Below are 137,312 nucleotides of genomic sequence, written 5' to 3'. Positions count from 1 at the left end.
ACACGCCCAGCCCTGAATCGGTCTAATCAGCCGGGAGAGGGATAAAGATGAGCCGGAGGCGGCAGTTCAAGAGAGAGAGACACGCACGCACGCACGCACGCACGCACGCGCACACACGGCCGCTGTGTGTATGTTTATGTTTGTTTAAGTTCATTTATGCATGAAAAGTTTATGTTGATTGTTCAGCCCGTTCCAACCTCCTCCTTTACCTCTTACAGTATTATGACACGATATGTTCAAACATGTCAAACTGACAGTTACCAGTCTATAGGATGGACTTTGACTAAGAGGGAAAAGGTTGTGATATCTACTAACATTTATTTCATTCTTATGCAGGATGTAAGAAGGTCTATACCAAGTCCTCACATTTAAAGGCCCATTTACGGACACACACAGGTAAGACTTTTGATGCGTGTTTACTCTTACTGCTCTGTGAATCTCTTTTGAGTATTAAAAGTTAAAACCAATGTACCACAAAGGCCATTTTAAATGTCAAACATCTCTCTCCGCTCTGATGTGTCATACCTTGTTGTTTCGGTATTGCGCTTGTCTGTGGTTCTCATGTATGAGAAGCTTAATGTTTGCAGAGATAGTGTCCTCGCCTCAAACCGTATTGGCCTGTGTTTTATTGCAGGCGAAAAGCCATACAAGTGCTCATGGGAGGGGTGCGACTGGCGTTTTGCCCGTTCTGATGAGCTAACACGCCACTTCAGGAAGCACACGGGGGCCAAACCTTTCCAGTGTGCCGTATGTAGCCGTTGCTTCTCCCGATCGGACCACCTGGCCCTCCACATGAAAAGACACCAGAACTAGAAGCGCCCAGTCTCGTTGTTCTGACAGTGCTGCGGGAGGGCTATCAGGAGCTCTGTTGATGATACTAATTAGGATTTGGGTGTGTTGGTTAATCTGAGTTTTGGCAGTTCATCAGGTACAACATGACCAAACCTGCTGCCGGTATGGCTCATGTGGTCACAAAACCAGCTAATTGATGAGTACTTAGCTCATCTGCCAGTTGAGACATTCTTTTGACACGTTTCTTTGTTTGTTTTGTTTATCTGCATACTTTGAGGTCATTATTTATGACATCACTACTTTTTAATGTGCCTTTTTTTTCCCTTGTACACTTGAGGTGGCATGTACAATTTTCAAGAGCTTATGGGCAATTTTACTCCTCTTTAAGTGACTACTACTGATTGTATCACAAGGTAATTTTATCAAGAATGAGCTCTGTTACCTTAAGTTAAGATTCTGTTTGGTTGTAGAACCAAACCTTCAGAACAGTCATGAGAATGTGAGTCAAAAACCTCTCCAAAAGCAGCACTTGATAAGGAGTGCATCAAAAATGTTGCTGGAGCCACCAGGTAATTCGAAAATTAAATGTAGCTTCAGAACACCAAAGAAAACAGAACTGGATTCAATCCAAATTCTGAAATGTTTCAAAGATGATTTGCTTACATTGACCAAGTGTTTGAAAGAGGAAAATCTGAAGTTTGATTGAACTCCTTTGTGTCGATTTCTGTATTTTACCAAATGCAATAAGTGGTACAAATGCTGTATTTTCCTAACAAGAGGACAGGATAGATATATATTACTTCCATAGTTATTTGTTTAGTTTTCCTTACTATGCATTTCTTTGGGATAAATGATAGCTTTAAATGTATATATTGTAATTCCTCTGGCATGTATTTATTTTGCACAGATTTTCTTTTTCTATTTTATAAAATGTAACTCAACTCTCACATGAAATGTGCACCAGGTTACGGGGAAGTGGTTTCAGAAATCTTTGTTTGAACTAATAGTGGTCTAAATGGCTGCATTATGCCGAACAACGCAGCGGCTGATTGTTTACATTACATTGTTTGGCTTACGGTGTGTGTTACATCTGTATGTGTGGCCTCATAAAACTTTTTTTTTTTCATTACAGTGATCAAAATGTTTTCAGCCTAATTTTTCAGTTATACTGCATTGTAAATGCACGAGGAGAGACTCAATACAGATGACGAGCTGATGTTTTTCTTGAGATGGAAGCAATATAGATTGGGGACATATGGAGATTGATTTTATCTGAGGTAATGTGATACTAAGACCCACAGTTCTGAATTTTTGGGTATAGCTCTATTCAAGATCATCATGTACACATATTGTGAAGTTTTTCATTTTGTGACCAAAACCAAAAATAAAATTGCTGTAATTTAAAGTTTATGTTTCAACTATTAAGGATTAAAATTACAACACACCCCACTAATAGCTCTAATTCCCAGCACTTAGAGGAGTACAGTTAATGTTAAAAACACCATTATCGTTATTAAACTTCTAAATATAGAGGCATTTACACATGCACACAGTAAGCATCAGTCTGTCTGGTAAAACTGGAGTGTCCTGCTGTCCAAGCCCTGGTCGCATATGACATGATAAGGTGAATCAATTTAGGTGTGGTGCATTACATTGCTACTGGATTAATCTAATACAGTTGCTAATACAAGCTGTCAAATTTTGTCCAATCACAAAAGTTAGTATTGTTCAGCGGTTACACCCAATTAAATGTATACTTAAATTATCTTGCCTGTATACAAATCGCTCAGTACTTCGTGACAGCAGTACTTAAAGAATAGACCACAGTGAATGACCTCAATCAAAGAAATAATCTGATGTTTTCTTATCATTGTTAGGGTGTATATGCATTCTTATCATCGATAGGGTGTATGTTATTTTATAAATTAGATCTTTTCACACGCAACTGCTCAATTCGATATCTAAGTATTGTGAAACATATCAATAAAACAACACAACATGCCATATACAGTAGTCCATTCATATTTGGTTTTCAGCATGTTTGTTCCTGAGTGGGAAATTTACATCTGACTGCTTTTTCCTTCTGTATGATAATTGATATTGTTTTCTTGAATGAAACCCATATTAAGCTCATTAACAAAAAAACAATACAAAAACAATGTCTCATCTCTGCAGGAATATGTATGCAGATACATTCTATAGTATGTGTACTGACCCTTTCAAGTATGGAAAGTTTTTTTTTTTTTTTTTTTAAGTAACTATTACTTTTACAGTTTTAGCTTTATTTAAAAGAAAATATAGGACAACATTTTTTGAGGTTTGTATCATCCATATTGCTTTGTCTAGCTTAGTGTGTGTTTTATCTGTGTGGCCTCATGAAATGTCTTCCATTCTGGCTGTGTCTGAAAGCTGAACATTTTTGCCTTCACAGATAGTATACAGAGGTAGTAAGGCAACAAGGCACATCCGAATCCAATGTTTGCTTAATAGCCTGTGTACTAAGATCAGTCCCGGCTCCTGCCAGCTATGCTTGGGTGGGCTGGGAGTTTTCATAGGTGGGCAATTGTGAATGCTCATCCAACTTATTTTCATGTCTGTAATTGGCGTAACATGGCGTAATTGTTAAGATCATAAGACCCATTACACTTATATTTTACACTTATCCCCCATTTTAAAAAATAACCTATTGAAATAAATAAACAGATTAACGTTATACATAATAATAAGATTGAAGTGGGTCCTGACAACCTTATTATTGGTATACAACCTTCATTATTAAGAAATAAAATACAGCAATGGACTTCCAGCCTTAAAGCAAATTACAAGGACAAATCAGAGTACACACAAATGCAAGGATGGAGTGGAGAGAAATAATATCAAGGAAGAATACGAGGATGGAGTGGAAGTAAATATATTAAATGGGGAGATCAATAAATAAATAAGATTAAGAACCTAAAATTTGAACAAAGGTGCGAACTGCTTAAAGAAGTAATTATATATTAAACGATGATTATTTCTCTTTGATTTTTCTTATTAATTGGTTAAATAGAAATGTAATTAGCAATTATACTGCCCTTCAAAGGCAAAATGCAAAATTGAGTTATGACTGAAATCAGGTCTTTTAGACTATGAGACGAGTTTGGCTTATATGCTAAAATTCTGAGAAAATGATGTGAAAATGCAGTAACTACAAAATCCACATAAAAAATATTTGATGGACAGATGGAAAGTAATGCCATGTCAGCACCAAAGATTATTTTCATGGCAAAAACAGAGTAAATTAAAGCATAATTACAAAAAACCACAAACTATCACAGCACTGTAAAAAGATGTAAATAAAAGAGATGTAAGATGCAAGGTGAAGACAGCATCTCTCAGTGACACCAAACGTACAACAGGGGCAACAGAAGCACGCGTTCTGCAAAACACTGTATCCAGCCAATGCCACTACTGCGAAAAGTACCATCAACTAATATTGCCGGATATGGTGCTTTACAATTCAGGTCCAGTATTTTGCGAACACCTTCGGTGTGATTTTGGGGAGCTGAGGTGGAGGGAGAGTGAGATATTTGATGAGCAGGAAAAGGGTGCCTGTGGTACATTAACAAAAGCCACATAGTCACTGCTAGAGACACCACCAGGCTTCTTTACGGGCACTAAAAACCTATGCATTGCACAAAAATATCTCGTATTACTGTTCTCGCTCGCGTGATGTCTCTGTCTCTCTGGTTTGCAGCATTTGCTTTCGGCAAATGACAAAAAAAGAAAAATACAAATTTGTGGTGCTATTTTGTGATTGGCTGGGGCGGTCTACAGCCCACCCTCAATGTTTGCAACACATAGCCTGCCCCCAAATTGCTTAAAAATTGCGTAAAAAAATCTATATTTTATTTAATGCTACGTTTGATTGAGTGGGCAAAACTCACGTTTGGGTGGGCTCAGCCCACCCCTGCCCATACTTACATTTTCCAACTTATGACTTGAGCATTTGAGTCTCTAAATATTTGCTTGTTTAGCTCTAAAGCTCACATAAAGGAATATTACATTGAGCTTAACTAAATACAAGTTAAGCTCAATCGACAAAATTTGTGGCGTAATATTGATTACCACAAAGATAAATTTTGACTTGCCCCTCCTTTTTTGAAAACAAAAGCACAAATCTGGGTTGCAGTGAGGCACTTACAGTGGAAATGAATGGGGCCAATTTGTTAACATTTAAATACTATTAATACTGTATACAAAAGTATAGCCACAAGATGTAAACAATATGCATGTTAACGTGATAATACAATCGCTTCCTAAGCTTTTCTGTGTAAAGTTATAGCCAATTGTATTTCTGTAAAATTGCCGCCATTCACTTCCATTGTAAGTGCTTCAATGTTACTTTGATATTTGCTTTTTTAAAGAAAAGGACAGACTATTTTTGGTTTGTTTTGTGGTTACGCATTGTGGTTACGCATTACGCCACAAGCGCTGTCGATTGAGCTTAACTTATATTGAACCAGGAAAATTCCTTTAAGTTTGTTCTAAATCATTAGAAATTACATTACAGTATAGGCAGTCAGTGTTCTTAAGAGGTACCTTCATACACAAAATGCTGCCTGTGAAGTCATTGACTAACTGGACAATTAGGCAGCAAGGCAGCTGCCTTAGGTTTCAGACACAGCCTCTGTTATACAAGATGTGATTTGGTCATTAGGATGTTGTCTTTGTGAGTTAGTTAGACTAAAAGAACAGCAGAGGTTTAGCATGTTAGCTGCATGTTAAGGCTCTGCCATCATTGTTAGCATAGTCACATTGCATCTCAATGTGAAGACTTGCTAACCAAAAGGTGATGTTATTGGATTACTGCCTGCTAGTAACTTTAAGAATACTTGTTAAACATGACTGGAATCAACCCAACTGCTTTTGTCTCTTAGGAAGATTGTTATCATGAAGCCAACGCCTTCATGTTTCTTTGAAATACCCTATGTCAATAGGGAACTCATTTATTTTCTTTCATGGAAAGGAACAATAGTTTAATTCACTATTTGACCTGACATTTAGATGATCTTTGCAGATGAGAGTATGGATCAAACAGTAGCTTTGCTGTTATCCTCTTTACTGAATACCATTTACTGAAAGCACTTATAGATTCACCGTGATGTTTTTCATACCAGCCAGGAGTTTCATACAAGCCAGGAGTTTTCCCCTTAAAATCATGTTGGTTCGAAAGCAATAACAATGGAGTTAATTTTCAGATGGCACAAAAATGTAGTAATTCCATTTATGCTTACTTTGTTAATCTGACTCAAAGTTGTATTCACACTATAGTATTTACAAAGTATTATGCAGCTGTACAGTGGATAAATTCATTTACTTTAGATGCCAAAATGTTTTTTTTATTTTGAGGTGGTGTGGTGTATGGCTTAGGGTCTGGTAACTGGAAGTTTGCTGGCTCAATCCCCGAATGAGCTGTGAACAGTCACCATTCCACCCCTGAGCAAGCCACTTAACCCCAGGTTCTTATGGTAAGCTGTTTTAGCTTTTACTCATTCGCAGTATATGAATTGTTGATATCAACAATTAGATTTTCACTAGTTAGAATTCTAATTCTTGATATCAAGAATGTAATATTCACTAGTGGAAATGGTAATTGTTGATATCAGTAATTACATTTCCACTAGTAAAAACATGAATTCTTGATATAAAAAAATGACAATCTTTCGTGGAAATCACATTCTTGATATCAAAAATGGGATTTCAACTTCAATTTTTGATATCTATAATTGAATTTTCACTAGTAAAGTTTCACACTGATATGTCATTCACTCTTATTTAAAATGCAATTATTGATATTAAAAATTAGTTTCTCACTAGTTGAAATTCCAATTTCACATATCAACAATTATTTTCTTACTAGTAAAAATTTATATCAAGAATGTAATTTCTACTAGTGGAAATGGCCATTTTTTTGTAACAACATTTGAATTCCAACTAATAAAAATGCAAATTTTTGAAATCAGTAATTCAGATTTCATTAGTGGCAGTTTTAATTTCTGATATCTGTAATGTAATTGTTACTAGTAAGAAAGTCTTGTTAGATATCATTAAATACATTCCAAATTAATGATATCTGAAATCCACTTCCAGATATCAGAAATACCAAATGTAACAAGTTGAAATTCAATTACTGATATCAAAAATTACCATTTTCACTAGTTGTAATTCAGTTGTTGATATCAAGAATTAACATTTTACTAGTAACAATGTAATTATTGATATCAGTAAAGGGAGCTCTAGTAACAATTATTGGCTTGATATCTAAAATAGCCTTTGCAACTGGTGAAAATAGAATTACTGATCTTAAATGTGATTTTAACTAGTAAAAATACTATAATCAATATCTAGAAGTACAATTTTAACAGGTAAGAATAGCTATGGTAATGAGTTTATGAATATTAATGATACCTTTTTTTTTTTTTTTTTTTTTCATTAATCCACTTTTGGCACCAATAGTAGCAGGTAAAAAAATGGAGGGAGACATTCCATGTGGGTAAAAACTAGAGGTCTTCACGGGTCCAAAAATTTGTGCCCGAACCCAAAGAGACCCGGAAATGTACCATCTATTATTTGAAAGCTGGGACCCAGACCTGGACGGGAGACACAGACCCGATCGACACCAATTTCACAGCTGATTGCTATTAACAAGTTAATTTACAAGTTGTGAAAACAAAACTTTGTGTCTTACCTAATGTAACGTTAGTAGCCCTCTCCCCTGTGCCTGGCCGTGACACATATCCATCCTCCTTGCCAAGAAAGTTGGTAAAATACATCCAGGTTTTCTGTGATTCCTCTCTTGCTGATTGAAACAGCAAAGCTAATCCACTCATTATTTCAGCTTCAAAAGTCCACTTGCTGTCACAGTGACGGATGACAAACGTGACTTGTTTAGAATCAGCTTTGCGTTTTTTTTTGTATCTCGTATAAGATAACTTCAACTTTTTGCCCTTTTGAACTATAATAACGATTGCTAGTTCATTGCCACGGCTGCTAACGTTAGCATTGCTAAGTTGCTATCATGTGCCTTAACTCCGCTCTGACATCACTCAGCTCGTTGTGCCTCCGCTCCGTTTTTCACCTTATTTCCCGGCCCACACTTTCTCATCCTAATTTTACAATGTTGCAAGTTACAACACAAACATCATCATCAGCGCTGTCTGATCATGGCCGGGTCTTCTCGGATCAACTCTGGTATTACACATAATTTTAAACAGACCCGGGACCTGTGCACCCTTTCAGACATAATTAGACTTGCATTTAACCAAGCACAAACATTATGGAAATTCTCAGTTATTTTTATGGAATGTATTAATTAAGCTTCAGATGGGGGTTCTTCTTATAGACTACATGTTGATATCAGGTACCTACACTGAAAAAGTAATGTATGTATGTGCTTTTCAAATTGTCCGATTGCACAGTATCTCCCTTCAAAGCCGATTGACAGGTAGAACTTTCACCCTACACTCAAAAAATATTTTAGCATATATACTGTATACATATATATATATATATATATATATATATTATAATTACGCATTTTAATTTTATAACAAAATGTAATCAAATTATAGTTAGCAATCTTTAACAATATTAAATCAATAAAACTTCAAGTCCACAAGATGGTGAAACTAGGCAGATAAACCTGACAGCACCATGTTATTATTGAAAAGAACATTCCTGGTCCTCGTTTCCCAGAAGCATCATAAGCCTAAGTAAATCGTAGAATACATCTTACGATTCATCTTAGTTTTGCGGCCCGTTTCCCAAAAGGATCGTAACATAAGTAGTACTTGAAAATGCTTGTAGATTAACGAGTGCTCCGGAGTAATCGTACAGCACTAAGAGCATCGTAAAGACACAGACTTATGCAGACACCTGCAGGACAATCGCGAAATTACACCTAATACAATTTAAATACCTATAGCTACACTTTATGGTTATTCAATATCAGTATAAATACGTTTTATTTTATAATACGTTTTATTTTATTTTATAACGACAAGGCTAATAATAATAATAATAATAATAATAACAATAATAAATGCAGAAAATGGTTAGTCAATATTGGATGAACAGATACATTAATAAGTAAACAAAGTTATTTGTGGACTAGTTGGTAACAACAAAGTGGTGGCATGACTGTTGCAGAGAACTGTAAAAGTTACAATCAGAGAGAGAAGGAAAAAAGTCAGTAACATGCTGCCATGCATGAAAATCGTCCATACAGTATATTAGCTCCTCATCCTCGTCTCCTCTTCCTCTCTGACACCTAAGGGCGCTCTCAACACCATGTGTTGTGTAGTACTGCACATGTTGTGTAGCACTGCTGTTACCATTATCACTTTTGGGAGTAAAGAGCAGATCTCCCTTTGATTGGTGAATGTCCCTAAAGGGCAGCTTCCATGCGTTTCCTTATTTTGCGCTCTGCAATAACACAGTGAACCTCATTATATTCAATGAATGCTTGTTGTCATTAGCAGGACCATACACAGGGTCTCCACTGTTTTCACTGATCCTGGAAGCTTTAATCTCGACCCACAGAGCCAATTTTGAAAACGAAATATTAAAATGCACATCTGATGAACGAAGCAGTGATTATGTAAAATAAATATATCGTTCTGCAAAACAAAATGCAATTATATGGTGAATTAAGTTGTTAATTTAAGAAAATATTTTTCAATATTTCCAGCAAGGTCAATTACAAACGTTTTTAAAGTTACGCACAAATATAATGCAGTTGCAATGATGAGCAGCACTACAGTCACATTTTTAGCACTGTCTCACGGACAAAGACTCTCTTTAGTAGCACTTAAACCGTGTCCTTGCACGTTCATGTTAAGCGCAGTTTTGGCAAACGCACGTAAAAAATAACGAACGTTCGTAAAATCGCTGGTAGAAAATGCTCTTAACCGCTAAGATCAATCATTATTGGAAAACGAGGCTGTTGGGCCTCATGTATTCAGATAGAAGACAAAGGCAGGCCTAACACAGTCGTAAAACCTAACTCAGGCCCCCACATAAGTCATAAATCTTACTGATAAAAACCGCGCCAAAATCAAACAAAGGGAGTCCAAAACAGACTACAAATCCCATGAAGCCTTGCTCACTAAAGGATCGAACTCTCAACTCCTATTGGATGAGGCACACGACAGAACGCACCTCAACCATGACATCATCAGGAGTAGAAATACCTCTGAAATGCTTCCGGGATTTGCTTCCAACAACTTTGCTCGCCGTGTGTAGACACAGCTCATCGCTGCTCTCAGGCGCAGCCTTGTGGCACAAGGAAGTAACGTCCGAATTGAAACTGTGGCCATACAATCTCCATCTTGCTGGACGAGTTGAGATTACTCTGTGTTCCACCGAACACTCTAACGGATCTGAAGGAGACTGCCGAGCAATCCGCATCGTCATCCGTTTGCCTGCAGAAGTGAAGAGATAAAAGATTTCTCTTCCATCTTCAATCAAGTCGACGTCGCTGATTTCTCCGCCAGCCCGCCGAGAATCAGCAGCCGTACCGCCCGCCGACAGAGCGAGGAAACAGCCTCCCGTCATCATCCGAGCCTCGAGGAACCGAGTCTGAGTTAAAGGACGGATGAACACACATTCTGCATCCTCATGCGATTCAAGTAAGAGGTTTACGTCTAGGCAGAGATAGAATATTATAGTGTGTTATTCTTGTGTATCAAGGTTATTGCTTGTACAGTTTACGGACCGCCATGTCCGCTCATTGTTAATACTCAGGGTATTAAATATCACAAATTTTATTTGCTGTATTGTAGTCCAACCACATTGGACTGTTGTGCATTTCCGCCATCGCGGGTGAGACCGGCAAACTGAGTTTATCCATTAAAGAATCAAAGACCGCCGGACGGTTTATGAGCCATCCACCGTGTCTCTGAGTGATAAACTAACAGCTGCTTTCTCTCCCACGATCGCGAAATCGGCTTTGGGGCCATCACTTAATTCTCTCCCTCTCTCGTACTAACACACACACACACACACACACACACACTCTCACACACACACCCTCATGCGTTACAGGATTATTTTGATTTCCATATCTAATCATATCACTGTTTAGTTTGTAGTTGTAAGTCGGAAGTTTATTGACTGCATTGTATTAATTATTAATTGATATTACTGCATAAATAAACTTTGTTATATTACAAAGAGAAGTGTTTTGGTTTGTTTTGCATACACCTGTGTCATGCTGACGGGATGTCAGTGCTCGGATTCAAGCCTTCTTCATTGTTTTTTTCCCGAAAATCGATATTCTTCGGATGTCGATTTTCCTAAGAAATCAATCTAATATTGAGACTGTTATACTATCTGGTTATTACTCCCTGATTCCAGGGTGGTGCCCCATCAATGTTAATCCTTATTAATATTCTATTGATTTTTGATAATTGATAATTTTCTTTGATGATTGTTGATTTTGAAGGATCAATAAGCTAGTGTTAATTTTAATTAATGTATCATAGATGTTAATGTTTGGTGATTATCTTTGATAATTGTTGATTTAAAGGATTAAAAAAGCTAACATTGATTCTCATCAATGTTCTATTGATTTTAATAATTAATAATTATCTTTGATAATTATTAATTATTGCTAAATCAAACCCGCTCCTAAACGTAGCACACTACATTTACTGGAGCCCCATATGAGGTTTTAATGAGTTAGATTCAATTAATTAATTTAAATATAAATTAATAACTAAAGAAATAATTACCAATTATTTCTGATAGTAACACTGATCTAAGCAACCAGTAAAGCCCTACAAGGCCCTGGCTGTTAAATTAGTGCATTCCATTTAAAAATAAAGTGCATAGAATAGTTATAAAAAAAATTATTTATAAAATCAAAAGTTTCCTATCTGTCACTCACTCGATGTTGTGTCGATGTTGTGACACTAGGGGTCACTCTTGGGAGCCCGAGACACCTCTGGTCTTTGATAAAAGGCCAATGAAAATTGGCGAGTGGTATTTGCATGCCACTCCCCCGGACATACGGGTATAAAAGGAGCTGGCGTGCAACCACTCATTCAGATTTTCTCTTCGGAGCCGATGTTTACTGAGCTGACTGTTCATTCACCTCTGCTGGATCTGACAGAGCATTTCAGTAGCTTCTCCCTCCTCTGCACTGGTGCACTGCAGAGAACACCCCTGGGCACTTCGGCAGAAAAAAGAGAGTATATTTTCCTAAAAGAGTATATTTCTCTAAAAGAGCGGCACACACGGAACGTCTTTTTAAAGAATCTTTTTAAAGATTCCTGGTTGCGGTCATTACCTCTCAACTTCAGATGGTCATGATCGCTGTCTTTCGTGTCTGGCCATGACCCACACGGAGACAGCGTTCGACGCTGACCATGGCAACGTTGCGGTCGCGGCTTGCTTTCGTAAGTCGATTTGCTCTGAAGACCCCCAGAGATGCGCAGTCGGATCGGTGCTTTCCTTCCTGCAGGAGAGGCTGGAAGGGCGGCTGTCCCCTTCCACCTTGAAGGTGTACGTAGCCACTAGAGCAGCTCACCACGACGCAGTTGAAGGTAAGTCCTTAGGGAAGCACGACCTGATCATCAGGTTCCTGAGAGTCGCCAGGAGGCTGAACCCCTCCAGACTGTGCCTCGTTCCCTCATGGGACCTCTCTGTAGTCCTTCAGGGTCTACAGAGAGCCCCCTTTGAGCCTTTGCAGTCAGCTGAGCTTATGGCACTCTCCTTGAAAACTGCCCTCCTGACTGCGCTGACCTCCATCAAGAGGGTAGGAGACCTGCAAGCGTTCTCTGTCAGCGAAACGTGCCTGGAGTTCGGTCCGGGCTACTCTCACGTGATCTTGAGACCCCGACCGGGCAATGTGCCCAAGGTTCCCACAACCCCTTTTAGGGACCAGGTGGTGAACCTGCGAGCGCTGCCCCAGGAGGAGGCAGACCCAGCCCTGATGTTGCTGTGTCCAGTGCGCACTTTACACATCTATTTGGATCGCACGCAGAGCTTTAGGATCTCTGAGCAGCTCTTTGTCTGCTTTGGTGCACAGCGGAAAGGAAGCACTGTCTCCAAGCAGAGGATCGCCCACTGGCTCATTGACGCCATAGCTATGGCATATCACGCCCAGGATGTGCCGCCCCCGGTAGGGCTACGAGCCCATTCTACCAGGGGTGTTGTGGCCTCCTGGGCCCTGGCCAGGGGTGCCTCTCTAACAGACATTTTCCTCCGGGTGGAACCAGTTTCGTCCCGGGTAGAGGCACGCAATACAAGTGGATAAGCCCGGGATAGCCGGCCAGGTGTATCGCTTGCACATAGCGCATTTCACCTCCTCTGAGCTGAAGACGTGCGCCATTAACTCCCAGTAGTGTTCACAAACTATGTTCCCTGGTTGACTTCCTCCGAGCCCTGTGGCAGTCAAGTTCTCGGAGAGACACGCTGCCTGCCCAGTACACGTGCGAACTAAAAGCCCTGTTCTGGGGTAGGTGCTCCGCATGCGGTGGTTCCCTGTAGGTAACCCCATGCGATGTATATCCTCCGCTAATTAGTTTCCCTGTTGGCAAACTGTGTCTTCTTTGGGCAGAGGCCCCTCTGCCACAGTCTCCATGTTTGTAGTAACTCCTCCCCCATTGAGTAGGACCTACCATGAGACTTCTCCACATGACATACTTCCGACATAGTTCGGCAAGACCATGTGACGTATTTTCTACTTAAATATCCCCCCTCTCTCTGGGTGAGGTGTGGTCTCCACGGTGTCCTCCCCTTGGGAGGGACACCCCCCGACTAGACCTGGTCGGCCCAGTCGGATATTCCCCCTTTTTTTTAGGGAGTGGAAAAAAAGAAGGGGAAAAGAGGCCATGACTGGGCTAGCCTGTCTCTATCTTTTGGGTAGTTGACTTGTCCCCAAAGGGCCGTTCGACACTCATAACTATGTTGGGGGAGGTTATGTGTCGGCCTGGTGCACTGGCTACGAGGCACACAGTTGTCTGCCCGTCACACATGGCCAATTCATGTAACACAGTCCAGCCAGTTGTGGCGTTTTGTATAGGGAACCCTAGTGTCACTACATCGACACAACATCGAGTGAGTGACAGATAGGGAATGTCATGGTTACTTGCATAACCTCCGTTCCCTGATGGAGGGAACGAGACGTTGTGTCCCTCCTGCCATAACGCTGAACTACCTGCTTAAATGGCCAGACCTTGTCTTGTCTCCTTAGCATAAAACCTGAATGAGTGGTTGCACGGCAGCTCCTTTTATACCCGTATGTCCGGGGGAGTGGCATGCAAATACCACTCGCCAATTTTCATTGGCTTTTTATCAAAGACCAGAGGTTTCTCGGGCTCCCAAGAGTGACCCCTAGTGTCACTACATCAACACAACGTCTCATTCCCTCCATCAGGGAACGGAGGTTACGCAAGTAACCATGACGATTTATCCAATTTATTTTCTCAAAGGTTAAGTAAAAAGTAAAACATGAAAACTATTATTTTCACGGCTTCTTTATACACACAGGCACACACAGGTGAGCTCAATCAAGTTCAGGTAGTAACATGTTTGTTAGATTTTTATATCTTCTACTCCTTGTTCCTCCTAATACCCAAACATTAATTTGGCCTACAATTGTATGCAAAGCAATGGAACACGTTTTCATATATTTATTAACTGCACACAGATACATTACACACAATAGTATCCATCTGCTGAGCCGTAGGTTTGACGCAAAAGTATAAATCGGCCTTAAGTCACAGCAGTTTCAGGCCCACAGTCTCCAGACTGGGCGGAGCTAATGACAGAACAATCATGACGGAGAGCACGGTAAGTTGTTGTCTCTGTAAAGTTTTAAATCTAGTATTTTTGGTGAACAATTAATTTATTAAGCAAAGTGTTTATCTGCTAACTACTGGATTTGTATACATGTATTTCTCGTTATTCTTATAGAAGCTTAAATAACGAATATTATTCTGTAAACAGTTCGATTGGCGATTAGGTTGTATTTTAGTCACTCAAGCCTTTGTTGTTTAAATAATTATTTTAGTATAATTTATTATTATTTACATTTCTTTTTTTTATTTTGCAATGTACATGTTTTGTTAGGCTTTGTAATTGAATGTTTATTTTGAATTTGATGTGATTAAATACATATGACATTAAATGCCCATTCTTTGTGTCTTTTTTAAGTACTCTTTGTAACTTTATGAACAGAAAGGAAATCAAATGATCACATGTAATATAGTCAAATGGGTAACACCTTACAATAACTTTGTAAGGTGTTACTTTGGTTGTACTTGCTTGTTTTTATTATTGGGGGGTTACCTCCCCCCATCCCCCCTAGAATCTAGGCCCTGAATCAAATCAAAATCGATGTAAAAACAGCACATTTTAAATCTAAAAAAGCAAACAAACGTAAGAAATTATACTCCAAATGGTAGATGGTGCTAATCTACTAACACCTCTACTAGCATCTGTCCTGAAACTGTGGCCTGGCGCTGTGGTTCTGAAACTGATGTGGCTCTGCGGATGGACATATCTCGATACACATTACAAAATCATACAATGTTATTAAATTTAAAAATAATATACACCTTGTGGTGTTGATATGAAAAATAAAAGTGTGGTTTATAAACGACAGAGGAAATGTATTGTGAGGATGAATTAGCGGTCCTCTTTTCCCCTTGCATTTCTCCTGCAAGGTTCCATACCTTTCTTTTTTGAATATTCATAAGGTATGTAAGGAACTTTTTAAGTACTCCTCATTATTATGCACATATCCAAAAAGGAATTTATGATATCTGAAATGACCATTTTAACTAGTAAAAAATAAATTTTAACATGTAACAATTCCTTTTTAACACGTAAGAATTCAGTTACAGATATCAAGAATGACGGTTTTTAATAGCTGAAATTCCATTTTTGATATCAAGAATTTATTTCCGCAATTGGGATTTCAGATCAATAATTTGGAGTGTAATTAATGATACCTAAAAAGTATTTCTTACTAGTAACAATTACATTACAGATATCAGAAATTAAAATTGTCACTAGTGAAAACTGAGTATTTGATATCTAAAATAAGCATTTTTACTAGTTGGAATTACATTATTATCAAAAATTGTGTTTTTTACTAGTAAGAAAAGAATTGTTGATATGTCAAATTAGACTTTCAACTAGTTAGAAACTAATTTTTGATATCAATAATTGCATTTTGAATAGAAGTGAATAACATACCTGTGTGAAACGTTACTAGTGAAAATTAAATTATAGATATCAAAAATTAGGGTTTTTACTAGTTGAAATTGTATTTTTGATATCAAGAATTTGATGAGTGATGACGTCATTTTTTATATCAGGAATTCACGTTTATACTAGTGGAAATGTAATTACTGATATCAACAATTGCCATTTCCACTAGTGAAAATTACATTCTTGATATCAAGAATTAGAATTCTAACTAGTGAAAATTTAATTGTTGATATCAACAATTCATATCCTGCAAATGAATAAAAGTGAATTCGGCTTGCCATAGGTTACTCCGGGTCTCTCTTTGTAGTAAGTCAATGGTGTTTTTCTATGGCAATATTGAATGAAAGTTGCGGAAAGTTTTTTTATATTTTATTCAATTAACAGATTTAGTCTAAGTAAATGGGAATAAGTGGAAATATGGTTGTTTAAATTGAATTATGGCACATTTATGCAGTTGTGCTCCATACAAAATGCAAGTTTATTAACTTCCATGCCTCCGATTAGATTATCAAACAAATATAATGTGTAACCTCAATTTCAATTCACAGCTCAATCTTCTGCAAAAAAAAGAAAATACAGAGAATAGCTAAATCCACAGAATATTTAGACAGCTGAAAACACTTTCAACCTTTGAAACGATTGGGACGAGACATCCTCCAAAAGGATTTAATGTGAAGGGACTCCCTTTGAAGTGTAGCAAGGAAAAAATATCACAATTTTACAGTAAAACCAAAAAATCTCTGAATATATTTACAATACACACACTATACATGAACACATGAAAGATAATTACAGATTATCAGTAAAACAAGAAACAAAATCAATAGAGTAAATATTTTGAATCCAACTAAAGTAAAGCAAATTTAATATACATTGAAACAAAGGCAATATTTTACAGAGACTTGAGGGGGAAACGCTGTTCACAGAGGAATTGCCAAAGGACTACGCTGTACCACCAGTGTCTTAACATTAAGAATATTCCCTGTGACTGATGTATTACCAAGATTGGAGTTGACTGAAACTGCAGAAAAAGTTTAAGAGGTCTGACAATTAAGCAAATGTGTCCTTCCATAGGTGAATAATACCATACAAATCTTATGCAGCTTCCATAGGAGACACAAACACTAAATGGATAATTTCACAGCTTCACCTTCTGATGTCACAAAATGGTTCAAAATGGTTCATAAGGCTCAGTGCATTTCAAAGGAATAGAATTGTGTTTTACTATGTTGAGTCTGGGTGTTTAAACCAGAGAAACCTTGCAACTTGAGCAGCACTCCTTTCTAGAACACATTTTGTTTGTAATATCTGTGCATACACTTCATGTATGTGATAATCTTAATAATACTAGGCACTCGTTATTATTGCATAACTTTGACCCTGTTTGCCTTTACAAAATTATGCCACAAAAAATGTGAGAATGCCACAGGGTAAGGAAAGTAATGCAAAATGGGTTAATAAAACAACCCAGCTCTTTTTTTCCCCGTTTTACAGAGCAGAAAACGTATTGGTGTAACAATAATGACTAAATTTGGAATTCTTTTGCTGATGATGACCCCTGAATACTGAGCTGGGAGCGTGTTATTTTCATTTTATTCACATTTCATAGAGTCAGTATAAAAACATTGAAAAATGACTGTCTATATATACTATAAAGAGGCATCACCGCCTGAATACTGTGCTGAACATTTTATTTGATTGTTCAAATAAACTGCACGCAACTATGCATTTGCGTTTAAGATGACGGAGAGCCTTCAGCATTCTCACACATAGCATGGTTGAACACTATTATATTAGCTAAATGAACGTCTCTGAAAAATCTGCATATGTATAAAGATAATCCCTCGTATTTAAAAAAAGACCTATTTTAATAGGTATTTACAGCCTGTAAAACAAAGCAATATCCTTTCACTTTCACATATATTACAACATTTTTAAATGTATTTTTTGTACAGAAAATAGTCATATGCGGATGAAGTGCCCAACATTACAGACACACCTCAAAAATACAGAATATGATGATAAAATACATTGGTGATTAATGTCATGTTTATATTCAAATAATTACTTTCATTCTTCATAAAAACAAGGTGCTCATGTTATGTTCAACCCCATTTACAACAGAATACACACGTGTACACAAATACATACTGTAGAACTTAAAACATGGTAGATCATAATACTTCAGAACATATATATATATATATATATATATATATATATATATATATATATATATATAAATAAAATAAAAAAAAAAGGCTAGAAACAGATTGGTCATGTTATCTCTCTTATGGACAAATTGTTCCTAAGAATCTTTCTCTTCCTTTATGTTTCCTTTTACAGCATTTCACAACGTTTGAATTTCATTTACTTTTTTTTCACAACTGTGTGATTGATTGTAGATCTAGTCAGCATATTTGATCACCCATGCATGTACAGGCAGACTGCAAAGTGTCCATTCAGAATTTAAATTCTGGTAAATTTAATCATTTGTGAAGCAATCATGGTGGCTTTTTGTGGCCACTTGAAAGTGCATATGGATCACAAAGGCAGAAGGCAGCTTTTCTGACAGCTCTATTAGAATCCATGTCAACATAGACAGTTGAAAGCCTATACCTTAGGTGGCTTTATTTAGGTACCGTATGCAAAATAATTTTTTGTATTCACAACTAGGTTGTATTGCTTCTTTTGATCATCTTGGTTTGTGTAGTGTATTTATATAGATATTAATAAGAGAGACAATTCTTCACATGGGACATTCAGTAAAATGCTATACAGCTCTGGATTCTCGGTAAATAGCGAGTAAAGGACAAAGCCAGTATCGCTCATTTTTGTGAAGCTGTTGTACTAATCATTGACACTCACAACTGAGTGGTTCAAAGCTTCATGGTCCACAAGCAATCTCACAAAGAAAGGAAATCAGAGAAAACCTTCTAGAGACTTCCTCTGGTATTCTACAAAGTTTTGAGATACTACTTGACCTCTAAAATGTGGTAGCTAGAAATCCACTATAAATAAAAGAGGTCTCTGAATTATAGAAAACAAAGGGGCACTGTTAGAAATCCAAAGTTGTGTCCATGTTTCAAAGCCACCTGATTTAAGAACAAGAGAAAGAACCAGACTAGTTCTCCCCAGGTGCTCAGAACAACTATACTGCTCATCTGTTTTGATTTACCTGTCTGAGTAGACCCTCATTATCCAGATTTACTGATACTACCCTAATTAGTCAGTTAAAGGTGCTGTAAGTGATTTTAGCCATTCTGGAACTTAAGCCTTTATGTGCCGTTATAGTAGACATACCCCTCTTTCCAAAACACCATCCTCCAAAGATAGCGCTGAGACTGTCAGCAAACAGTGTGCCTTCTCGCAGTTGTCAGACACATCAGTAGCAAAATAGTTGCTATAACTATGATGAATCTGAATATGACAGTAAACCTGAATATTCTGCTTCAACTACTACACTATGAGAATGTGCAAAATGACTGACAGGCAGAAAGCACATCAAAGTCTTCTGATTGGCTGATCGAAAAATATGTCCGCAGCCATATATATATATATATATTATTATTATTTTTTTTTTTTTCTAGACTCTTGATCTTTCATAAAGACTGGTGAGATATTTCAGGACACTTATTTCAGTGATATCTTTCAAGGAGAAGGTACATTTTCTGCAAACCATTTAAAAAAAAAAAATCACTTATAGCACCTTTAATATGGTGACATTAATGTGGAGAGCAATTTGCACACTGGCATATATCCCTGCTGTGTGTGTGTGTGTGTGTGTGTGTGTGGGGGGGGGGGGGGGGGGGGGTCTTAGCTGATCACCAGGATATGTTGCATTTTTTTTTGTCTCCACCAGGCTTCTTAGTTCACTAAACCAACAAGACTTTCTTGTCAACCAGCTTTACTAACTAAGTTTTGCTAAGGAGAATAGCAGGCTATGCTGGTCCCCAAACTAGACCAGCACCAAACCAGTATAAACATGACTGGACCATGATGGAAATGATGCTGGTCTGAGCTGGTCTTTTTAGTAGGGATGTTGTCCACTGTCTTTCTGTTTATCTGTTTTATACAGGGATTAAATTCAATTAATGTAAACATTTTTCAGTTAAAATTCACTCATCATTTGCTGACCCTCATGCCATCCCATATGTGTGACTTTCTTTCTTCTTCTAAATACAAACAATGATTTTTACAAGAATATTTCAGCTCTGTAGGTCCATACAATGCAAGTGAATGGTGGTCAGAACTTTGAAGGTCTAAAAAGTAAATATAGGCAGCATAAAAATAATCCATATGACTCTCCAGTGGTTTAATCCATATCTTCTGAAATGATGTGATATAGAACAGATCAATATTTAAGTTATTTTTTACTATAAATCTCGACTTTCACTTACTTTTGTTTTTGGCGATTCATATTCTTTGTGCATATCGCCACCTACTGGGCAGGGAGGACAATTATAGTAAACAAGGACTTAAATATTGATCTGTTTCTCACCCATACATATCATATTGCTTCAGAAGACATGTATTTAACCAATGAAGTCTTACTTTTATGCTGCCTTTATGTGCTTTTGGAGCTTTAACGTTTTGGTCACCATTCACTTGCATTTTATGGACCTACAGAGCTGAGATATTCTTCTAAAGATCTTTGTTTGTGTTCATCTGGGATGGCATGAGAGTGAGTATATGATAAAAGAATTGTCATTTTTAGGTGAACTATCCCTTTAAACACAAAATCAACATTTGAGGGAACAAAAGATACAATGACCATAAATAAAAATTCCGATATGTTAATTTATGTAAACTAATTCGCTGGTGTGTTGATCTGTGGTAAATGACAACCTTTTTTCCTCACGCCTTGAAATCACTGGCCCAAAGTCTCCAATCGGTCATCAAAAGAACAACCCCTTGATCCTTCTCGGATGTTCCTGGCTCTTGATGTTCCACAAAGGTAAATGCTAAAAACTGTGCAACAGCACTATTCATGGTCAGTCCCTCATTCATCACCATGAGAAGCTGACCAACATCTGCCCGAGGAACAACTGAGCCAAAATTAGGCCTGGACCAGAATAACAAGTACAGCCATTCCATTCTGCATATCTTCACATTGTAGATGTTGACTGAAAAGCAGCCATATTTGAAAAGAACACGAGAAAGATTCAGAAAGGAAAACCAGAAAACAAACTATATGTCCAAGTGAATAATTTTTTTAGGTAGACATGAGGCAGTGTTGAAATCTGAACATCCTGGACTCCAAACATCAGGATGAAAGGCAGCCTGTAGAATAGCCTCCTCCATCCCTGAATGGACCCTGTTTAGCTCTGCAGGTGTGTGGAAATTAACATATTCCTTTATCTCAGTTCCTTTTTTTATCCTCTCTTTCTTTCTCAGGAGCAGGCATGGTCATGTCTGTGTCCAGCCCAGCTGAACACTATTTGGGGAGACCCAGCTCCCCACTTGTGTGTGTGTATATGTGTGTGTGTGTGTGTGTGTGTGAGGATATGTGAGTGGGCTAGACAACCCAGTTCAGACCAGCATGTGTCTGCGGCGGTGCAGGGCCAGGTGATCTGAGCGGGAGAAGCTTCGGTCACAGTCCCCGCACTTAAAGGGCTTGACCCCTGTGTGTTTACGGTAATGCCGTGTCAACTCGTCTGAGCGGGCAAACTTCCATGTGCAGCCATCCCAGGTGCATTTGTATGGCTTCTCACCTGGTGGAGACAATGGAAGAGGACAATACAGTTCATAAGCACAAGGAATGGTTGTTTGCAGCAATGAGCAGCCCTCAGTGAACAACACAGAACACAACTCTAATATTGGAAATATCAAAGAAATAATTGTCAAATAGGAACTCTTTTAAATCTGGATCAATCAAGACTGGTTAGCTAGGATCAGGACACAAAAATCAAATGAAATGAGTCTGAAAACATGACTAACCTGTGTGCGTCCTCCGGTGTGCCTTTAAGTGGGAGCTCTTGGTATAAACTTTATTACAGCCTGCAAAGTCACACCTGTGGATACGTCTCTTCTTAGAGTCTGGAGATTCAGGTGGCTGTGGCCGTCGAATGCTCTCAATACTGAATGGTGACATGGAACTGAGACAGAAAGGAGATGCTTTAGTCACACAGTACCTGGCATTACAATGTTGCAGAAAAGAAAACACACACACACACACACACACACGCACACACACACACACAGTTGTGACTCACTCCTGTCACCATGTGGCAAAATGATAGCATAGCGCAACAGTTTGTAACAAGTGTTTCCATGTGTCAGTATGCAATATCTTGATTATCTTAACAGAATACAGAAACATAATACTGCTTTTCTGACTGTGATCCTTGTATTATTGTATAATTAATCTTAAAGGAATATTCAGAGTTCAATACAAGTTAAACTCAATCGACAGCATTTGTGGCATAATGTTGATTGCCACAAAAAATTATCTAGACTCGTCCGTCCTTTTCTTTTAAAAATAGCTAAAATTGAGGTTGCAGTGTGGCGCTTACAATGGAAGTTAATGGGGCCAATTTTTGGAGGATTTAAAGGCAGAAATGTGAAGCTTTTCATTGTATAAAAACACTTACATTAATTCTTCTGCTAAACTCATGTATTATTTGAGCTGTAAAGTTATTTAAATCATAATTTTTACAGTAGTTTTTGGTTGTTGACTTTACATCATCATGACAACAAAGTTGTAAAATTGGCTATAACTTTACACATAACAGGTTAGCAAGCAATTTTATGACACTAAAATCATGTTAACACCAGTGCTGGGTGTAATGCATTACAAAGTAATTAATTATGGTAATGAAATTACTTTTTCATTTAAAAAAAGTAAAGGAAGGGATTACTCTTAATTTTTCAGTAATTTAATTACAGTTACTTCTGATGTAATTGTGTTAAATACTGTATAGACTATAGAACAATTCTATTTAAAACAATAGGGAATTTAAAATAGAAATGTATCATCTAATGTTAAAATATACATTTTGTAATTCAGTGCAGTCCCCTTAAATTCTTTGGCCAGTTCATGAATAATTTATTTGAATTTATATGATTTATATGAAAGTATTAAAAGAACAAGTTGATGTCTATCCTTATAATTTTCATCTGGTCGAGGTTGATAAGGGTTTTAGAAAGTAATTAGTAATAAGTAATGCAATTACTTTTCAGACAGAGTAATTAGTGCAGTAATCTAATTACACTGTAGAAGATGTAATTAGTAGTTAGTAATTAATTACTTTTTTAGAGTAACTTACCCAATACTGGTTAACACCAATATTGTTTATGTCTTGTGGTTATACTTTTGAAACAGTGAGTATTTTAACGTTTAAGGATTGGCCCCATTCATTTCCAATGTAAGTGCCTCACTGGAACCCAGATTTCTGCCTTTTTTAAAGAAAAGGAGGGGTGAGTCAAATTCAGTTTTTGTGGTAATCAGTTTTATGCCACAAATGGTGTTGACTGAGCTTGACTTGTATTGAACCTGGAATATCCATTTAAAGGTACACTCAGCAAGGGTTTTTCATGTGATCTCAACATGGGCCTGTAGAATAAAAACAGCTTTTTCAAGGTCCCTGATATGAGTAGAAGTGTGGCACCAACAACTTGTGTATTTTGTACATCATTTTAATCATATTTTCAAAAGTACTATTAATTACTTTGGGTGGATAACTTTTTTATTAAAGAAGAAAAATTATTGAGTGCACCTTTAAATGTGTCAAACATATCTTGGTATGAGAAATAAAGTTTGTGTATGAGAAAACTCAACCAGGCAATCTCCAAGGGATCTGTTGCAACAAATGAATAAACTGAAACATTATATTTACTCCTCCATATTAGTATTATAAATCAGTCCATATTAGTATTGTATATTAGTCCATATTAGTATTGTATATCAGTACATTGCAGCAGTACAGTTTTGTTAATAGGCTACAATGCATCTGTTAATCCATATTTTGATAATGATGTGAGCACGAGCAATTTCTAAATCAGAGAAAGGCATTTATTTATTCATTCCACTGCAATGCAGATCAACTTTTTTTTCTTAAATTTGTCTTCCCACACAGGAAATAGACATGTGCTACAGTACCAGATGCTCGTCATCAGTGTGCAATGTATGTCGCAAATAATACCAACGCAGCGCGGGTAAAAGCACCAGCGCGTGGAAAAGAATGCAGGGCGGGAAGATAAATTCTGAGAAAAATCAAATAAAAAATGATTTGGTGTCGAAGAATAATTCCGTGGTTTTGTAGTATTTTGGATGTGGGCGGGATGTCGTCACACAAGCAGGCAGTTTACAAAAAAAAAAAAAAAAAAAAAATGTCAGACCGTTGTTGCAACACCGCAGACTTTTTCCTAAACTCGAGACAGCGCCATGGAGAATTGAATACCAAAAAATAATGCTACAAATATTTGATAAGACGCAACCATCGCGCAGATATTTTCACGAGTTTCCTTGTATTAAAAGCCTTGGAACCTGTATTTCACTTTAAATGTGTAAGCAGTTAACGTGTACCATCTTACAATCAAAATATGTATTAATTCATTTAAAAACGTGTTGCAAAAATGCATTATCCATCACTAGATGGCGCTGTAGGCTTAATGCATTTTGACTATTCAAAGCAAATAGTCACAGACCAAAGGCATAGTATTTATTTTTTTTTTTTAAACAAGTCCGAATTTTTACAGAGCAGTGCAATTCACTTTTTATATTGTTAGTTTGTTGTTAGTAAAATGCAAGTAAGTGTCTTTACATACTGGTCCAATCAGTAAAATTGCAATCAATATTATACAATCAGATGAACAGAACTGTACAGAATTAACATGCTGTCTGTTATGATTGCTGTGGAAAAATGAATTATTGACATTCCAGACGGTGGGCCTGTAAAGCTGTGAGATTGTAAAGCTGTCTCATTGAGAGGATTTGTACAAGATATCAACCAATGAGCTTACTTAACTACTGGAAACCTGTGAAGAGCCACGTAAGTGTGAGGACATGCTATGTGAGTGTTTGTGTGCATGTGTTTGAAAGTGAGAGAGAGAAAGTATGTGCATAAAAGTCATTTAATTCTATTTCCCATAGGTAGAGACAGAGAAGTGCCTAATTACATTAGATTGTCCTCTCTCCCCTTCTCTTTATTAAGAGCTCTATATCCCCCCTCTTTGCTGATTGGCATGGGCTGGGCCTGGCAGTGAAGGCCAAGGGGGCGGAGCCAGATAACCCCTCCAGTGAACTTTCTCCACCAGACACAGCCCACTTCCTGTTTCTCCTCTGCTTCTGGGATCACCTGTTGGTGTTGGCATGCTGCCAAGCGAAGTCCTAGCGGAAATGAGCCAATGTGTCAGAAATGAGGCTGAACTCTCTCATTGCCTAAAGCTAACGCACACAGAGAGTGAAAGAGGGAGAGAAAGAGACCCAGGAGGGGAGAATTGAAATTGAGAAGAGGAGACAAAGAGAAGCTGAGAAAGAGGCAATGAGCCAAACAGGTTTTTTTTTTTTTTTTTTTTTTTTTTTTTTGTCTTTTGTCTCAGAAATTACGAGAGACTGAGAGAGAGAAAGAGTGGAACAGAGAAAAAGAGAGAGTGAGTGCTCTATATGAACTTGAAAGTTGGTGGTGAGATAAAAATGGGGAGGGGTAATGTTGGAAGGAGAGCTCAGATGGAATTGGGGAGCGCAAAGGGAGTGACAGGATTTACAGTGGAAAGACCTTCAGCAGCGAGCTCTCACAGGATGTTTACAGTCTGATATATTTTGGAGGGGACGCCTCTGACATAAATAACAATACAGTAGTCTGACAAAAGATACATAGGAAAGCTTTTGTACTTTTTCAAGTATGGACAAAGTGATGTAGATGATGAGTTTGCAGGTGAATGAAAAAACGATGCAACTGCGCAAACTGAATATTAGATAGCGCAAAGTTTATTATGCATTATTTCTCTGTAGCCTTGGTTTTATTCAAGCTGTCAAACCCCGAAAATATAAACTTGTTACTGAAAAATTGCCTATACACAATGCATGTTGTAGTTTAGGATTAAGTTAATGTCCCTTGATAACTATTTGGTACGGATGTACTGATATGAAACATTTTCGCCGATGACGATTTTAACAATAAACTATTGACCGAAACCGATATTCTGCCACTTAACTTATTTTGTCATAAGAGTAGTTTTGCTCAGGAATTTTTGTTTTAAAATTTACAAAGATGTATAAAAACTAAAAACTAAATATCATAGCATGATGATTAACGTGAATAAAATGTTATTTTGTACTTCTAAAACATTATTGCACTTCTGTTTTTGCATCTCACATTTTACATGTTTGTACTGTATATAATAGAACATCACAAATTCATATAATGCATATGTTGGACAATTCCATGGAAATGTCAACCACATCATGGGAAAATAAAAAGTTTTAACCAAAGGAACGAAACACCCTTTTAAGTTCTATCATGGTATAATGGATAATGCTGTCCAGACCACTAGAGGGTGCCGCTTGCTTACACAATGCTGACTGAAGCGCTGACTGAATCACTGAATGCAGTATAACGACCTAGGGATGGGCGATACCACTTATTTTCTTTTCGATCCGATACCAATAATTCAGTAGTCCAATATCGTCGATACCGATACTTCTGTGAAATTATTATTTTTTTTTACATTTGTGAGCCTAAACAGAAAATTATTAGACTTCTGTTTTGTTTACCCTTACAAAAATTAACCATGCTTTCACAGTAACTATAGTTTAACCATGGGATTTAGTTAAACCATAGTTACCACACAACTAACCATGGTTGCTACTACAATATAACTGTAGTAAAACCATGGTTTTCCTATCATTACCTCTACAAGGCACTGATCCCTCTATTTTGAACGAGCCTTGTGACGGCACAAGTGCTTGTCTGTTTGTGTCATTCAGCATGCATGTTAAGATGAGCGGAAGAAGAAATAGTTCCCATCCTCCACAAGTATTTGCTAATCCTTTTTATTTAACTTTGAAGCTTACGATTATTGTTTATGTTCATGGTAACCAAATAATAATATCCCTTGTTTAAAAAAAAAAAATGTTAGAATCAATATTTTTGTGTGAGGATCGATATTTTTGATACAACATCAGTATCGTAAGTATCGATACTTTGGGATCAATCCGCCCATTCCTAATAATGAGCCTTTCAAGCTTAAGTAATCGAGCAAGACTCAATTAATCGTGCAGCCTTAATGGCTACAATACTAATGTCTCAGAAGTCAAAGTTTGTTGGTTACAAAGCGTTTTGGATGGTTTTTCCTCATCATGAACAGGAGAGTTTAGCTTTCACAACTGTCACGTAACAAGGGTTTTTCCTCATTAATATGAGAACAAGAGAGCTAAAAAATTAAATATTACGTGTTCTTAGGAGTGCCATCCCTTCTATATTCTGTGGCTATAATTTTTTCTGGATTGTGCAATTGAATTCACAGAGTTTTTACAAAGTGTGTTGATAATTAATTATAAATGAACCCATTTGCTGATGGTTTTAATTTGGTCAATAATTGGCCGATAATTATCAGAGGCCAATAAATTGGTGCATCCCTAATATTTGGGTCAAACTTAATGGCAAATTATTTTTGAGTAGCCCCCGAAGTCATAGCTTGGTGCCATCAGCAAACAGTGGCGGCAGTGTGCGTACATTCATAGGAAATGTATTTACTATTTAGGATGCTGTGTTGTTCACCTGACAAGTCTGGTGTGTGACCTCCTAAAAATGAACTTCTGGTTCTGTCTTTGGATCCACTGCCCCTTTGAACATCCCATCTTTTCCCAGCACGATCAGGACACCATGCTACTTATAGTTCATACTTTATTGGCACTTTTCTCTCTGCTTTTTAACATTTATTTTTAATTTGAAACCTCTGATGAGTGCCAGCACCGAGCCGTGTCTCTTCATTCACCGTGAAATGTATCATGCTAGTGCCATCACCTATAACAGTGCAAAGCAGATGATACCTAGATTTAAAAACAGCTCTGTTTCTCTGAACTAATGCTCCGCTCCTTCCAGGTGCCTTTGGTAGCCCAGAAAAGAACTGCTATCTATGGGCGCTTTACTATAGTTTAGCTGAAACTGCTCAAAAAGTACTGTTTGTGGGATTGAAACACCTCATTTCCCAAAGATTATTGGAGATTAGGGCTTCTTTAAATTTCCACCAGATCATTGCATCAGAGAAAACTCATGATCTTACATAAATTATGATATTTCACGGGTCACCGTCACTGTTATCGCGTCCGCTTTATTCACAGTTGACCTGCTGCAGCTGTTGGTGAATATTAACTTTTTTTTATTTTATTTTTTTTTTATGAAGAAATCGTGCAAACGGCTGTTTTTAATTTCCAAAATGCTGTCGCTGTGACAGATATGAGGTCAGCTGGTCAAATATGATCTAACGATGATCTTACTGTATATGATCAAGACCACCTATATGATATAATGGGAGGGACTGGGACCCGTCTCCACCACCGCAGCGCATGGACTATTGTTTGTGAAAGGATAAGTCACTAAAATAATGTCATTCTGCTAAAATGATGTCTTTGCATTTATTTTGAATGGAGTAAATCAAATAGTTAAATCGAAAACGGTTAAGTTTTGATATTGAATATTATTATATTAAAGTAAAATATTATTATTTATTGTATGTGGGTTAATCATTTAAGCAGTTAAATGATCATGGGAAAGAGACATGTCTGATGGTAGTTTTAATTTCGAAGTACACAAATTCTCAGGCTTAAGAAGTGTGTTAAACATGTGAGGATGTGTATTCATCAACCTGTTACATTCCAACATAATCACACAGGCTCATTGAACCAAGATTAAACTTGTTTTGCTGATAATTCAGAAAAGAACCCACATCATTTCCTCACTGTAAACCATAGATATTCCTTTATAATAACTTTTATTAACATTAACAGACATTATTACACTATTAAGCTTAAAAGAAGATTAAAACTGCAGCGCTGCTTATTTCCACCATTGAAATCTGCTGCTCGAAAGAACCCGGAAGTGTGGTTTCCTGCGGTGTGACGTCAGAGTAATTTCATCTATATAACCCTGTCGTCCTGGCTTAAGTGTTTTGATATGTGCTTCAAATCAGACTGAATTAGGGCTGTCACGATTATGAAAATTCATTATTAGTTTTAGGGCTTTCACGATTATGACGATTAATTGTCATTTAAATTGTTATGCTTTTGTTATAGGTGTGTGTGCTTCATAAACCTAAGTCATTTATTAATATTTAACTTTTACTTGACTTAATTTAAGGCTTTAAAAACTAATGCATTACATTAAAAATAATATTTTAAATATCAAAATATTTCATAATGCTTAAAATATAGATAACTTTAGTCTTGGTCTATTTTGCATTTACACTTTGGTTGTTAAAACTCAGCCAACCTGATTATATTATATTATATTATATTATATTATATTATATTATGCAAGTACAGTTGAAGTCAGACATTTACATACACCTTAGCAAATACATTTAAACTCAGTTTTTCACAATTCCTGACATTTAATCGTAGAAAACTTCCCTGTCTTAGATCAGTTAGGATCACTACTTTATTTTAAGAATGTGAAATGTAAGAATAATAGTAGAGAGAATTATTTATTTCAGCTTTTATTTCTTTCATCACATTCCCAGTGTGATTCCCATACTTTGTTAGTATTTGGTAGCATTGCCTTTAAATTGTTTAACTTAGGTCAAACATTTTGGGTAGCCTTCCACAAGCTTCTCACAATAATTTGCTGGAATTCTGGCGCATTACTCCAGACAGAACTGGTGTAACTGAGTCAAATTTTCTATTGGATTGAGGTCAGGGCTTTGTGATGGCCACTCCAATAACTTGACTTTGTTGTCCTTAAGCCATTTTACTACAACTTTGGAGGTATGCTTGGGGTCAAGACCCATTTGTGATGAGCTTTAACTTCCTGGCTGATGTCTTGAGATTTTGCTTCAATATATCCACATGATTTTCCTTCCTGATGATGCCATCTATTTTGTGAAGTGCACCAGTACCTCCTGCAGCAAAGCACCCCCACAATATGATGCTGCCACCCTCATGCTTCACGGTTGGGATGGTGTTCTTCGGCTTGCAAGCCTCACCCCTTTTCCTCCAAACATAATGATGGTTATTATGGCCAAACAGTTACATTTTTGTTTCAATAAACCAGAGGACATTTCTCCAAAAAGTAAGATCTTTGTCCCCATGTGTACTTGCAAACTGTAGTCTGGCTTTTTTTATGGCGGTTTTGGAGCAGTGGCTTCTTCCTTGCTGAGCAGCCTTTCAGGTTATGTTGAAATAGGACTCGTTTTACTGTGGATATAGATACTTGTCTACCTGTTTCCTCCAGCATCTTCACAAGGTCCTTTGCTGTTGTTCTGGGTTGATTTGCACTTTTCACACCAAACTACGTTTATCTCTAGGAGACAGAATGCATCTCCTTCCTGAGCGGTATGATGGCTGCGTGGTCCCATGGTGTTTATACTTGCATACTGTTGTTTGTACAGATGAACGTGGTACCTTCAGGCATTTGGAAATTGCTCCCAAGGATGAACCAGACTTGTGGAGGTCCAACATTTTTTTCTTAGGTCTTGGCTGATTTCTTTTGATTTTCCCATGATGTCACGCAAAGAGGTACTGAATTTTAAGGTAGGCCATTAAATACATCCACAGGTACAGCTCCAATTCAGTACACCTCCTATCAAAAGCTAATTGGCTAATTGTCTAAAGTCTTGACATAATTTTCTGGAATTTTCCCAGTTAACTTAGTGTATGTAAACTTCTGACCCACTGGAATTGTGAAATAGTCAATTAAAAGTGAAACAATGTGTTTCCTACAGAATTCAGCTCTTGCAGCAGGGAAAAATGCCCCTTTTATTAAATATATAATTCTTTAAAAAAAATAAACCGCTTACTATATAATATTATATTATTTATTACTTAATATATTTACTATATATCATACAATATATTAGTAACATTTTAATGTTTAATTTTATTTCATAACAAATAATGTATTACAAAAGGTTATCTGTAACTAGCTACACATTGTCATATTGAACATTAAACAACACTGATTCACTGAGTTCATTCATTCAAGGATTTATCAGACTGTGCACTTTGTGATGGGACCCAGTTTTCCAAACATAATTTTTTGGAACCCATTTAACTTGAATATTATATCATTGTAATAAAATACTGAATAATAATATTTTTATTTATAAAAGAAGTAGAAATTACAGAAATATACTGAAATTGTATTATAATAACTAACAATAACTATATGAATATTGTTATTATTATTATACAAGTAATATTTTTCTAATAACTTAACTTGTAAACAGAACCTTTATTTTGGTGGAAAACTGCAGGAACTTTCTGCTGGGACTTTCTGTGTGAAGTTGCCTTAAAAATATCATTTGAACGGCCACCTCATTCCAAATGTGGTGAAATTCTCATCACATTCAATTCAGGCTGCAAGCTCACAACTTTGGTATCATTCATTTGCCGTGGCACTGGAGATTCAGTAGCAGCAAAGAACTGCTGCCATGTAAAGAACCGCCTCTGATGTAATTGCATTTATAACCTACTGTTCTTGTATGCACTTGTTTCAGTTTGACGGCCTCATGCAGGCAGAATTTGTTATATAGATATATTTTTATTTTATTAAAGTCCAGAATCAGCTTCATGCTGCTTTAATGCCCAATATTTGGGTAAAACTAAATGGAACACCTGAAACTTTACTAATTACATTTACCATTAAAGCTTTACATATAGCCATAAGAATTACAGTACATATAGGCAATCCTATGTAAAAAAAAAAAAAAAAGAAAAAAAAAGGGTAGGCTAATATGTAGGCTAATTGATTCAGTCATATAAAATTATATTTTTGATTTGAAGAATAAAAAAATCAATTAAAGGTGCACTCAGTAATTTTTTTTTTTTTTTCCCCACATTTAAAAAGGTTTACTTCTAAAGAAATTAATAGTAATTTTGAAGCATATGTATAAAATCATGACTCTCATGTGAGATGAAGAGATCAGTCATATCAGTAGCCTTGTAAAAGTTCTTTTTAGCAGGGGCGCCTCATGGGGGCAGCCATTTTAGCATCACATGATCAGCTGAATACTACTCCCATAATCTCAGTTACTGCCCTGTTATTAGACACTTTGACTCATGGATTAAATTAATCCTGGTTTACTGTGCATAGTGAGTTTCTACAGCATCAAAATTTTGGCACCCATTCACTTGCATTGTATGGACCTACAGAGCTGAGATATTCTTCTAAAAATCTTAATTTGTGTTCTGCAGAAGAAAGGAAGTCATACATATTTGGGATGGCATGAGGGTGAGTAAATTATGAGAGAATGTTCATTTTTGGGTGAACTATCCCTTTAAAGTGATAGTTCAACCATAATTTAATATTCTGACATCATTTCCCAACCCTGTTGTTCCAAACCTGTGTGACCTTCTGTAATCTGTGGAACACAAAAGATGTTAGACAGAATGTTAGGGACTGACAGTCTCAGTCACCATTCACTTTCAAAATATATAGAAAAAAACATTCACTGAAAGTAAATAGTGACTCAGGCAAACATTCTGTCTAATATCTCCTTATTGTGTTGCATGGAAGAAAGAAAGTCATACAGATTTGGAACAACATGATGGTGAATGATGACAGAATTTCCATTAATAATAATAATAATAATAATAATAATAATAATAATAATTCTGTAATACATGTTAAATGTGTATTATGTAATGGAATATAGGGGAGTTAACGTCCATTATGTCATTTGTGAAAGTAACGAGTTACTCACTACTTAAGTACTCTTTTAATTGGATACTTTCTTACTCTTACACAAGTAATTATTTATGTTAGTACTTTTACTTCTACATGAGAAATTATTTTTTAAAGTAATTGTACTTTTACTTGAGTACAGTTTTTGGCTACTCTACCCACCTCTGCATGCTTTGAAACTGATACCAGCAACTTAATTTTGAACCCTACAAATGACTGCAAATAATGGCATTTGGTATCTTGTTCAAAGTTCTGCCATATGCCATTTATACACATCTTTAGCCAAATGGACATATGAATTATGTGCAGAGCTGACAGTTATCTCTTTCCTAAATTGGATGTCTGATGGTGAATACGGTCTTACAGTGGAGACTGAGTCATTTTGGGTTGGCCGTGACTGGGCTCTGATAGGTCTGTAAACGGTGTTATTTTAGTCCCATGGGGGCTGCGTGGTGCCAGACAACCTCTGTGTCCACAAATTCACCCCACCAGAGTCAGGGAAAAATAACAAGACATCATTCCTACTGTAAGACAGAGTAGACTGCACTTTTTTTTTTTTACAGACTACGCTTTCTAAACATGGGACACATCATCTTTTTTGTCGAGTCGTTAAGTATTGCACAAAAACACAGACCCAATTTAATAACAATATACTTCCTCAAACACTTTGATGTGATACATGCTTATTTGTTCATCTACTGTGCCATCAGTGTTATTCTGTGTGTGGCTACACTGGCCACAATGTTATCTTATTTCACATGCTAGAATGAACACAGCTGCACACATTGCCATCTTTCTCCTTCTCTCTCTCTCTCTCTCTCTCTCTCTCTCTCTCTGTGTGTGTAAACAGCCAAAAGCAGCTCTCCCAATAACACCATTCCTGTAAACCTGGTTAAACTGTGTTTTGGCATTCTCCTGCAATGGGGGCCAAAGTTCTAGTACCGCTCATCCAAAGCAAGCTCAGAGCAAAGGGAAACATTTACACTGTGTCAATGCAGGAGCTCTGACATACAGAAGAATCCTGGAATACTTTCCAAACCATTTGCCTAAATAACAGGCGGACAACAGAGTGCTGGTAGGAGGCTGGCTAATGGAAAAGTCTGGGTGTTTGGGAGAAGTCTTAGGCTGTTTTTACAGCCTGCAGACTTGAGTGTGCTCAGAGAGTCTTCTGGTTTTGATCACATCACTGTCTTTAATGGGAAGACTACCCCATCTGTGTGAAGACTTGTGGAGTTGCGCCTCTAAGAATGGGAGATGACAGCTAGTGTTACCATAGAAGACTCTGAGCTTTAGAAGGGAGATGGTATTTCAAAGAATGCATCATAGGGTGCCTCAAAGAATCGCTTTGCAGTTTGCAAAAGGCTTGTGATATGAGACGTTTATTTCCAACTCTTCCATCCACTGACGTTGAAATGACAGTTGACTAAATGTCAAAAATGCCAAGCAGAATCTTCAAATAACCCAATAAGATTGTTAGCTATGGCATGCATCACCTGTCAACTAATTTTTTTCGAGCAAACTCAAGATTGTCAGTCTGCATAAGCTGGAACTTGATTTTCAGTGTATGCAACAGTACAGAATACTCACTCCTGCACTGCTCGGGCTATAGACAGTGCTGTGGATCCTGTTTCATTAACACTGTCCAAGGTCACGTTTGGCAGGTCATCATCATCGCTGTCACTTTTGATTTGTCTTGGCGACAGGCCATTGGGGTCAGTTTGTGCTGCCGTAGAGGGAGGAAAACAGAGGAGTAGGTTAGTTACATGACTGTGATATGCGTACTGGCCAAGGCCATTCTCAGTGTGATTCAGAAGCTCACAATATGCCACATTACTTTACAGAAATTAGCGCAGCATTTCAATCAGTCTGACAGCTACTTAAAATTGTATAATAAAATGTATTTGGTGTTCACTGTAACACCAGGCGTAATGTAGTCTGACAAAGCCATAACTTTTACTCTTCAGACAGGAAGAGTCGCCTAACTGACACGTAAAGCGATCAATCACAGTCATTTTGACAAAACATATTTTAATATGTGCCGTTTAGGGGCTGGGTTATCTGCTCGAAAGTGAGGGCAGCGACAGGATCGGGGTGATAGCGGTATTATCGCTCAGACAGTGGGCCTGATTTTAATGTTTTTTTTTTTTAAACTGACTGTGGCATAATGGTTATGTATAAATTGTTCATTAAATGTATAACAGTTTCGATGTGAAATGTCCATCGAGTGTTGCTAAAAGAGTTAAACATCTTCCTAAATATTTTTTTTTTTTAAGGTTAATGGTCTATTAAGTTTTAAATCAACAAAACCTACCTACCTACCTTTAACCTTACACCTAAACCTTAGTGATGGGGTCAGAAAAAGCAAATGTGAGACAACTATGTCATTTTGTGGATCTTCTATGACACATTCGGCTCATGTGTTGACTCTTCGGGACTCGTACCCCAGTTCTTTGCATTGCAAGTGCAACACTCTATTATTTGAGCTACTGCACAATTTGTCTACAGTTGAACAAGCTTGTAAATGTGGTTGGTTAGGTAATGATAACGTTAAAATATATCGCCTTACAAGTCATGCACTAATAAGATAACATTGTGAGAGGAACAGTGTAAAAAGTAGACCTAAGAGTTTATGAACTTATAATCAGCTCTTTTTTCTCTTAATTTGAAAAATGTAGGTGTAGTACATGTTTCTGTGAGACCAGGTAGGCTGATTAGGACAAAAACTCAGATTAACATGGGGGAAATAGGATTTATCGCTTGATGCTTTATCTTGTTGCTACAGGTTAGGACATAATATAATGATAAAATGAAGATTTATTTTAATAGTGTATGATCAAACTCAGGTGTGTGCCTGTTTGTGCATGTGTAAGCATGTATGTATGTACAGTCATCTGTCAGGTTTTTAATCCAGACACACCTCAGTATGTCTTGTCGAATGCCAGTGTCTTAGATTGGCAGGCACAGAACACTTGTGTCTGATTGCTGTATCTCATTCCCCACAGAAAAAGGCATTCTCACTGACTCCAAGCTTTGTAAGCTCTATGTGGGTGCCCAGACGGATTGCTATGGCACTAACTTGCTGCTCTCTCAGCAGTCTGTCAGACCTGATCCCGGATCAGAGGTGTCCATGCTGTCGCCCAATCAGCCTAAGGCAGTGTGTCCTCCGGGCATGTCACCAGCACAGGCGATTAACACACTATCACACACTTCCCCACCCAAAGAGCGTCTAAAGACAACAGCACTAGACTGCTACTCATCCTTTATCTCCATGATGGTGGACGATGGCTATGCTGACAGTTAATGAATTTCTGAATGGATGACAGGTGCATGCAAACATGGAAAAACCCCTATAATGTTTGGTACAGTAAATTGATACTTCACTACAATTTAACTCAGATACAAAGGATGTTCTTATAGTTTCAAGCATGAGTTAAATCAGTGGTTCTCAACTGGTTTTGCTTCTTTACATTGAATATCATGTGGCAGCCCAACCCAATACTAAACCTGTATTTAATGTAGTCTCTGTCATATTTTAGCATAGTTTTGTTCAGTGTTTTCAAGCATGTGGGCATGTCACGCTTCCTGCCCATGTTGGCATCCTGCCTTATTAGGCTAGCTTCTTAGTGACAGATTTGGACCAAAATAATTTAGAGTTTGATTGGAAAAGCTTCCTTTGACATCAACAACAAAATATATGGGAAGCATTTCCTTCTCCCTTTTAAAAAGTGATAAGCCTATTTATTTTGCTTTCCCAAAATGTGCATTTTATTATTTGCATTTCGCATTGTTATTTTCCCTCCTTTCCAACAGACCTGTGACTCACTGGTTGATAACAGAGTTAAACATCACTTTAGACCTATTCCTCATTAAGTCATAAGCAACAAAAACTTCTCCTTTCATTGAAAAGTTCCTTCTATTTCTATGCCTTTTGCAAGGGCAGTTGTTCAGAGTGCCACAAATGTACAGCAGAAGCGATGGTAAGGATTTCAACAAAAGATTAATTGGATGCATTACAAGAGCCTGGAGCACTTCTTTCTCTTACTCCATTCTGTCCACTCAGAATAGACACAAATCAGTTTTAGCAGATGCTTTGCAACCTCTGAATGTAGAGTAACCCAAAACAACACACAATATTATCTTTTATTGTCCCCACAAGAACTATAGTGGTATCATAGTGTCAATGTTGAAACAGATCTTAAATACTAAATATACTTTTGATTATGCACAGTATAGGAAGATATTGTAAACAGTCACCACAAATAAAGTGGTCTGGCTCCATGTTGCCTCTGCAGATTGTTCTCCACCATAATCCATCCATTCTACCTACATAGCTCGCCTGTACTGTATATTCCTAAAATGCCCATATAAAGGCAATGACAAAAACGGACTTCATAAGAGGTAGTGAAGCAAACCCCATGATTTCTTTCTCCTGTTGTTTCCAGCCATAGCCTGTTTCCATGGTAACTCTGCCAGAGACAGAGCTGAAGAGAAGGGCACACCCCCTCCTACCTCCCCTTGGCAACCTGTACGCAAGTATACACTCGCAAGTGAAAGTGCACAGTGGCCATTGCGTTTCCAGCTGTCACTGCCCATGACGAAAGCATATGCAAATTTGTTTACATTCATTTACCTGAATGCGTTTAAATATTGCCTATTGCTGCACTATGAGCATTGACATATGTGAAGAGTCACATCACAGTGGTAAAATGTAACAGTTCAGCATGAATCTCAAATATTGTAAGCATATCATCATCTGCTACCCTGTGGACCCCACCCAGGCCTGACCCCATTTCCTCTGTGCTGTTTCAGCGCTCTCTAAGTGGAGTCTATGTTGCTATCTGCCTGACTGCTCCGCCCCACCCCATTATGCAAACCTTTTTTTTCATCTCTTTCCTCCCCTCCAGCTGAGAAACACCCAGTATTTAAATCCTTCTTCTTCTTGCAGGACGCCCAGTCCTGCCCAGCCATTTGGGACAGACACAATTCCCAGATAAACAAGAGGTTAGCAACAAACAGCTCTCTTGTGCCCTCTGCTTGGGCTGAAATCCATTTGATAGCAGCACTCATAGGTTTAATGCCAGAACATTAAAACTTGCCCTCCAGGTAACCAACTCTAAACAGCAGCAATCTTGAGAGTTTGGGATTAGGGCGAGGGTCCGAGACCTCTCAGAATTACCTTGGACTTGAAATGTAGCACAGAAGTATTTCTACAGTTCGGCAAGAAATCACTTTCATCCTTGTAATCACAAATTTTGTTTACTAGAACAGCAACAATGCCGCCTTGAGACAATTCACAACAGTGTAGGAGAGGGCCTCTATGAATTTATTGACTTTTTATCACTAGATTTTAACTTTATATATGTGAACTGAAGGGTGAAAACTGAAAAAAAATAATAATAATTTTCTAACTCAGTATTTTATTTTTATCTTGTTTTCCCAGTAACAATTACTAAACTTCCTTAAGATGAGATAAATACTTACGTACAAGATACATACATACTTGAAAAACAAAATGAAATATTGTAACATAAGGCTTTCAAATAAATCCAACAAAAGTTAGTGAGGCTTGCGCATAAAACAAGACACAACTATTTGCCAACTTCTTGCAAAGTTTGTTCTTGTTTTAAGCATAAACCTCACTTATTTTGGTTAGATTTCTCCAAAAACCAGACTTCAAAGTCATTTTCCTTCTCAAGTAAATTGATCTTGTTTTAAGGATGTTTAGATATTTTCACAGGGGGAGAAAAAGACAAAAATACTGTGTGAGAAAATTAAGAAGAAAAACAAAAACAGTCAGACAATGTGCAAGGCTTAACACAGCACACACTTTCTAAAACCAGGAAGTGCACAGCCAGCTGATGACAATCAACCCAAAATCTGCCTGTGATTATGAGAACTATGGTGCATCTCTGTGAAGATGTGACATAGTGATGCTGTTGTCTGGTGTCTATTGTGTCAAACTAGTCTTTTCCAAAAAAACATAAAAGAAACATGCCTCTAATGCGCTTTCCTTTCTGCACATTCCAAATGAGTTACTTTCCCCGGCATCACAATTTCATCAGATTTCAACATTACTCTTCAGGCAAGTTGATGTTAAGTGCTTTCTTCCAGGGGCACCAAGATGATCGAGCAGGTTTGTGCTCTCAGTAATTGTTGAGCTGCTAAGTTGGGCTAGAAACTCATGTCCTTAAAACACAAGGGTATAACTACGATTAAATGAATAAATAATCAATAGGAGTTCATTGGTAATCCAGTAACAGGTCCTTACCTTTGCTCTGGTACTTGGCCTCGTCCAGGAGAGGTAACATGATAGTGGAGTTGAGGGTGGAAGAGGAGCGTACAGCCGTGGTGTACATAAGGGGCAGCGACTGCACTACCACAGGGATGCGGTGCACCTGGCTGGCCAGTTTAGTAGGGCTTGAAGGGGGGACAGGGTGGATAATGTGCAAAAACTGCTGACCCCTAACTCCTTGTGAAGAGCCCACCAAGGGCCCAGATGTCAGCACAGAGGGCATTCCAGAGGAGATGGAGGTGATGACGGAAGGTGAGGATGACGATGATGAAGAAGAGGATGGAGAAAAGGCTGAGGTGTTGGATAAAGGAGATGACGTCCGTGTCTTGTTGATGGACAGGTCCACTGGCTCTGTCTGGGTCTGGAACTGCTCGGAAGAGAGAAAGTCTTCTGGAGGCTCTGCCTTCACTTTGCTGAGCAGGAGGGGCACTGCCTCCATATCAGGGTAACTGTGCATTTTGGGTGACTGTAGGAAACAAAGACATAAACAAATGAACATTTTTAGTAGCTCAGGCCTACTTTTGGAAGCTGTGGCCCACTTCAAACTAACACACAGTAGGCCAGCAAAGTGTTGACACTGAATACGATTTGCCTACAGCATTGTGCCGGGTTCCCTCTGTTTCCTCTCAGTCATACAGTGGTTTGTCTCTATTGGCTACACTCATTTCTACTGAATCTGCCCTTCACTGCTCCAAAAATACCATGTGGTCCAGATCTCCTGACCTGCTCTGACACTGTCACATGCCTTGTATGAGGCGTGGCAGCTGGCTCAACACACAAACTTAAACAGTATATTATTTAAAGTGTAAAGTATTTATTAATAAGTATTTATCCTAAATCTAGGCTTCATTTTCTTTATGCAAAATATTTTCTTTATTTATTTTGTTCTGAATTGGGGTTAAATATGAGCAGGACTTTTCTTGACAGGATGTGTGAGAATCGCCCAAACATAAACACTTTTACATATGGTAGTATGGATAAAATATAACTTTCAAATTACTGTGTGCATTTTTGTATTATTATTATTGTTGTTGTGTAAAATTTTTTAAATAAAAATATGAGGTGAATTCTCAGCTAATAGAACATCATCAGCTGAAATCAAGAAAACAATGCAAAGTGCTAGCAGATACTGCAGAGCGTTCTTCTCTGCAGTAAAAGCCTGCTGTGAAATGATCACTCTGGAGCAGGCGGCTAATCATGACAGAGCAGCTCATTAAACTGAGGGGAAAAGTTCTCGAATTGCGACTGTAGATGTGATAAACGGTCTGCTGGAGAATCACGACTCAACTTTGTTTATAGACTCACATTTCTTTATGTGGCTGTAATGCAGACTGAGTAGGCCTGTGGAGATTTACAGGTTTTTTTTTACTCCCAGAGCTCATACTATTTTTACTTTGGACATGTCGAGTCACTCTGAGCATAACTAACCCATGAATCAGCAGAACGCACTATGCAGTACAATAAAACTGCATTTGAATCCAAAAACAAACAAATGTCGGCCAATCAAATATGCTGACGTGACCTGTAAAACCCCAGTTAGGCCATTAAGGGTACAGAGGGAATTGTCACAGGTCAGGACATATGACCTCAAGGTCAGGATAACAATACTGAATTGACTGGGAAGGGCAAAAACAGCAGTATTCTCAGAACAAAGGCACCCCTATTTGCAAAGTGTGACAGCGCTGACAATAATTGTTCAATGGTCATTTAGCCTCTTTCAGGACTTTTTGGGCTAAACAATGAAGAGTTCTACTCAATTGACTGGTGGGGCTATCATGGGATTATAGGGTCTGCAAATATCTCCAAGTTAGTTTTCTCTCTTGAAGGCCAGTGGAAGTCTTAAAGGGGTACCATAGTTTACCCAAAAATGAAAAGTCTGTCATTATTTACTCACTCTCATGTTACTCCAAGCCCATATAACTCCATGGAACACAAAAGATTGAATTAATCTTTCTTCAATAGAAGGGAAGTGAATGGTGACTGACTATCTAAATGAAAGACATGCCTCTGTAATACAGAAGAACTCCTATTTCTTCCTAGCTAAAGGGAAAAAAAATGTTTTGGGTCAGTTCCTTTAGAAAAACCATTTGAGAACAGCAGCAATGCAACATTCCCTATCTGCTGAAAATGTCACACTTCACAACAGAGAAATAAGAGGCATGGTGTTTGTCTGTAATGAATTCTCGTTCAAGGTCTATTGAATTCTGTGATGTAACCTTCAGGATATGCTTAAAGAGGCATTATATTGCACATATTTGTTTTTTGTTTTTTTTGTTTTGTGTGTGTAGGGCAGTGTGTGGAGCTGTGCCTGCGGCCGCTGTAGCCCCAGGCCTTTGCGGCCCCTTTGAGACCAACCTCTTTCTCAAATAGACCTTATCTCCTCTCTTTACACTGTATTCAATTTGGCCTTGCAGAGCTCTGAATTTTATTTTTGTTTCACTGTTTTCCTCCTCAAAGGGAGGTTTGAAGTACTTGAAGATAAAAACAGCAAATAATCAAGAACTGCACTCATGAGGTGCTGCTCATGATTATTCCAATGGTGTTGCTAGCTGATCCATTAAGCCTAATTTATACAATGGAAAAAGCCAAACTTTTTTCTCTTGAACAAGCTAAAATAGTCTAGGCAAATGAACTTTGCACTTACGTGCAGTGTCGTTTTAAAATTACTTTGCTGAGAAGAATAAATAAATGCAACATCCAAAACAGCACCCACTATTAGTTTTAACCAATCATCAATGCTCTTCGACTCTGAGTTCTCCTAGGTCAAGAATTTCAGGGATGTGAGTGAACAGGAGAAATATCACTAAACGAACATCTTAGTAGAACAATTGTGTCATAATTTTTAGGCGAACTAAAAGAAGCCTGTTCACAAGTGTAAATTAGCCTTTAGTCAACCTACACCAATAGAATCTACAGTTTCAGTTCTGATGAAACTAAATTGTAGCAGACTGCAACATTAAGCTATGGTGAATGTAGCATAAATGTCCTCTTTTCTTATTAAATAAAACATAATCGCACAAACAAATAAAAAGCTTTGAGGTGGGGCATGAAAAAGTGGAAAAAGTTGTTTGCATGCAGATCCTTCCCCTTGTTTAAATGTCTGTTTCAGCAGAAAACAGCAAAAGTTTCCGAACCTCAGCTGCGTGTTTTTTTCCTGACACAGCTCCGTTGTTTCTCACTCACTCTTTCCCGATGACTTTCACTTTACTTGGGGATCCTACATGAAATCTGGGTCTATTTTTGCAGGCCCAGCAAGGTGAGGGCATTAACTGAGGCAAACCATTTACAGCAATGCCTTGGCAAGTGGCCATGCGAATGGCAACCATGTCTTAGCAATGAAATGCACTTCAAAGAGACATTGTGTATGTTGCACACTTCCTGATGCTTGGCAGTGCTTCGACACATATGGATAAATACGTCTATAAGCCTTTCGCAGGAAGGATGGTGTTGGTACAATGTTCTGGCTTGTGAAGTTGCTGGCTCGGAGATTAAACTATTTACAATAGTAATGCTGCGTTCAGGTCCTCCTTGGAAGTTTGTTTGTAATTATGGAATGATGTGTGTTCAAATTATTTTGGTCTGGGGAAAAAAATTATGCCATGAGCAACTTTGTATTTCTCTCTCTCTCTATCTTTCGCATACTATTTTAACATTCTCGGGCTATGACAGAGAATGATGGGAAAAGTAGTTTTGTCTCACAAGCCTGTCTTTTCATAAACCAACTAAATAAGTAGTGTTTTCTGGCAAGATTTATCACTGTTCTCATCAACAGTACACAAAATCCATATGAAGTAAAGTGAACAATCAACATTTATAACTTGTGATCAATAATAATTTACTTCCGCAAAGATTTTTAAATTGACAAGCCCCTAACTCAGAAGGCTTAAAGACGATCCAGATTTTCTCACTGGTAATTACAACTTTGTGGTGGCGTTCATGTAAGCTCAACTCGTATATGATCATTCCATATACGATCAGTTAAAGGGATAGTTCACCCAAAATTTAAAATTCAGTCATTGTTTACTCACCTCTGCAATGTTATAACCTCATATTACTTTCTTTCTTTTCTATTTTTCTTTTCTTTTCTTTTTTCTTTTTTATCCCCTTTTCTCCCAATTTTGGAATGCCCAAATCCCACTATTTAGTAGGTCCTCATGGTGGTGCGGTTACTCACCTCAGTCCGGGTGGCAGAGGACAAGTCTCAGTTGCCTCCGCTTCTGAGACAGTCAATCCATGCATCTTATCACGTGGCTCGCTGTGCATGACAACGCAGAGACTCACAGCATGTGGAGGCTCATGCTACTCTCCAAGATCCATGCACAACTTACCACGTGCCCCATTGAGAGTGAGATCCCCTAATCGCGTCCACGAGGAGGTTACCACATGTGACTCTATCCTCCCTAGCAACCGGGCCAATTTGGTTGCTTAGGAGACCTGGCTTGAGTCACTCAGCATGCCCTGGATTCGAAATCGCGACTCCAGGGGTGGTAGTCAATAGTACCCAGGCCCCCCCACACTTTCTTTCTTTTCTTAACACGTGTGAAATTGTGAAGAAAAAAAAAATGTGCTCAGTAATGTCATACAATGGCAGTTTATGGTGACTATCTCTTCAAGCTTCGTAAAGTATAATTCAGAATTCTAATAAATTATTGTATGTGACTCATGCCTTGTTCTGAAGGAATACAATAAGTTTTGGTGGGCAACAAACCAAAATCAAATGTATTATTTAGTGAAAATGCTTACCGACCATTGATCTCCTGTGTGTGTTCATGAGAGTGCACGAGAGCAGCAGTTTGCACAGCCCCCGCTCGCGAGATGGGACGTTCAAGCAAGAAACCGCTTTTTTTGCTTCAACTGGACCACCAGTATTATTAACAACAGAAAACACAACACAGCTACACACAAACCAGAGAACAGACCTTACAAAACATGTCTGAAAAGTTTGAAGTTGAAGAGAAGATGCATTTCTATGCCCAGCCTTATTTGTTTGAACCGGAGCACTCAGAAATCAAACAAAGAGATGAAAGAGCCCAAAGGCTAATAAATGCTAACCAAATGATGATCTCTTGTGCGCGTTCATAAGAGTGTATGAGAGCAGCAGTTTGCGTATCCCCCGCTCACAAGAACTGCTAATAATACATTCGATTTCGGTTTGTTTCTCATCACACCTTATCATATGCCTAAGGCATGAGACGCATACAATAATTTATTAGACTTCTGAATTATACTTTTGTGTCCTTTATGGAGGTTGAAAAGGTAGTCATCATAAACTGCCATTGTATGACATCACTTAGCACAATTTTTTATTTTTTTCACAATGTCTCCCTTTGTGTTAAGAAAAAGAAAGAAAGTCATATGGGGATATACAGTAACAACACAGGGGTTAGTAAACAATGACTGAATTTTCATTTTTGGGTGAACTATCCCTTTAATGTTGAGCTGTTGATTGAATACTGCATCACTCTCAATTACTGAATGCTTATAATGTGTCTGATCAATATTGCTGTGCTTCCATGGCACAGAATCAACTTTGTATGCTAAACTACATATTCCTTAGTCAAATGTTTAAAGGGTTAGTTCACCCAAATATGACAATTCTGAATGACTTACTTTCTTCTGTGGAACACTAAAGGAGACATTAGGCAGAATAAATGCCGCAGTCACCATTGATTTTCATTGTATGAAAAAAAGATTAAATGAAAGTGACTGGTGACTGAGGCTGTCAGTTCCTGACATTCTGCCTCACATCTCCTTTTGTGTTACACGGAATAAAGAAAGCCATGCAAGTTTGGAACAACACAAGGGTGAGCAAATAATTTTCATTTTTGGGTGAACTATCCCTTATAGAAGAAAAAGCCAAAGAAAGAGGCAGTGAACTACTCTCTACAGCAGAGTCTCTGCATCTGTGCTTGAGACCTGCCAAGATGGATGCCCTGGCTGCAGTGGCCCTGACTGCAGGCCCTGGGAGCATTCCTGCTCCAGCTGTGGCTCTCCACAACCTTCTGCTCCATCAGGCCTGTTTCACACACACCATTCCTGCTCAATGCCTGGGAGTAATTAGGAGTATCACATTGAGGGGATGGGTGAGAGTGAGGGCTGAAAGACATAGACGGTAGTACAGGAGTGTGGATGGGAGGTTAGCAAAAAATTTATCCAAAACAACTGTTCTCTTACCCCTCTCTCAGATTCCAGAGGTTCTGCTTTGACTCGGACTGCAGGCATTCCGTCTAGCATTAACATCCTGTTTTTGATGGCGTCTGTGAGGCAGGAAAGAGAAAAAGAGAAAGGCATGAAAAAGCTGCTGCGTGTGACTCCTCTCACCTTTTCCGTGATGGAGACAGACCTAGCATGCACTGAACAATAGCACAGGCTACAATAGAACAGGCAATGATGTCATTATGGTATGTAGTTTGTAAACACTTCGGGTTTATAAAGGAGAGTAAACAAACACATCTGGCCTTCATTTGGCCAGTATTTTACACCTCAAGGGCAGTAAAGAGGGTGAATGGTGCAAAATATGGCATACACGTAGTAAGAAAGCCATAACATTGAATCAGGTCAGAACTGACAAAATCCCAGTACAAAAACAGAACATGTCAACAAATGCTTTATATCAATTATTAAAGAAATAGTTCACCCAAAAATTAAAATGCTGTCATTATTAACTCTATGTTGCATGTTTGGTCATGAGATGCAATGAGAACCAATGAGGTTTGATGTAACTGGTGTCGTCAGTATTTAATTTAAGCACTTTATTAATATGATTTGATCTGAGTGAATAACGATTTAAATTTTGTAAAGCTCATTGCACAAAGTAATCGAATGGCTTCAGAAGACTCTTGGAATGCAGTGCATGGGTCATATCGATTACTATGTAGTTTTTTTTTTTTTTTTTTTTTTTTTTTTTTTTTTTTTTGCCTTTTTCAAGCTTGAAACACTGAAGCCACTATTCACATACATTAGGACATATAAACCCTGTGAAGACTTATTAAAAAATAAAAACTCATCTTTTGTGTTCCACAGAAGAAAGAAAGCCATATGGGTTTTGAGTGGCATTAGGGTGATTAAATAAAGACAGCCCTTTCATTTTTGGGTGAAGTATTTCTTTAAGACCTTTTTGTAAACAAACCACAATAATACAAATTTCGATTTGACCATAATATTATACAGGCCCGTAATTAAAATGAGCTTTTAGCTAAAATGTATGTCCATAATTAAACTTTACGATGAACGTGGAAATTGGTTTCTCGCACATTCACCTTCCAAAAATCTGCCTTATGTAACATCCTGCAAGGAAAAAAGAACATTCAGCATCACCCAAGTGACCTGCTACATGTCTGAGGGGCAGAACACACACACACACACACACACACACACATACACACATGTCTACATACACAACATAATCATGGCTCTCTCTGTTATCAGAGTTCCCTGATATTTCCCATCTTGGATATCCACACAAAAGACAAGGCTTTCTAACAGAATTCACTTCTTTGTGAAAACTCCCCTCAGGTGTCTGAGTCTTGCAACAAAGGCTACAACCTTGTTACAGCTCTCTGCTTAAGAACGAGCAGCTCTCTACCAGACCAAGGTTGCTATCATACACTAAACGAAAAGAAAACTAAATGTAAAAAAAGGTTTTCGTAAACTGAAATAAAAATAAAAATCAACATAATTGGAAAAACTGAAACTAAACTAAAATACATTTTCATGGCTCTGAAAAAACTAAAATAAAATAAAAATAATCGTAAAAAATTTGTTGCGATAGGTTTTTAAACCTTTAAACCCGCTATCACCTTAACATGAATATGCCACTAGGTGGCGATTGCACTAGCTAGACAGAGGGGGAGGGAATCCCTACAGTATATCATGGAGAGAAGCAAAGCAGGTAGAAAACTTAAGTGACAAAAAGTCGGTCCCGGATTTACGAGGTGTGCCGCGGTGTCCCATCATTTCTCTAAAAAAATTTATAATGTCCCAGTTTCAGTTGTTAGGATCACTGATTTTTTTTTTTCTTTGAAATTAAATATCATCCTTCTTGGGATCGTATCTGGTATCGATTGCAGGGAAGGGACGATATTTTATTGCATTGCACGATGATTTGATGATACTTTAATTCTAGTTTTGCAGCAATCTGCTCAGAATCTATCTGGTTTCCATGACAACGACTCAAGCGCTTGGCGCTCTCTGCTGCTGTCTATAATCATCCAACCCAAATTAGAAATGCCCAAATGAAAATGCATATTCAACAAGCTGAAAGAAGCCGATCTATTTCTTTGCAAAACACGTGAAAATGGAATTTAAATGTTTTGCTGTCAATGTAAATGTTCACTTTCTTATGGCCACAGTGTTAAATAAGAGATTGCATGTCATATTCATACAGCTGTATTTTTTTTTATAGTACAAGCACTTATATGTGGAAATGTGGAATTGTATTTTAACTTTTAAGTTCCAATGTTGCAAATGTTGTGTAAAAATGCGTAGCTGACAAAAAATTTCAAGCACTGACAATTCATATAATTATTACACATGCAATATGACATCATATGGATAGAATAGGCTATATGGAATTTGTAAATTTTACAAATATCTAAAATGTGGTTAAAATCGTATAAAACAATATATAATAATGTAAAATGACATTTCACACACTAAAAGATTTTATATTGAATTTAGCTACATATTTTAATACAATGTATGTATATATATATATATATATATATATATATGCATGTATCGCAAACCCCCCAGGTGTCCCAGTTTGAGACTTTCAAAATCTCTATAGAATAGATACCCTACAGAAAACGTGCTAGCTGTGTCTGGGACTTCAATTATGACACATTTGAACCTTTATTGGAATGACTGTTCATTGTGTTGCCATGCATGATGTTAAAACAAAGAGAACAGAAACAATATAATATCCAGTAATTTATTCTGACTTTCTTTCTCTCTCTCTCTCTCTCTCTCTCTCTCTCCCACACACACACACACTTTTCTCTCTTTCTGTCTTACACCGTCAACCAGTGATTTGTTTTACATTTCATTTGGAATTGGTATAGAGTTTTGTTTGGTGTTCAGTTTTCAGAGTTGTGACAAGACTTACTTTCTCATGTCAAATGCACTAAAGAGGACTTTGTGGTTAAAGTTAAATAAAAAAGAAGCATCCTTAATCGGATTTATGTGTTTCTTCTACTGTAATAGCAGTAATGAAATTCAGTTGGACTTCTTAAAATTAAGATTTTTAATATTATAAGTATTTGGGTTTCCAGCAGTACGACCCACACTGAACAAATGCCTGTTTTCCCCATTCTATATAAAATATAAAATAAAAACTAAATGTAATGAAAAACTAAAACTAAACTACAAAATATTTAAAAATTAAACTAAAACTAACAAAGGACTAACAAACAAAATGAAAACTAAACTAAATTGGAGCGAAAAATTTAAAACAAAATAGAAATAAAAAATAAATGTAAAATGTAAAACTATTATAACCTTGTAGCAGACTCCATCCAAGGATGCACAAGGAGACCACTTTAATGAACTGCTGGAATCTGATTACAAGTTAATATAACTCTTAGAGCACTGCATGATGGGAAGATGAGACACTCCAGCACTCCCATTGAGCCAGTTTCTCTCCCTCGTCTACAAAATTTACCATGTTTAACACCGTAAAGGCAATGTAACTGACACATAAGAGTCTTTGAGAAATGCTATATTTATGTTTTCTCATGTTTGTTTGGGTTTTGACTGTTGAAAGTGAAAAGCTAGATGCAAACAGTCAGCTAGGTGATTTATCTTAAAGTGATAGTTCACCCAAAAATGACAATTCTGTCACCATTTAGTAACATTTCATTATAATAAATAAAAATAAAACGTTTGGAAGAACGTTCAATCTCAGTCACCATTCACTTTCATTGTATAGACTAAAAAGATGCCATGAAAGTTAATGGTGGCTTAGGCTTTCAGTCCTAACATCGTGCCTAACATCTCCGTTAGTGTTCCACAGAAGAAAGGAAGCCATACAGCTTTGGAAAAACATGAGGTGAGGAAATGATGACAGAATTTTATTTTTTGTGTGAACTATCCCTTTAAGAAAAGAAAATTGTGAAATGAAAGGAAGGGAATGCAAGCAAACCTGTCAAAATCACTTTCATAGATGTTTGTGGATTATAGAAGCATCTGTCCCAAGTATCGTGAAGCACTAACACAGACAGTGTGTCTTTCGGAATTGTTATGCCTCTTAGAGAAGGGAACCTCATGAAAGAGCCAATCACAACAATGTGATTCTGCCTCAGAGGGAGGTGTCCTGAAGTAACCTATGTACTTATTATTTTAGCAGCAGCTCATGAAGGAATGCAAGCAAAGCAGATACACTTTAAACATCTCTATTACACTTCACTCCTGGCATGGGCAGCAGGAAATGAGGCCCAGATCTCGACTCAGCACTTGGGCTGAACCAATTCTGGTGGAGATGAGACAACACTACCCACTGGATTAACCCCTTATAATCAACTTTGTCTTGCTTATATAGCATTCAATGCATGAAATAGTGTAGGATAATGTTGATTATTGTTCTGACCAAATGACCAATGTCCTGACCAAATCTATGCCCTTGGGTGCCAGCGTGTTAGCCATTAGCAGTTCCACAGTTTAACTTAAAAGGGACAGTTCACCTAAAATGTAGTTCCAAACCCATATGACTTTCTTCCGTGGATCACAAAAGGAGATAATAGGCCGAATGTTAGCCTAAGTCACCGTGCACTTTCTTTGCACATCTCCTTTTGTGTTCAATGAAAGAAAAAGGTATACCGCTTTGGGACAACATGAGGGTGAGTAAATGATGACAGAATTTTAATTTTTGGGTGAACTATCCCTTCAAGGATTTTTTTTTTTTTTTTTACAATCTTTCTTGCTATTCTCTGCTGAGCCATGTGGAGTGAAATTTTCTTATTAAGAATATATGATTTCTCAGTAAATTGTAATCCTAGCCTCTTGTCATTGACGGCACATGCTTCCAAGCTAATCTGTGTGCATTGGATTGATATTGTGATCAGGATGTCCAATGGCTCCAGGTAGTGGTGGGCTGAGATAATGTTGCCATGGCAACCCAAGATGGAGCTTAGAGGGTTATTTTCCTTCTGGATTGACAAACTAGGCTTCACAGATGACCAGGGCATTCAGCCTCCTATTTTTTGTGTCTAAGATCCAGCCAGGGAGCTGTCATCATACTCTTGTGTATTGTGTAAGCATTTCACTCTAAGACGTTGATCATTAGATCAGATAAATGAGCTAACCTCTTGCCTAACTAACCTTGTCCTTTAGAGATCTCCAAATGGGAAATCAATACCAAGAGCAAGGTTTCAGTTTTTTAATTAACCATCAAATGAACAGATTATTAGCATAATTGAGTACAGCACCATGAGGTTAACATTTAGGCACAATTTGTCTATCTTAGCCTCCAATTGATTAACACTTAATCAAGAGGTTGTGATGGAGGACGGTGTATCGCCAACTGTATTTAACAGCACCAAGGTGATACGAGAGGCAAGATTAATGATGACTATTCTCAGTCCATCTTCCTACCCCTTCTCCAAACAGTGTAAATGCTCCAAGAAGATCGCTGTTGTTTATATAAATAAGTATACAATCAATGCATTACCCTGGAGATTCTAGCTAAATAATTTTCACCTTGAAGGAATACATTTAGTTCACCCAAAAATGGAAATTCTGTCATTATTTACTCACCCTCATGTTGTTCCAAACCCATACAACATTCTTTCTTCCGAGAAAAACATAAGGTGATGCTAGACAATATGTTAATCCCAGTCACCATTCACTTTTATTGAATCTTTTTTTTTTTTTCATACTATGAAAGTGAATGTTGTCTGAGACTGAACATTCTGCCTAACATCTCCTTTTGTGTTCCATGGAATAAAGAAAGTCATGAGGGTAATAATATTGTATAAGATAAATAACCATCATTATTTTAGAGACTAGCTGTATATAAAGAATTAGAGTATGTTAGTTTTAATACAAAAATGGACTAATTAGCAGCCAGTGGTTGTGTGCTGTTTGTCTTCTTTTTGATCAAGCACACAGAGCAGGAAAAATGGTTGAAATAAAGCCTTTAACTTAGGCTTTCCAATTGAGCTTGGGTCTGCTTAGACACACTTGCTCACTAGAGGAGCTAGTATATATGTTAAAGACATGGGGAGATGGAGAGCGATTGAGAGATAGATTAAGATTACCTTTCCATTTCACTAGGACTCTGAAATGAAATGGTGATCCCAGGTGTGAGTGTTATGAGCATGTGTGTATTGGATGTGCAGGAGCCGCGTACTTAGGCATCTCATTGCCTTGCACAGCTGGATCCGATCCCCAAGAGGCTCACTGAGAAGAATGAAGTCAATTCAACTAGAAACGGGACAACAGGGAGGGGGTTCGCCTGGGATTTGATTCCGGCCAAGGATGGGGGAGCCAGGGGAGGGGATTGGCTGGCACTCCCATGCCCAGACACAGCTCCAAATCTCCCTGATGGCCTTGGGTGTGGATGGAGGCACAGTTCTGGGGCAGAACAGCCATCCCGATCCCGACGAATGACGAGCGGATCAATATGAGGTGACAGGCTTTGGGTGGAAAAGCCTGACCTTCCTGGACCCCACGCTGACCTTACCACACAATGATTTAAAGAATTCCCCCCCCCCCCCCCCGGAGCCGGGTGCATGCCTCATTATGCAACTTTCTGCCTCTTCAAAACTGGTGTGGCATTAATATGAGGGGCGTTACAGTGCACGGAAGGAACCTAGATTTCCTCGAACCTCGTTTGTTTAGAATCATCCAAGTCGGACAGGTTTTTCATTTAGAGTTTGATGTGGGGCAGAGAGGTATAAAATACTCAAGAGCTGAAGAAATTTACAGCAAAATAACATTCTCTCACAGAGTATTTTTGTCTTTATTTCTCTTAAAATATCTAAAGGTCCTTAAAACAAAATACATTTACTTGAGAAGCAAAATGACACAGAATATTAAGTCTTGTTTTCAGATAACTATAACACAATTTAGTGAGGTTTCACTGAATTTGTTTTTTTGTTGTTGTTGGTTTTAACTAAATTCAATTGTGGACATTGGTTCCACACAATGAAAATGAGTTTCTATGATATGAAATTAAAATGTAGGCTCTACTCTGCTTTGTGTAGCTAACCTAAATGAATAGAGTTAACACAACTTAAATTTGATTTGTTCAAATAACTCTATTGAACCTTGCAGCTTGTTGCTAGCTATCAACAAACACATTTGCATATGCATGTATTATTTTGTCTGTATAACAATATGTTGCTGCTGAGAGTTTACAGATTCCCAAATCAATCATTATACTGATGACCTCTCAGTATTTGCTTCATGAGAAAAGAAATACATACTGATTTTTCAGTAATAATGTACCCAAGCTTGACCTAACCATTAGCTCCACTCTTCTACACAATGGTCACCTCCAAAAAAATAAACATAAAAAAAACTCCTCCAAATTCCAACATAACAGAACATTAAACACTAATAAGTCTCCTACCTGCAGGGTTGGGAGGGTTACTTTTGAAATGTATTCCACTGCAGATTACAGAATGCATGCTGTAAAATGTAATTTGTAATGTATTTCGTTAGATTACTCAAGGTCAGTAATGTATTCTAAATACTTTGGATTACTTCTTCAGCACTGGTAGATTTTTTCACTTGTTTTGACTATAAAAACTCTCCCAGTACAGTAAGACAAAATACACATGTTAAAAATACATTCTCTGAAAAACCTAAATATCTTATGCAGTGTTGTTTCTAAAACAAGATAAATCAAACTGATCTTGTTTTAAGGATTTTTAGATATTTTTACAGGAAAACAATAAAACATTATTATCAAGAAAAATATTTTTGCCCTAATATCAAAGGTCTTACTAGAAAAAAATAAATTATGATCCAACGTGAATTTTCTTGATAATAAAATATGATCGTGCCTGGTAACGTGCATGTAAAATGGCTAGAAATAGCATTTTAGGTTAGCGTAAAGCTGACAATTTACATAAGGTTTATTTCTATTTCTTCTGCTTTGACCTTACTTCTCTGTCTGCTTGTATGAATGTAACACATCATAAGAAAGTGTTTCACCGCTGTTCAAATGCACTTTGGATCGCATCATTTATATGTATAAATGTTTTCCATCTGAAAGGACTAAATATTAAATGAAACAAATGACAATAAAATGCAAAGTAATCTCTTCAGTAATCAAAATACTTTTTGATTGTAACTTTTAATTACCAGTGATTTAAATTGTAACTGTAATGGAATACAGTTACTTATATTTTGTATTTTAAATACGTAATCCCGTTACATGTATTCCGTCACTCCCCAACCCTGCCTACTTGTTTCATTTTGTGTAGAAATACATTAAAATAACACTTCATTTTAATATTTACTCTCCAAATCCAGTCCCTTGCAAAGCATGCAGGTAACTGGAAATCCCCTGCCCAGGTTCAGCTATACACTGATGCAACAAAAATATTATCACATAGTCCCAACACAATTGGATTAACTGAACATAGATGGATTGTACACAATGAAATTAAGTTGAGACCAAATGCTAAAGAATTGTGATGCATTAGCTCATTTTAAATAAGTTAAATGAGCAAGCAGTAAAAATTCCATTTGAACATTTCATAGCAATGTGATCATATCACTTTTTGATGACTGTGTTGAATATCACAGTACTAATAAGACTTTCCCCAATATAATTATGTTCTCATCTAAAACATTCTGTATACTGTATGTATTAAGTTGATTTCAAGTGTACAAGTTTAGTATTTTCAATAGAGATGCTTTCCCTTTTTTCAGAGTACTTCAAAAGAAAAATAAAAAAAATAAAAAATATTTGCCAATGGAATAAGAAAAATAAAGTTTATCTTTGAATTACATTTATTTTTCTTACACCATTGGCAAATAGTTGTATTGTTTTAGTATAAACCTTTTTCTGAAAACATGACTTAATATCTAATGTCATTTTGCTTCTCAAGTAAATGTATCTTGTTTTCAGGATGTTTAGATGTTTTTACTGGAAAATAAGACGTGACACACCAACATGACAACTTGTAATCATTTGTACGAGATGGCAAAATCATACGATACTTTGTGACTTGGGTCATTAGAAGGGTAAGGTCTTTTATTTTCAAAGAGACCAACAAATCAACAAACATAATTTCAAATCGATTCAATACAGGCATCAAATTTTAGCTAGTCTCTTATCACTAAAATGTCACTAAATAAATTTAGAAACTCATTCCAATATTAATTATGCAATACAAATGACTGATTTACAGTATAATCTTTACCTTTCCTTTCCAAACCTGATGTTTTCTTTCTTCCATAGTACACAAAATGTATTTCCCTGTTTAAATTACAGGAAAATTTAGGGTTTGCATAAGGGGTTAAACTTTACGGTTAGGTTTAGTTTTGGGATTTGGGTTAAACTTGGTAAAAACATAATAGCATTATTCATTGGTTTGTTTATTTTTCTCTATTGGAGTAAAAGTCGTAATTTTTGTACGAGTCAACACGTACGATTTCTTACATTTCTGCCATCACATACAAATTATTATGACTTAAATTTTTTTAACAAGGCTACATTGCTTGGAACACTAGCAGAAAAGAATGGGGAGCAGAATGATTATGCAACTGCTTGTAGCTATTTCTTATCTGAGGTTTTAGATATTCGCACTGGAAGAGAAGCGCCCAAACAGATGGTTTCCCTTGGTCCTGCCAATGCTTTGTTCTAATGTCGAGAGCCCTGAGCAACTGCGGGCATCTGTGGCACAGAGGCTGGTCCTGCTGCCACGGGCTGAAGAGGGAAGTGCAGATAGGGATGAGTGGAGGTGGTTTTGAGGAGGGAAGTAGGGATTTAAGCAATGGATCCCAGCAAAGAGCTAGAGAAGCACACTTAACTCCAACATACCAGCAGAGCCTCTCCGGCTCAACCAGAGCAAAACAACGCTTTACGTAACATCAGACTCCGCTGAGGAGAAGAGCTATTGAGAGCTGCTCCCTGCTGAGCTCTTGTGAATACATTATCTTGCCTTTTGAGTTGCAAGAATCTAACACTTCAAAAATATTAGTATCTTTTTTTTACCCTTCTTTATGAAATAGAAGAGTTTTTCTGATTTGTTCCTGACAAAAATCCCACTAGAGTAAAAAATAGTTAGGTACAAAGAGTTCACATGACACAGCGAGAATAAGGCTTCCTCTGGCCTCTTGAGTTCAGCTCAAGGTCAAGTATTCTCTGAAAACATGTCTTAATTTCTTATTTGATTTTTCTTATCAGGTAAATGTATCTTGTTTTAAGGATGTTTAAATATTTTTACTTGGAACATACTTTTTTTTTTTACTTGTAACAGTTACATATTGTATTTACATATTTTTTATTTGGAAAACAAGACAAGAACACTGTGTAAGAAATTACTTTTTGCAGTGTGTATACTCATATTGTGAAAAGCACTTGCAAAACTTTTTATTGAATAAGACAGTACCCATGGTATTGACAGCTGACACCATCACTGTACCACGTTGCTGGCACAGCACTTTTAAGGGCGTAGTACACAGTACTTTAAGGCAATGAACCTTAAAGTATCTTGTGTTAAACATTATCCAAACATATACAAACACACTTACCCACATCCACACACTTACAAAATTGGTCTTTGTCCACTTTGTCCTGCGGATTTTGTGGAGTCTAACCCCAACAGTCCTCATACTTCGGTGTGGGCTCTATTTCTTTGGTTAATCTTTTCTGGCACGCTGTGAATGACTTCAGAATTTCCATTTCATGAGGCTCATTTCCATTGGCAGGAAAGACTGCCCTAAGACTTTGGCTGCTTTGGGGTAATTTTTTATTTGAGCTCAAGAGAGATGTGCTGCTTCAATACCAGCTGAGTTTATGGGTAAGAGTTATGTGAGTGTGTATTCCCATCTCTGCGTATCCAGACAGAAGCGCTTCACTTGTGGAAGCCCACTTTGCCATTTTCCTCTGGCTAAAAACAGCCACACAACAATGCCTGTCATTCAGTCAGGCCCCCAACCAAGTGGATTTGCTGTCTTGTAGCTCTCTTTATTTTTCTGAGTGTGACAAATGTACACTGACTGATAAGTGAACAGCGGAAGAAGTGAAAGACATGACCATATAAACTCTTCTGAACATGAGATCACAATGGAATGTTCTAGAATAGAGTAGTCTTGATAGAGAACAAAAATGCATTTTAGTGCCATGTCAATTCAATCCAAACCCATCAGCATTTCTTTCTTTCCAGAGAGGTAAATACTGGGGCACATCCAAGATGGCAGCTGCAAAAAGACTCTGTACTGTACACCAATTTTACCCTACTGTCCCCGCCACTAGGCCTCACACACCTGATAGGAAGTGAGAGTCCTTTAATAGAACTCTGAGGTTCTTGCAAACATTAGGCCAACTCTCCAAAACAGAGGCTGATGGAAACACTCGTAGTCCAGCAGATTGCCCTTGGGCTCTGGCTATTTCTGCACAGGGGGATCCTGTGTCAGTGATCTAATGAGGATGAGACAGCTCAACCTGTGAGATACAGCCCTAGTCCTCACCACTCAATACTACATACACAATACTGGACACACTGCTCAGTCAAAACTCATTACTGCTTAAAGATGATGACAATGTAGTGCCAAAATCAGTAACTGATATTATATAACTAATCCATTTCCTTTACAATTTAGAAAAAGGATTTTGGAAGAAAGCTGATATAAATACACATGGTAACTATAATTGTTAAATCTTTTCCCTGATTACATTATATTAAAATATAAATTATCAGACAGGCTTATTTGCTGATTGGTCAATCCTATGGGGGCGAGAGGAGTTGTGCGCAAGACTGCTTCTTTTTGACATCAAAATATCCGCAATGAATGTTCTATGGAACCTATGCTACAGAATGGGTTACTAAGGGTGTGTTCACACATGTAGTTCGGTTCTCTTAGTTCTCTTGGTCTGGACCAAAAAACAAAATGATACATTTAGTCCTGGTTCGCTTAGTGTTCACACTGGCATTTTTAACACTGAACCTAAAGATACAAAACAAAAGACATAATGATAAGGTCACAACCTGACTGGACAGCTTTTATGATGTATATTTTGTGACGGAACTTGCTGAACATACAAAACAATGCTGGCTGCTGGGCTAAATGCGCTCATTGGATCTATGTACATATGGTGGTATTTTTACCAGCTGAGCACAAACGAAGAGCTAATATGTGTAAAGGAGTCAAAACAGCGGCAAGAATTCCTCCGTTGCACACACAAACGAAGATATGCTGCAAGGAGACGGCGGTTACCATGCCTGTACCGAACTGTAATGGGCAACATTGATGAGAATAACCAGGTATGCTTGAGGTCAGTATTAAAGGCAAATTACTTTCTGTTACTGGTCCGCTTAGATGTCTTTGGTCCATGCTGCATTCATATATCAGTCGAACCAGAGTTCTTTTGGAAGCAGACAGAGACCCACTATTCAGGGGGTCTCGGTCCGCTTGTTTGGTGCACACCAAGGTTCGGATGGCAGCGTTCACACTTGTTCAAATGAAGTGCACTAACAGAGCAATCGCACCAGAGTTCGTTTTAATTGAGCCAAACCTGCCAAGTTTGAACACACCCTAAGGGAAAACTAAAAATGTCATGGTTCCTGGTGTAACCTCCGTTCCCTGATGGAAGGAACGAGACGTTGTGTCGATGTAGTGACACTAGGGGTCACTCTTGGGAGCCCGAGACACCTCTGGTCTTTGATAAAAGGCCAATGAAAATTGGCGAGTGGTATTTGCATGCCACTCCCCCGGACATATGGGTATAAAAGGAGCTGGTACGCAACCACTCATTCAGGTTTTATGCTGAGGAGCCGATATAAGGTCCAGCCATTTCAGCGGGTAGTTCAGCGTTGTGGCAGGAGGGACACAACGTCTCGTTCCCTCCATCAGGGAATGGAGGTTACACCAGTAAACATGACGTTCCCTATCTGTCACTCACTCGACGTTGTGTCGATGTAGTGACACTAGGGGTCCCTATACAAAACGCCACAACTGGCTGAACTGTGTTACGTGAACTGGCGGTGTGTGGTGGGCAGACTGCTGTGTGCCTCATAGCCAGCACACCAGGTCGACACGTAACCTCCCCCAACATAGTTATGAGTGTCAAATGGCCCTTTTTGGGGACAAGTCGACTACCCAAAGATAGAGACAGGCTTAACCCAGTCGTGGCCTCTTTTCCCCTTCTCTTTTCCACTCCCTAAAAAAGAAGGGGAAGACACTGCGGAGACCACACCTTGCCCAAAGAGATGGGGGATATTTAAGTGGAAGAATACGTCACATGGTCTTTCCAACCATGTGGAGAGCCTGCAAGGTAGATCCTGCCCAATGGGGAGGAGTTACTACAAACATGGAGACAGGGGCAGAGGGGCTTTGCCCAAGGAAGACACAGTTTGCCAGCAGGGAAAAGAACTAGCGGAAGATATATATTGCATGGGGTTAGCCTTACAGGGAACCGCCACATGCGGAGCACCTACCCCAGAACAGGGCTCTTAGTTAGCGCGTGTACTGGGCCGGCAGCGAGTCTCTCCGAAAACTCGACTGTCACAGGGCTCGGAGGAAGTCAACCAGTGAACGAAGTTTGTGAACACTACTGGGAATTAACGGCGCACGTCTTCAGCTCCAAGGGAGGTGGAAGGCACTATGTGCAAGCGATACACCCGGCCGGCTTATCCGCTTGTGTTGCGTGCCACTACCTGGGATGAAACCGGTTCCACCCGGAGGTTGTAGAACCTTGCAAAGGTATTGGGTGTTGCCCAGCCCACTGCTCTGCAAATGTCTGTTAGAGAGGCACCTCTGGCCAGGGCCCAGGAAGCCACTACACCTCGGGTAGAATGGGCTCGTAGCCCTACCGGGGGCGGCATGTTCTGGGCGAGATATGCCATAGCTATGGCGTCAACGAGCCAGTGGGCGATCCTCTGCTTGGAGACAGCGCTTCCTTTCCGCTGTGCACCAAAGCAGACAAAGAGCTGCTCAGAGATTCTAAAGCTCTGCGTGCGATCCAAATAGATGCGTAAAGCGCGCACCGGACACAGCAACGACAGGACTGGGTCTGCCTCCTCCTGGGGCAGCGCTTGCAGGTTCACCACCTAGTCCCTAAAAGGGGTGGTGGGATCCTTGGGCACATAGCCCGGTCGGGGTCTCAAGATTACGTGAGAGTAACCTGGACTGAACTCCAGGCACATTTCGCTGACAGAGAACGAGTTCCTTAAGCTCGGCTGACTGCAAAGGCTCAAAGGGGTCTCTCTGTAGACCCTGAAGAACTACGGAGAGATCCCATGAGGGAACGAGGCGCGGTCTGGAGGGATTCAGCCTCCTGGTGCCTCTTGGGAACCTGATGATCAGGTCGTGCTTCCCTAAGAACTTACCATCGACTGTGTCGTGGTGTGCTGCTATGGTGGCAATGTACACCTTCAAGGTGGAAGGGGACAGCCTCCCTTCCAACCTCTCCTGCAGGAAGGAAAGCACTGATCCGACTGCGCATCACTGGGGGTCTTCGTGTCAGGAAGAGCACCACTTAGCGAATAGACGCCACTTAAAGGCATACAGGTGCCTCATAGAGGGGGCCCTAGCCTGAGTGATCGTGTCTATCACCGCGGGTGGTATCTCCATGTCTGGTCCCGTTCCAGAGGTCTGGGCGTGGGTGCCAGAGGGTGCCCCGTCCCTGAGAAAGAAGGTCCTTCCTCAGGGGAATTTGCCAGGGGGGAGCAATTGCGAGGAGCATGAGGTCCGAGAACCACATTTGGGTGGGCCAGTAGGGTGCTACCAGGTTGACCTGCTCCTCATCCTCCCTTATCTTGCACAGGGTCTGTGCAAGCAGGCTCACTGGGGGAAACGCATATTTGCGTAGGCCAGTGGGCCAGCTGTGTGCCAGCGCGTCTATGCCGAGGAGAGCCTTGGTGAGGGCGTACCAGAGCGGGCAGTGGGAGGATTCTTGGGAGGCGAACAGGTCCACATGTGCCCGTCCAAATCAATTCCAAATCAGCTGGACCACCTGAGGGTGGAGTCTCCACTCTCCCCTGAGAGAAACCTGCCATGACAGCGACTTGAAGTGCTGCTGACTCCGGAGGAGGAGACGGCGGGCGAGTTGTGACATACAATGAGAGCGCAGACTGCCTTGGCAGTTGACATATGCTACCGCTGCCGTGCTGTCCGTCTGAACTAACACGTGCTTGCACTGGATCAATGGCCGGAACCTCTGCAGGGCGAGCAGAATTGCCAATAACTCGAGGCAGTTGATGTGCCAATGTAGTCACGGGCCCGTCTAGAGGCCGGCAGCTGCGTGCCTGTTGCATACAGCGCCCCAGCCCGTTTTGGAGGCATCTGTCGTGACCACGACGTGCCTGGAGACCAGTTCTAGAGGAACACCTGCTCGTAGAAATGAGAGGTCGGTCCAAGGGCTGAAAAGACGGTGACAGACCGATGTAATGGCCACGCGGTGTGTCCCGTGGCACCATGCCCATCTCGGGACTCGAGTCTGGAGCCAGTGCTGAAGCAGCCTCATATGCATCAACCCGAGCGGGGTGGCCACCGCCGAGGACGCCATATGCCCCAGGAGCCTCTGAAAAAGTTTCAGTGGAACCGCTGTTCCCTGTTTGAACCGCAGGAAGGGTCTGTGTCGAGGAAGGATCGAGACCTGGAAGTATGCATCCTTCAGGTCTACCGCCGAGAACCAATCTTGATGCCGGACGCTCGCCAGAATGCGTCTTTGCATCAGCATCTTGAACGGGAGTCTGTGTAAAGCCCGGTTCAGTACTCGCTGGTCCAAGATTGGCCGCAACCCACCGCTTTTTTCCGGTATGATGAAGGGCTGTAAAACCCTTTCTTCATCTCGGCTGGAGGGACAGGTTCTATCGTGTCCTTCCGTAGGAGGGTAGCGATCTCCGCGCGCAGGGTGGTGGCGTTTTCGCCCTTGACCAAGGTGAAGTGAATACCGCTGAACCTGGGCGGGCGCCTGGTGAACTGAATCATGTAGCTGAGTCGGACGGTCTGGATCAGCCACCGCGACGGATTGGAAAGCATGAGCCACGCGTCCAAATTCCACACGAGGGGGACCAAGGGGACAACGTCGTCGGACGTACCCATAGGTGGGGCCTCACGGTGGGGTGGAGCGCGAGGTGCCACAGCACGTCGTGGCCGTGCTGAGTCACTTACCTGGCTCCTTGTGACCACCCCCGGAACAGCCTGGGATGGGGGAGGAAGAGGCCTGTCCTCGTAACCCGTGGAGGCTGCCACAGCGGGGGCGGCTGTGTGCCACAGCTGGGCGCTCAGGGTTGGAAAGGGCACTGCTGGAGTGCCAATCCTGCAAGAAAAAGCGCGTGGACGGTAGTCGTGGTGACGACCGTACGCACCGGGTATGTGACCCAGGGAGGAAGGAAGCCGCTCTTTTGCTGAACTGTTGGGTAATGCAGCCACTTGGGCGTGTGGCGAAATCAAACAAAAAGGCAACAAAAGATTTTCCACCCGGCCCTCCACCGGGGAATAGAGTGGTCTTCCTACCAGATCCACGTGAGTGGGTTCCCTCATCCCTGGGTTGCCCGTCTCAGGGGCGCTTCAAGGACCTCCGTGGGTTCTTCGGCGCCGGCTGTGAGACGGGTGGCGTCGGCTTCCTGCGGTGGGCTCCACGCCGGGGCCGGGCTGAAGGGGTGGGCTGCGGCGGAGCCAGTACAGTCTCCGCAGGGGGACGCCCTTGGCAACGAGCAGATGGGGTGCGGGATCTTGAGCCACACCGGGGCAGGATGTACTGGATTGCCTCCGTCTGCTGCTTCACCGTCGAGAACTGCTGGGCAAAGTCCTCGATGGTGTCGCCAAATAGGCCCGCCTGGGAAATGGGGGCAGCAAGGAACCGTGTCTTGTCGGCCTCGCCCATCTCGACCAGGTTGAGCCAAAGGTGGTGCTCCTGGACCACTAGTGTGGCCATCGTCTGCCTGAGAGACCGCGCCGTAACCTTCATTGCCCGGAGGGCGAGGGCGGTCGCCGAGCGCAGTTCCTGCATCAAATCTGGGGTGGAACTACCCTCGTGCAGTTCTTTCTGCGCCTTGGCTTGGTGGACCTGCAGGAGAGCCATGGCGTGCAGCGCAGAGGCGGCTTGTCCAGCAGCACTGTAGGCTTTAGCCGTCAGGGACGACGTGAGCCTACAGGGCTTCAACGGGAGCTTAGGGCTTCCACGCCAGGTGGCGGCGCTCTGTGGGCATAGGTGCACCATGAGCGCCTTATCCACCGGGGGAATCGCCGTATAGCCCTTGGCCGCCCAGCCATCGAGTCGGGGCCGGGCAGTGAAAGGTGCCTCCCACGACTTCTTCAGCTCCTCATGCACTTCCGGGAAGAATGGGACTGGAGCGGGGCGTGGCTGCTTTGAGTGGCGCTGTGAGTCCAGAAACCAATCATCAAGCCACGAGGGTTCAGGGGAGAGCAGAGGGTTCCACTCTAACCCGACGCTCGCGGCCGCCCGGGAAAGCATGTCCGTCATTTCGGCATCGGCCTGTGACTTACGAAAGCAAGCCGCGACCGCAACATTGCCATGGTCATGTTCTCGCAGTGAGAACATGAACCATTCACAAACGCTGCTTCCATGTGGGTCGCACCCAGACACGAAAGACAGCGATCATGACCATCCGAAGTTGAGAGATAACGACCGCAACCAGGAATAACACACAATCGGAAAGGCATCTTTGAAAAGACGCGTCTTTAAAAAGACGAAAAATGAGGAAAAATGCTCTTTCAGAAAATATACTCTCTAGTTTTTCTGCCAAAGTGCCCAGGGGCGTTCTCTGCAGTGCACCAGTGCAGAGGAGGGAGAAGCCACTGAAATGCGCCATCAGATCCAGCAGAGGTGAATGAACAGTGATATTCAGCTCAATGAGCATGACCGTTCGGCTCCGAAGAGAAAATCTGAATGAGTGGTTGCATACCAGCTCCTTTTATACCCGTATGTCCGGGGGTGGCATGCAAATACCACTTGCCAATTTTCATTGGCGTTTTATCAAAGACCAGAGGTGTCTCGGGCTCCCAAGAGTGACCCCTAGTGTCACTACATTGACACAACGTCGAGTGAGTGGCATATAGGGAACTAATACTAAGAAAATGCATCAGATACTCAGTTGAGCAATTACTGCATCCTTTCCCTTGTCCCACATTTTCAGCTGAGATCTCTATGTAAGAGTTTATGAAACGGAATGAAAGTGTTTAGTATCACAAAATACATCCACAACATATTAAGTCAGATCTTAGCCAATTTTTTTTTGTTGTTTTTTTTGTGAAGTTTCAGGATGTAGAGTGAACCCTTTTAACTGAGCAAAGGGGTGCCTTTACAGCCAAAACAAGAGAACTGTGGGTTTTATCATTCACATGGTTTTGCAGCTTCTCGTAATCCTGTCTGACTTCCTGAGCTTCCTCAGTCTCTCACCTCTGAAACACACACATACATACATGCATTCGTATATATGCATACATATACTGTATTTTTGGGGGGCCTAACAATGAATAATTAAATAAATTCTGAAGACATACAGTAGTTATTAATTCTGAATATATAATTGTAAATCAGAACATTTAGTTATAATATATATATATATATATATATATATATATATATATATATATATATGTGTATATATATATATATATATATATATGTATGTATGTATATATATATATATATATATATATATATATATATATATATATATATATATATATATATATATATTTAAGCAATGTCACATGAGCAAGAGTGCGATATGGCCCTACATCAGCACTGCTGTGATTCCGCTGCCAGCACAAGGCCACAGGCAGAGTGCCGGAGGTAATCACAGCAGTGCTGATTTGGGCCATATAGCACGATTGCGAGTGTGATATTGCTTATATACAACAGTTCAATGAATAAGTAAATTGTAAAAAATTAGGAAAAACTGAGGTCAGTCATAAAAACGCATTTGTGCATGGAACTACTTTCTTACGCGACGGATCAGAATCTGCCATTGCTGGTTTAAACCAAATGATGCGTCCAAGCCATTGTTAGTAATTCAGAAATGTCACTTCAGAAATAGTATCATGGCTTGTGCTGTTTCTACTAAGTTATTGGATAAACAAGGATGGATGTGTGTGTGTATGTGTGTGTGAGAGAGAGAGAGAGAGAGAGAGAGAGAGAGAGAGACGGAGCGTGTGCGATCACCTGTTGCCACTCCCAAGCAGAGATGCTGTCAGCTTTCTGAAGATCAGCTTTCTCAGTAGTAAAATAGCCGTCCAAGCAGGTGTATTCCTCTCTATTTCACGGTAGCCGGTGCGCAAGAGTCGATCACTATAGAAAACCACAATGTCCTCCGCCATTTTAAACAGTGTGTATCCAATGTGGAAACTCTGGTAAGAGGTAAGCGCCTTGAGTTCTGTAATCAATCAGTCTGTTGTGTCTCTCAGCTGTGATGAGCCGTAATGCTGAAGATGTTCGTTTAAAGCCGTTTAAAGCTATTTCCTAGCTTTAGTAGTGTAGTAGCGATCATGGAGTGCTGTTGTATGTAAACAGTGGCTTACACGGATTCACTTCACGTCACCAACTGGCTCATATTACACACAAAAATGATCTTTTGCCACCACCTGCTGGCTAACATATGTAATGTAAAAAAAAGACAAACAGTTGCTCTTAACACATATGCACTGCTCTTACACTTTAGTTTAGAATGGCACGAACACAAGAGGTGTGATACACACACAGTGAAGTGTCCGAGTGCTGATGGTGTCAGACCATCAGTGCTCATGGAACGTCTCTCGTTCAATCAGATTCGAGGACCGGAACTAACTGTTGTATATATATATATATATATATATATATATATATATATATATATATGTGTGTGTGTGTGTGTGTGTGTGTGTGTGTGTGTGTGTGTGTGTGTGTAGGTAGATAGATAGATAGATAGATAGATAGATATTGTTTATTAGGGCTGTGAATCTACTTTTAACTAATTAATTGCACAGTTTTCTGTGATTAATTGTGATTAATCATGGTACATGGTAAATTAAAACAAACATTAAAATATAATCATAAATATATTTACTTTATACTTTGCCTCAAAGAACTTGCAAGAAATTGGTTAGTCATTTATTAAAACATCATATATTTTAATTATTTAACTACACACTCTCACAGCAAAATTGTAAGGATTCGTACGACTTTTTCTAAATTTGGCTAATTCGTATGAATTTGTACGACTTTCACTACAGCCAATGATGTCGCTGGACATCATTTCCATCTAATACGCAACAATTACTTGCTTCTGTCACACACAACAGCTTCCTATCATGTTTACACACTCTACTGATCGGTTATGTTTAGATAAGGGATTTAGGTAAGGGCATAATATTAATAAGCATGTCCTTAACGCCTTGTGCGTGAAACTCGCGCTTCCACATTAGACATACGGGGATTTGCACGTGATGAAATCAAAAAATTTCTATGAATGAATTCGTATGAAATCATACAAAATAGTCAACTCATAAAATATGTACAAATTTTCATGAGACTGGGTTGTTATTTTAATATGTAATCATTGGATTACTAACTCTTAACAAGCTCGGCCATGACTTTAAAAGCATTCAACAATCTGTCATAATCTTACGCTCCACCCAAGTTTAAAATAATGGGTTTAAATCGATGCCGGATGATTAGGCTTTGAACTTTGCTTCATACTCACAATATTCCTCTTTTTCTGATTTATTACAGGTCATCAATATAAACAAGTCATTTTATCCATCACACTACCGCAAACGGCGCCCATATGGTATCTATTAAACCCAACTCTCAGGCTCAAACTCCAAATGATTTCATAAGTCCTCATCAAAACGAGTCAATGAAATTACCCGCATTATGTTGGAAAACAATCCACAAAGCCCCAAACCATACGTTAAATATGGTTTGGACCATATTAAACCATAAGTTAAATAAACATCAGACTACGGTTTTTATTTGGATACGTAGTTTCAGTTGCCTTCTAATTTCATGACAAACCAACCTTAAATGACGTTGTATGTATGCACACGCAAGCATGTTTCCTGACATTCCTTCACATATGTTCCTGACATTTAATCTAGCAAACAGTTATGTTCAGGCATCCGCAGATGCTACATTTACCATGTTACATGTTTACTATTGGCTCAATACTTCCCTAAGCAGTACAAACGTACCGTACAAGTGCCGTAACTGTGGTGTCTTTTAGGCCATGTGACAAACTCCCACTACACGGCAAAACAGCATAACACGCTGTCCAAGGGCCACAACTGTGGCATCTTTCGGGCCATGCGACAATCTCCCACTACATGGCAAAACAGCGCAGGACACCATCCAAGCACTGTAACCGTGGCGTCTTTCGGGCTACGCGACAAACTCACACTACACGGCAAACAGCGCAGTGTGCTGTCAAAGCGCCACAATGTGGCACGTCTTTCAGGCCATGCATTTCAGCTTCCATGGCTCTGTAACCCATATTATGCTACTCATACTAAACAAACCATCACCCACCTAGTGATTCACAACAGTCAGGCCACTTTAGGTCCTCCCTAAACAGTCCGCCATAAGCCGGCATCTCTGCATCAATCAGTTTCATTCAAAACATCGCCTACTATACGGCCTCACGTCGAATGCCATGCTTGACGACTCAACCCATTCGTATCGCAGAGTGAGTTCTTGCTTATATGCAGCGTGAACTTTTCACATGAAAACACGGGCTCTTCCTGTTAACGCTGTGTGATCCCATGCTCGAGGATTCAGCCTGTTCGTTTCGCATAGGGAGTTTCTTTAAATGCATCATATATCGCTTCCACAAGACTCAAGTGTCCTACCGTCATATGCCATGCGGGCCCACTAGCAGCTTTGAGCGAGCTCAGTAAAATACAGCATAAAACATTCTCACACAAATCGTAAGCTCTCCCACTGAACGCTGTGCAGTCCCGTGCCTGAGGATTCAGCCTTTTCATCTCGTAAATGCACATGCAAGCACGTATCCTGACATTGCCTATCACACGTTCCAGATGCCTATTCTTCCTGCCAACATCCATCCCTCTATCCCTTCCTATCTATGGGCCACCAGAGCATATTCCCACACAAGGCTGCCTTCGCTGGAAAACCCAGCCCCAGAACCATTCCCCTCTTCACTTTACCCCCTCCTTTCTATCATCCTAATCTCCCCTACCCCAAAACTGTTCCTTGTGCGAAGCTGCCTCAGCAAGAGAACCTGGTCCTGAATCCTTTTCAGCTAACCTCGAATCTCCAGCTCGCCTTCCCACATTCACACTTCAAACAGCCATACCTCTTGCTATTCCCTCCAACACCGCAGTCACAAAACCTCCGCCAGTCTCCAGTCACTTCCGCTCAGCAGAAATTCATAGCCTTGGCCCCAGAAGCGAACCCGACACCAGCCCCAGTTCCTTCAGAACTGAAATTCCTATAAATCACCCTCTCAAATGATACTAGGCAACCCCTCACCACCGATCTGCTAATCTGATGCCTAAAATACTCTCTGCCAGGGTTACATTTCTCAAAACACCTAAAAAAAATAAATAAATAAAATAAAATACAATAGATGCCATGTTCATCCTCGCCTTCTTCGGCTTCCTTCACTGTTCGGAGCTCAGTACCATGGCAAATTCGACCCAAGAATCCATCCCACAATTTCAGATCTCCACATCATAAACAACGATACAATCAGATACTTTATCAAACTAAGTAAAACAGATCAGACCAAAAGAGGGCATTCATTTTCAATCTGCCAACTCCCATCCAGCCCTTCCAATCACTATCACACTATCTCCATTACAGAGGGCCCTGCTTAAATACGGCATCTCAAATAAACTATACTCAAGCCATTCCTTCCGTATCGGCACCGCAACCGCAGCAGCTCAAAGACCTGCCCAAGCACCAAATACACTTACTGGGCCATTGGTCATCCGACGCTTAACTCAACTATATCCATACTAACCATTTCTACATCCGAATGACACTACAAGCCCCCACTGCGTCTGGAGAGGGGGCCCAGGTTGATTCTGATTGGTTTGGATTCACGCCTCCTCTCGGGGCATTCCTGCCCAAACATGGGGGTGGCCCCCGGGTCAGCATTGCAGACCCATCCAACGCAATCATGTTAAGGGCTCTCCCATTTGAATGATCCAAAGGGGGGTGGCTTGCTCCAAACTGCCTTGCCCGTATACACGGAGGGACCTCCCGTGTGGATGCTGCGAGGGCCCCCACCGGCTAGACCAGTAGCCCTTTCGTTTGTACCGCTGTGAAGGCCCTCCCACTCATATACATTCAAGTGCTCTCCCATTTGAAGCGCAGTGGGGGTCTCTCGTGTGAATGCTGTGTGAGCTAACTCACGTTTATTTGTGTCGTGGGCTCTCTCATTCATTTCGCTGCGAATACTTCTCCCGTTCGAATGCAGTGAGGGTCCCCATTCGATTGCAGGAGGAGCTCGTTTGCTTGAGTAGCTGCCAAGCCTCACAACCGTGGGGTTAGCCCATTCGCAGCATGGGCCCCTCCCGTCAAATTGCGTCTGGAGGTGACATAAGGTCGAGACCGGGGCGGGGTGGTCCCGCTCTCACCTCGGGCAGATTTGCCCAGGCGGTGGGAGGCTGCTCCCAGCCACAGACGTTGTTAGTCCTCCAGCACAAAAGCAGCTCCCGTGAGAGCTCATTTCCATGCGGCAGCAACCACCACTGTTTCTTCAGTGTTTCTGCCTATTTTCACTCGACTCATTCTCTGCCTATCCTGCAGCTCCCAGTTTCCTAACCCCCAAGCAGACCCTAGTGAGGCTGCCTCTGCAAGCGGCAACTGCTTGTCCTTTCATCTCTGGCACTTACCCTCTTACTCACAGGTGCAGCAACCCCCCCCCCCGAAAGCTTAATAATAGAATCAAATGGGTGAATTCAATTTATATCAAGATTTATTGCCAAGATAAACTTAAGTGTACATTTACAGTGCATTATTAGACACTATACATACATATACAAAACTAATGCTAAAGTTTAGTTTGCTAAAGTTTAAAATCTCAAAACTATTATTTTCTCTGGCTGCCATTCAGTCTCTATCGTGCACACACTGGGTCTCTCTCGCGCGGTTTCTTTTAGACTCACTGGTTCTGAATCAGATCACTGTGAGTGAGCGTTTTCAGACAAAGCGAAGAGATGTGGCTGCTTGCATGAATCTCTCCCACACCTGGCTCACCGCTTGCGGGTGAAGTCTCCATTCTCCATATAGTAAATCCGCTCACATGTTTATTATGCTCAGGACATGCGTTGTGCGTAATGAATGGTATGCACTGCTCCACACAATCAGTTTCTCTGCTAGGATGTGTAGTCGAGTCTGTACCCCCTGGAAATTTATATGTGACAATTGTAGCCACAGGAAGTGGGAAAAAACATTAGTGAAGTTTCAGGAAGTTAACAAAATGGATACTGCATTAATTGCGTAAAACAAAATTAAACAGTCAACTATTAATTGCAGAAATTAACGAGTTAAATCTCTTAGCCCTATATATATATATATATATATATATATATATATATATACTGTATATATTTGCAAAAATATATACCTATACTGTATGTGTGCCAAAGTATTTAAGGAAATACAATAATTCTGCTGTTATACACAAAATCACACTGCTTATCATCTTGAAATGGTGGGCTGCACATGAGAGGCCCTAGCCACTGCTAGCACACCTCTTCCCTTCCCCCTTTTAGTGCAGTGGTCTTAGTGGCCCGTGCTTCAAAATAGATCTGACACAAAAACCTTGATTGCTCCGAGAGGTATGGCAGGGGTGGATTGGTCACCACAAAAAGAGGTGGATGTTAAAGCTGATGATCTGTGCTGGATCAATAAGGCTTGTGCATTTGCTGATATGCCTCTTCTACTCCGTATTTCCTCCTGTCAAGCCCTCAGTGCACACAGGAACTGCAAGTCCAACCTCATTTCCAATTCAGCAAAGAAAACAAATGAAATGCCTCTGACCAGCAACATTTCACAGCTCTCTCTCTCACCATCTCTCTACCTTTACTTTATCAGCATGTATTGTTATGTCAGACATCTTTGGTTTGAGCACTGTCTTTGTTACAATATTCTAACAACAAGCCTCAAACCTCTGTTTTCCTTGTGACAGGTCATTGTGACTAATGAACAGGTCTGTAATGTGGCATTGAGTCACATGTCATTAATCCACTTTTAATGAACCCAGCCCATTGTAATTGGGCTTATCACTGACATGTGACAGTCCTGACTCTCAGCAATGTCACTGCAGTAAAAACCCTTTAGTGTCTCAGAGGGCACGTAGCGTGACTCTTTGACCATTGCAATTATGAGCTCCACCTAATAGTACATCAACGTTGCCCTTGGGCAGTGTAAACCAACAGTTGATTTCCTACATGGCCATGACTTTAAAATGAAGCTCTTCCAATTAGTAATGCACATCCTGTTTGTCATCCAACAACAATTGCCCGTAATGTGATTGACAGTTAAGAAGAATGCCCCCTGTCTTAAAGACTATGCCTGCTAAGAATGCACTCACAGCTGCCCCCAGCATTCAAGTAAATCCATTTAAAGGTGGCCAATGCTAACTTTTAAGGGCCATCTGTGTTAGTACCAGCTGTGGCGGCAGGGTAGTTCTGTTTGCTGAAAAGGTAGGAGTTCCTACCAAAGAAAACATCATGCACAGATGAACAAACAACAATACTGTTTCACACTTGAGCTGTGCACCCTCAGATGGTAAATGGCTTAACAAATACTTAACACAAAAAGACTTAGAATAGATCAACCAAAAATTTAAATTCTGTCATATTTACTCACCCACTCCAACCCCATATGACATAATTTGTTATGCAGAACACAAAAGGAAATTTTTTTAATGAACATTCTGGTCCATCTTCTTAATACAATGGCAGTTGAAAGCTTAAAGAAGCGGCCAAAAGTGTCATTAAAGTAGCCCATGTGACTCATGCGTCATATTGCAAGGCCTCTGAAGGCATACGAAAGATAGGTAGTGTAAGTCATTTTTCAGCTAAAATGTTGACGTCTGTTACACGTTCATGAGAACTATGAGAGAAGATTTTCACAGTGGCTTGAGTGCTCATGTGAGAACTTACATTATTTTTAGTGGTAATGTTTGATTCGATAATTAGTGGTGCTTGCTAATACTTAGGGTTAGGGGTTTGTTCTAAAACTAGAAAGAAACCACCTAGAAATCACATCATAACTGCTAAAAAGAACTGAGAACACCATAGCAACTGCATAGCAACACCTTGGCAACACCTTTGCTTTATGATGGCGAGTTTTGCATGGGCAAGCACCACTTATTTCAGACTTATTTCAGGTGGTTTCATATTGGGAACAGTGATTTATTTTTATTATTATTATTATTATTTTTTACAAATAATAGCAATTCAAAGACTCATTTGAATGACACTTGCAGTTGCACAGCTGCAATCAACGCAATTTAAGGAGATAGTTTGGGCCTTTCATTAATTTCATGCACGCTCTATCTTTCAACATACTTCACATGGAAATAAGAGCAGTTTGTATAGCAGTGAAGGTTATACAATGTAGTGAGCCTGCGTGTTTGCGGAGGTGGACGGGAGGAGGGCTGAGGGTCTGCGGGTGGAGGCGGCGGAGTGTATTATCATCAGTACAATAACCCACTCCTCTCTTCCTGTCTCGAGGGGCTGGCTGCATCCTCTAGACTTAATAGTGGAGAGGTTCTTTAAGACACCTCCTTGCAGCCTTTCAGTGCATTGCACAATAGCCTCAACACACACACATAAACACACGTTTGGGATATACAGGACCAGGTACAAACACATACTTCATATTTTCATGAGAAATGCAGATTGTATCAACATGCATGCCCACACTCAGACTGATTTTCAAGAAATAGTTCACCCAAAAATGAAATTTCTCTCATCATTTACTCACCTTTGTGTTGTTCCAAGCCCAAATGACTTTCTTTCTTCAGTGGAACACAAAAATCTGACTCATTCCGGCACCCATATCCTTGCATAATAGAATAAGAACCTGGCTTTTTTTAGTCATGCTGCATATGCAGTAGCAGTCTGCTTTTGAATTTACCTTTGCATGTTTTCTGATGATATCCAGAATTAGATGCCAGGTACGAGTCTCAGTTGGCTGATGGAGTGAAGTTGGAACGCCTTGAGGGATTTTATTGAATATATTTTTCTAATACAAGTTCCAAAAAGTAATCTCAGGTTAAAGGACAGCAGCTAGGTGTGTTAACGTGTTGTCATGACGACAGGCAGAGGACAGCACATAGATACTGTAAAGCATTAGTCTAGTCGTCTTTGATTTCTTGTACTGTCAGGCAAAGCCTTTCCATGTCTACTTACCAAAAAACCCACATCAGTGTCTCTTCAAAACAATCACTTGTTCATATCCTGCTAAAGATCTTGAAGTGCATTCTAAACACTGTATATGACAGATAAACAGTGTGTAGTGTGCATACAGTGTTATATCATTTGTGTTGAGGAGCGATGGTACTTAAAACAGATGTAGAATTCCACGTTTTGCTTACTGTGTCAGAGTGTTCAGCAAACTCCATCACACACAGCTTCAGTAAACAAACTAGGGCTGGACGCGAGGGTCAAGGGTTGACTACCCTTGAGGACACGTACCAGAATATTTTGTCATCTTAGCAAAATGTTGAAACCTCAGACGTACAGTTAACCACATTCAGACATTCAGTTTGTTTACATGTAATTTAAAAGTTTGATTTCAGTTGGACAACATTTTTATTTTTATTTTTATTTTTTATGTCATTTAAACACTTTAGTAGGACTGAAATCGTACTAGTACGATTTAGTCAAGACAGTGTGATTGTAGCTCGGCTTCGTCCAGCATGTACACGCATTAATCTAGCATTAATCTAACAACAGTAGGCCTCGTATTTGTCTGAAGACTTTTCTTCAAACATTTGATTACGCATTGCGTATGCCTGGACAGACAGATGAAGACTATAGCTTGAGTATGCAAAGTCCTGCCGTAGCTCGATTATAACGGCGCATATAAATGTACTGGTGGCTTAAATTTTACATCAAGACCATTTTTCTTGTGTCATATCATTATAACAGATCTTTGACATGGACATTTTGATGTTTTTTGGTAAAACTTTACAATAAAATTGTATTCGTTAACATTAGTTAGTACAATAGTTAACATTGACTAATAAAGAACAACATGTTTACAGCATTTATTTTTCGTTAAAGATAATTTCTAAGTATTCTAATACATTTTTTACACCGGGACCCACTTTATATTGGGTGTCTTTAACTACTATGTACATACTTATGCATTTGATACAATGTACTTATTATGTACATACTTGTTGTTGCATTGTAGATCTGTAGTTACACTGTTATCCTAAACCTAACCTTAAACCTACCTCAACCCTTATTCTAAATCCTAACCCCTAGATATACTTTGGGTGTCCGCGTTGAGCACAGTATGTGTGACGCAAATTGCGTCATCAACACAGCCGCTTGACCGTGCGCCGCCTACATTTTCTTACCCCGTGCATGCAGTCTTTGGCTGTGCGCGTCGCTGAGGTATGCACTTGCTATTGACTGTACTAAAAGAGTATCACAAAGAAGTTGTAGTGGTCATGCATCAAACGTGTTTGTATTCGCTCATGGTCAGAAGAGTATACTCACAAAGGCAACGCGGTGGACTAGGCGCAAGCCGATTCGGAACACGCAAAAACTAAGTATCCACCTTTTTCTTGACTTCTCCATGGCAGCGCCATTGCAGCGAGAGACTTCCTCTCGGATGCTCCGCTTAGTTGTTGGTATCAGCTAGACTAACGTTACTGGTGATGATGATCAGCTAAGGGTCTGGATAATTATGTGCCGTTATAGGGTGTTATAAAAACTACAGGTGGCTTAAAAACTACTGGAACATTAATGTCACCACGATAAGCCCCCCAAAAGCTGCCAATGCTGAAATATTTAGAGTCGAACCAGATTTAATAATCAGAGGTTGCATTAAACTTATTCTCCATCACTTGCCTTTTTAAAAAAAATAAATAAAAACTGACAGATAATTCCAAATACTGTCTGTCATTTTAAAAGATAAAAAAGATGGAAACATTTAAACCAAGCGTTTGTTTTATTAATCATCTTTACGAGGTTAATATCTCATGTCGCGCTGTGAGTATATGTGAATAAGGGAGAGACAGAGTTCTCAAAAGAGTGCATGCGAAGGCAGCACTTGTAATGCAGAAATAATGCAAAGTTACATGCCTCAAATCTGAAGATTTTAAATTTAACCTATTATGACCATAAGTCCTCATTTCATGGATGTTTCCTCTTTTTTCGAACCTTAAAAAGTGACCAGTCGGGATTTCTAGATTCCCTAAATGTCCACGATTTGGCTGTTTTCATATTGAAATGCTCAACAAAAAACGTAACTAAATCTAGCGCATCATATATGTGAATTCTCTCTCTCTCTCTGCATGCTGTATGTCTGTCTCTCTCTCATTCACACACACATACAGGGCGCATGCAGAGAGCACTAGAGCCCAGTAACTTTACCCAGTGTACTTATCTATTCAGGGATTGCCATCGAAACCAAAAGTCCACACACGGCCTTTAGTGAGAAAGGGATTTACGTTAAGTAAATACAGACTGTTCACTCGTTTTTGACTGTTGTTAGTGATATTTCAGTGCTTGTTAATGGGAATAAGCTGCAAAGCGGAGTCTGTAGCATCCACATTGGAAGAACACGCTAAGCATAATGGGTAATTTCGCTGCCTGTGAAAAGGTGGATACCTGGGCCTTAACACCAAACCTACCCATACCTCAACCTCATTTGCAGCAAATGTGAATCTTGTGAGAATTTTGCAGAACAACATTAGAAAATGCAATATGATCTTACACAAACAAACAATCAACAATAGTATTTTGGTAAATTATCATTAACCAGTTGTGGCAAGCAGGGCGGGGCCAAGCAGCGTCTGGGCAGAGCGAGGCCGGGAAGATAAGTGGTGAATGAGGTCCACCTGTGTGACACACCGTTCTCACGTTCCAGTGAGGGGCGGCGGGAGTGTTTAAGGAGAGGAGACAGTGGCAGACGAGAGAGAGAGATGCACAAAGCTGATTGTGTGTAGTGTTGAGCTGAAAAGCCAGCAGAGTTTGTGTAGTGAAGCTGAAAAGCATAATGTAGAGTGAAGCAGTGGGTTGTTGTATGCAACTGAAAAGTGCAACAATAAATGTCTATGTGTTTTGTCAAGCCGGCCCCAGCTTCCTCCTTGCCTTAATTGTTACACTGGTGATGATACCCGGGAGGAGGAAGGATGCGCCGTCAAGTAGTCCTCGCCACTGACTGAGGATCGCGACACCGAAGGAGTGCGTGATCCAGTAACGCTGGAGCTCTGCATCAACCGGCAACTGAAAGGGATGGCTGAGGGTTCCAATGCAATCGGCCGGCATCGCGGACAGAAGCAGTACAGCGAGCTGAGGGCCAGTCGACGGCGTGTCCAGGTCCAGCAAGCCCATCTCTCTCCTCTCTGCTTTCTCTTCTCTCTCTATTCTCCCCCTCCCCCTCACCTCACCCTTGTCCTGTTCCCACACCCAGGCACGTGCGGGTCAGACCCGGAGACCATCCTGACGCATCAACGCTCCCTCCCTAGAAACGGGGGTGGGGGGAGTATGTCACAGTCCAGAGAATTCCCCGACCTGACTTTGGCGATGGGGGTATGTGGCGAGCAGGGCGGGGCCGAGCGACATCTCACCGGTTTCGCGGTTTCGGAGGGGCAGAGGGATTATTTAAGGAGAGGAGACAGTGGCAGATGATAGAAAGAGATGCACGAAGCTGATTGTGTGTAGTGTTGAGCTGAAAAGCCAACGGAGTTTATGTGTAGTAAAGCTGAAAAGCATAACATAGTGTGAAGCAGTGTGTTATTGTGTACGACTGAAAAGTGCAACAATAAATGTCTACGTGTTTTGTCAAGCCAGCCCCAGCTTCCTCCTTTCCTTAATTGTTACACCAATATAATTAAATGCTGTAATAATTGTCGTTTTTCATTTATGATACCTAATTCATAAACTAATGTTTACAAATAGAACCTTAATGTAAAGTATTAGCTATGTTTTTATCCAGTAGCCTTAATTTAATTATCTTTAATCTGATACACAAAACACAACTGAGTATGGTGTTTCTTTTGGTTTATATGACTGTAATTTACAGTTACCTGTATATTGAGTCCTTCTTGTATTACCAAACAATCATGACATGACTTTCTGAGTTAGCAAACACTTATGAGTCATTATCCTATTGAGGAACACACTCTGTGTCTTTCATATGCTACAGTTTACTTACTGATATCCTTGAAACCAGCCACACTGCAAACATACTGTATATTGTAAGTCATGATGTAAAAAGGAATGACAAATTATTTTTCATTCTGTTTCATAGTTCTGCCTCAGTATGCACCACAGTAATCAAGAAAACACACACCTGTTTCCATCATTGCAATGAAGATTATCATTAGTATGACATGCTTTCCATGTTGAACAGGATCAGTGACATACCCAACATTAACTCAAGATGTCCATGTTCTGAATTTTCTGTGCCACTGAAGGGTGATTGAGGGCAATGGTAAACATTTGATCATTTGGAGCCAACAGTTCATAGACACAGGGGCATTTCTGAGTCCCCCGTGCCGAGCCTAGGACAGATGGGGCTGGTTTGGGTGCTCGATCCCAGCCCATTGTCTGGCCTGGAGCTCAAGGGTGTCTTTCGAGGATTTCCCAGATAATCCTTTCAGTAAGGTGTCCTGTCTCAGGCAAGTTCCATTAATAATTTACTATACCTAGTCCACCTGTGTAAAGCTCCTCCAAGCAGAAGGGTGCTAACCTTTAATTCCTGATCCACATGGTCAGCAGGGCCCACTCATGATGTGTTTTAATGGAATCCTCCAATGCAATGGAAAGCAGTGCTGATAAACAGATATGCTGTCCTGTGATTATTGGGCCCTATTATTGAGTGCTGTATCTGGTTGATTACTATCTCAGAGCCACAGATAAAATCCTCCAATTCTCTTCTGATAGGGACCACAGTGGCAATCAAATATACTCCACAAAGTCAATGAAACAAATGAAGTTTGATTTTATCCATGCATGTCCAACATGTTTTGAACGTCTACTGTATAGTTCGTATGAGAGGATAGAATTAAATTTAAAATATCTAATTGAATATATATTAAATTTATTTTTTGAATGTGTGTAGTAAATATGAGTGGGTACATTTTGATTTGAATATCAAGATTGGATTTAAACAACTGTTCTATTTGATGTAAAGAGGAAAATCTAAGTGGTTTGTGTCCATGCAAAACTCACTAGGTTGTTCTGGGTGGTTGCCAGGGCTTTGGTTGCGGTTGCTAAGGATGTTCTGAGTGGTTTGTAACACATTGCTTTGCAGTTGTCAAGGTGTTCTGGAGGGATGCTATGCCATTACTAGGTGGTTGCTTAGTGGCCCACGTCATAAGATCCCACCCCCAATACTAGTACCATGTTATGGCTCAGGTTACTCCTTCAATATATTTTTCCATCAGTTTATTGTCTGTCAGGCAAAACTGTGAGTCTGATTGCTTAGAAAAGTAATAGCACACCTCTCCTCAATAAGACGCACAATTTGAGGTATCAATATTGAGGTACATTGCACAAATATTATGAGAAAAATTACACAAATGTAATACTAGGGTAAGGAGTATAAAAGCAGGTGTCTACTCTGTCTTAACCGCAGTGAGAGTGAGCATTAAATAACCTAATCTTTCTGACTGAATAGCCTTGAGCAGCAGTGGCTGCTTCAGTTTAAGGCTGAGTGACCAACATTAGCACTGCATTAAGTCACACAGATCAGGACACAGTCACACTACCAAAGTACATACACACATACAAACATTTGTTTTTCTATCATGGAGGGACTCACAGTACATGACTTCTATTGTTTGACTTCTATTGATATCTATCCTGTTACCCTACCCCTAAACTTAACCCTCACATAAACCTTTCTGCATTTTTATATTTTTAATAAGACATTATTAGTATGTTTACTTAGCTATTTTCCTCAAAGGGACTGTTGGCTGGTTCCCACAATACAGGCAATATCTAACCCACACAAATGTTTGTTTTTCTGTCATGCTGTGGACTTATCATGGACCTCTATTGTTTTTTTTTATAATGAGTTAATGATATTTTTTGTCCCCTAACTCAACCCCTAAACCTAACCCTCACCAAACCTTTCTGCATTTTTTAAATTTTAAATAAGCTGTTTTCTTTTTTGGGACCGTTTCCTGGTCCCTACAATGTAGATAAAACCTGTCCCACATGCACTAAAAACAGGAATCCTACCTACACCCAATCCCAAAAACACAATTACACACTCACACAAATGCACATAGACCTCCACCGCATTCTCCACAAGCAAATGCCTTCGCTGTCAGTTGCGGCCAGGTCTGCCGTAATTGAAAAGAACATCCACAGGCCAGCCCACAGCCACACCAACCCCGGAGCCCCGTCGCTGACAGCCAGCCAGCCATCAATACTGATGACTGTTCCTTGAGGAGCAGATGACATCCACCACACCACCCATGCAACACCCCACCGCACACATACAAACACACACTTCCCGCCCCCTTGCTGTCCTTCCTCCACCACTTCAGTCTCTGATTCCTACCCTCATCTGTCACCACGGTAACTCCACTCACCAGGAAGCCTGTCATCATTTTAGAGATACACGTGCCATCACCAAGCATACACACACATTTACATTCATACATGCACGCCCCTAACAGGGGATCAAACTTTTTCAGTTTGGAACAGTGGGCACTCTGAGACCACTCTACCCCTCTTCTGTTTCTCTCTTTCTCTCTCTTTCTCTTTCTTTCTTTCTCTCTCTCTCTCTCTCTCTCTCTCACACACACACACGCGCGCACACACACATACACACCTCTGACAGTGTGTCAATATTTAACCCTGAAACCACTTTGCCTCTCTAAAAAGTAGAACAAATATCTCCAAAACACCTCAATATGCTTGAGAAAATCCCAGGTATGCTCTGTGAACCAAAGTGATGTAACAACAATTAAACTTCACAGAAACTGCTAAAGCAGTTCAGACCACTTTTTAGTGTATTTATATTGTATATATGACTTTATATATATTTGAAACTGATAGAACACCACATATAAGTGTACAGAAATAAATGACATCATTCTTTTTTGTAATGTCTTTGGCCACCTGCATTGTATAGTTGTTATAGAAGCCTGGACAGCATCAGACTTGTCATTTGGCGTAACACTACAGTGACAGATGAACAAAATGCACAGAGCAGAGACAAACAAGCAAGAACAGAAAAAAGAACAACAAGAATAAACAAAAGGGAATATAGACAGACCTGATCAGGAGCTGCAGAGCGACAGAAACTGTCTTCCTTATAAAGTCCTCTCTCTCGCTTGCTCTCTCTCTCTCTCTCTCTCTCTCTCTCTCTCTCTCTCTCTCTCTGTAACTCCCTCCCCTCTCCGCTTCTCTCAGCTGCTTAGGGCAGTTCTCAGGAAATGAATGGGAGCTCACAGAGAACTGTTGTACTTGCAAATGACTTACCACAGTCACATGATCCGCTAAATGTAGGGTGGGCCAGTGGGTGGAGGCTTCATAAGCAAGAGAAGACAATATACTCTAAGCTTTAACAGCATGCATCGAATTACACGGGGCCCCTCGTGGGAGGTTTCCGACATGAGTCTGAGCCCAGGCAGTGGAGAAACGGTAGAGTACCTCCCCGTTTCACTGGGTAGAGAGAGAGAAAGTAAAAGAGAGTGCATTGCTTAACATAAACAAAATTTGTATTTATTTTTTTAATCCATGTTGTCATGCTGTACTACAATCTTAAATGCATATTTGAAATCCTCAGTTGCAATTTTCAGGCCAGTATGTGCAAAACATAACATATTTATCATAATTTGTGTGACTATTAATTGCCTGTGATGACCCTTAACACATAAGGAGACACATGTGATTTAATACAGGATCTGTATTACAGAACAAGTTGTTTTGGGTGAGAAAGCGTCAGCTGAGAAGGTAAACATAAGTGTCATTCACATGTCATTAATTGACTCAATTTCTGTTAGTTACTCAACATTCTTCTTGTTTAGATTAGAACAGATCTCTGTACTAAAATTCAACAAAAGCCATTTATTTCTATGTTCATGAGAGTCTGCAGAAGGGACCACTGTGAAGTCTCAGCAATGGTCTATTTAAGAGGCTGCTATGGTTTTTAAGATGCAGATTTGCTCTTCTGGGAATCCTAATTAATGTATAGGAATAAGAGCTAATTTGCATCTCTGATAGACTTGGTGTTGCGTGCACACACACTCGCACACACACTGCTGGGGTTCATATTGCTGGTTTTGAGAAATTCTCTACCGATGTGATCTTTTACTTTCGCATTCTGAATATTCATACAATAGTAATGTCAGGATATTTGGCATGTATGCAGCAGCACACCACACGTTAATTATAATCTCTTGATGGGTTATGCGTGTTGTAATTTACTAATGTCTGTATTTTTTTAAGCAAACCAAGAAGTCCATGTTTGAAATGGAGTGATAATTTTATTAGATGGAGACAGAGAGTTGAGACTCGATCAATGACAATTAAAAGCTTAGTATAGGCAGCGCAAGTATTCCATTTCATAAAGAGATTGATTCTAAATACAGAGGTCTAACAGGATGAAGAAATTTGCACTTGATATATGCAGAAGAAGTTCATCTTTTTGAAAGAACAGACCAAAATATGTAATATTGATTCCACAAATGAGAATGACCCATTTCCATTGCAAGAACTGCTAGATAATTACAAGATGTTTCAATGCAAGATGAATTACAGAGGAAAAACAAAGACTCGTATCCTTGTGTCTGACAAAATGGCCATTGAAAGACCGCTCCACTGCTGATTAGTCCTGATACTTCTTTGTAAAATGCTATACCACCCAGCTGCAGCCTCTGACAAGAGTGACAATTTCCCCTCAATAATGACATTTCGAGGAAGCAGCCCTACTCTGCCCGCACACCCAGCCCAGCCTGGCACACAAAGGGTCCTGGCATGTCTTGTAAAGGGCTGAACTGGAATCAGGCGTTCCAGTGGGAGGGTGAGCCATGTATGGAACTCTGCCAGGGAACATGGTCCCTTCATAGCTCCCCAGCAAAGAGGAGGGAGAGAAGGAAAGATACAAAAAGAGTGAACACCCCTGATTACAGCTATGGCAGAGTGAGGACCCAAGGCGATTAGGTGGGCTCCAATATCCGTGTTAACCACACAGCAGGCAGACAGTTGTTGTAAGGTGATAAGATTAACCAAGCCCATGTAGGCCAATATATACAGAAATATGCTTTTACACATCAACATAAAATTTCATGGTTGCACAAATGTAGGTTCTACCATCATTGTCTGAAGTATAAACATGACTAATCTATTGAATAATCTATTTCACCATTAAATTAAAAAAAGACTTTCACAATTGTTTAAACATTCATTTTTAAGGTTTAGTGTAGATAGCTGTGCCTGACAACTTTTCCATAAAGAATCTGGTTTTAAAAGAAAAGCATGCCCAACAAAACAAATAAAAATAACTCCAAAGCACTAATGAGAAGAACTAGCTTTTGATGAGGGCAATGGTGTGCCATCAATAAACAAAGTACTTAGCGAGAGTGTATGAGAGCTGGGAAATGCGTTGATGGCGCATTACCCATACAAATTTCCCGGTAGCATGAGAGACCCAGTCGCTGCACAATAAATGCGTCTCTTGCTGGGTAACTTACCACTGTCTGTGAGCCTGCTTTGAACATTCTACCCAGAGCACAAGAAAAGCACTTTACAAGAATTAATCATTTCACACCATTTTACCATCACATTTGAATGGAATGCAAATATCAAGACATTATGTGCATGTCCTTTTCAGCTTTACTTTGTAACCACGATAATAGATTTAGTCACTAGTAGATTTTTGTTTTTGGTTTGGAAGTGTATTTATAATTGTTTGAGTCAGTTAAATAAGATTATACACCTTTATTCTTAAATTATTAGAATTTAGGTTGGTTCAGCACTTACAGTAAAAAGCAGTTCATTGAAAAATTATAATATTATTATTTGTATTATTTATAATAAAATATTATTTATTATTTATAATTATAATTATATTTTGTATAATTATTACATTTAATATAATAACATTATTATTGTTTGAATAAAATCACACTCCAGTGTAATGACAAAAGACTCTTTCCCACAACTTTATCGTGACTCCCCTTACAAAAATAAAGTACCATGGTATCACCACGTCTTTTGGACATGGTATAATGGTAATACCATGGTACTCTTTGAAGTACCTTGGAGTACCATTTAAATTCCATGCTTCTGTATGATTTTTGGTACTGTATATGAATATGAAAATCATACAGTACCATGAGGTATCCAACTGGGTCATGGTTGATCCATTTGATACCTCCACCGTACCATGGTCCAACCACAGTACTTTTTGTTAGGTTCTTTAAAAAAAAAAAAAAAACTGACAAAATCATATTTTTTTATGTAAGGTCTGTCATCAATCATCTGTTCCATGTAAGACATAAGATGTGGTTAATTTAGAATAAGCAATCTTTGGTTTAATATGATTGAATGAATCTGACTGACTTCATTTATTAAAACAATATGAGAACTTTTGTGGATGATGTCATCCTCAGAGGCCCACCGCTCAGATCATGTGTTAAGCCAACAGAACTGAGAGAGCAGTCTGTTGTGACAGGGTGTTCCTCCATGTTGTCTGGTCACTTAATTTGTATGGGCTCTGATCTTTTAAGTGTGATGAAGAGCATGCTACAGTTCATTCTGGGCAGAATCTCATGATCTGTCATCAGTCCAAATATTTCAAGGAAAAGTGTATATTTCCAAGGAGCGTTCAAGAGATATAAATCTTAAGCTAATATCCACACTGCTTTTATAAGTTTAGTCTCTAATATTTGAATGTTTCTCTTTTGAGAATTCATGTAACAAATACATGTACTGTACATAAATAAATTAGAGTAACTATTTGCACTAGGTGTAAATAGCACCCGCCACACAACACATCCCTTTGCACTCCAATAGTCTGGTGGAAACACAGAAATCAAAGACAAATAGTAACCTCTGTGTTGTTCCAGTGATGTAGTAGGTAATGATGATGTGGTTGTGCTTCTTTTCATGCAGACGATCTGGGTTCTAATCCACCCTATTTCACACTTTTTCCCAGTCCTGTTTCCTGTGTAATATTTCGTTTACTACTTATAATAATAAATAAAAATGAATATATAGGTTGATTTCCTCGCAGTGATTTGGTCACTGTGAAGATCGGGGAGTTGAGAAAAATGTTTAATCCGGGTAAAATTAACCATGGTTTTACTATAGTAGTATTGTAGTAACCAAGTTTTTTGGTGGAAGCTATAGTTTTAATGCAATTAACAATGGTGTTACTACAATAATATGATGCTAATATACTGTAGCAACCATGTTTAATTTTGTGGTTACTATGATTTTACTAAAAAAAAATACCATGGTGATACTATGGTTACTGTAGTAAAACCATGGTTAATTTTTGTAAGGGAAGGTTAAGGTAAGGTCTAGGGGTTGGGGTTGGTGTAGACTGTCTGTGGGACTCTAAATAAACACAACAAACATGAGGCAGTGATGCCCCTATACTGAAGGTTAGTATTTAATTTGGAGTGCGAATAGTATCTACCTTAACTTTTTGTTGCTATTTACAACAAATTCTATTTACTTAGTGTAAATAGCATCTATCGCTATTGCAAATAGCCTCTGCCTAAATAAACATATATGCTTAAAAATAAATTTTTATCAATAGTGGTGCCTTAATCATAAGGCAAACGTCACTGTTATTACTCATATTTGGGGTTAGGAATTTGTTCTAACCTAAGACATGTAACTAGTTCCATACAGTTTGTGCTATGGATGACACCTCAAATCATGGTTTGCTATGACTTTTATAAGTGATCAAAATACATTTTTGCCTGGCCAACAATAAAGCAGGCAAAAAAAAAAAAAAAAAATCCCATAAACTTAGATATGGCTCAGACTAGGACCTTTTTGGGGCAGTAAGCAACCACCTGGCAACCACTCAGAACAATGTCCTTGCAACCATCCAGAACAAATGCAAAGCAATGCACTAAAAAGCACACACACACACACACACAAAAAACCACCTCAGCAACTGCATAGCAACACCCTGGCAACCATCTACAACAACCAAATATTGTGGTGGCGAGTTTTGCATGGGCAAGCACCACACACATTAAAAATATGGGGGGAAAATAAAAATCTAGTTCTGCTAATTTTTATTGAAGGTTTGCTGTAACACTTTCAGCATATATCCTTTATATTTCACTTCACATTTCATATTTTTGACTGCAGAATTATGTAATAGGATCAGGGACTACAGTATGTGTCAGTACAGTATGTGTCTGTACAGTATGCATCTGTACAGTATGTGGATATAAAATCACATAAACATTCTTTGTGTTAAGCGTGGTAGTCTTTGTGCCAAAGAACCAAGTTGTTGTTTTTTCTGGCCAATGAGTGTATTATTCTTGTGAAACATAACATAACATGAGAGGAACATAACATGTGCTTGCTCGGGGGCCAGGGCTCTTCAGGAGAAAGCATGTGTGTGTATGTGTGTGTCCACCTGCACAGGCCCTGGCTGCACAGAGAGGCCTCTGGCTGGTGTGGCTGCAGGGTTTGCGTCTATGCGCTGTGGCCAAGGTCAGCGCATCACCACAGGGCAGAGGCAGGGGCAGGAGTGGGGGCGGCAGACTCAACATCACAACCTCTTCTGTGTCCAATAGCAACTGCATTTACAGCAGGAAGAAGTGTGCATACTGTGGGCAACTGCAAACCCAGGTACAAACACAGATGCAAACAAACACTAGAGTAATGCTGAGAGTGCATTTACACACACACACACACACACACAAAAGTGAAGAAATATACAAACACAGAGACAGGGTGTATACATACACACATATTATGTTGGTTATTAAGTCCACTCAAAAAAGCACATATACAGGGTACAAAATTGACACCCACTACACACCTAATATGAGAAGAAATTGGCTTTGGTGACTATATTAAACAGAGTTAATTGCCATTGGCCAGTAATACAGTACTTGGTTTAATTTTAAGTTGCATTGAAAGAATGAAAACCTACCCTTTCTAATGTAAGCTCAAGTAAGCTAATGTAAGAGTGGCTTATCATATATAATGCTGGTGTTTACAAATATATATGTAGTGACACAATTATATTTTCAAATAAAAAAATCATTCAAAACTATTTTATGGCCAGTAATGAATTATAAAAAAAAATAAAAAATAAATAAAAAAAAACATTAATTTTGGACCCTGCATTTTAACACCCTTTCCTAATAATATAGACTAAGGCATAATGGAATAGAAAAGGTGGGAATAAACAGATGAAGTACATGCTTCAGAAATGCCCTCTGATTTGTGAAGGACAGTTGTGAAAGTGTCAGTAAGAGCGATGAGTTCTCAGACTGCAGGCTGGGTATTATATGATCTCCGCTCAGATCCATTACCTGGATCGTTTTCCTTCACAGGGTTTGACTTAGCAAAGGCGGGGCTGACATTTTACCCCCCACAAACCGCAACCAAAGTCATCTGAGCATTTCGATGGATGTAAATACTAGTGAAGCATCAAAATATTTTTGGCCGAAACCGAAACTGAAAATTATTGACACACTGTGCTGAAAATCAAAACCAAAAACCAAAAATGATTATTTTAAATTAGACTTTGTTTGGAAAATTTTAATTCTAAATGTTATTATTAGGGATAATTAGGGATATTAGGAATATAATTGTATCTACTCTAGTGGATAATGCAGCAGCAAAATTAACTGTAATTCCAGTGAAAATCCTCAGTGAACATGAAGCCAGTTCTGTTGGCAAATTTTTCCCCACATATTGTGTAGACCTGGACTGTGGAATGGATTCTTTAGTGGATCTCTTTTGTGTTCATTTTAGGGGTTGCTCATCGATGGTAAATGCTCCTGTTGAAGCCATCAGTCCACGTTATTTCAACTTCACTGTTTAAAAATAGTGGAATTCCTGGTGAACAACTACACTACCCATGGTCCAGCAGTGACAGATCCACCAGTCAGAGAAGCATGGCCAGCAAACCCGCCAAACATGTCCAGCAGGAAGTGTCATCTTCCATGATGCACTGTGAATGTCACAATCCAGCCAGTCAAAGAAAAGACAGTAAGTACACAGCAATCCAGTCTGTGAAAGACGATAAGTACACAGTTGTGTACCTTTGTCTTTTTGTCCGATTTTCAAATACTTTTTTGCTTCAAATAAACATTTGGAATGTTGTGATTCACCTCAGAGCTGGTTGGTGTGGTTCATGGCTTAGAATTCTTTTATTAAAGATTTTATAAAAAGCCAATGGAAAAAATGAATGGGAAAACACTTTGTGATAATGTTGAGTTCTTGGCAATGGAGGAGTCAGGAGACAACAAAACAGTTCACAGGTAAGTCTCTTTAATTTGTTGCTTTTCTTGGTAGATGCTCAATGGATGGTAACCATCCGTAATATAAATGTAATTTTTTTTAAAAAAGCACTCTCCAACAATAGACAGTCTCTCTGCCCGTGTCATGCTTCCCAGTCACCCTCTCTCCCACACTGACGCTCTGGTGTGCCTTTTCAGGTCTCCCTTCGCCATCACCATAATTAGAGACAGGTGTTACAGTACTCACAACCCAGGTGACAAGCCTTACTGCTCTCCTCTCCCACAGACCAACACATGACCCCCCCCCCCGCCCCCCCATTGCCATACACTTTCACAACCCAGACGGCTGAAAAGGTGGGTGAGCACTGTTGTGCTCTACAGAGCTTGGTGTTGCTAAGCTAATGCCAAAGTACTCAAAAAAGTATAAAATGTTTGGTAAATCTATTCATTTTAAGTATACTGAACCATGGTTACATTGATCCAAACATGGTGATAAGGAGTCATCCATGGTTTTCCTGTGGTTTTACAACAAATACCACAGTTGGCTTTGGTATATTAATTATACTATGACTACACATTAACCATAGTTCTATCAGGAAGACTCGTAGATTTGAGTAAAGTTTTAGATTACATTTATTTTATGAATATAAAACAGGAATGTAATTTCTCTATTTGGCGTAAGCCCCGTCTGGCAATCCGAAGTTGTTGTACTCGGAACCATCAGATCCTGCCGGAGATAGGAGGCAGGAGCGAGACTATGCAAGAACTATGTTAAATTTTTATAAGGATTCCCAAACATTAAGTCAATTTCAGCCAAAATGAATCTAAATTCAGCTCTTAAATCCCTATCAACCTGTCATACAGACTGATAACAGCCCCTGGCATCAGCTGAGTGCTCAAATACACGGTGCGTCCATCACTTAGCCACATGGACACAAGGGAGAGCATTGGGTTTGTGTTGAACCTTTTGTTGCTCTTTCCTCAGTCAGCAGCCTTGGTTTAGTAGGAGAGAGAACCCTCCCCTTGTTTCCAAGCAGCTCCACTCCTCCCACCCAGGCTCAGGGTTGGGAACAGCCAGTGCTGTTCATTGTGGGGGCTTTCGGTACATGGAGGAGGCTGCCAGCAGGTAGCCATGGCAACAACATTGCTTTCACTCTCTACTTTTTTGTGCTTTAAAAGGGGACTGTGGAGAATTGGAGGGGCCCTCATCACAGGCCAAATTAAAGAGGTCACAGTCATTTGCTGGCACCAGTTGAAATAATCATAGAGACGGATGTGTTGCAAAGCAACGGTGAAATAGAGGGGAAAAAATTAGAATATAAAGAAGACAGCTCGCTCAATTGCAATATGATTAATTTATGTTGCATGTGGGAAATTAGACGAGAAATCACAAGAAATGAATTTGTCATTAGAGTTACAGGTAATTATGGACACAAGCATCTGCAGGAGGGAATGAAGGAACTGTATTTATTTCTGTCCAGATCCACATACAAAAAAAGCTATGGCTTGCATTTACAGTAGTATCCAGATACCTAACTTAAGCTTTGTCATTGAGTGAACACCTTTAATCAATGGCCATGAGTGTTATTTACTCGATCACTGCATATTTACATGAGGGATTGACTACTCTGCTTGCATGCTTACAGTGTTCTGTGCTAATTTCAATTTTCATCAGGAATTTAATGCAATGTTTCGCATACTATATGAGCCAAACCCTATAATCCAGATCTTGTATATTTACATTTTGGCAAATGCTAGAATTCCACAAGCCACAAAACCCTCGACTCTGACTGTGCCTATTTCCTGTATTTTCATCAGCTTTGTGTCTTTAACTCAGCACGGGTGTAAAACAGGAAAAACGATATCACTGTAAAACACAAGAATGTCTCATATTGGTGAAGGCTGTTTTGACTTTATGACGCTGACTGGGGAAAGTCACTCAAAGCTGCTTATTCTTTGTTGGATTTTCCTGAAAGTTGGTCAGACTTAATCAGGAGCGAGATTTGATTTAGCACCAGTGTAAAACTGTACATAAAGTTTCCCACTCATGCAAGAACAATTAGTTTATGAGGACATTGTTATATTTAGCATTAAGCATCCATTTTACAAAGGACAAAAGTGTTTAGTTTAGCATAGTTCTCCCAAAAATGAAAATTCTTTAACCTTCACTTTCATTGCATTCTTTTTCATACAATGAAAGTGAATGGTGAACTTGGCTGTCATTCTGCCAAACATCATCTTCTATGTTCCACTGAAGAAAGCAAGTCACAGGAATTTGGTACAGCTACCTAACGGTAAGCAAATAATGAACTATCCTTTCAAGCTAACATAATAATAAGTTCATTTTAAACTTTTGATGAGATTTAATTGCTGGTCCTTAACATAACTGGAATAGCCATGGCAACACCTAATAACAAGTTGTGATGGTCCACTAAGGAGACTTAATGTTAGACTATTAGCAATCATGTTTCAATGAAAAAAATTAATTAGATGTTTTAATCTATTGTCAAAACGTATAATTTGTGTCTCTTTTAAAAAGGCAATACATTTATACTACAAAAATGAAAGAGAAAGCTCAAGCAACATGTTTCATCAAGTTACGTATGACTTAGATGCACAAGCCAAAACACACTGGATCATTTGCAAGCCGTGACATCATTCCAGTCTGTTTCGCCCACCTGTAAGTTTAATTATCTTTCAGCATGTTTGTTTGTGTTTATACCTCAATTATTAACACCATTCTGAAAGGCCCATGAACATTAGATAGTCTGTGTTTTTGTCAGATCTCAGCACAATGTCTAGTCTTTCTTTCGTGTATATTGGTGGGAGGGGCTACAAGTATTCTATTGACATGTGTGTGCACCTTACTAACAAACTCCTTTACTCTTCTGTCTCACTATCCTCCACCAAGCCACTCCCTTTTTCTGTGCAATAAGCTAACAGGAGACATCGCCCAACCTCGTGCTTGACTTCCCCCACATTTGCAGCAGATGGCCCTCACCATCAAGTCTGATAGAGGAATTCATCTGGCAGGGCTTCCTGACCAGGGCCGCCCCTCCTCTACAACACTGACCTATTTGTATTCTCTGCACAGCAGATGAGGCACCCAGCCCTCTTTGCTCTGGGCATCTGGGGACTGGCTGTGGGAACCAGAGCCAGCCTTTCCTGGCAGGAGCTCGCCATAGCCCTCTGAAGATTGTCTACACGCTTACACACACGCACACATGCCTCAATTCCTTGCCATCACCCGTGTACTGTATGTGGAACTGAGAGTATCCCCGTGTCCGAATATGCATACTTGCATATGTAGTATGCAAAAGGCAGTATGTCAACTGAGTACTATGTCTGAATCCTCAGTATTCACAAAATAGTAAGCAAGAAATACCCGGATGACCTACTGTATTCACTAGGCACTTTACTATCCCATAATCCCAAGGGAGCTGAGAAGATGTCAGATTCAAAACACTGATTTAAAACAAACAAACAAAAAAACAAAAAACAGGGTGGAGAACCAAGAGTCGGGCACTAAGCAACTGTAAGTGCTACAGTATAAACCCTATACCAAGAAAGTTGTTCCTTGTGGTTAAATTGTACTTGTTTAACAAAACCAGTGTAAATTATTTTTGCAGTTGTTGTTACTAAATCATAGATTCGGGTCATGGGATGTATGTTCGGGAATGTATGTTCGGGAATGTATTCCTATACTCACCTGGATACCTAAAGAGCAAACTTTTGTACTTTCTTCATCTAAAGCAGTACATACTCTGACAGTACATTAACTGATATTTTCAGCTCTCTGAAATTAAAGGACCAGTGGTTCACACATAGGAATAAAAATCACAAATAAAGTCTATTTAACAATGTAGCAAAAATCGAAGTTACAGTGAGGGACTTACTATGGAAGTGAATGGGGCCAGTTTTTGGAGAGTTTAAAGGCAGAAATATGAAGCTTATCATTTTTTTTAAAGCACTTACTTTAATTCTTCTGTTAAAAATCATGTATTATTTGAGATGTAAAGTTGTTTAAATTGTCATTTTACAGTAATTTTAGGGTTTAAGGGTTTGTTGACATTACATTGTCATGGCAACAAAGTTCTAAAATTGGCCATAACTTTGCACAGAAAAAGTAAGCAATTTTATAACACTAAAATCATGTTAACATGAATTTTATTTAAGTATTGTGGCTATATTTTTGAAAAAGTTAGTATTTTAACATTTACGGATAGGCCCCATTCACATCCATTGTAAGTGCCTCACTCGAACTCAGATTTTTGCCTTTTTTTTTTCTTTCTTTTTTTTTTCTTTTTTTTCTTTTTTTTTTTTTTGTGGTAATCAATATTATGTCACAAATGCTGTCGATTGAACTTAACGTATTGAACCCAAAATAATTCTTTAAGACTCCTGCTCTTCTGAGTTTTGTCCTGTGAAAAAAACATAACAGTTTTTACATGTCTCCTCTAGAGTTTCTCAAGATCACAAACTGTAATCAGACGTAAGAGATATTAATTTGAACTCAAAAATTTCACATCAAATTCTACAAAGACCAAATTATCTAGGCTATGTTATCAGCATTCATTTCATAGCTCGATACTCTTACAGCATTTCATTTGACTCATTAGTTTCAGGAGAAATATCTGAGAGAAAGTCAATATTTAAATCAAATATAACTCCCTTAAGTCTCTTGAGCCCCGAAAGCACATCCTCTGAGCAATACATTTTTCCTCTGGGTTATTCAGATGTGACACTCTTAATCTAGAATGACACTACAAAGAAACACATGTCAAGAAGGGAAAAGAAAAATAAACTGAAAGAATGTTTCTAGGTTGACATTTCACGCTCAGTATTGTCAAGAAATCTTTGACACCAGTGGTCCTATTCTGTTGAACCTAAATGATAAGTGGAACCAGGATAATGATTGAGTGGGTAAAGGCAGGAATATTACAGATTGATGAAGTGGTAGCAGACTGCTGCCGGCCCCTCCGTCAGTCTGATCTTCTGAATGTGGCCAGGCGCTCAGGTGGTTAGGAGGTTCATTTGAAACCAGTCAGGCATTAGAGCTTCCATTCACTCTGTCCATGTCTCTCTTTCTCCCTCCCCCTCTTCCTTGACTCTCTCTCTATCTCATCCTCTCCCGTGTCCTCCCTCTCTAACACACACCCACAGTAAAGCAGGGTCGACTTCACTGTGGTGGGAAAGAGGAATGCAGACCAGGGTAATCACAACATCATCGGCTCAGTTCACTGATGTGGCCGACTCAATAATGCACCTCTAATTGAATAACTTATCTACCACACATCTCCCATGGGGACATCCCAGTCGAAGCACGAATTGAGAGGCAGATGGCAGAGGCAGAGTGGTTGCCCATTCATATACTCTCAGAACTCAACCACCAAATTTGTTTTCCTCTTCTGCTAAAGAAGGGCAGTTTTTATTCAGTTTATTTCTAGGTAGTGTCACGTTTAAGTGTTTTGTTCTTGTTTTCATGTCTTTTATTTTTAAGTTTAGTTCCTGTTCAGGTCATGTGGTTTCATGTCATGTGATTTCCTTTTTCCTCATGTGTTCCTGGTCATGTGATATCCTGTTCCCCTCCATGTTCACGTGTCTTGTTTTCATTGGTTCATTGTCTTGTTATCTCATTATCAGTCTTGTTATGTCATTGGTTCATGGTTAATTGTCTTATTATTAGTTCAGTCTTGTTATTGGTTGTCTTGTACACTTGTTACCCATGTCTGTGTATTTAAGCCCTCATGTTTGCCATTGTCTCTTGTCAGGTACTGTGTTTTTGTAACATTGTTTGTTAGTCAAGTCAAGTCAAGTCAAGTCAATTCAAGTTATGTCAAGTCAAGTCAAGTTATGTCAAGTCTAATTTAGTTCATGTCTGTGTTTTCTGTTCACGGTTTCTGGATTTCACGTTGATGTAAATAAACACTGCACTTGGGTTCTACACTTCATCATGCCTGCCATTGCCATCATCGTTACAGAATACCTGACCAGCAAAATGAACCCAGCAGTTCGGCTTCTTCGTTTACGTCAGGGGAATCGTCACCTGGAGGAATATGTAGAGGACTTCTGCGCACTGGCCTGCAGGGTCGACTTTAATGAGGTGGCCCTCAAAAGACTTTTTCAGTTTTGGGCTAAATGAACCAGTCAGCTCCATGATGCCTGGAGGCAAAATCCAATGGACTCTGGCTCAGTTCATGGACTATGCCCTGTTGCTGAGCGGTTTACTTTTCACTGTGGGAGTGGCTGATGAGGGACTTAGCACTCCCACAAAGCCTGTCACGTTCCACGAGCCAGCGTACCACGTCATGGTCGCCGAGCCAGGGTCCCACGTCATGGTCACTGAGCTTGCGCCACCCTTCTGCCCAGGATCCTGAGTCTGTTCCATGCCATGTCACAGCCACTCCTTGGCCTGCTCCATGCCATGTCACAGCCATGCCTTGGCCTGCTCCATCCCATGTCACAGCCATGCCTGAGTCAGCTCCATGCCATGTCACAGCCATGCCTGAGTCGGCTCCATGCCATGTCTCACAGCCACACCAGAGTCGGCTCCATGCCATGTCACAGCCACGTCAGAGTCGTCTCCATGCCATGTCACAGCCACGCAAGAGTTGGCTCCATGCCATGTCACAGCCACGCCAGAGTCATCTCCATGCCATGTCACAGCCACACCAGAGTCGGATCCATGCCATGTCACAGCCAAGCCAGAGTCGGCTCCATGCCATGTCACAGCCACGCCAGATACGGCTCCATGCCATGTCACAGCTACGCCAGAGTCGGCTCCATGCCATGTCACAGCCACGCCAGAGTCGGCTCCATGCCATGTCACAGCCACGCCAGAGTCGGCTCCATGCCATGTCACAGCCACGCCAGAGTTGGCTCTATGCCATGTCACAGCCACGCCAGAGTCGGCTCCATGCCATGTCACAGCCATGCCTCGGCCTGCTCCATGCCATGTCACAACCACTCCAGAGTCGGCTCCATGCCATGTCACGGCCACGCCAGAGTCGGCTCCATGCCATGTCACAGCCACACCAGACTCGGCTCCATGCCATGTCACAGCCACGCCAGAGTCGGCTCCATGCCATGTCACAGTCACGCCAGAGCCTGCTCCATGCCATGTCACAGCAACTCCTCAGCCTGCTCCATGCCATGTCACAGCAACGCCTGAGCCCGTCACAATAACACCTCAGTCTGCTTCATGTCATGTTACAGCCGAACCTCAGTCAGCTCCATGCCATGTCACAGCCAAGCCCCAGACTGCTCCATGCCATGTCACAAGCAAGCCTTTGCTCCATGGTCCAGGCCCGCCTCCGTTCCAAGGTCCAGGCCCACCTCCGCTCTACGAGTCAGCACTCACGCCTGCCACGGCCAACGAGTCAGCATCCACGCCTACCATGGCCAAGTCACACACCTACCATGGCCAAGTCAGGATCCTGCCGTACTATGTTACCACGTCATGCCATGTAGCCACATCAAGTCACCACGGCCGCCACCCCACAGAGTACTTTATTAGGAACACCTGTACACCTATTTATTCATGTGATTATCTAATCAGTGCAATGCATAAAATCATGCAGATAGGGGTCAGGAGCTTCAGTTAATGTTCACATCAACCATCAGTATAGGGGAAAATGTGATCTCAGTGATTTCGACCGTGGCATGATTGTTGGTGCCAGACGGGCTGGTTTGAGTATTTCTGTAACTGCTGATCTCCTGGGATTTTCATGCACAGGTTTACTCAGAATGGTGCCAAAAACATAAAACATCTAGTGATCGGCAGTTCTGCGGACGGAAACACCTTGTTGTTGAGAGAGGTCAACCGAGAATGGCCACCTGACAGATTGGCTATGGTAACTCAGATAACCACTCTGTACAATTGTAGTGAGCAGAATAGCATCTCAGAATGCACAACAAGTCAAACCTTGCGGCGGATGGGAACAGCAGTAGACCATGTAGGGCACTTTATTAGAACCATAGTGTTCCTGAGAATGAGAGCACTGAACTACATTAAAACCAATGGGTTTGTAGTAACAAAGGTTCTTTGCGAGTGTGATTGTACAGTGTGTGTTGTCAAATTAGCATTTGCTGGAAAGAAGTGGACGAGAGAATGGTCTAGAGGTTGAGTCACATTAGACTCAAAGCCATGGTCTACTGTTTCTAGAAATACTGCTTTAATCTCTTAAAAACCCAGTGTGCTCATTGGCTATGATTCATTCCAATTAAAAGTTATTTTTAAGACTATGCTAATTAATTGTCCTGCATCACTCATACATGCCTAAAAATGTAACATCTGACCTCTCCCAGTGTTAAGGCTGTTCCAAATGCACACACAAACTTTGATATAAAAAAACTCCTTCAATAAAAATGCCACATAGCTGCCTTAGTAATATTTTTTAGAGCAATTAATTTATCGATTTACATGCTAATGCTAGCGTGACTGGGAGGGCTGGTACTGTATTGCTATATGCATTAATGTAAGCTTAAAGATCCTCAGTGCTCTCTGTTGTCCTTGAAGTGGAACGCCTAATGTTCTCTGTCGTAAAATACCATCAGCTCTTCCCACACAGAGGGGGCGCAACAAATATATAATATATGGGCGCAACAGACGACGGTATCAACCCTGAACACATTTTTCATCATACCTATCTTGAAGAGATAGTTCTAACAACAGTCTTTGATAAAGATGGTTGTCAGCATATGTGGGGAATGGCCTAATAACCATTTTGCACGTTTGACCATGTCTAGAATATCATTCTATAGGCTGTATTAAATCAATGTTTCCCCACCCTGTTTGCATGCTCTTTATACTATGTCTCTGATTGTTAGCTTTGACTCCTCTCAAACAAATGTTTATATCATGCTACTTCAACAATGTTTTAAATTATACAGCAGAACTGTTATTCCGATGTACTTGTACTAATGTGCTAATTTTTGATATTACACAAAATGGGACCTGGAGCTTTCAAGCTTAAAGAAGTATGCAAAAGCACCATGAACGCACCATAAGGAGTCCAAACGACTCACACATGTGTTGTTATTCACTAAAAACCTTGACATCAGCCTTAAGACCGGTTTATACCTCTGTGTCGAACCTACGACGTAGGCTCAACATAGTGGCCAAATGAGGAGGTTTGCATTTATAGTTGTGCAGTGGTGTATCTGGGTCGTTTTGAGTACACAGACAAAAATGAGAAAATGCCTTAATTTCTGAAATAACTGTACATTTCATATAGTAATAAAGGCAAAGCAATTATTGAGTTCAAAAGTATTCATTAAATTATTGAAGCATTACAAATTAATCAAAGTGTGTAGTATTTAGGTACGTAATATTTATTATACATGATGCCTGCAATGCAGAGAGAAAATAAACCAGGCATTTACTGTATGCTTGCTTTTGAGTCACTTAAATAATAATAAATAAATATTGTGCTTAAAAAATATATCAAATTAATAAATAACTGCTTGCTTGACCAACACGCAATGGGTGTCTTTTTAGAGATTAGAATCTTTACAATGCATTTTGGCAAAATAACCAACTCTTAACAGGTGCTTTTTCAATCTGCTGACAAATAAGAGTGTTCCGTTTTCATAACTCATGAAATATTATTATTTACTGTACTACACCATGCTGTAAAACATACGGTCAAAACATCATACAGATCGGAAAGTTCTTGAGTAGAATATGACAAGTACTGTTTCACTCACATTCCAGATATATATTGAGTAAAAGACCAGAGAAAATGCACAGAATTTATAAGTTGTAAACAGATGTGTCTTTTGTCGCGTTTTCACTTGTTCATGAAATAAACAGAATGTAAAAACAGCAGATGCTCACAGAAAACAAAATTAGTCCATATACAATGTGACACGATCACTGATCAGTGGAAATGATGCATAGATAAAATAATCTTGGAGAAAATGTGGCGCTACCTCAGATAATTTCTTGTCATGCTGGGGGACGGTCTCTGGTAACAATGCGGACCAATCACAGCTGTTGTGGTCTGCTTCGACACACACATTGTTATATTTTTGAAGAGGTGCACATGAGGCTACAGCATAGGCTACTCTGTAACCACCGGAGCCTACGGCGTACTGTAGGCAGTGTTGGGTAAATTACTCTAAAAAAAAGTAATTAATTTACTAACTACTACTTACATCTTCTACAGTGTAATTAGATTACTGTACTAATTACTCTGTCTGAAAAGTAATTGCATTACTTATTACTAATTGCTTTCTAAAACCCTTATCAACCTCAACCCGATGGAAAATACAAGGATAGACATGAAATTGTTCTTTTAATTCTTTCAAATAAATCATATAAAATCAAATAAGTTATTCATGAACCGGTCAAAGAATTTAAGGGGGCAGCGTTAAATTAGAAAACATATATTTTAACATTAGATGTTAAATTTCTATTTTAAATTCATTATTGTTTTATATAGAATTGTTCTATAGTCTATACAGTATTTAATGCAATTACATCAGAAGTAACTGTAATTAAATTACTAAAAAATTAAGAGTAATCCCTTCCTTTACTTTTTTCAATGAAAAAGTAATTTAATTACAGTAATTAATTACTTAGTAATGCATTACACCCAACACTGACTGTAGGTTCAATGCAGAAATATAAAGCTTTTAGCTCTCATTGACACATTCATGAGAGAAGTGACAATGTGCAATTCATGAATGAATAGTTTTTTAGTTTTTTGTTTTCAGATCTTTTACAATGAATCAGTTGATCCAGTTCAGAAAACCTGTCTGAATGATTCATTAACAAATAGGGCTGACTCGGTTCTTAAGTTCAACTCAATGACTTAATAATCTGGTCACAGTTGTTAACAGCTTCCTGGAAAGTTTGATAATCAGTGAATAAAAATGTATGTGTGGGATAAGGTTTGAACATGTTTGCCAGATATTACCAAAGTTATCCCCTCTTTTCCCTTTTATCCTTTCAGCTTTTAACCCACAGAAAAGCAAACAACTTTCCTTTCTCTCCCTGGAAACCCAAACCATAGCTGGGCAGACCCGGTAAGACTGTATTTAACTGGATTCAATCCCAGCAAACAAAAGCTGCCCTGTCCACTCCATTGCCAGATGTTTCATATTGATCTCCATGTGGTTTTGGCAGGGTGGAACGGCTGGAATTGTTGCTCCTCTTTGTTCTTGCAGATAGAATTAGAAAACGAAGGATCAGGAAAAGTCTGCGGGTGTGTTTGGCTCCGCAGTGCGTGTCTGCTGGGTGCAGTGTCACATTTCAGGCAGAAGTGAGGCTGGTCCTGCTCACTTTGTTATCTCACTCACTCTCTTTCCCTTACCTTATCCCTCCCTACACTCCCTGATTAATAATGCAGCGTGTCTCTTTATCTAATGTTCTGCTGTTGGTAAGTGCTGCTGGATGGCCAGGTGAGGAGTGTACCTGTCTGCCTATGAGGCTCAGAGACTTTGGTGGCTGCCCTGCTTCTAGGAGGTACACTATGAGGAATGGACAATAGAAAAGTATGGCCTAACTTTGTACATGGACACTAATCTAGATGGTAAAAAGCTGCCCAAAAAAATGTTTTATTGCTCAGAGGTTGCTCTAGCTCAAGACACTTAATTACATGTTTCATGTAAAGACTCTCCTATAATTCTCCTATAATTCTTTAGGAGAATTAAAAACAGAAACAAATGAGACAATTGTTGACATAAAACTGTAGAACTGTAAAATTAATGTTGGTAGCATGGTCTTGAATAAAGTTGAGATCTCTTTGAAACTCCGAAGGGGACATATGTGAGATTACTGGGGTATTTTTCCAACCTGGTCTCATTGAATCACGTTACTATACCTACATTTTTACAATTGTTTTTTTGTTTTTTTTATTTATTTTTTTTACGTGGCTTGTTGTATATATCGTGGCAGTTTTCTGGTGAAATGAACACTAGAGGTTCTACAGCAACAATTACTTCTATTTTCTTTTACACAAATCACGAATTTACTCACAAAATGCTGTCTTCTGACATCAAAACATTTTTACTATAGAGCATGACTTGTAAGGCGATACATTTTAATGTTTGCACTACATAATCAACTACATTTACAAGCTTTGAGTTTAAGTGCATTCAAATTGCGCAGTAGCTTAACTGATAGAGCGTTGCACTTACAATGATCTGGGTATGAGTCCTGAAGATTATGCAAGTCAACATGTGCATAGGCTTAGATTTAGGTAGGGATGGTATGGACATATCCCTACCAATTTTTTGAAAATCAGAAATGTCCTCACCAATATATGGGCAATTTTACCACATAGAAAATTACTTACATTTTATACTGTACAGTGTATATACACTCACTGAGAACTTTATTAGGAACACTAGGGTCCTAATAAAGTGCCCAACATGGTCTTCTGCTGTTGTAGCCCATCTGCCTCAAGGTTCAACGTGTTGTGCATTCTGAGATGCTATTCTGCTCACTACAATTGTACAGAGTGGTTATCTGAGTTACCATAGCCTTTCTGTCAGCTCGAACCATTCTGGCCATTCTCCGCTGACCTCTCTCATTAACAAGGTGTTTCCGTCCACAAAACTGCCGCCCACTGGATGTTTTTTGTTTTTGGCACCATTCTGAGTAAACTCTAGAGACTGTTGTGTGTGAAAATCCCTGGAAATCAGCAGTTACAGAAATACTTTAACCAGCCCGACTGGCACCAACAATCATGCCACAGTCAAAATCACTGAGATCACATTTTTTCCCCATTCTGATGGTTGATGTGAACATTAACTGAAGCTCCTGACCCATATCTGCATGATTTTATGCACTGCACTGCTACCACATGATTGGCTGATTAGATAATCACATGAATATGTAGGTGTACTTATTAAGTGCTCTGTGAGTGTATAAGTTTTTATTTTTGTAACTATTAAAGTTCCTCAATAGTAAAAAAAAAAAAAAATTAAAAAAAGGACTTAAATATCAATCTGTTTCTCACCCACACCTCTCATATTGTTTCTGGAGATTGCTTATGGATTACTTTTATCCTGGCTTTATGTGCTTTTTGGACCTTCGAATTTCTGGCCACCATTCACTTGCATTGTATAGACCTACAGAGCTAAGATATTCTTCTAAAAATCTTTGTTTGTGTTCAGTACAAGACAGAAAGTCATACACATCTGGGATGGCATGAAGGTGAGTAAATGATAAGGAAATTTGTATTTCTGTGGGAACTATCCCTTTAAAATATCTTATTTGTGATTTGTCTTTCCTGTGGGTGTGCAGAAGGAGTGCTTGGTCAGTGACAAAAGGCACTCTGGATGGTTGTAAACAGACTGGAACATCACTGTGGAATGTTAATGGAAATTGTCTTGCACAGGGTATGTTGTGAAGCAAGCACACACCCATTGTATCATACCATATAAGTTAATAAGTCCCTTTCCCTCTGCAGAAATGGCAGAGAACCACTGAAAAAAACAGCTCAAGTGAAACAGCATGGAACTGTGGTAAATGCACCAGTGGCAGAATGCAGATTTACGGCTGTATATTTAAGACTTAAGATTCACACCCGTACCAGCATCATGTTTCCATAACCCTTCATGGCAGCATTTTATAAATGGCTCTCGGCTTAACGAACAATCCCCACTGACATAAAATAGCTGTGGAAAAAATGCACATGCTAAACAAAAAACAAAACAAAAAAACAAACAAAACCAAAAAAGATCAAATCTGTGATAGATATTGCTGGAACGATCACGACTATTCAGCGTGCTCACTGAATACAACTCTCAGACTCATTTTGCCCAGCGCTAATATTCAGAGCTAAGTCACTAGGAAATGCTCGTCATTTCTCCCTCTCTGCATCAATATGATTTTCTTTATCTGTCAGAGTGCAGCTTGCACATGGAATCTGCCCTCAGTACACGGCTGCTCTAGTGTGGGTGGAGAGTGGGCGAAGGTGTGTGGCATCTGCCACAGTCCACCGCCCGAGGAGAAATAGCAACACTTCACATTCAAAGTCACTTCCACAGCAGCCTTTACATTGTTAGGCACTGGATAGATTGAAAGTCCATGTGGGTCCCATGTACCATGTTTCAATGAATCATTTTCTTTGGCCAGGCTTTACTCTCCACCTTCGACATTTCCTTACAGCACACATTCACAACAGTGAAGTGGAGGTGGATAATGGATCATAAAAGCTTCTACAGCATTTAGTTCGGATGGAATATATTTTAGATTTGTTTTTTATTATTATTATTATTATTATTAAATATTGCACTTACTACCAAACCTCTTCAGACATTAAGTGAAATAGCTATTTTATCCTTTACTACAATACATATTATAAAGGAATATACAGAAGATCATAGTTGAAATAAAACAGCAGAAAAAAATATTTTGCTGAACAATATTTTCTATGCCCCAGTGAAATGCTTCCAAAAATATTTGGGTGATAAAGTGACCGATATCAAATGCTGCACCTATCTATAGTATCAATGGTATTTTAAAATGTCTCAAATTTGATTATTTTGCATAATTTTTTTAAGCTTCTTTTCTATTAATAAATTTCTGTCATGACAACTTTCGGAATGAAGTTTTTAAAATGTTAATTATGGAAATTATAATAAGTAGGTTCGGTCTTGTCAGACTAGGTCTGCTTACACTGCTGCTGCTGCAAAGCAAGTATGAAGACTTGCTACTGCTAGACATACATAGACTTGCTACAATGAGCATGCAAATACATGCTGCTGCGGCTGAAACAAGACATGAGCAGATCCCCGGAAGCAGATCTAGACAGGTGTTGCTGGGGAGGAGAAGGGTAAATGTGAAGAAAACTGTAAAAATCTATAGTCATTTTCATTAATTCATCTATTATGCTTGAGAATAAATATTTTTTTTCTAAAGGTGCACATTTTTGGACTATAAATTCTAATGGATTTTGTTTACTAAACCCTTAACAGTTTGCATGAAGGGACTTCATGTATGCATCATCAGTGAATAATTAGTGTTTGGTGTATCCAATTACAAAGTAATTAGTTACTGTAATCTAAAAACTTTTTATTAAAAAAGTAGTGTAAGGCATTACATTTTTTATTATTGTAATCATATTACAGTTACTGACTTTCAATTAATTGAATTGCTTTTAAGTACATTATAGGGTTATGCTTATTTCTAATATATAATTTATGTAGAATGCATGAATTATGGCCCCGTAATGAATCATTGTGAAGGAGGAATGTGAGGTGCTGAGTGAATGACTTGTGTGTAACAAGGAAGAAATATAGACAGTGCTGGGTAGTAACAGATTACATGTAATTAGGATTATGTAATCAGATTACAAAAATAAAGTACTTGTAACTGGATTAAATTACATTTTAAAATACTCATACTCATTGGACTACAGTTTCTTTTTTATAGATTAAATGACAACATATTAACAAGGCAACAGCAGTAAACTGTTAATAATTTTTTTATTATTTTCATATCAATATCATCATATTCTTACCCCGAAGTGCAATAGTCTCACAAATGAAAATTTTGAGCATGTGCTCCTTTTATGTTACAACAGTAAGATATGCACTTCAGCTAAATAATAGATAATGGACTATTACTAAGTAGTAAGGGTTAAAAGTAAGTGTAACAGGTTCGAGGAATGAGGAACTGGGAGAAGGTGAATCCAACTCAAAGGTAAATTATTAATAACACAAAACACGTTCGCTTAACAGCGTAATGGTAAACACTCAAATGCTTTTGGAATGGCAGCGGAACACAACTTGTCAGTTTGGTTCTCTCTCTCTCACCCTGAGGTCTGGCCCCTTTTTAATTCCCCCGACTCTCACTGTGACCATAGAAACAGCAATTACCAACAATTCATCTCAAGTGAAAACCCTTATCACTTCCCCTCTCCCCATAGGAACGTTCGACCACGCCCTCACCTCCACATACCCCCCCCGTGGACCACCTCGAGCTTAAACGGCTGGAGTGCCAGAACCCAACAGGTGATCCGGGCGTTGGCATCCTTCATGCGGTGGAGCGATTGGACCACTCCGGCATGGTCCAAACAGAGGGTGAATGCTCGTCCCAACAAATAGTAGCGGAGAGTGAGGACTGCCCGACTAATGTATAGCACTGGGCGCTCCTCCCCTTCCACCACGTGGAACAGTACAGCACCCAGCCCCCTGTCCGATGCGTCCGTATGCAAAACAAAAGGGAGAGAGAAATCAGGAGAATGCAAAAGCGGCCCACCACAAAGTGCAGCTTTTACCTGCGTGAATGCTTGTTGGCACGGCTCCATCCACTGGACCGGCTCTGGAGCTCCCTTTTTAGTGAGATCAGTCAGAGGGCTGGTGCCATCCAAATAATTAGGCACAAATCTTCGATAATAGCCAGCCAGCCCCAGGAACTGTCTCACCTCCTTTTTGGTCTTGGGTTTCGGGCAGGTCACAATCGCAGTGGTTTTATCAATTTGGGGCCACTTCTGACCATGGCCCAAGTGGAACCCCAGATAACATACCTGACACCTCCCCTTCCCCAGCTTCAGCCTGACACAGAGCAGCCGCTGATGGCCCAAGCCATGTCTTCCCAGCCAGTGCTTCGCACACCCCACACCGATTTACTTTCTCACAGGACCCATCCACACACAACCCCTTCAATAATGATCAAAAAGCCAGCCAATTAGTTCTCAAAATTAGCGGATGGGTGAGGCAATTACTAACCACCACCTCAGCATTATGCTTTTGTCTCCGGAATATTACCGTGATGGTCACTATAGGAAGATCATGAATATCCCTGTGCACACACCTCAACTTCACCCGATTATTTGCCTCCAATGCCCCGTTTTGAACCAGGCATTGATGAATGGAGGTTTGATTACAACCTGAATAAACCAATGCTTGGAATGTAACCCCCTTAATACTCTCGGGTATTTGGTATGTCCCTGCTCGCTCAGGGCAGTCTCTGGGGTGTCGGAGATCCGGATCAAGGCCCCCACCTCCATTTCCGGGCACTGCTCTCGAACATGACCCGGCTCTCCGCAACTCCAGCAGACTGGCCCAAGCCTCCTGCCCTCAATCATGGCAGCAGAATACTTCACCTGGGATGAAGAGTGGGGAGAGACAGGGTTTGTGGAAGGAGAGAGCCCCCATGACCCGGGAGCAGGTCTTGGGGGAATGTTTCCCCATTTCCAGGGAAACACAACAGGCCGGAAGGAAGGAGGGGGGGGGGAGAGAACGGGGAGGAGACATTAAATGGGGGAAGGGCGTCAGATGGTCTTCCGCCAGCTGGACTGCTTCTTCCAGTGATGCCGGTTGGTGGCACTGGACCCACTTGGCCATCCCCTTCGGCAACCAGGAGACAAACTGCTCCAGCACCACCAGGTTGTTCTCCTTGGCACCCACTGCCGGCAGGTGTCACGGAGTTGCTGGGCAAAGGCAAACGGGTGGCCAAGCTCGCTCAGCGTTAATGAGCGGAAATGCTGGCGGTGTTCTTCTGGGCTGCGGCCGACCCATTGCAGGATGGACTTCTTCAGCACCGGAGTCCAGGAGTTTGGCAACCGGAAGCTGTTGTACCACGATCTAGGCTTCCCTGGTCAGCAGCGGCAGAAGATGGACCGCCCCCTGGCTTCCGGTGGCCATTTCAGAGCTTCAGTGGTGTGCTCAAAGAGCTCAAGTTAGGTCTCCGGATCATCTTGACGCCCCATCTTGGTGAGCTACTAAGCTCCACAGCACCTGCTGGTCCTCCTCCTGGGCCCGAAGGAGCACCTCAAAGCACTGTTGCTACTTTCTCCGTGAGGGCCTGGTTTTGGCCCTGGTGGATGCTGGTGGGAACCGGAAAACTTCCTACAGTGGCAACGACTCCATGACAGCGTATCCTTCTTCCTCCAATCCCGGGTTTCGGCACCAGTGTAACAGGTTCGAGGAATGAGGAAGCGGGAGACAGCAAATCCAACTCAAATGTAAATTTATTAAAAACACAAAACACGTTTGCTTAACAGCATAATGGTAAAGCTCCACATAAAAACACTCAAACGCTCTGGGAATGGCAACGGAACACACACACGACTTGTCAGTTGGGTTCTCTCTCTCACTCTGAGGTCTGGCCCCTTTTTATTTCCCCCGTCTCTCACTGCGAACATAGAAACAGCAATTACCAGCAATTCATCTCAGGTGAAAACACTTACCGCTTCCTCTCTCCCCAGACAAAACCTTGACCACACCCCTGCCTACACAGTAAGTGTGTCAGAGTTAAGAGCTATTAGCTTTGACCTAGCAACTTCATTTCTATTGATTTCAGGTTCGTTACTGTTTGTTCATGTTATGTTTTATGCACTTAAAATGAACTAGATATGTTAAAAAAAATACATATATTATTTCTTACGACCTCGCCAATGGTGTGCAGCTCACAAATTGAACTTAATTGCTACAAAGGAGCTAGTAGATGCCATCTCTAAGGGTCCTGCCTGCTGGGCACACAATAGTTCAACTGCAAAATGTGCAACAACATGGAACAAAGCCCATCACTCTACTGTTGATGCTGATGCAGTTGAGTCCACTGCATGAAAATTGATAAAAAACTTGACACAATTGTTCCTTGTGTGACTCGGTGGAACTCTGCTGTTTGAAATATGCTGCCCTTTTAGAATTTTCTTGCCGTTAAAAGATAATATCTTGCACCTCAGCTTTGGAATAGGTGTTGGACTATCAGTAAGCAGTAAGATAACACTAAAAGTGTTTCAGTGTTTTTAGATGAAAGCTTTGACCTAGGCAATGTTGTTGCTGTTGATTTTATGGTCATTCATTTTCTGACATTTTTGATCATTTTATTTTGATTTTATGGCCATTAATGTTCGTAATGTTTCTATTGTTTTATGCACTTAAAATTATGTTGACGTCTCAGTGTTTTGAATTATAAACTTTGGCCATGCATTGTCATTGCTGTTAATGTTTATTTCATTCATGTAATGTTTAAAGCACTTTTTTTTAATTCATAAAGAGGATTTTTGAAGCTGCAGACACCAATCTGGATGAGCTCACAGATACTGTGATGTCATATATTAGTTTCTGTGAGGATATGTGCATTCTACTAGGACTTATTTAACATTCAACAATGACAAACCATGGTTTACAGCAGAACTCGGGCAGCTTCGTCAGGCCAAAGAGGATGTTTACAGAAGTGAGAATAAAATATTGTACAATCAGGCCAGAAATACACTGACAAAAGAAATTAGAGTGGCTAAAAGAAGCTACTCTGAGAAGCTGAAAAACAAGTTTTCAGCTAACGAACCTGCATCAGTGTGGAGAGGCCTGAAAGACATACTAACTACAAGACACCATACCCCAACACCCGCTCTGACCTTCACTTCACGCAAATTCCAACCTCCTCCCCCTCCTGCTACTCAACCTGCACTTAAGATCTGTGAAAAGGATATGTGCTGGGTCTTCCGGAAACAAAAGACAAGGAAAGCACAGGGCCCAGACGGAGTTTCACCCACTTGTCTAAAATTCTGTGCTGACCAGCTGGCCCCCATCTTCACACAGATCTTCAACAGATCATTGGAGCAGTGTGAGGTTCCCTGCTGCTTCAAACGCTCCACCATCATCCCTGTCCCAAAGAAAACCTAATTCACAGGACTTAATGACAACAGACTGGTCGCTCTGACGTCTGTGGTCATGAAGTCATTTGAGAGACTGGTGTTGGCCCACCTGAAGGACATCACTGAACCCTTTCTGGATCCCTTTCAATTTGCTTATCGAGCAAACAGGTCTGTGGATGATGCAGTCAACATGGGATTGCATCATATCCTGCAACATCTGGACAGACCAGGGACATATGCAAGGATCCTTTTAGTGGATTCAGTTTGGCTTTCAACACCATCATCCCAGATATTCTCCTGTCTAAATTAAACCAACTCTCTGTTCCCACCACTATCTGTCAGTGGATCACCAGCTTTCTGACAGATAGGCAGCAGTTAGTACCTGTACAATCAGCACTGTTGCCACCCAGGGATGTGTGCTCTCCCCACTACACTTTTCCCTGTACACAAATGACTGCACTACCAAGTACCCCTCTGTCAAGCTCCTGATGTTTGCAGATGACGGTGAGTCTGCATATAGAAGGGAGGTTGAACAGCTGGCTGTTTGGTGCAGTCAAAACAAGCTGGAGCTGAACACGCTCAAAACAGTGGAGATGATAGTGGACTTTAGGAGGAACATCCCAACATTGACCCCATTCACCATTCTGAACAGCACTGTGGCAGCAGTGGATTCATTCAGGTTCCTGAGCTCTACCTTATCACAGGACCTGAAGTGGGAGACCCACATTGACTCCATAGTGAAAAAGGCCCAGCAGAGGTTGTACTTCCTTCGCCAGTTGAGGACGTTCAACCTGCCACAGGCGCTGCTGATACAGTTCTACTCAGCAGTCATTGAGTCTGTCCTCTGCACATTTATAACTGTCTGGTTTGGTTCAGCTATGAAATCAGACATCATAAGAATACAAAGGAGAGTTCGGACTGTTGAGCAGATTATTGGTTGTCCCCTGCCCTCCCTTCAAGAACTGTACACTTCCAGAGTGAGGAAAAGGGCTGGAAAAATCACTCTGGACCCCACTCACCAAGCCCATTACCTTTTTGAACTGTTGCCTTCTGGCCAGTGTGACAGAACACTGAGCACCAGAACCATCAGGCACAAGAACAGTTTTTTTCCCTCAGGCTATCCATCTCATGAACAGTTAAAACTGCCCCACTGAGCAATAATTATGTGCAATACACAGCTTAGTCTATTTATATTCATCCAATTTATTGTTGGGCCTCATGTATTCAGATAGAAGACAAAGGCAGGCCTAACATAGTCGTAAAACCTAACTCAGGCCCCCACATAACAAGTCATAAATTTTAATGATAAAAATTGCGCCAAAATCAAACAAAGTGAGTCCAAAACAGACTACAAATCCCATGAAGCCTTGCTCACTAAAGGATCGAACTCTCAACTCCTATTGGATGAGGCAAACGACAGAACGCACCTCAACCATGACATCATCAGGAGTAGAAATACCTCTGAAATGCTTCCGGGATTTGCTTCCAGCAACTTTGCTCACCGTGTGTAGAAGCAGCTCATCGCTGCTTTCAGGTGTAGCCTCGTGGCACAAGGAAGTAATGTCCGACTTGAAACTGTGGCCATACAATCTCCATCTCGCTGGACGAGTTGAGATTACTCTGTGTTCCACCGAACACTCTAACGGATCCGAAGGAGACCGCCGAGCAATCCGCATCTTCATCCGTTTGCCTGCAGAAGTGAAGAGAAAAGATTTCTCTTCCCTCTTCAATCAAGTTAACGTCGCTGATTTCTCCGCCAGCCCGCAGAGAATCAGCAGACGTACCGCCCGCCGACAGGGCGAGGAAACGGCCTCCCGTCATCACCCCAGCCTCGAGGAACTGAGTCGGAGTTAAAGGACGGATGAACACACATTCTGCATCCTCATGCGATTCAAGTAAGAGGTTTATGTCTGGGCAGAGATAGAATATTATAGTGTGTTATTCTTGTGTATCCAGGTTATTGCTTGTACAGTTTACGGACCGCCATGTCTGCTCATTATTAATACTCAGGGTATTAATTATCACGAATTTGATTTGCTGTATTGTAGTCCAACCACATTGGGCTGTTGTGCATTTCCGCCATCGTGGGTAAGACCGTCAAACTGAGTTTATCCATTAAAGAATCAAAGACCGCCGGACGGTTTACGAGCCGTCCACCGCGTCTCTGAGTGATAAACTAACAGCTGCTTCCTCTCCCACGATTGCGAAACCGGCTTTGGGGCCGTCACTTTATTCTCTCTCTCTCTCTCGTACTAACCACACACACGCGTGCGCGATCCCTCACAAACATTCTTGGACACATTTTGGCTAGTAGATAGCTTTGTGATAAAGCTCAGCTTTGTCCCTAAGATATCGTACAAGTGGATACACGCGGTAACTGGTAGACGCCATTGACTGGTTTCTCTCCGCCCACATTCGCAGCCATATTCTCTGGCCGGAAGTCTCGCGTGACACACTCTCCACGAGAGTCACATCCACCATTTTGTGCTAGTGTTCATTTTTATTAATGTATCATAGATGTTAATGATTGGTGATTATCTTTGATAACTGTTGATTTAAAGGATTAAAAAAGCTAACATTGATTCTCATCAATGTTCTATTAATTTTAATAATTAATAGTTATCTTTGATAATTATTAATTATTGCTAGTAACCAAACCCGCTCCTAAACGTAGCGCACTACATTTACTGGAGCCCCATATGAGGTTTTAATGAGTTAGATTCAATTAATTAATTTAAATATTAATTAATAACTAAAGAAATAATTATTAATTATTTCTGATAGTAACACTGATCTAAACAACCAGTAAAGCCCTACAGTATCCTACCTCTTCTGCCATTACATTCCCTTACACTATCTGTATATAACAGATTTGTATTTGTACATAAGTGTATATATTATTATATATTATATATATGTATTTCTGTATATACTTATATTTTCTATTCGCTTTTTATTTTTATTCTATTTTTTTAATGATCTCTGTCTTGTTGATGTATTGTTTGTGCACTGGAAGCTTCTGTCACCAAGACAAATTCATTGTATGTGTAAGCATACTTGGCAATAAAGCTCATTCTGATTCTGATTCTGATTCTTTTTGTGAGGCTCTTTTTGTTAGTAATAAAGAACATAATGCATTTTCTTCCTCTTTGTAAATTTTGTTTACTCTTTGTATAATTTTTGTTAAAATGATCATCCTACTCAAATGCATGTGATGTAAAATAAAATGGAATTAGGTTGAAAGTAATCCAAAAGTAATCGGATTAGATTTACCCAAAAATGTAATCTATGAGATTACGTTGCTGACTGCATTTTTTGTTATGTAATTTGTAATCAGTACCTGATTACAATTTACAAATAATCTGTCCAGCACTGAAAACGTCATGGTTACTTTCGTAACCTCCGTTCCCTGATGGAGGGAACGAGACGTTGTGTCGATGTAGTGACACTAGGGGTCCCAAACACCTCTGCTTTTTTGAAAAAAGGCCAATGGGAATTGGTGAGTGGAATTTGCATGCCACTCCCCCGGACATACGGGTATAAAAGGAGCAACCACTCATTCAGGATTTGTGCTGAGGAGCCAAGACCAGGTCCCGGCCATTTCAGCGTGTAGTTCAACGTTGTGGCAAGAGGGACACAACGTCTCGTTCCCTCCATCAGGGAACAGAGGTTACAAAAGTAACCATGACATTCCCTGTCTGTCACTCACTCAACATTGTGTCGAAGTAGTGACACTAGGGGTCCCTATAAAAAACGCCACAACTATCTGAACTGTGTTACATGAACTGGCGGTACGTGACGGGCAGATCGCTGTGTGCCTTGTAGCCAGCGCACCAGGCCGTCACGTAACCTCCCCCAACACTCTTATGAGCGTCGAACGGTCCTTCAGGAACAAGTCAATTGCCCAATAATAGGGACAGGCTAGCCCAGCCGAGGCCTCTTTTCCTCTTTTTTCTCCCCAAAAAGAGTGGGATTTGTTAACCGACTGGGAGCCATAAGTGTCTACGTCGGGGGGTGTCCCTCCCAAGGGGAAGACACTGCGGAGACCACACCCCGCCCAAAAAGAGGGGCGTATTTTGAGTGGAATATGTCACATGGTCTTACCGAGTCTTGTCGGAAGTATGTCATGTGGAGAGGTCCTATGGTAGGTCCTACCTACCATGGGATCTCTCCACATGACATAAGAAGAGTTTCTACAAAGCATGGTGACCGGGGGCAGAGGGGCCTCTGTGATCACGTGAGAGTAACCCGGACCGAACTCCAGGCACAATTTGCTGACAGAGAACACCTGAAGGTCCCCTACCCTCTTGATGGAAGTGAGCGCAGTCAGGAAGGCAGTCTTCAAAGAGAGTGCCTTAAGCTCAGCTGACTCCAAGGGCTCAAAGGGAGCTCCCCGTAGACCCCAAAGGCCTACAGAGAGGTCCCATGAGGTGATGAGGCGTGGTCTGGAGGGATTCAACCTCCTAGCGCCTCTCAGGAACCTGATGATCAAGTCGTGCTTCCCCAAGTACTTATCATCTACTGCATCGTGATGAGCCGAAATAGCGGCTACATACACCTTCAAGGTGCAGGGGGACAGCCACTCCTCCAGCCTCTCCTGCAGGATGGAGCGCATCTCTGGGGGTCTTCGCGATGTGAAGAACACTACTTAGCGAACAGACGCCACTTCAAGGCATACAGGCGCCTCATAGAGGGAGCCCTAGCCTGAGTGATCGTGTCTACCACCGCAGGTCACTTAGGTCTTCCACGTCCCGTCCAAGGGCCAGACATGGATATTCCAGAGGTCTGGTCGCGGGTGCCAGATGGTGCCCCATCCCTGAGAAAGAAGGTCCTTCCTCAGGGGAATTCACCGGGGGGGGGGCTGTCGTGAGGAGCGTGAGATCCGAGAACTGCATCTGGGTGGGCCAGTAGGGTGCTACTAGGACGATCTGCTCCTCGTCCTCCGTGACCTTGCACAGGGTCTGTGCAAGTAGGCTCACTGGGGGAAACGCGTATTTGCGTAGTGCATAGGGGTGCCTCGGTCAGGGTGTACCAATGCGGGCAGTGGGAGGATTCCCGGGAAGCAAACAGGACTACCTGTGCTCAACCAAATCGACTCCAAATCAGCTGGACCACCTGAGGGTGGATTCTCCACTCTCCCCTGAGGGTAACCTGACGTGACAGCGCGTCCACTGCGGTGTTGAGGTCGCCCAGGATGTGAGTGGCTCGTAGCAACTTGAGGCACTGCTGACTTCAGAGGAGGAGATGGCGGGCAAGTTGTGACATGCAACGGGAGCGTAGACCACCTTGGTGGTTGATTTACGCTACCGTCCCTGTGTTGTCTGTCCGGACCAACAAGTGCTTGCCCTGGATCAGTGGCCGGAACTCTAGTACTAGTACTGCCAAAAACTCTAGGCAGTTGATGTACCAATGCAGCTGTGGGCCAGTCCAGGAGCCGGCGGCTGTGTGCCCGTTGCATACGGTGCCCCAGCCTGTCTTGGAGGCGTCTGTTGTAACCACGACGCGCCTGGAGACCTGCTCTAGGGGAACCTCTGCCCGTAGAAATGCAAGGTCAGTCCAAGGACTGAAGAGGCGGCAACAGGTCAGCGTGATGGTCACGCGATGTGTCCCGCGGTGCCATGCCCATCTCGGGACTCAAGTCTGAAGCCAGTTTTGAAGCAGTCTCATATGCATCAACCCAAGCGGTGTGGTCACCGCTGAGGATGCCATATGCCCCAGGAGCCTCTGAAAAAATTTCAGTGGAACTGCTGTCCTCCATCTGAACGCCTTCAGACAGATCAGGACCAACTGTGCGCGCTCGTTCATGAAGCACACTGTCATCGAGACTGAGTCCAACTCCAAACCGAGAAAAGAGATGCACTGAACCGGGGAGAGCTTGCTCTTTCCCCAGTTGACCTGAAGCCCCAGTTGGCTGAGGTGCTGGAGCACAAGGTCCCTGTGTGCGCACAGCAACTCTTAAAAGTGAGCTAGGATTAGCCAGATGCGGATGCCCACTTCCCTTAGCGGGGCAAGGGCTACCTCTGCAACCTTCTTGAAGACACGAGGGGACAAGGACAGACCAAAGGGGAGGACCTTGTACTGGAATGCCTGACCTTCGAAGGCAAACAGCAGGAAGGGTCTGTGTCGAGGTAAGACCGAGACGTGGAAGTACGCGTTCTTCAGGTCTACCGCTGCGAACCAATCTTGATGCTGGACGCTAGCTAGAATGCATTTTTGCATCAGCATCTTGAACGGGAGCCTGTGCAAAGCCCGGTTCAGTACTCGCAGGTCCAGGATTGGTCGCAACCCACCGCCTTTCTTCGGTACAATGAAGTAAGGGCTGTAGAACCCTCATCTCAGCTGGAGGGACAGGCTCTATCGCACCCTTGCACGGAAGGGTAGTGATGTCCGCACACAAGGTAGTGCCGTTCTTGCCCTTCACGGAGGTGAAGCAGATGCCGCTGAACCTGGGTGGGCGCCTGGTGAACTGAATCATGTAGCCAAGTCGGACGGTCCGGGTCAGCAATCGCGACGGGTTGGAAAGCGCAAGCCATGCGCCCAAACTCCGGGCGAGGGGGACCAAGGGAATGATCATGTCAGACGTACCGGCGGGTGGGGCCTCACGGCAGGGCAGAGCTCAAGGTGCCACGTCGAGGGGACTCAAGCCCTGTGGCCGTGCTGAGTCCAGGGACATCAAAGCACTTATCTGGCTCCTGCCGCCCACCATAAGATTGGCCGAGGAGGAGGAATCTCGTCCCCGTAGTCCACCAGAACCAATCCCGTGTGGGCGTGTTTGTGTCACAGCTGGGCGTACAGGGGTGGGGGGTCCACCGCTGGAGCGCCATACTGCAAAAATGGGACGGTGGACGGTGGTCATGACGATGGCCATGTGCACCGGACATGTGACCCAGGCTCTTGGGCATGCGGCAAAAAATGAAATAAAAGATTCTCCTCCCGGCCCTCCACTGGGGGATGGAGTGGTCTGTTCACCAGCTCCAGAGAAGCAGGTCTCCTCGCCCCTGGGTCGCCCATCTCAGGGTCGCTTCAAAGCCTTCCTCGGGTTCTTAGTGGCTGGCCGTGAGACGGGTGGTGTCTGCTTCCTGCGTTGTGCTCCACGCTGGGGCCAGGCCACGGGGGCGGGCTGCGGCGGAGCCAGTGTTGTTGCTGCAGGAGGACGCCCTTGGCAACGAGCAGACGGGTTGTGGGATCTTGAGCCGTGCCGGGGCAGGATGTGTTGTATGGCCTCCGTCTGCTTCTTCACCACTGAGAACTGCTGGGCAAAGTCCCCGATGGTGTCGCCGAACAGGCCAACCTGGGAGATGGGGGCGTCAACTAAGTTGAGCCAAAGGTGGTGCTCCTGGACCACCAGGGTGGACATCGCCTGCCCGAAAGACCGTGCCGTGACCTTCGTCGCCCCACAGAGTGAGGTCGGTCGCCAGGCGCAGTTCCTGCATCAATCCCGGGTCAGAACTACCCTTGTGCAGTTCTTTTAGCGCCTTGGCTTGGTGTACTTGCAGGAGAGCCATGGTGTGCAGGGCAGAGGCGGCTTGTCCAGTGGCACCGTAGGCCCTGGTCATCAGGGACGATGTAAACCTACAGGCCCTGGACAGTAGCCTTATCCACCTGGGGGAACCCCCGGCCACTCCACCATCGAAAGGAACGGGGGCGGGGTGTGGGCGTGGGCGTGGGGGTTGCCCCGAGCCCAGGAACCAATTGTCAAGCTGTGAGGGTTCATGGGAGAGTGGAGGGTTCCACTCTAGCCCGACGCTCGCGGCCGCCTGGGAAAGCATGCCCGTAATTTCCACGTCGGCCTGAGACTAGGCGACCATTCCCGAAGGAGGAAGTCCAGTCGAAGCCTCTGCGTCCGACTGGACGAGCCCGCTCTCCAATGCTGCGCTCGATAACTCATCGTCTTCCCAGGCTCCGAACAAGAGGTTGAACTCGCCCTGCCCGACCGGGGCAAGCGAGCGTGCTGGGGAATGGGAGGTCCGTGGGGGGATACCCAGCAGAGGTGGTCCCATTGATGTCCCCAAATCACCCCCAGTGCTAACCGACGCAGCCTCAAACCCGTAGGTAGAAGGACTGATGCGGGGAGCCGCTGGGCTGGCTTGCTTTCTTACGAAAGCAAGCCGTGACCGCAACGTTACCATGGTCATGTTCTCGCAATGAGGACATGATCCATCCACAAACAATGTCTCCACGTGGGCAGAGCCCAGACAATTAAGATGATTGTGGCCGTCAGAAGCGGAGAGATATCGACCGCAACCAGGAATAACACACAAACGGAAAGGCATCTTTAAAAAGACGTTCCTTGTGTGCCGCTCTTTTTGTGAATGAAAATATACTCTTTTAGAATATACTCTTTTTTTTTTGCTCTGCCGAAGCGCCCAGGGGCGTTCTCTGCACTCCATGGGTGCAGAGGGGGAGAAGCCACTGAAATGCGCCATAAATCCAGCAGTTTTGAGGTGCGTCTTTGGAGGGAAATTGAATTCAGTGCACTAAATACAACCGCTCGGCTCCGAAGAGAAAATCTGAATGAGTGGTTGCATACCAGCTCCTTTTATACCCGTATGTCCAGGGGAGTGGCATGCAAATTCCACTCGCCAATTCCCATTGGCCTTTTTTCAAAAAAGCAGTTTGGGGCTCCCAAGAGTGACCCCTAGTGTCACTACATCGACACTACTTCGAGTGAGTGACAGATAGGGAATAGACATTATTTTTAATTTGTTGAGTGGAAAAGTGAATAATAAACATCAAGACTTGATGTTGTTGGATGTTTTGATGCTCACTTCTGACTAAATGTAATACTGCTAATGTAAATGTAAATGAAAATATTATTGCAATGGTTTTTGATCATGAAAAAAATGTATTTAACTATTGAATCTTGAACTTTCATGGTTTATGGGTTGTCAAGATTATTTAATTTCTTTAAAAAAAAAAAAAAACACACAACATATGTTGGTCATTCACCCATTATTGAGGTTAAACTAAAATAAATAAATGTAGTGGACACTCCAATTAATTTAGAGTCATCAACAAAGTTGTGTCTGGAATTTATTAAATTTACCATGTTTAGATTTACAAATGTGAACACCCAATTTAAAATCTACTGACTCTACAGAGATTTTTTTTTAGGATTAGAATACTCCCAGCAGTATCATAAAATGCCGTTTTATTATTTTTCCGGTTTCCTCATGCCAAAGCTCTCTCATAAACACACTTCCATTCTGACGTCCAGCCAGTGTCTTATTTCATAATGTCCCCTTCTTCCAGATATTCAAACAAATATGTTTATTTTGTTTAAAAATCTTCTATTACTTCTATTACACCTGACCACTGTCAACTTACCCAAACCACAAGATTTATTGCCCCAATCCATGTCTCATGTAATTTGAGTTAGAACAAGGTGTTCTAAAATCACAACATACAGTAGGAGATTTGTTGTTATTATTCAATGTTCAAACAGAGCAGATGTTCGCAACACAGAGAAGACATTCAATAAAATAAAATCTAGTGTTGGCCTTATTTCTCAATCCTTTGCAGTCCAGTGTAATGGTGCTTACACACCAGAGAATGATCTGGTGGAGCATTTGACTAATAAGAATGCATATGGTGCTATTTGAGATTGTGGAAAGAGCCGTGTCAGTTTGAAATCAAATGGGAATACAAATGGGAATACAGCAAATTAAAGGCGTTTTTCCTGGATGTCCTGGCAAGTACCACCTCCAATTAAATCAGTGTATTTGCAGCATTCTATGATGCAGCAGAAACTCTTTGTGTGGATTGTACTATGATCCACCATCATGACAACACCAAACTAAGTTATCCTTATAAGCGTAGTTATGTTTGGACAAGGGGGTGCAGTTTTACTGTACATTTTGGGAACACTGAATTTGTTATAAGACAGACTGCACAGATGGGGTCTGAATCTTTATTCTCAGGGGCATTGCAGTTATTGTTTATTAGCACTTCCCTAAGAGAAATCAATGAGGTCATTGTGGTTGTGCTGTCCTATTCATTGCTTCAGTATGCTTTACCTTTCAGTGGCCCCCTCTATCATAAATTTCATGCTAACCTTTTACAAATCATCAAGAAAATAAATGCTTAAATTACTGGAGACACAATTTATGATGAAGCTAATACTAATAAAGCATTTTAAATTTAATATAATCATAAACTCTATAGGAGGTACCCCATTAAATACATTTCATGGCTATTTTACAATATAAATTGTAGAGGATATTCTGTATCTCCACAAGAACAGTTTATGTTTAAATATGTTGATGGAAGTAATACAGGATGCCTTGCTAAAACCTTTTATTTCATTTAATTAGACTCCTATTACTCTAAAACTACTATAGCGATGGCATGAGTAGAGAGACTTAAAAATGGTCTCCAGACAAACATTTCTGGATGTTGCTGCATTCCAGAAATTTATTTAAATAATTAAATAAATAAAATTAGGAGAACACTGATTCGTTGAGCAAACCACCCTGCTGCCACCGATCATGCACACAATTTCACTCAAAGAATGCCACTGGATAAATTGACTCCACACTTGTCAAGGCATCAATTATTCAGTGGCTGAGCCTTTCAGCACTGCCATCATGTCCCTCTTATTTTATTTGGAGGAGAGGAGAGGCGAGCAGTGCCGAGGCGAGCCTGACCGAGCACGGCGGGAAGTGGCAGAGACGGCTGTCTGATTGGAGCGCGAGGACCGCCCGAGTGTTCATTAAACCTCCAAAAAGTACATGCAGGCAAAGAGGACGATAACAAGACCCTTGAGCCGCTTGTACCCAGCACTCTCACACTTCTGGAAGCCAATAAATATTGTTCTGCTCTCCCTCTCACAAACGGGCATGTCAAACACACCTAACGAGTCAGCAAAATAGGCGATCCTTGTCCCTGTGGTGTGAGCTGGCTACTTTCATTTGTTCTATAATTTGGACCTCCTGCAAAAGATTAATAGACCCAGAAACGTTGTTAAGGGTTGAGAAACGCTCTCTGTATCTAACACTGACATCACCCACTACCTGTTCCAAAACCTGAGCAGTCTCATTGCCTACTGTCTACACAGGCAGCTGCCTTCTAAGCAGAGTCGGAGCCATGATAATTTACCCGAGGGGGCATTTGAAAATTACGAAATGTCTAATCAAATGATCCTCTGAAGAGCACATTCCAAAAACTTGCCTATATTTCAGATTTACACATTTCAATTTCATAAGTAATCTTAAACAAAATTAAATGAATAAAACCTCAATATATTTAAATTTTATTAATTTAATATTTATAAAACTTCATTCAATTTGATGGAATTCTGTTATGAATTTTGTTTGTTTGAATGAATATAATTCTATCCATTCTTCAACCTAAATAATGCTTAAGACAACTTATATTTATTAACACAACACAGCAAAAGGTTGTAAACCGCTGAACTCACAATTAGAACAGCTGAACGCACCGAGTGCTGGTGTTAAAACTTTTGTCTTGAGTTCCGCATCTCTCCACTTATGCTTGCACTTTTTAGTTACATCATTTACATCATTCATTCATCCTTATCCTAGTTAAAATCCTTTTCTTAAATCCATTTCCTTCTTTTAGCCTTTGAGCCTCTGAGCTCTGACTGAATTACATGGCAGAAAACATTTTTCTAATTAAGAAGAGAGCAGTCAGTTTGCCAGACAGCGTAACTCCCGTCCCCACCTTCCACCTAAAATGTTAAATTACTCTCTACAAATAGTTTAAGGATTAATTTGCTTTATTTTGTTTAATTTATTTTACAATTTAAGTGAATATTTAGGCTTGCAAAAAAAAAAGTAAACACATTTAAAAGATAATAACTTATAAAACTTGGTTCAAATACAACATTTTGACAGAGGGAGCACAGTGGTCTGGCTGAGGAGGCACTTTTTGCATTTTTGCAGTGTGTTTGTCTTCCCCTGTGTGCAACCGCAGGCACATTGTGTCAGCATTGTGAGAGACCCAGTTTCGGACCCCATGTTAAAACTAGGAAGTATTTGCGTACACATAATCAGCGACGAGTGGATTCAGAGGTTGAATTTTACCTCTAACATTACATTTTTACTCCACTGATGGTTAGGTTTTGGTTTAGGAGTACAGTTTATAAAAATATGCATTCCTCTTCACTGTATTACAGCCTGTACAGGTGAAAACAACTCCCTTCGTAACTCACTTTTGGTGCCCCTCTGTGGACATTTCACCCGGAAAATAGAGCTCACACGTGCCTATATGCCCCGCAACACTTTCCGCTTTGGCAGTGTTTCAAATTTGGTAAGCACAGAGTGATTTCAGTTGAAGAAAAGTCAACCTACTGTTTCCGAGATCAGTCTGGTCTTTGCGCAACATTGGTAGCAGTCGTAGCGTGCATGTGTCAAATGCATCTGACTTTGAAAGGCTGTGCGCTCAAAGTGCCTGAGATGGAACAGCAAGGAGAAAAATGAAATATATCCTAGCACAAAAATACATAGCACACCAGAATTTTGGGTAAAATATTAAAGTTTTTAATTTATACGTAACAATTTTTACCGAAAATTATTCGTATTTAATTAAATACAATTTTATTTATAATTGACATTTTTCTCACCTGTTCTGCCAACTTTTTTCACTGAGTTTGTTGCAATGCATTACAGGATTTCCATCGTTAGATACATGCAGGGCTGGCGCTGGCCAACTTGATGCCCTACGCATAGCTCTGCAGGGGGTGCGAGGTGTGGTGCTAGCTGTGAGGCTATCGTCTGTGTCTCGCGTATAACATGCGAGGAAGGGCAGCCGGTGGAGTTTCTGGTGCCCCCCTAGGGTAAGATGGTTCCCCCCTAGGGTGTTGGTGCCCTATGCAGATGGTGTAATATGCATATAGGGAGCGGTGGTACTGGATACATGCGATGCCGCTTTGGATTTGGCCAAAAGAAGGTATCTTAGGTGGCAGCATAATTAAGTTGTCCACTTTTGGAACAGCCTTCATGTCGGGAGCACGTTTATGGTGCCTCCGTAGGCAGCTCACAAGGTTTTGGAACAGAGCAACTGCTGCAAATGGTTGTTCTTATACATTGCTGTGCTGGAACACAGAATGTATTGAATCACACTATGCCCTGAATTAAGGTGGAGTGAGGTCACCATGTTGCTTTAACTCAGGCAAGAAAACTCTGTGGGGTATGATATGAATAATGAAATTGTCCCCCGAGCCACCAATATGACCACAGGGCTGTGGTCCAAACAGTTTGCCTTAGTGTTTGTATGTAGTTGACCTGGGGTGTCCTTCAGAGCCCTCAGAGGAGTGGAGCAGCCACTGAAATGAAAGCTGTCTCACTGCGGTTAGTAAAATAGTTGGACAGTGAGAGCATGTGGTGGCCATGACTCAAGGCAGTCTGGGTGAGCGATGGAACTGCTGAGCTCTGGAGGACAAAGAAAAGGATCAGCAAGAAAAAGCACAACGACCTGGTTTAAATGTGGAAGCATTGTGGAAAAAGGATACAATAGCTTCTACCATACGTATTGATTTACTGAAGGTTGCGTTAACTAGGCAGTGTTTTTGCTTGTTGCATAACATGATTAATTGTGTAAACAAAAGGCCATGATTGGTGAGCATGCACATTGGCCCCATAAATTATCTGGACATCTTTTGACACTTAATTCACACTTAAAAACGCATGAGTTTCATTTTATATAACATTTTCATTGTGGATAACAAAATAGCAAACCAAAGAAGTTTGAGAATTTTCCAAACAAATGATGCTAGAGCTTTTCTCAAAACTAGTTTCACTTTTCTAAGCCATTTTTGCAATGATTTTTAACCGACTGGCCCCAAGGTCACACAGGTGAAGTTGATCACATTGACTATGGACATGTTCCATGTGACTTAGTGACGCAATGCTTTTGTCTGAATTTTCAACATTATATCTTTTGTTTTATGCTTTGAAACCAGACAAACTTTTGTGAAATTGCGCTTTTGCAATCTTTCTTTAAAATATTTGTTATTTGGTTTGATATGTTGTTAAAGGAACACAAAAGGATATTTTAGGTGGAATGTTAGGGACCGACAACTTCAGTCACCATTAGGGATGTTCAAGAAAAGTCGACTGGTCAACTAAACGGTACTGCTGCTGCTAGTTGGCACTGGAAATTCTAGTCAGTTAAATATTTTCTCCTCATTAAACTTTTGAACAATTTATTAACACATTTATGTTTTGCTTTATAATTTTGAAAAAGTTACGCTCAAATTAATGTCATGTTAAAGTTACAATTATTAAAAAAGCGGATATCTGCAGCAGATGATTACAAAGTTTAATTTCACATTAGGCCTTGCATGCTTCTTTCCCTTTCATTTGTGGTGCTCACAGAATAATGTCCCCTCGCAAGACAAGCAAAGTATGGGAATATATACACTTCGGTAGTGCTGGGGGAAGCGGATTTCCAAAACGTAGGCTTGAAATTCACTATTTCTGCATGCCTGCAACTTCTGTTCCAGCTGAGGGGGCTTTTCAAATGCTTTTTCTCAGGTCCTATCTTTCACCAGAGCATGTTGACCTGTTAAAGTCGTGCAACAAAAATGTTTACTCCTGTCATCAACAACGTGTCAACAGCCTAATTGGTTAAAATTAGATATCAGATTCTGCTTTTGAAATAACAGATTAAGTATTTCAAATAAAAATTTCTGTGGGATCTTAACTTTTAGACTAATCACATTGTCATCTCTTCAGATTTCAAATGTTACGAGAACAACTGGCAGTCTCAGAGAATGTCTCTCGGTTATTTGGCTGCCATAAGACAGTCTGAAGTCTTTATTGTATTACATAACTTTTCTGTCAAAGTTATGGAGCTCAAGAAGTTGAATAATACTATAAGCCCTCTGATTGGTGAGTAAATCTTAATCCCCACCCACATTCCACAGTGCCTGCTCACTCTTGTTTTTCCTGGCTAATTACACAGAGCATATTCCAATATCAACATCACCATACGCTCCACATCAATAAAACATTCAATATCTGTCTTTTGCTACCTGCTCTGAGGTTTATATTAATTTTAAAATTAATTTCAGTATTTCTTTCCCCCTTTTTTCATCCTTGACTCATTTTAGGGGAAGGAATTTCTGGATAGTAGCAGGCAAAAAGTCTGGAATTATTATTTTTGTTTTAGTATCCCTTAATTTACTGGGAGCTAAAAGTTTGTCAGAGTGGGAAAACAAAAGGCCCTCATATTTTTTAAGCTCTGCTGGCTCTATGCAGGGAGTGGGATGGGTTTCATAAATCTCAAGCTTTTTGAGTCCATGGGGGTGGGGGGGGGAGGGCAGGCATCAGCCATGTCTCAGTCTTTCAAGTGTAACTTGAGCCAAGACATCTGCATCGCTTGAGAGCAGGGTACTGAGGCGCAGATTTGGTGCACTCCAGAATAAGGAATTTTGGGGAGCGCAGAAGCCTATTTATGACCCACATCAATTCCTAAAAGCTAATTTTTTATTTGTTGCCACAAGAGGTTGTTTTTGTGTTACTGATTGTCAAATGAGCCACTCATATAATAACCAGATATAATAAGCTTTTTGTCATAGTTTTGCTTGGGTATTTCCATAGCCTGTGCTAATGCCCACAGCCTGACGGAAGGTGTGTGTCCTCTGTTCTAAAGAGAAAGACATGGCTGTTCATTGGAGGCAGTGTTGGATAAGTTACTTAAAAATAGTAATCCTCTACAAATTACAAATTATTTCTCTAAAATTGTAATCAGATTACTTTACTTATAACTTCATTGAAAATGTAATCACATTACTAATTACTTTTAAGTAAACTTTTAATTTTCTAATATAGTTTTCCACTTTAATTCAAAATAATGTCTATATGTCTTCCTTGTTCGTTACACATAAGCCATACACTCAGCACCTCACATTTCTCCTTTACAATGACTCAATACAGGGCCATAATTCATGTATTCTACATAAAAAAATATATTAGAAATAAGCATAACCCTAAAATGTACTTAAAAGTAATTAATAAATTGAAAGTCAGTAACTGTAATCTGATTACAAGAATAAAAAATGTAGTACATTACACACATTTTTTTACTAAAAAGTAAGTAGATTACAGTAACTAATTACTTTGTAATTGGATTACACCCGACACTGATTGGAGGTAACAGTTGCTGAGGTTCTATGGTAATTTAGACAAAAAACAGTTTGTTCAAATTACTTAAAATATAATCTCACCTCATTTCATTTCACTTTTAGCACATCAAAAAAGCACAAAACAATTAGTGGTGCATCACCCAAGACTAAAGTTCCAAGTCTCTATAGTATATGATATTCTGGCCCCTCGATATGGCTTGGATCCCTACTTTGTACATATGTAATTTTTCTAGAGATGCAACTAATTATTGCTTTGATCATTAATTAATATTACATTATTTCTTTGATTAATCAGTTATTCAGATAAAAATGTCCAATTCTATTTCCTGTATTTTATTAATAAATGTACTTATGAAAAATGTTTAATTATCGTATGCTATACTAGGTGTACAAAAAAATATAAATGTGACAATATAAATTGCATATAGTTTGTCCACTATTTGGAAGTCAAGTCATTTTTATTTGTCTAGCGCTTTTCACAACACACATAGTTTCAAAGCAGCTTTACAGAAAATCTTGCATTAACAGAAAATGAAACTGTAATATTTATAAATTCTTAGAGTCATCATTGTGTAGTTTGATTAAATATGATTGTAAATTGTCTATAAAGATAAATAATTAAATAATAATTGTATTTAGAACCCCAGTGAGCAAGCTGAAGGCGACTGTGGCAAGGAACACAAAACTCCATAAGATGTTGGTTAATGGATAAAAATAGCCTTGAGAGAAACCAGGCTCACTGTGGGGGCCAGTTCCCCTCTGGCTAACAGCATGGATATAATGCCAATATTACTTATTTATGTGCAGTGCAAGTCATGGTTTAAAATTTGTAAACTAAGTAAGTGTTAAGGGTCAGTTTTTATACAAGGTTTTGTATGAACTATAAGATTAATGTCTAATGTCTTTGAAGTTCAGCCTGGAATAACTGCAGAAGTTCAAATTGATGCATTATCCTACGTTAGTTGGCTGATGAGGCTGTTGTTGTCAAATAATTGAAAGTCTATGTGTTCCATTTTAAGAGTGTAGTCCATCATTAGACCAAGGTGATGCAGGCCAAGATCAGTGAGGTGCATCGCAGTTCAACCAGCAGGTCATTTCGGTGAGGTCCAAGTTTCAGGCAGTAGCATATGAAGTATTCCATGTCTTGTGGTTGGAGTTGGCATCAGTTCATGAAGTACATCATAATAGACTGAAGTGATGTCTGGTTGGCACTGACTGCATTTAGTCATCATCACTCAGAGACACATAGCAGTGGAGTCCAACACCAAACAGGAACGGAGGTAGATCTGGCCGACTCTGAATCCCGAGGTTGAGACAGGGAAAAAAATAGAATAATATTAGCGTAGATGCCATTACATTTTTTTGGAAGCACTAGGATAATTTAAACCACTCAAACATAAATTATAATAAAGAAAACAAATCTGTAAACAAAACCATAATGTCTTTATTCTATAAATTTAAGGAACTCTGTAAAGTTACTGTTTTTATTAAATTTAATTTCTTGCATTATTTAAAGGATTTCAATTAGAGTTACATATAAACCTAAATTTGATACACAACAACAAAGGTTTCTCAAACTGTATAGTTTATCACATTGATTGCACTCCCTTTCTCTGTTGCAACATGTTTAACTGACGGGAATGTGTGCATGCTCGCTAGTTCAGTGGAGTCTTTGAAGATTAACGTTTGTCGATTATTTTCACTCTGAATTGTTATACATTTTATCGATTAGTTCTGACAGCAATAGATTTTTCCAGCAGGTGAAAATTAATTGTCTACCAGGTGAAAATCATCTGATTGTTTTAGAAGAAAACAGCACACCTCTCCTCAATGTGCCACTCGGTTTCAGGTATAATTCTTGTCCATGGCACAAACTGAGCAACTTAAATGGCTAAATAAAAGGCCAGAAATATACTCTATGCAACTGTACAAACGCAGACACAAACGCTTGGCCAATGTGAGCAAAATGTGCATTCATGCATTGCTGTAGCACAGTGGCAGTAACAAACCTCAGCGCTCAGGTGGGGTGACAAGAGTTAGCCTAACTTCAAAAATCTGTGATGTGTTATTATTATTATTCGGGTAGTTCGATATTAATGTCAAATTTAACTAACTTTCTCAAAAAAGATTTTATAAACTGATGCTCTGCCATGAAAGTAGTTGACCTGATGACACAGAAGACAGTTTATGCTAATTTCCACTATAGCGCTCCTCAAGCCTGCATACATTTGCATTCACATACTTGTGTAGAGTATGTTTTAAGCCAAATACTTAAGGTTAGGGGTTTAGAACAACCTTAAGTAAGAGCAATAACAACAAATTATCCCTACGTTGCATATTAAATTATATGTTTTAAATAATTGTGCCTTTGTCAATTTTCTAAGTCAAATACAGGAGGTAAACAATTACAAATGTCTGTGTATAGAGTATGGTTGCCAATTCCAGACATGACTAGATTTGTAATAGATGCTGCATGCTTTTCCCATACTGGTCTTTCCAACTGAGGCACACATGGGCAAGAAGTTTCAAGCACAAATATTCACATATTATTGTCTTTCTTTTTGCTGCTTAGAGAGACACGCTCATGTGTTCATTTACCCCCGTGTGTGTCTTTGTGCGATTCTGTCAGTGTGTGACCTCCCATGTCCTCAAGTCCTGCCACCACACCCCCTAGCTCTCAGTGCGTCTATTCTACCCTAGACAGTAGCCAGGTTGCCAGAGCAAAGCTACTCCCACCCATTAGCTGCAGGAATCCAACATAACCATGGTAACAAGTCTCTCACCCCAGGGGAGATGAGCAACAGAACTGAAAGACTCCATTCAATTTCCACATCCCCAGTCCACTAGGGCTGACAGCCTCTCATCATTTGTGTTGCAGTGGGCAGGGGTATGTGCTCATTAAAAAAGCCAACACACACTCGCTGTCTCTCTATACACAAGTAGGCGGACACACACTCCCTTCTATGCACTTCACATTATCTTACATTAGACCACATCCTTCCTTTACATTTGAATGCATGTATTGCATCTACCTACTTAGCCTGACAGAAGGTAAACTGTTATTTTGGACTGGATTTGTGTGCAAACTACCTCCATCATACACAGTACATGGATGTAACCAAATGTTCAATATTTATCTATGACTATTTTAAACATTGGAGAAGGTATTGTGTCCTTATGCAGTGGTTATGGTCCTGGTAGCATATTATTTGTCTGTGTAGTCTTCCTTTCCACCCTCAAGCTTTTGCTTTGGTGAGATTAATGGACTAACAATCTGTGCTCCAAAAGATGCTGGATCAATACTCTTATTCACCTTTGCAGCCCCTTCTTAATAATTCAGGTCTGTAACCAAAGATTATTTGCTGTGAGGCACGAAGTCAATCACGCATAGATCACACGTAGATGATAGATCTGACTCTTCTGACTGTAAAATTTGTCTCTGTGCTATTTCAGTAATTAAACAAGCCTACCAATTGACAGAGAGGAATTGAAATATGGCCAAGTATCCATTCCCTGAGGCATATCGACTTGAAGTGGACACATTAAGATTTATATATGTATTTCAAAGTAGCACAATATTTACTTTACGATACTGTATAGATATTCTTATGCCAAGTTGTAGTTTTTTGTGGTAGCATTTTTAACTGACATTTTTGGTGGAAAAAAGAGATGGACCATTCATTAACAATTACAAGTGTGTGAAAAGACAAAACATACTGCAGCATTAGGTCAATGTACACTCACTGAATACTTTATTAGGAACACCTGTAAACCTACTTATTCATGGGATTATCTAATCAGCCAATCATGTGCCAGCAGTGCAATGCATACAGTCATTCAGACTCGGATCAGGAGCTTCAGTTAATGTTCACATCAACCATCAGAATTGGGAAAAAATGTGATCTCAGTGATTTCGTGCCAGATGGGCTGGTTTGAGTATTTCTGTAACTGCTGATATCCTGGGATTTTCACACAAAACAGTCTCTAGAGTTTACTCACAATGGTTACAAAAACAAAAAACATCCAGTGAGCAGCAGTTCTGCGGATAGGAACGCCTTGTTGATGAGAGATGTCAACAGAGAATGGCCAGATTGGTTCAAGCAGACTGAAAGACTACGGTAACTAAGATAACCACTCTGTACAATTTTATAGAGCAGAATAACATCTCAGAATGCACAACACAACGAACCTTGAGGTGGATGGGCTACAACAGCAGAAGACCATGTCAGGCACTTTATTAGGACCATAGGTTTACTGATTAAGTGCTCAGAGAGTGTAAATTCAGGGGGAAATTCATTAAACAGTTGTGCCACTTTTGCATGTGGTATTTCAGTGCAAAAACCTGTGTCATATTCACAAAAAATATATCCAGATGTGTGGTGTAGTGAAGCGTACTTTCAACATTTTAAAGAAATAATTAAGGTGCCTGGATCACAGAAGTGACGTGATACTATACAGTCTTGGCAGTGTGTGCTAGTTTAAGGTGGTCTGATGTATCCTCTGCTATATAGTTCTCAGAACTGGTCCGCACAGATTTTGTGGCCACGTTTGTGCAGTTACCTGATCTGCATAATTCCTTTAGTGAATTGGATGCTAAACCAGCACAGAGAGCACATGCAATTAAACAGCACTTTTTAATTCATTCTTAATGAATTACTTCCTCAGTTATTTCTATTCAACCAAAGGAAATCTCCAACAAGTTAAGAAAACTTGTTTCATTTCATTTTTAAAAGAAACTGAAGTGCCTGTGCCCTATGCTACTTCTATGGCTCTACAATGAAGTAAAGCAGGAAGTTTAGCACTTGTTGCACAACGCACCGAAGTCGAATGAAAATGAATGAAAAACAAGTAAAGAATTGCAGTATATCAGTAAATTGTACCATGACCCAGATAATGATATAATATTGCATCGCCAGTTCCTTGCTGATTCCCATCCCAAAAACTAATCTCCTTTGGATTTACATTCCTGTCTAATCTATGGTTATTAATCCATAGTTTATGTTTCTACAGTTAGTCACCACAATATCTAGAGACCCCATCTACTCCCTCGTGTGATGATGCCATTGGAGTGCCTGCTTCAAATGTACTTCGGGTAATCTGTGCTGATGAGCTCCAGGAAAGGTTAATGAAGCACAATGGGAAATCAGCCCTCCTCTACTAGTGCTGTGAAGAGGCTAAAGGAGTTCTCATTGGGTGGACTGGGAGAGAGCAGCTTCAGGTTCTCTCCAGTGAGCAATGAAGCAGCAGTGCCCACACTGCTGGAATCAAAGCCTAGCCCAGCCCCAGTGCGCCAGAAAACCATGCAGTTTTTCAATTATTAGTCAGGCTGGGGACTAGAGACTGGAACAAGAGTGATAAAAACTCTGATAGCAAGTCTCCATATCTCAGTAACTCAACTTTTTACTTTAAGGCAAAATAGTGATGTTAGGGCTGGAAAATGTAAGACTGGAGAAAAATGGACTAGACTGAGGTTTGAAATTTTCCGAAACTCCTTACTGGAAAGACCATCACCAGTATATGTTGAATTTTGGATGCCTGTCCCCAGCACTGGTGGCTGGCGTGCTTCTTAATTAGATTAACCAGCCAGACTTCCTTGTAGGGCTGGGTATTGATTCAGATTTCCCAATTCAATTCCGATTCAAAAGCTGTTAGATTTTATTAGATTTTATTCAATTCTGTTTCATTTGGGTATATTTCAGTTATTATGTCCATTTCAATAACATCTGATATAAATTCTCTCTCAGCTAATGCTGTTATACAGGGAATCTTCTAACTTTGTAGATTATGAAAATATTGCTTTTACAAATTGTATTATATTATTTTTTGTATCAATTTTGTCTTTCATCATTTTGGTCACATTTTAGCTTTTTCAAAATTTACATATTCAAAGTGTTCCATCAAAAAATATGATATATAGATAATATAATAATCAGAGCTGTCAAAATTAACGCGTTAACGCATGAGATTAAAAAGGTTTAGCGTGTTCATTTTTCTTAATCGCAAACCTTTGCGATGTGTCGGCTCAGAGTCATTACACTAACGCACACACCACAAACTCACACAGCAGTAATTCAGTGTCAGTAATAAAGTGATGGGGAAAGGAGCTCTAAATGCTATTTGTTGTACAAAACAAGCCTAAGTGGAACACAGAAGCACTCCAAGTCTTAACTATAACCAAAACGCAGAATGAGACGTTTTTGTCTGCAAGAGCTTTTCATGAACGCCCTGACATGAATCATGAACGCGGTTTCACGATTGCTGTAACAAAGCTGATAGCCACAGTCTACTGGCTGATTAATTTTGTGGAGGATGCTAATCGATTAAGTAAAGTTATGACATCTCTTATACATATAGATCAGGTGGGGAATATTCGGGGCTGCAGCTCTTCTGATAACATTAGGCATTTCATCAATATTATATGGTCAGTGGTGAATGATCAGACTCCAGTCACTGCCATCTCACTTGATGCAGAAAAGGCCTTTGCTATGGTAGAATGGGATTATCTTTTTAAGGTTTTGGAAATATACGGGCTCGGAAATACTTTTATTGAATGGATTAAGTTACTTTATAGACACCCGGTAGCGGCGGTACAAACAAATGGATTAATTTCAGATTATTTTACTTTGGATATGGGCACCCGGCAGGGTTGCCTTCTTTTCCCATTATTGTTCTGTGTTGCTCTGGAACCATTAGCAGCCGCAATAAGAAAGGAGGAGGATTTTCCAGGGGTGATGGCGGGAGGTGTGGCACATAAGCTTTTGCTTTACGCAGATGATATTTTATTATTCGTCTCTGACCCCATTAGATCTATGCCTTGCCTCCACAGGATTATTAATTCCTTCTCTAAGAGTCAGAGAAGGTCAATACAGAGTCAACTGGTCTAAATCCAAAGCTTTGGCTCTGACAGTGTACTGCCCAGTAATGGCTTTTCAACCGGGTGCCTTCCTGTGGCCCAAACAGGGCATAAAGTATTTGGGTATTTTATTCCCAGCAATTTGTGTGATTTAGTTAGAGTTAACTTTGCCCATTTAATAAAAAGGTTTTCGAGTGATGTGAGTAGGTGAGCTTCATTACATTTATATATGATTGGGAAGGTTAATGTTATTAAAATGAATTGTATTCCAAAATTCAACTACCTGCTACAGTCTCTCCCTGTAGATGTTCCCTCTCTTACTTCAAGCAATTTGATAGCATTGCAAAGACCTTTATTTGGAATGGTAAATGTCCCAGATTACATTTCAACAAGTTACATAGGCCGATTGACAAGGGTGGGCCAGGCCTACCCAAGATTTTGTTTTATTATTATGCATTCGGTCTCAGACATTTGGCTCACTGGTCACTTCCATCAGAGAGAGCCCCTCCCTGGTTTTGTATTGAACAGGAAGTCCTTGCCCCTATTTCGCCATTGCAAAGCCTTTCTATTAAACTAACCGGAGAAGTTAAGTCACACCCCATTATTTTGCATTTGCACGCGGTTTTGACAAAAGTGTCCAGAGTGTTTAATTCGGACATTTATTTAAATGTAGCCTCGAGCATATGGCTGAACCCAAAATTGCGCATTAATAAGTCACCTTTCTGTTGATCAGAGTGGATTGTGAGGGGGGTTACTACACTCGGTGACCTATATGAGTGTTGAGATCATCTGAAAATTTGGTTCAACATTTTAATATTCCTAGATCTCAGTTCTTTAGGTATTTACAGCTACGGCACCTGTTCTGTACTATTTTGGGGAGTAGTATACACCCCCCTAAAGCGGCAGATACTCTGGAAGTGGTGATTACTGCTTTTGGAAAAGGTCATGAGGCATCGGTGTATTACTCCCTGTTAATTCAGAGTTTGGGGGACGGAGCTTCGTCTTCTCTCAAGAGATTATGGAAGAAATATTTAAATTTGGTATTGGAGGAGGGAGTGTGGGCTAAGATTCTAAAAAGCATCAAGTCTACATTTAGAGATGCAAGGGTTCATCTGATGCAATTTAAGATTTTGCATCGATTCTATTGGACCCCCTCTAGATTGTATAGGTTGGGTCTTAAAGACACATCCACCTGCTGGCGGTGCCAGTCAGAAGACGGGGACACAACACATGTTTGTTGGGGATGTGTTAAGATCCAAGAATTTTGGCTCAGGGGATGGAAGTTGGCTGGGTCGCCCTCATTTAGGGAGTGGTGTGGGGAGATGGGTGGGGTGGCGGCATTTGAAGAGGTGTTTTTAGAAGGCTGGGGAAATAGGATTTGTTTGACAGGAAGTGGGGGGGGGTTATTTGGCTTTTTTAGAGGGTTCTTGGGGAGGGGCTGTGGAGAAGGATTTGTAGTATTGATGTGTATTACTGATGTTGTTTGAAAGTGTATCTTTTTTTGTGTTTTTTTATTTATATATTTATTATTATTATTTTTTATTATTATTATTTTTATGTTCAAGTTGTTGGTGACCACAGTAGTGCATGTTTGTTGGGGGGGGGGGGGGGAGGGAGGGGGGGGTTCGGGAGGAGGGGTTTAATGTGAATAACTGATTCCATATTTTATGTTGTGTTTGTATGTTTTATGACTGGAATCAATAAAAATTTGTTAATAACAAAATATTGTGGAGGATGAGAGTTTAAGAAATGTAATGCCCACTGCAATGAATATGCAACCTATGGTTGCATAGTTTTTTCAATTAGTCAAACTCACACTTAGACTTTGGAAACATTTAATGTTACTTAAATTGGTACTATTTTAGTGCATTTCTATCTTTATACTGTGGAAGGTGTTACGAACACTCCCCTCGATAACCACCAGAGAGCGCCGTCACTCGGGTATAAACAGTTTCTCACGAACTGCGATTCCCATCATCCTCAGCGGGACTGATTACTACACCTGTACCTTATTTCATGGACTATTTAAGAACTGCAAACACTGGGTTCAGTGCAAAGTCCCGGCTAACATTTCTGAGCATTTTTCCATATTAGTCTGCCTGTGTTTGATCTTCTGCCTGTTATTGTCCTGATTCACTGCTGCCTGCCTTTTGACTTTGATCTGTTCCTGGATATACTCTTTGCGATTTCTTTCTGCCTGCCTCGACCCTCTGCCTGTTTTTGACCACAATTATTGGATTTGCCTACATTACTGTATGTTTTGAATACTGACCTCTGCCTGTTGTATATTCTCTGTGACTTTACAAGTAAAGCTGCAAATGGATCTAACTTCTGGTTCTCCTGAGTCTATGTTACAGAAGGCTTTGTTTAGAATATGTTAATAAAGCATTATATTATATATATATATATATATATATATATATATATATATATATATATATATATATTTCCCATATAATCACTTCCTGATTCCTGCTCCATCGCTACGCCAACGATTTCCCAAGGTCTCTGTTATTCAGATCCACTCTGTGTTTGATTTATAATCTACTGCAGTTAATCTCTGCTCCTGTTTGTTTGCTTCAATAAACACCGCCTCCGGGTTCAACACCATCTACGAGTCTGGGTATCTGTTACAGAAGACCAGACCGCCTAAAATCATGAACCCAGTGGATCCGGACACCGCCCAGGAGCTGTTAAATGTAGTCCGACAAGTCATTACTCACTGTATGGATCCGTCAGCACCAACGAGAATCTCCACCACTTCCGCAATTCCTTCTTCGGTCTATTCCGCCAGTCCCGTGGTTAACCCAACGCCTTACTCTGGATCAGCGGAGTACTGCAACATCTTCTTGACCCAGTGTTCTCTCGCTCTGGAGATGCATCCGCAACGATTCCCCACAGAGCGGGCTAAGGTGGCCTACTTTATCTCTCTGTTGACTGGACCAGCACTGCAGTGGGCACAACCTCTTTGGGATCAAAACAGCCCTGTAACCCAATCCCTTGACAGTTTTATCCAACATTTCAGAGAGGTTTTTGGAAGCCCATTTGGGGATACTTCCATCTGTGAACAACTGTTCAATCTCTGTCAGGGGAAGAGTTCAATCAACGAGTATGCCCTTAAATTCCGTACCCTTGCCGCCTCCAGTGGATGGAATGAGCCAGCTCTTCTTACCACCTACCACCTGGGACTTGAGCCAAGATTACAGTTGCATCTCTCTTCTTTTGATGACTCCATAGGTCTCAAGTGCTTCATCCAGCTCTCCATCAGAGTGGCACATTGAATGAGGTCCTGCCTTGATGAACTACCTGCTTCGCAGTTCCCGCCTGTCTCTACACAACAATCCTCAACCCATACTCCAGAACCAGACATTGAAGTTATGCAAATGGATGCCTTCCGACTGTCCTCAGCAGAGCGCCAATTCCGGCTGACCCAGCAGTTGTGTTTGTACTGTGGTGGTAAGGGATACGTCCTTTCGACGTGTCCCATTCGTCTTCCACGTCCACTGCTGAGTCACATACACACTCCCAGGGTTTGTTCCTCCCCTCTATTATCTAATGTGAAACTGACTGCTTCTATTTTTTCCTTCACAGTACCCGCACTGCAACCAGCTCAGTCTCCAAAGACAGCCATGTGACCCCAACCTCTAAATCCAAACAATAAATGGCAAACCCCTAGATAGGGACTACATCCATCACTGGGTGGGTCCAGTCAACCTAAATGTGGGATGCTTACACACTGAAGAAATAACCCTACTGGTTCTGGAGAATTCCACCGCTGACATAGTCTTGGGGCGTCCTTGGCTCCTCCTTCATTCCCGATCATCTCCTGGTCAACCGGTGACATCCCAAAGTGGGGTTCACAATGCTTTCCAACCAGTTTCCCTGACCTACCTACTCCTAACCTCCTTAATTCAGTCCAGGAACCTCTTCCTCTCAATCTCAATACTACTACAATTGAGATCCCAGTCAATTCCAATCCCGCTGAAATCCCTTCTTGTTACTCCCACTTTCAGGATGTCTTCTGCCCCCTACGTGCTTCACAGTTACCACCTCACAGACCATAGGACTGTGCAATAGACCTTGTCCCGAGTGAGCCAGTGCCCCGTGGCAAAATATACCCTCTTTCTATTCCAGAACAAAGGGCCATGGAGGAATACATTGAGGCCCTTTCCCAGGGCTACATCATGCCTTCTACCTCCCCTGCTGCTTCGAGCTTTTTCTTTGTAGCAAAGAAGGATGGAGGCCTCCCGATCCTCCAGACCGGCCCTGCATCGATTACCCCTCCCTCAACAAAATAACCATTAAGTTCCGGTATCTGCTCCCCCTCATCCCTGCTGCCTTGGAACAATTGAGAGGAGCAACTATTTTCACCAAGCTTGACTTGCGTAGTGCTTATAACCTCATTCATATCCGGAGGGGAGACGAATAGAAGACGGCCTTTGTAACACCTACTGGCTACTACGAATACAGAGTATTGCCTTATGGTCTGGTCAATGCCCCCTCTGTGTTCCAGGGCTTCATGAATGAGGTGTTCTGCGAGTACCTCCATCTATTTGTCATCGTCTATGTCAATGACATTCTGGTGTACTCCCAGAATGAGACCGACCATCGTCATCACGTCAAGCTTGTATTTGAGAAGCTGAGGGAATATCATCTGTACCTCAAAGCAGAGAAAGGTTCATTTCACCAGAGATCCCTCCAGTTCCTTGGATATAATATCAGTCCAGTAGGCATCCAGATGGACGAAGGGAAGATCAAAGCTGTGCGAGCCTGGCCCACTCCTACCACCATTAAGGAACTCCAACGCTTTCTGGGTTTTGCCAATTTCTACCGCCGGTTTATCAAAAACTACAGCTCCCTCTCTGCTCCACTAACCTTACTTCTCAAATCCAAGCCTAAATCTCTGTCCTGGACCCCCACAGCCTCCTACGCCTTTCAACACCTAAAGGATGCCTTCACCACTGCACCACTTCTTGTCCATCCAGATCCTAACAAACCTTTTGTTATCGAGGTAGATGCCTCAACTACAGGCATAGGAGCCGTCCTTTCTCAGCAGCAGGGGAAACCATCCAGACTCCATCCTTGCGCTTACTTTTCCAAGAAGCTCTCCCCGGCGGAGCAAAATTATGATATCGGAAACAGAGAACTCTTGGTTATCAAACTGGCATTAGAAGAGTGGCGACATTGGCTGGGGGGGCCCAACATCCTTTTCTTGTGTTGACGGACCATATTAATCTAGATTATCTTCGAGAAGCTCGTCGTCTTAATCCCTGCCAAGCACGATGGGTACTCTTCTTCATGTGATTCAATTTCACCATCTCCTATCGTCCAGGTGACAAGAATATCAAAGCGGATGCTCTCTACTGTCTCCACGCCTCAGAAGAACACTCATGAGGAACCGGACACCATTCTTTCCTCTCACATAATTGTAAGCCCAATCCAATGGTCCCTGGAGGATAACATCACAGAGGCCTCTGCCACTGAACCAGCTCCGCCAGACTGTCCTACCAATAAGACCTACGTACCCTCTTCCCTGCGGCTAACTCTCATTGATTCTGTACACTCCTCCTTGGGCACTAGCCACTCTGGGACCAACAGGACCCTCTTACTCATCCAGGACCGGTTCTGGTGGCCACGTATGGACAGAGATATCCGAAGGTTTGTCCAAGGATGTTCTGAATGTGCTGTCTCCCGAACTCCACGGCAATTTCCAGCTGGCAAGCTTCTTCCTCTGCCTGTTCCTCGTTGACCCTGGTCACACCTAGGGGTAGATTTTATTACGGACCTGCCATCCTCTGAGGGTTTTACATGCATTTTGGTAGCAGTGGATCATTTTTCCAAGGCCTGCAAGTTGATTCCCCTCAAGGGAATTCCCACCCTAGAAACTGCTGAAACCCTCTTTAATAACGTTTTCCGCAATTATGGAATCCCAGAAGATATCATTTCCGACAGAGGCCCACAGTTCATCTCCAGAGTCTGGAGGGCTTTCTTTTCACTTTTAGGTGTAACCATCAGTCTCTCCTCCGGTTACCATCCACAGAGTAACTGTCAGACAGAAAGGAAGATTCAGGAGATCAGTCGCTTCCTTCGAATCTTTTGCCATCGCCACCAGAACCATTGGAGTCATTTCCTCTCCTGGGCCGAGTATGCACAGAACTCCCTACGTCAGCCCTCCACTAACCTTACACCCTTCCAGTGCGTACTCGACTAACAACCTCCTCTTTATCCGTGGTCAGGAGAACCCTCAGAGTTAACAGCAGTCGACCATCGCTTTAGAAAAAGTGAGAAGGTCTGGGACTTGGCTCACCACCACCTGCAACAGGCTGTGTGCCACCAGAAATTCCTTGCAGATACCCAGAGATCTCCCACTCCCACTTACCATCCAGGACAGAAGGTGTGGCTATCCATGAGGGACATCAGACTGCGCCTCCCATGCAAAAAGTCCCTGTTACATTGGTCCCTTCACTATTACCAGACAAATTAATCCAATCACTTTCCAACTCCTGCTCCCCCCTGAATATCGCATTCACCCCACTATCCACGTCTCTCTTCTGAAACCTTACCCCCATCCCTCTCTCCTCACTCCTCAGAATCTCATCTTGCTGACAATCCCCCCCAGCCGCTACTCCTGGAAGATGGACCGATCTATGAAGTCCGAGACATCCTGGATTCCCGACGCCGTAGGGGTCATCTCGAGTACCTCGTTGATTGGGAGGGTTATGGTCCCGAGGAAAGATCATGGATACCTCGAGACAACATCCTGGACCCCACCCTTCTTTCCAACTTCCACGATACTCACCCAGATCATCCAGCTCCTCGTCCATGATAAAACGTGTGGTGGCGCAGAAACTAGAATACGCACAAATTTGCGCTTTTCAGTTTAAACTGGATCTGAGTGACACAACAGACCTAGAAAAACACAATCTTTTCAACTTTAAAGTTTGTTCGAATCTGTGGTGATGGGGGCGTGTTTGTGTGTCTGTCTGTGGGAGAGAGAGAGCCTTGAAAGCCGCACCAACGCATCAGTTCGGGTAGAGAGAGAGCGACCCGAGAAATAGTGTCAACATGTACTGTGTGCATTAAAAGTTTATATTCTTGAGGTCAAATCTCTCAAGATTCCTACTTCCACACTCAAGCACAAGATTCCGGTCAATAATTCCCTCTGTAACACCCAACTCACTGAAATCACCCAGGTCACCACCAGCATCAGACTCATTGTTTCCGGTAACCACACTGAACTCACCTCATTCTATGTTATAGACTCTCCCCTGGCTCCAGTCATCTTAGGTCACTCCTGGTTATCCTCATACAATCCCCACATCAACTGGTCCAAAGACAAGATATTGGCTTGGAGTGCTTACTGTCATTCTGCTTGTCTTTTGTCTGCTCCTTCCCCTGTGTCTTGTTCTGTGTTGCAGGATGAGCCGGTGAATGTTTCCCATGTTTCTGTGGAGTACCATGACCTGAGAGAGGTGTTCAGTAAGTCCTGTGCTGCTTCTCTTCCTCTGCATCGTCCCTACGATTGCGTTATTGAGCTTAAGTCAGGTACGTGTCCCCCTAAGGGTGGTTTATACTCGCTCTCAGCTCCTGAGAGGGAGGCCATGGAGAAATACATTTCTGATTCTCTGGCAGCTAAGATCATTAGGCCCTCTTCTTCCCCTGCTGGCATGGGGTTCTTTTTCGTGGAAACGAAGGATGGTTCCCTTCGTCCCTGTATTGACTATTGTAAGCTGAACGACATCACGGTGAAGAATACTTACCCTTTTCCATTGATGTCCTCGCCATTTGAGCATCTGCAGGGAACTAACTTTTTCACGAAATGGGATCTCCGCAATGCCTATCATTTG

General features: G+C 40.6%; 2 protein-coding genes across 3 annotated transcripts in view; one reads left to right on the top strand and one right to left on the bottom strand.

The window, feature by feature from the left end:
• LOC127446811 (Krueppel-like factor 5) overlaps positions 1 to 2,823 on the top strand; it is a 4,826-nt gene extending 2,003 nt beyond the window's left edge. The window contains exons 3-4 of the mRNA XM_051708053.1: positions 337 to 396; positions 635 to 2,823. Of these exons, the coding sequence (XP_051564013.1) occupies positions 337 to 396; positions 635 to 813 (239 nt within the window). The 3' untranslated portion in view covers positions 814 to 2,823. The remainder of the gene's footprint in view (positions 1 to 336; positions 397 to 634) is intronic.
• Positions 2,824 to 16,510: 13,687 nt separating this feature from the next.
• klf12b (Kruppel-like factor 12b) lies at positions 16,511 to 79,908 on the bottom strand. 2 transcript variants are annotated; one of them, XM_051709263.1, is made up of 6 exons: positions 79,769 to 79,908; positions 45,367 to 45,449; positions 39,169 to 39,658; positions 34,488 to 34,623; positions 21,997 to 22,154; positions 16,511 to 21,770 (listed from the first exon to the last, which is right to left on the bottom strand). In XM_051709263.1, the coding sequence occupies exons 2-6, from the start codon at positions 45,430 to 45,432 to the stop codon at positions 21,589 to 21,591; spliced, it is 1,032 nt and encodes a 343-aa protein (XP_051565223.1). In that variant the 5' UTR covers positions 45,433 to 45,449; positions 79,769 to 79,908; the 3' UTR covers positions 16,511 to 21,588. The 2 variants fall into 2 exon arrangements, with proteins under 2 accessions (XP_051565223.1, XP_051565222.1); XM_051709262.1 differs by lacking the exon at positions 79,769 to 79,908 and having other exon boundaries at positions 45,367 to 47,396.
• Positions 79,909 to 137,312: the final 57,404 nt, after the last annotated feature.

The sequence above is a fragment of the Myxocyprinus asiaticus genome, chromosome 10, assembly GCF_019703515.2.
Source record: "Myxocyprinus asiaticus isolate MX2 ecotype Aquarium Trade chromosome 10, UBuf_Myxa_2, whole genome shotgun sequence".
Lineage (NCBI taxonomy): Eukaryota > Metazoa > Chordata > Actinopteri > Cypriniformes > Catostomidae > Myxocyprinus > Myxocyprinus asiaticus.
The sequence above is the reverse complement of the archived record's forward strand: the minus strand, read 5'-3'. Positions and strand labels throughout refer to the sequence as shown.

Excerpts from the sequence above, each read along its gene's own strand:
- klf12b (XM_051709262.1), bottom strand. The coding sequence starts at position 45,483 with ATGCCTTTCTCTTTTTCTCTTTCCTGCCTCACAGACGCCATCAAAAAC. Across the intron at positions 39,659-45,366 it reads CTCTGGAATCTGAGAGAGGG|TCACCCAAAATGCACAGTTA; the intron begins GTAAGAGAACAG and ends TGTTTCCTACAG. Across the intron at positions 34,624-39,168 it reads GGCCAAGTACCAGAGCAAAG|CACAAACTGACCCCAATGGC; the intron begins GTAAGGACCTGT and ends CCTCTACGGCAG.